The sequence below is a fragment of the Zootermopsis nevadensis genome, unplaced genomic scaffold (assembly GCF_977971745.1).
Source record: "Zootermopsis nevadensis isolate Lab colony 2312 unplaced genomic scaffold, Znev_1.0 Znev_ptg000037l, whole genome shotgun sequence".
Classification (NCBI taxonomy): domain Eukaryota; kingdom Metazoa; phylum Arthropoda; class Insecta; order Blattodea; family Termopsidae; genus Zootermopsis; species Zootermopsis nevadensis.
Window position 1 is genome coordinate 303,490 of NW_028259169.1, and position 144,179 is coordinate 447,668.

Consider the following 144,179-nt stretch of genomic DNA (forward strand, 5'->3'; position numbering starts at 1 on the left):
TAAATTTTTAGAGATTTTTCGAAAGTCAATTTTTAAAAGGCAAATATCTCCCGATCTGTAGGCATCTGAGAGACAAACCTTATGTCACTTTGAGGGAACGCATATGTCAACTTCATGTCAGAGTCTCGTCAATGTATGTCCAAAGGTTTGGAGGATGGAGACATTTGAATTTTTCGAGATTATTCGAAAGTCAATTTTTAAAAGCCAAATATCTCCCGATCTGTAGGAATCTGAGAGACAAAACGTATGTCACTTTGAGGGAATATATATGTTAACTTCATGTCAGAATCTTTTCAATGTATGTCCAAGGGTTTGGACGATAGAGACATTTAAATTTTTCGAGATTATTCGAAAGTCAAGTTTTAAAAGGCAAATATCTCCCGATCCGTAGGAATCTGAGAGACGATTCTTATGTCACTTTGAGGGAACGTATATGTCAACTTCATGTCAGAATCTCGTCAATGTATGTCAAAGGGTTTGGACGATAGAGACATTTTAATTTTTCGAGATTATTCGAAAGTCAATTTCTAAAAGTTAAATATCTCCCGATCTATAAGCATCTGAGAGACAAACCTTATGTCACTTTGAGGGAACGTATATGTCAACTTCATGTCAGAGTCTCGTCAATGTATGTCCAAGGGTTTGGAGGATACAGACATTTAAATTTTTCGAGATTATTCGAAAGTCAATTTTTAAAAGGCAAATATCTCCCGATCTGTATTCATCTGAGAGACAATCCTTATGTCACTTTGAGGGAATGCATATGTCAACTTCATGTCAGAGTCTCGTCAATGTATGTCCAAAGGTTTGGAAGATAGAGACATTTGAATTTTTCGAGATTATACGAAAGTCAATTTTTAAAAGGCAAATATCTCCCGATCTGTAGGAATCTGAGAGACAAAACTTATGTCACTTTGAGGGAATATATATGTCAACTTCCTGTCAGAGTCATGTCAATGCATGTCCAAGGGTTTGGAGGATAGAGTCATTTTAATATTTCGAGATTATTTGAAAGTCAATTTTTAAAAGGCAAATATCTCCCGATGTCTAGGAATCTGAGAGACAAAACATATGTCACTTTGAGGGAACGCATATGTCAACTTCATGTCAGTATCTTTTCAATGTATGTCCAAGGGTTTGGACGATAGAGACATTTTAATTTTTCGAGATTATTCGAAAGTCAATTTTTGAAAAGGCAAATATCTCCCGTTCTGTAGGAATCTGAGATACAAAACTTATGTCACTTTGAGGGAACGTATATGCTAACTTCATGTCAGAATCTTTTCAATGTATGTCCAAGGGTTTGGACGATAGAGACATTTTAATTTTTCGAGATTATTCCAAAGTCAAGTTTTAAAAGGCAAATATCTCCCGATCTGTAGGCATCTGCGAGACAAAACTTATGTCACTTTGATGGAACGTATATGTCAACTTCATGTCAGAATCTTGTCAAGGTATGTCCAAGGGTTTGGAGGATAGAGACATTTGAATTTTTCGAGATTATTCGAAAGTCAATTTCTAAAAGTTAAATATCTCCCGATCTGTAGGCATCTGAGAGACAAACCTTATGTCACTTTGAGGGAACGTATATGTCAACTTCATGTCAGAGTCTCGTCAATGTATGTCCAAGTGTTTGGAGGATACAGACATTTAAATTTTTAGAGATTATTCGAAAGTCAATTTTTAAAAGGCAAATATCTCCCGATCTGTAGGCATCTGAGAGACAAACCTTATGTCACTTTGAGGGAACGCATATGTCAACTTCATGTCAGAGTCTCGTCAATGTATGTCCAAAGGTTTGGAGGATGGAGACATTTGAATTTTTGAGATTATTCGAAGTCAATTTTTAAAAGCCAAATATCTCCCGATCTGTAGGAATCTGAGAAACAAAACGTATGTCACTTTGAGGGAATATATATGTTAACTTCATGTCAGAATCTTTTCAATGTATGTCCAAGGGTTTGGACGATAGAGACATTTAAATTTTTCGAGATTATTCGAAAGTCAATTTTTAAAAGGCAAATATCTCCCGATCTGTAGGAATCTGAGAGACAAAACTTATGTCACTTTGAGGGAACGTATATGTCAACTTTATGTCAGAATCTTTTCAATGTATGTCTAAGGGTTTGGACGATAGAGACATTTTAATTTTTCGAGATTATTCGAAAGTCAATTTTTGAAAAGGCAAATATCTCCCGTTCTGTAGGAATCTGAGATACAAAACTTATGTCACTTTGAGGGAACGTATATGTCAACTTCATGTCAGAATCTTTTCAATGTATGTCCAAGGGTTTGGACGATAGAGACATTTTAATTTTTCGAGATTATTCGAAAGTCAAGTTTTAAAAGGCAAATATCTCCCGATCTGTAGGCATCTGAGAGACAAAACTTATGTCACTTTGATGGAACGTATATGTCAACTTCATGTCAGAATCTTGTCAAGGTATGTCCAAGCATTTGGACGATAGAGACATTTTAATTTTTCGAAATTATTCGAAAGTCAATTTTTAAAAGGCAAATATCTCCCGATCTGTAGGCATCTGAGAGACAAACCTTATGTCACTTTGAGGGAATGCATATGTCAACTTCGTGTCAGAGTCTCGTCAATGTATGTCCAAGGGTTTGGAGGATACAGACATTTAAATTTTTAGAGATTATTCAAAAGTCAATATTTTAAAGGCAAATATCTCCCGATCTGTTGGAATCTGAGAGACAAAACTTATGTCACTTTGAGGGAACGTATATGTCAACTTGATGTCATAGTCACGTCAATGTATGTCAAAGGGTTTGGACGATAGAGACATTTCAATTTTTCGAGATTATTCGAAAGTCAATTTTTAAAAGTTAAATATCTCTCGATCTGTAGGCATCTGAGAGACAAACCTTGTGTCACTTTGAGGGAACGTATATGTTAACTTCATGTCATAGTCACGTCAATGTATGTCCAAGGGTTTGGACGATAGAGACATATAAATTTTTCGAGATTATTCGAAAGTCAATTTTTAAAAGGCAAATATCTCCCGATCTGTATTCATCTGAGAGACAACCCTTATGTCACTTTGAGGGAATGCATATGTCAACTTCATGTCAGAGTCATGTCAATACATGTCCAAGGGTTTGGAGGATAGAGTCATTTTAATTTTTCGAGATTATTTGAAAGTCAATTTTTAAAAGGCAAATATCTCCCGATCTGTAGGAATCTGAGAGACAAAACTTATGTCACTTTGAGGGAACGCATATGTCAACTTCATGTCAGAATCTTTTCAATGTATGTCCAAGGGTTTGGACGATAGAGACATTTTAATTTTTCGAGATTATTCGAAAGTCAATTTTTGAAAAGGCAAATATCTCCCGATCTGTAGGCATCTGCGAGACAAAACTTATGTCACTTTGATGGAACGTATATGTCAACTTCATGTCAGAATCTTGTCAAGGTATGTCCAAGGGTTTGGAGGATAGAGACATTTGAATTATTGAGATTATTCGAAAGTCAATTTCTAAAAGTTAAATATCTCCCGATCTGTAGGCATCTGAGAGACAAACCTTATGTCACTTTGAGGGAACGTATATGTCAACTTCATGTCAGAGTCTCGTCAATGTATGTCCAAGGGTTTGGAGGATACAGACATTTAAATTTTTAGAGATTATTCGAAAGTCAATTTTTAAAAGGCAAATATCTCCCGATCTGTAGGCATCTGAGAGAAAAACCTTATGTCACTTTGAGGGAACGCATATGTCAACTTCATGTCAGAGTCTCGTCAATGTATGTCCAAAGGTTTGGAGGATGGAGAGATTTGAATTTTTCGAGATTATTCGAAAGTCAATTTTTAAAAGCCAAATATCTCCCGATCTGTAGGAATCTGAGAGACAAAACGTATGTCACTTTGAGGGAATATATATGTTAACTTCATGTCAGAATCTTTTCAATGTATGTCCAAGGGTTTGGACGATAGAGACATTTAAATTTTTCGAGATTATTCGAAAGTCAAGTTTTAAAAGGCAAATATCTCCCGATCCGTAGGAATCTGAGAGACGATTCTTATGTCACTTTGAGGGAACGTATATGTCAACTTCATGTCAGAATCTCGTCAATGTATGTCAAAGGGTTTGGACGATAGAGACATTTTAATTTTTCGAGATTATTCGAAAGTCAATTTCTAAAAGTTAAATATCTCCCGATCTATAAGCATCTGAGAGACAAACCTTATGTCACTTTGAGGGAACGTATATGTCAACTTCATGTCAGAGTCTCGTCAATGTATGTCCAAGGGTTTGGAGGATACAGACATTTAAATTTTTAGAGATTATTCGAAAGTCAATTTTTAAAAGGCAAATATCTCCCGATCTGTAGGCATCTGAGAGACAAACCTTATGTCACTTTGAGGGAACGCATATGTCAACTTCATGTCAGAGTCTCGTCAATGTATGTCCAAAGGTTTGGAGGATGGAGACATTTGAATTTTTCGAGATTATTCGAAAGTCAATTTTTAAAAGCCAAATATCTCCCGATCTGTAGGAATCTGAGAGACAAAACGTATGCCACTTTGAGGGAATATATATGTTAACTTCATGTCAGAATCTTTTCAATGTATGTCCAAGGGTTTGGACGATAGAGACATTTAAATTTTTCGAGATTATTCGAAAGTCAAGTTTTAAAAGGCAAATATCTCCCGATCCGTAGGAATCTGAGAGACGATTCTTATGTCACTTTGAGGTAACGTATATGTCAACTTCATGTCAGAATCTCGTTAATGTATGTCAAAGGGTTTGGACGATAGAGACATTTTAATTTTTCGAGATTATTCGAAAGTCAATTTCTAAAAGTTAAATATCTCCCGATCTATAAGCATCTGAGAGACAAACCTTATGTCACTTTGAGGGAACGTATATGTCAACTTCATGTCAGAGTCTCGTCAATGTATGTCCAAGGGTTTGGAGGATACAGACATTTAAATTTTTCGAGATTATTCGAAAGTCAATTTTTAAAAGGCAAATATCTCCCGATCTGTATTCATCTGAGAGACAACCCTTATGTCACTTAGAGGGAATGCATATGTCAACTTCATGTCAGAGTCTCGTCAATGTATGTCCAAAGGTTTGGAAAATAGAGACATTTGAATTTTTCGAGATTATTCGAAAGTCAATTTTTAAAGGCAAATATCTCCCGATCTGTAGGAATCTGAGAGACAAAACTTATGTCACTTTGAGGGAATATATATGTCAACTTCCTGTCAGAGTCATGTCAATGCATGTCCAAGGGTTTGGAGGATAGAGTCATTTTAATATTTCGAGATTATTTGAAAGTCAATTTTTAAAAGGCAAATATCTCCCGATGTGTAGGAATCTGAGAGACAAAACTTATGTCACTTTGAGGGAACGCATATGTCAACTTCATGTCAGAATCTTTTCAATGTATGTCCAAGGGTTTGGACGATAGAGACATTTTAATTTTTCGAGATTATTCGAAAGTCAATTTTTGAAAAGGCAAATATCTCCCGTTCTGTAGGAATCTGAGATACAAAACTTATGTCACTTTGAGGGAACGTATATGTTAACTTCATGTCAGAATCTTTTCAATGTATGTCCAAGGGTTTGGACGATAGAGACATTTTAATTTTTCGAGATTATTCGAAAGTCAAGTTTTAAAAGGCAAATATCTCCCGATCTGTAGGCATCTGCGAGACAAAACTTATGTCACTTTGATGGAACGTATATGTCAACTTCATGTCAGAATCTTGTCCAGGTATGTCCAAGGGTTTGGAGGATAGAGACATTTGAATTTTTGAGATTATTCGAAAGTCAATTTCTAAAAGTTAAATATCTCCCGATCTGTAGGCATCTGAGAGACAAACCTTATGTCACTTTGAGGGAACGTATATGTCAACTTCATGTCAGAGTCTCGTCAATGTATGTCCAAGGGTTTGGAGGATACAGACATTTAAATTTTTAGAGATTTTTCGAAAGTCAATTTTTAAAAGGCAAATATCTCCCGATCTGTAGGCATCTGAGAGACAAACCTTATGTCACTTTGAGGGAACGCATATGTCAACTTCATGTCAGAGTCTCGTCAATGTATGTCCAAAGGTTTGGAGGATGGAGACATTTGAATTTTTCGAGATTATTCGAAAGTCAATTTTTAAAAGCCAAATATCTCCCGATCTGTAGGAATCTGAGAGACAAAACGTATGTCACTTTGAGGGAATATATATGTTAACTTCATGTCAGAATCTTTTCAATGTATGTCCAAGGGTTTGGACGATAGAGACATTTAAATTTTTCGAGATTATTCTTAAGTCAAGTTTTAAAAGGCAAATATCTCCCGATCCGTAGGAATCTGAGAGACGATTCTTATGTCACTTTGAGGGAACGTATATGTCAACTTCATGTCAGAATCTCGTCAATGTATGTCAAAGGGTTTGGACGATAGAGACATTTTAATTTTTCGAGATTATTCGAAAGTCAATTTCTAAAAGTTAAATATCTCCCGATCTATAAGCATCTGAGAGACAAACCTTATGTCACTTTGAGGGAACGTATATGTCAACTTCATGTCAGAGTCTCGTCAATGTATGTCCAAGGGTTTGGAGGATACAGACATTTAAATTTTTCGAGATTATTCGAAAGTCAATTTTTAAAAGGCAAATATCTCCCGATCTGTATTCATCTGAGAGACAATCCTTATGTCACTTTGAGGGAATGCATATGTCAACTTCATGTCAGAGTCTCGTCAATGTATGTCCAAAGGTTTGGAAGATAGAGACATTTGAATTTTTCGAGATTATTCGAAAGTCAATTTTTAAAAGGCAAATATCTCCCGATCTGTAGGAATCTGAGAGACAAAACTTATGTCACTTTGAGGGAATATATATGTCAACTTCCTGTCAGAGTCATGTCAATGCATGTCCAAGGGTTTGGAGGATAGAGTCATTTTAATATTTCGAGATTATTTGAAAGTCAATTTTTAAAAGGCAAATATCTCCCGATGTCTAGGAATCTGAGAGACAAAACATATGTCACTTTGAGGGAACGCATATGTCAACTTCATGTCAGTATCTTTTCAATGTATGTCCAAGGGTTTGGACGATAGAGACATTTTAATTTTTCGAGATTATTCGAAAGTCAATTTTTGAAAAGGCAAATATCTCCCGTTCTGTAGGAATCTGAGATACAAAACTTATGTCACTTTGAGGGAACGTATATGCTAACTTCATGTCAGAATCTTTTCAATGTATGTCCAAGGGTTTGGACGATAGAGACATTTTAATTTTTCGAGATTATTCGAAAGTCAAGTTTTAAAAGGCAAATATCTCCCGATCTGTAGGCATCTGCGAGACAAAACTTATGTCACTTTGATGGAACGTATATGTCAACTTCATGTCAGAATCTTGTCAAGGTATGTCCAAGGGTTTGGAGGATAGAGACATTTGAATTTTTCGAGATTATTCGAAAGTCAATTTCTAAAAGTTAAATATCTCCCGATCTGTAGGCATCTGAGAGACAAACCTTATGTCACTTTGAGGGAACGTATATGTCAACTTCATGTCAGAGTCTCGTCAATGTATGTCCAAGTGTTTGGAGGATACAGACATTTAAATTTTTAGAGATTATTCGAAAGTCAATTTTTAAAAGGCAAATATCTCCCGATCTGTAGGCATCTGAGAGACAAACCTTATGTCACTTTGAGGGAACGCATATGTCAACTTCATGTCAGAGTCTCGTCAATGTATGTCCAAAGGTTTGGAGGATGGAGACATTTGAATTTTTGAGATTATTCGAAAGTCAATTTTTAAAAGCCAAATATCTCCCGATCTGTAGGAATCTGAGAAACAAAACGTATGTCACTTTGAGGGAATATATATGTTAACTTCATGTCAGAATCTTTTCAATGTATGTCCAAGGGTTTGGACGATAGAGACATTTAAATTTTTCGAGATTATTCGAAAGTCAATTTTTAAAAGGCAAATATCTCCCGATCTGTAGGAATCTGAGAGACAAAACTTATGTCACTTTGAGGGAACGTATATGTCAACTTTATGTCAGAATCTTTTCAATGTATGTCTAAGGGTTTGGACGATAGAGACATTTTAATTTTTCGAGATTATTCGAAAGTCAATTTTTGAAAAGGCAAATATCTCCCGTTCTGTAGGAATCTGAGATACAAAACTTATGTCACTTTGAGGGAACGTATATGTCAACTTCATGTCAGAATCTTTTCAATGTATGTCCAAGGGTTTGGACGATAGAGACATTTTAATTTTTCGAGATTATTCGAAAGTCAAGTTTTAAAAGGCAAATATCTCCCGATCTGTAGGCATCTGAGAGACAAAACTTATGTCACTTTGATGGAACGTATATGTCAACTTCATGTCAGAATCTTGTCAAGGTATGTCCAAGCATTTGGACGATAGAGACATTTTAATTTTTTGAAATTATTCGAAAGTCAATTTTTAAAAGGCAAATATCTCCCGATCTGTAGGCATCTGAGAGACAAACCTTATGTCACTTTGAGGGAATGCATATGTCAACTTCGTGTCAGAGTCTCGTCAATGTATGTCCAAGGGTTTGGAGGATACAGACATTTAAATTTTTAGAGATTATTCAAAAGTCAATATTTTAAAGGCAAATATCTCCCGATCTGTTGAATCTGAGAGACAAAACTTATGTCACTTTGAGGGAACGTATATGTCAACTTGATGTCATAGTCACGTCAATGTATGTCAAAGGGTTTGGACGATAGAGACATTTCAATTTTTCGAGATTATTCGAAAGTCAATTTTTAAAAGTTAAATATCTCTCGATCTGTAGGCATCTGAGAGACAAACCTTGTGTCACTTTGAGGGAACGTATATGTTAACTTCATGTCATAGTCACGTCAATGTATGTTGAAGGGTTTGGAGGATAGAGACATTTAAATTTTTAGAGATTATTCGAAAGTCAATTTTTAAAAGGCAAATATCTCCCGATCTGTATTCATCTGAGAGACAAAACTTATGTCACTTTGAGGGAACGTATATGTCAATTTCATGTCAGAATCTCGTCAATGTATGTCCAAGGGTTTGGACGATAGAGACATATAAATTTTTCGAGATTATTCGAAAGTCAATTTTTAAAAGGCAAATATCTCCCGATCTGTATTCATCTGAGAGACAACCCTTATGTCACTTTGAGGGAATGCATATGTCAACTTCATGTCAGAGTCATGTCAATACATGTCCAAGGGTTTGGAGGATAGAGTCATTTTAATTTTTCGAGATTATTTGAAAGTCAATTTTTAAAAGGCAAATATCTCCCGATCTGTAGGAATCTGAGAGACAAAACTTATGTCACTTTGAGGGAACGCATATGTCAACTTCATGTCAGAATCTTTTCAATGTATGTCCAAGGGTTTGGACGATAGAGACATTTTAATTTTTCGAGATTATTCGAAAGTCAATTTTTGAAAAGGCAAATATCTCCCGATCTGTAGGCATCTGCGAGACAAAACTTATGTCACTTTGATGGAACGTATATGTCAACTTCATGTCAGAATCTTGTCAAGGTATGTCCAAGGGTTTGGAGGATAGAGACATTTGAATTATTGAGATTATTCGAAAGTCAATTTCTAAAAGTTAAATATCTCCCGATCTGTAGGCATCTGAGAGACAAACCTTATGTCACTTTGAGGGAACGTATATGTCAACTTCATGTCAGAGTCTCGTCAATGTATGTCCAAGGGTTTGGAGGATACAGACATTTAAATTTTTAGAGATTATTCGAAAGTCAATTTTTAAAAGGCAAATATCTCCCGATCTGTAGGCATCTGAGAGAAAAACCTTATGTCACTTTGAGGGAACGCATATGTCAACTTCATGTCAGAGTCTCGTCAATGTATGTCCAAAGGTTTGGAGGATGGAGAGATTTGAATTTTTCGAGATTATTCGAAAGTCAATTTTTAAAAGCCAAATATCTCCCGATCTGTAGGAATCTGAGAGACAAAACGTATGTCACTTTGAGGGAATATATATGTTAACTTCATGTCAGAATCTTTTCAATGTATGTCCAAGGGTTTGGACGATAGAGACATTTAAATTTTTCGAGATTATTCGAAAGTCAAGTTTTAAAAGGCAAATATCTCCCGATCCGTAGGAATCTGAGAGACGATTCTTATGTCACTTTGAGGGAACGTATATGTCAACTTCATGTCAGAATCTCGTCAATGTATGTCAAAGGGTTTGGACGATAGAGACATTTTAATTTTTCGAGATTATTCGAAAGTCAATTTCTAAAAGTTAAATATCTCCCGATCTATAAGCATCTGAGAGACAAACCTTATGTCACTTTGAGGGAACGTATATGTCAACTTCATGTCAGAGTCTCGTCAATGTATGTCCAAGGGTTTGGAGGATACAGACATTTAAATTTTTCGAGATTATTCGAAAGTCAATTTTAAAAGGCAAATATCTCCCGATCTGTATTCATCTGAGAGACAACCCTTATGTCACTTTGAGGGAATATATATGTCAACTTCCTGTCAGAGTCATGTCAATGCATGTCCAAGGGTTTGGAGGATAGAGTCATTTTAATATTTCGAGATTATTTGAAAGTCAATTATAAAAGGCAAATATCTCCCGATGTGTAGGAATCTGAGAGACAAAACTTATGTCACTTTGAGGGAACGCATATGTCAACTTCATGTCAGAATCTTTTCAATGTATGTCCAAGGGTTTGGACGATAGAGACATTTTAATTTTTCGAGATTATTCGAAAGTCAATTTTTGAAAAGGCAAATATCTCCCGTTCTGTAGGAATCTGAGATACAAAACTTATGTCACTTTGAGGGAACGTATATGTTAACTTCATGTCAGAATCTTTTCAATGTATGTCCAAGGGTTTGGACGATAGAGACATTTTAATTTTTCGAGATTATTCGAAAGTCAAGTTTTAAAAGGCAAATATCTCCCGATCTGTATTCATCTGAGAGACAACCCTTATGTCACTTTGAGGGAATGCATATGTCAACTTCATGTCAGAGTCATGTCAATACATGTCCAAGGGTTTGGAGGATAGAGACATTTGAATTTTTCGAGATTATTCGAAAGTCAATTTCTAAAAGTTAAATATCTCCCGATCTATAAGTATCTGAGAGACAAACCTTATGTCACTTTGAGGGAACGTATATGTCAACTTCATGTCAGAGTCTCGTCAATGTATGTCCAAGGGTTTGGAGGATACAGACATTTAAATTTTTCGAGATTATTCGAAAGTCAATTTTTAAAAGGCAAATATCTCCCGATCTGTATTCATCTGAGAGACAACCCTTATGTCACTTAGAGGGAATGCATATGTCAACTTCATGTCAGAGTCTCGTCAATGTATGTCCAAAGGTTTGGAAAATAGAGACATTTGAATTTTTCGAGATTATTCGAAAGTCAATTTTTAAAGGCAAATATCTCCCGATCTGTAGGAATCTGAGAGACAAAACGTATGTCACTTTGAGGGAATATATATGTTAACTTCATGTCAGAATCTTTTCAATGTATGTCCAAGGGTTTGGACGATAGAGACATTTAAATTTTTCGAGATTATTCGAAAGTCAAGTTTTAAAAGGCAAATATCTCCCGATCCGTAGGAATCTGAGAGACGATTCTTATGTCACTTTGAGGGAACGTATATGTCAACTTCATGTCAGAATCTCGTCAATGTATGTCAAAGGGTTTGGACGATAGAGACATTTTAATTTTTCGAGATTATTCGAAAGTCAATTTCTAAAAGTTAAATATCTCCCGATCTATAAGCATCTGAGAGACAAACCTTATGTCACTTTGAGGGAACGTATATGTCAACTTCATGTCAGAGTCTCGTCAATGTATGTCCAAGGGTTTGGAGGATACAGACATTTAAATTTTTCGAGATTATTCGAAAGTCAATTTTTAAAAGGCAAATATCTCCCGATCTGTATTCATCTGAGAGACAACCCTTATGTCACTTTGAGGGAATGCATATGTCAACTTCATGTCAGAGTCTCGTCAATGTATGTCCAAAGGTTTGGAAGATAGAGACATTTGAATTTTTCGAGATTATTCGAAAGTCAATTTTTAAAAGGCAAATATCTCCCGATCTGTAGGAATCTGAGAGACAAAACTTATGTCACTTTGAGGGAATATATATGTCAACTTCCTGTCAGAGTCATGTCAATGCATGTCCAAGGGTTTGGAGGATAGAGTCATTTTAATATTTCGAGATTATTTGAAAGTCAATTTTTAAAAGGCAAATATCTCCCGATGTGTAGGAATCTGAGAGACAAAACTTATGTCACTTTGAGGGAACGCATATGTCAACTTCATGTCAGAATCTTTTCAATGTATGTCCAAGGGTTTGGACGATAGAGACATTTTAATTTTTCGAGATTATTCGAAAGTCAATTTTTGAAAAGGCAAATATCTCCCGTTCTGTAGGAATCTGAGATACAAAACTTATGTCACTTTGAGGGAACGTATATGTTAACTTCATGTCAGAATCTTTTCAATGTATGTCCAAGGGTTTGGACGATAGAGACATTTTAATTTTTCGAGATTATTCGAAAGTCAAGTTTTAAAAGGCAAATATCTCCCGATCTGTAGGCATCTGCGAGACAAAACTTATGTCACTTTGATGGAACGTATATGTCAACTTCATGTCAGAATCTTGTCAAGGTATGTCCAAGGGTTTGGAGGATAGAGACATTTGAATTTTTCGAGATTATTCGAAAGTCAATTTCTAAAAGTTAAATATCTCCCGATCTGTAGGCATCTGAGAGACAAACCTTATGTCACTTTGAGGGAACGTATATGTCAACTTCATGTCAGAGTCTCGTCAATGTATGTCCAAGGGTTTGGAGGATACAGACATTTAAATTTTTAGAGATTATTCGAAAGTCAATTTTTAAAAGGCAAATATCTCCCGATCTGTAGGCATCTGAGAGACAAACCTTATGTCACTTTGAGGGAACGCATATGTCAACTTCATGTCAGAGTCTCGTCAATGTATGTCCAAAGGTTTGGAGGATGGAGACATTTGAATTTTTGAGATTATTCGAAAGTCAATTTTTAAAAGCCAAATATCTCCCGATCTGTAGGAATCTGAGAGACAAAACGTATGTCACTTTGAGGGAATATATATGTTAACTTCATGTCAGAATCTTTTTAATGTATGTCCAAGGGTTTGGACGATAGAGACATTTAAATTTTTCGAGATTATTCGAAAGTCAAGTTTTAAAAGGCAAATATCTCCCGATCCGTAGGAATCTGAGAGACGATTCTTATGTCACTTTGAGGGAACGTATATGTCAACTTCATGTCAGAATCTCGTCAATGTATGTCAAAGGGTTTGGACTATAGAGACATTTTAATTTTTCGAGATTATTAAAAAGTCAATTACTAAAAGTTAAATATCTCCCGATCTATAAGCATCTGAGAGACAAACCTTATGTCACTTTGAGGGAACGTATATGTCAACTTCATGTCAGAGTCTCGTCAATGTATGTCCAAGGGTTTGGAGGATACAGACATTTAAATTTTTCGAGATTATTCGAAAGTCAATTTTTAAAAGGCAAATATCTCCCGATCTGTATTCATCTGAGAGACAACCCTTATGTCACTTTGAGGGAATGCATATGTCAACTTCATGTCAGAGTCTCGTCAATGTATGTCCAAAGGTTTGGAAGATAGAGACATTTGAATTTTTCGAGATTATTCGAAAGTCAATTTTTAAAAGGCAAATATCTCCCGATCTGTAGGAATCTGAGAGACAAAACTTATGTCACTTTGAGGGAATATATATGTCAACTTCCTGTCAGAGTCATGTCAATGCATGTCCAAGGGTTTGGAGGATAGAGTCATTTTAATATTTCGAGATTATTCGAAAGTCAATTTTTTAAAGGCAAATATCTCCCGATCTGTAGGAATCTGAGAGACAAAACTTATGTCACTTTGAGGGAACGTGTATGTCAACTTCATGTCATAGTCACGTCAATGTATGTCCAAGGGTTTGGACGATAGAGACATTTCAATTTTTCGAGATTATTCGAAAGTAAATTTTTTAAAGTTAAATATCTCCCGATCTGTAGGCATCTGAGAGACAAACCTTATGTCACTTTGAGGGAACGCATATTTCAACTTCATGTCAGAGTCTCGTCAATGTATGTCCAAGGGTTTGGAGGATAGAGACATTTAAATTTTTCGAGATTATTCGAAAGTCAATTTTTGAAAAGCCAAATATCTCCCGATCTGTATTAATCCGAGAGACAAAACTTATGCCACTTTGAGGGAACGTATATGTCAACTTCATGTCATAGTCACGTCAATGTATGTTGAAGGGTTTGGAGGATAGAGACATTTAAAATTTTAGAGATTATTCGAAAGTCAATTTTTAAAAGGCAAATATCTCCCGATCTGTATTCATCTGAGAGACAACCCTTATGTCACTTTGAGGGAATGCATATGTCAACTTCATGTCAGAGTCTCGTCAATGTATGTCCAAAGGTTTGGAAGATAGAGACATTTGAATTTTTCGAGATTATTCGAAAGTCAATTTTTAAAAGGCAAATATCTCCCGATCTGTAGGAATCTGAGAGACAAAACTTATGTCACTTTGAGGGAATATATATGTCAACTTCCTGTCAGAGTCATGTCAATGCATGTCCAAGGGTTTGGAGGATAGAGTCATTTTAATATTTCGAGATTATTCGAAAGTCAATTTTTTAAAGGCAAATATCTCCCGATCTGTAGGAATCTGAGAGACAAAACTTATGTCACTTTGAGGGAACGTGTATGTCAACTTCATGTCATAGTCACGTCAATGTATGTCCAAGGGTTTGGACGATAGAGACATTTCAATTTTTCGAGATTATTCGAAAGTAAATTTTTTAAAGTTAAATATCTCCCGATCTGTAGGCATCTGAGAGACAAACCTTATGTCACTTTGAGGGAACGCATATTTCAACTTCATGTCAGAGTCTCGTCAATGTATGTCCAAGGGTTTGGAGGATAGAGACATTTAAATTTTTCGAGATTATTCGAAAGTCAATTTTTGAAAAGCCAAATATCTCCCGATCTGTATTAATCCGAGAGACAAAACTTATGCCACTTTGAGGGAACGTATATGTCAACTTCATGTCATAGTCACGTCAATGTATGTTGAAGGGTTTGGAGGATAGAGACATTTAAAATTTTAGAGATTATTCGAAAGTCAATTTTTAAAAGGCAAATATCTCCCGATCTGTAGGAATCTGAGAGACAAAACTTATGTCACTTTGAGGGAACGTATATGTCAATTTCATGTCAGAATCTCGTCAATGTATGTCCAAGGGTTTGGACGATAGAGACATTTGAATTATTCGAGATTATTCGAAAGTCAATTTTTAAAAGGCAAATATCTCCCGATCTGTAATAATCTGAGAGACAAACCTTATGTCACTTAGAGGGAACGCATATGTCAACTTCATGTCAGAGTCTCGTTAATGTATGTCCAAAGGTTTGGAGGATAGAGACATTTGAATTTTTCGAGATTATTCGAAAGTCAATTTTTGAAAAGGCAAATATCTCCCGTTCTGTAGGAATCTGAGACACAAAACTTATGTCACTTTGAGGGAACGTATATGTCAACTTCATGTCAGAATCTTTTTAATGTATGTCCGAGGGTTTGGACGATAGAGACATTTTGATTTTTCGAGATTATTCGAAAGTCAAGTTTTAAAAGGCAAATATCTCCCGATCTGTAGGCATCTGAAAGACAAAACTTATGTCACTTTGAGGGAATGCATATGTCAACTTCATGTCAGAGTCTCGTCAATGTATGTCCAAGGGTTTGGAGGATAGAGACATTTTAATTTTTCGAGATTATTCGAAAGTCAATTTTTAAAAAGCAAATATCTCCCGATCTGTAGGAATCTGAGAGACAAAACTTATGTCACTTTGAGGGAACGTATATGTAAACTTCCTGTCAAAGTCACATCAATGTATGTCAAAGGGTTTGGAGGATAGAGACATTTTAATTTTTCGAGATTATTCGAAAGTCAATCTTTCAAAAAGCAAATATCTCCCGATCTGTAGGAATCTGAGAGACAAACCTTATGTCACTTTGAGGGAACGTATATGTCAACTTCATGTCAGAATCTCGTCAATGTATGTCCTAGGGTTTGGACGATAGAAACATTTCAATTTTTCGAGATTATTCGAAAGTCAATTTTTAAAAGGCAAATATCTCCCGATCTGTAGGAATCTGAGAGACAAACCTTATGTCACTTTGAGGGAATATATATGTCAACTTCATGTCAGAATCTTTTCAATGTATGTCCAAGAGTTTGGACGATAGAGACATTTTAATTTTTCGAGATTATTCGAAAGTCAAGTTTTAAAAGGCAAATATCTCCCGATCTGTAGGCATCTGAGAGACAAACCTTATGTCACTTTGAGGGAACGCATATGTCAACTTCATGTAAGAGTCTCGTCAATGTATGTAAAAATGTTTGGAGGATAGAGACATTTGAATTTTTCGAGATTATTCGAAAGTCAATTTTTAAAAGCCAAATATCTCCCGATCTGTAGGAATCTGAGAGACAAAACGTATGTCACTTTGAGGGAATATATATGTCAACTTCATGTCAGAATCTTTTCAATGTATGTCCAAGGGTTTGGACGATAGAGACATTTAAATTTTTCGAGATTATTCGAAAGTCAAGTTTTAAAAGGCAAATATCTCCCGATCTGTAGGCATCTGAGAGACAAACCTTATGTCACTTTGAGAGAACGCATATGTCAACTTCATGTCAGAGTCTCGTCAATGTATGTCCAAAGGTTTGGAGGATAGAGACATTTGAATTTTTCGAGATTATTCGAAAGTCAAGTTTTAAAAGGCAAATATCTCCCGATCTGTAGGCATCTGAGAGACAAAACTTATGTCACTTTGAGGGAACGTATATGTCAACTTCATGTCAGAATATTTTCAATGTATGTCCAAGGGTTTGGACGATAGAGACATTTAAATTTTTCGAAATTATTCGAAAGTCAATTTTTAAAAGGCAAATATCTCCCGATCTGTAGGAATCTGAGAGACAAACCTTATGTCACTTTGAGGGAATGCATTTGTCAACTTCATGTCAGAGTCTCGTCAATGTATGTCCAAGGGTTTGGAGGATAGAGACATTTAAATTTTTCGAAATTATTCGAAAGTCAATAATTAAAAGGCAAATATCTCCCGATCTGTAGGAATCTGAGAGACAAAACTTATGTCACTTTGAGGGAACGTATACGTAAACTTCCTGACAAAGCCACATCAATGTATGTCAAAGGGTTTGGCGGATAGAGACATTTTAATTTTTCGAGATTATTCGAAAGTCAATTTTTAAAAGGCAAATATCTCCCGATCTGTAGGAATCTGAGAGACGATTCTTATGTCACTTTGAGGGAACGTATATGTCAACTTCATGTCATAATCTCGTCAATCTATGTCCAAGGGTTTGGACGATTGAGGCATTTTAATTTTTCGAGATTATTCGAAAGTCAATTCCTAAAAGTTAAATATCTCCCGATCTGTAGGCATCTGAGAGACAAACCTTATGTCACTTTGAGGGAACGTATATGTCAACTTCATGTCAGAGTCTCGTCAATGTATGTCCAAGGGTTTGGAGTATACAGATATTTAAATTTTTAGAGATTATTCGAAAGTCAATTTTTTAAAGGCAAATATCTCCCGATCTGTAAGAATCTGAGAGACAAACCTTATGTCACTTTGAGGGAATATATATGTCAACTTCCTGTCATAGTCACGTCAATGTATGTCCAAGAGTTTGGAGGATAGAAACATTTAAATTTTTCGAGATTATTTGAAAGTCAATTTTTAAAAGGCAAATATCTCCCGATCTGTAGGAATCTGAGAGACAAAACTTATGTCACTTTGAGGGAACGTATATGTCAACTTCATGTCAGAATCTTTTCAATGTATGTCCAAGGGTTTGGACGATAGAGACATTTTAATTTTTCGAGATTATTCGAAAGTCAATTTTTGAAAAGGCAAATATCTCCCGTTCTGTAGGAATCTGAGACACAAAACTTATGTCACTTTGAGGGAACGTATATGCCAACTTCATGTCAGAATATTTTCAATGTATGTCCAAGGGTTTGGACGATAGAGACATTTAAATTTTTCGAAATTATTCGAAAGTCAAGTTTTAAAAGGCAAATATCTCCCGATCTGTAGGCATCTGAGAGACAAACCTTATGTCACTTTGAGGGAATGCATATGTCAACTTCATGTCAGAGTCTCGTCAATGTATGTCCAAGGGTTTGGAGGATAGAGACATTTTAATTTTTCGAGATTATTCGAAAGTCAATTTTTAAAAGTCAAATATCTCCCGATCTGTAGGAATCTGAAAGACAAAACTTATGTCACTTTGAGGGAACGTATATGTAAACTTCCTGTCAAAGTCACAACAATGTATGTCAAAGGGTTTGGAGGATAGAGACATTTTAATTTTTCGAGATTATTCGAAAGTCAATTTTTCAAAAGGCTAATATCTCCCGATCTGTAGGAATCTGAGAGACGAAGCTTATGTCACTTTGAGGGAACGTATATGTCAACTTCATGTCAGAATCTCGTCAATGTATGTCCTAGGGTTTGGACGATAGAGACATTTTAATTTTTCGAGATTATTCGAAAGTCAGTTTTTAAAAGGCAAATATCTCCCGATCTGTAGGAATCTGAGAGACGATTCTTATGTCACTTTGAGGGAACGTATATGTCAACTTCATGTCATAATCTCGTCAATGTATGTCCAAGGGTTTGGACGATAGAGACATTTTAATTTTTCGAGATTATTCGAAAGTCAATTCCTAAAAGTTAAATATCTCCCGATCTGTAGGCATCTGAGAGACAAACCTTATGTCACTTTGAGGGAACGTATATGTCAACTTCATGTCAGAGTCTCGTCAATGTATATAAAAGGGTTTGGAGGATACAGATATTTAAATTTTTAGAGATTATTCGAAAGTCAATTTTTAAAAGGCAAATATCTCCCGATCTGTAGGAATCTGAGAGACAAAACTTATGTCACTTTGAGGGAACGTATATGTCAACTTCATGTCATAGTCACGTCAATGTATGTCCAAGGGTTTGGACGATAGAGACATTTCAATTTTTCGAGATTATTCGAAAGTCAATTTTTAAAAGTTAAATATCTCCCGATCTGTAGGCATCTGAGAGACAAAAATTATGTCACTTTGAGGGAACGCATATTTCAACTTCATGTCAGAGTCTCGTCAATGTATGTCCAAGGGTTTGGAGGATAGAGACATTTTAATTTTTCGAGATTATTCGAAAGTCAATTTTTGAAAAGCCAAATATCTCCCGATCTGTTTTAATCCGAGAGACAAAACTTATGTCACTTTGAGGGAACGTATATGTCAACTTCATGTCATAGTCACGTCAATGTATGTTGAAGGGTTTGGAGGATAGAGACATTTAAAGTTTTAGAGATTATTCGAAAGTCAATTTTTAAAAGGCAAATATCTCCCGATCTGTAGGAATCTGAGAGACAAAACTTATGTCACTTTGAGGGAACGTATATGTCAACTTCCTGTCAGAGTCACGTCAATGTATGTCCAAGAGTTTGGACGATAGAGACATTTTAATTTCTCGAGATTATTCGAAAGTCAATTTTTAAAAGGCAAATATCTCCCGATCTGTAGGCATGTGGGAGACAAACCTTATGTCACTTTGAGGGAACGCATATGTCAACTTCATGTCAGAGTCTCGTCAATGTATGTCCAAGGGTTTGGAGGATAGAGACATTTTAATTTTTAGAGATTATTCGAAAGTCAATTTTTAAAAGGCAAATATCTCCCGATCTGTATTCATCTGAGAGACAAAACTTATGTCACTTTGAGGGAGCGTATATGTCAATTTCATGTCAGAATCTCGTCAATGTATGTCCAAGGGTTTGGACGATAGAGACATTTTAATTTTTCGAGATTATTCGAAAGTCAATTTTTAAAAGGCAAATATCTCCCGATCTGTAGGAATCTGAGAGACAAAACTTATGTCACTTAGAGGGAACGCATATGTCAACTTCATGTCAGAGTCTCGTCAATGTATGTCCAAAGGTTTGGAGGATAGAGACATTTGAATTTTTCGAGATTATTCGAAAGTCAATTTTTAAAAGGTTAAATATCTCCCGATCTGTAAGAATCTGAGAGACAAACCTTATGTCACTTTGAGGGAATATATATGTCAACTTCGTGTCATAGTCACGTCAATGTATGTCCAAGAGTTTGGAGGATAGAGACATTTAAATTTGTCGAGATTATTTGAAAGTCAATTTTTAAAAGGCAAATATCTCCCGATCTGTAGGAATCTGAGAGACAAAACTTATGTCACTTTGAGGGAACGTATATGTCAACTTCATGTCAGAATCTTTTTAATGTATGTCCAAGGGTTTGGACGATAGAGACATTTTAATTTTTCGAGATTATTCGAAAGTCAATTTTTGAAAAGACAAATATCTCCCGTTCTGTAGGAATCTGAGACACAAAACTTATGTCGCTTTGAGGGAACGTATATGCCAACTTCATGTCAGAATATTTTCAATGTATGTCCAAGGGTTTGGACGATAGAGACATTTAAATTTTTCGAGATTATTCGAAAGTCACGTTTTAAAAGGCAAATATCTCCCGATCTGTAGGTATCTGAGAGTCAAAACTTATGTCACTTTGATGGAACGTATATGTCAACTTCATGTCAGAATCTTGTCAAGGTATGTCCAAGGGTTTGGACGATAGAGACATTTTAACTTTTCGAAATTATTCGAAAGTCATTTTTTAAAAGGCAAATATCTCCCGATCTGTAGGCATCTGAGAGACAAACCTTATGTCACTTTGAGGGAATGCATATGTCAACTTCATGTCAGAGTCTCGTCAATGTATGTCCAAGGGTTTGGAGGATAGAGACATTTTAATTTTTCGAGATTATTCGAAAGTCAATTTTTAAAAGTCAAATATCTCCCGATCTGTAGAAATCTGAAAGACAAAACTTATGTCACTTTGAGGGAACGTATATGTAAACTTCCTGTCAAAGTCACATCAATGTATGTCAAAGGGTTTGGAGGATAGAGACATTTTAATTTTTCGAGATTATTCGAAAGTCAATTTTTAAAAAAGCAAATATCTCCCGATCTGTAGGAATCTGAGAGACGAAGCTTATGTCACTTTGAGGGAACGTATATGTCAACTTCATGTCAGAATCTCGTCAATGTATGTCCTAGGGTTTGGACGATAGAAACATTCCAATTTTTCGAGATTATTCGAAAGTCAATTTTTAAAAGGCAAATATCTCCCGATCTGTAGGAATCTGAGAGACAAACCTTATGTCACTTTGAGGGAATATATATGTCAACTTCATGTCAGAATCTTTTCAATGTATGTCCAAGAGTTTGGACGATAGAGACATTTTAATTTTTCGAGATTATTCGAAAGTCAAGTTTTAAAAGGCAAATATCTCCCGATCTGTAGGCATCTGAGAGACAAACCTTATGTCACTTTGAGCGAACGTATATGTAAACTTCCTGTCAAAGTCACATCAATGTATGTCAAAGGGTTTGGAGGATAGAGACATTTTAATTTTTCGAGATTATTCGAAAGTCAATTTTTCAAAAAGCAAATATCTCCCGATCTGTAGGAATCTGAGAGACGAAGCTTATGTCACTTTGAGGGAACGTATATGTCAACTTCATGTCAGAATCTCGTCAATGTATGTCCTAGGGTTTGGACGATAGAAACATTTCAATTTTTCGAGATTATTCGAAAGTCAATTTTTAAAAGGCAAATATCTCCCGATCTGTAGGAATCTGAGAGACAAACCTTATGTCACTTTGAGGGAATATATATGTCAACTTCATGTCAGAATCTTTTCAATGTATGTCCAAGAGTTTGGACGATAGAGACATTTTAATTTTTCGAGATTATTCGAAAGTCAAGTTTTAAAAGGCAAATATCTCCCGATCTGTAGGCATCTGAGAGACAAACCTTATGTCACTTTGAGGGAACGCATATGTCAACTTCATGTAAGAGTCTCGTCAATGTAAGTAAAAATGTTTGGAGGATAGAGACATTTGAATTTTTCGAGATTATTCGAAAGTCAATTTTTAAAAGCCAAATATCTCCCGATCTGTAGGAATCTGAGAGACAAAACGTATGTCACTTTGAGGGAATATATATGTCAACTTCATGTCAGAATCTTTTCAATGTATGTCCAAGAGTTTGGACGATAGAGACATTTTAATTTTTCGAGATTATTCGAAAGTCAAGTTTTAAAAGGCAAATATCTCCCGATCTGTAGGCATCTGAGAGACAAACCTTATGTCACTTTGAGGGAACGCATATGTCAACTTCATGTAAGAGTCTCGTCAATGTATGTAAAAATGTTTGGAGGATAGAGACATTTGAATTTTTCGAGATTATTCGAAAGTCAATTTTTAAAAGCCAAATATCTCCCGATCTGTAGGAATCTGAGAGACAAAACGTATGTCACTTTGAGGGAATATATATGTCAACTTCATGTCAGAATCTTTTCAATGTATGTCCAAGGGTTTGGACGATAGAGACATTTAAATTTTTCGAGATTATTCGAAAGTCAAGTTTTAAAAGGCAAATATCTCCCGATCTGTAGGCATCTGAGAGACAAACCTTATGTCACTTTGAGAGAACGCATATGTCAACTTCATGTCAGAGTCTCGTCAATGTATGTCCAAAGGTTTGGAGGATAGAGACATTTGAATTTTTCGAGATTATTCGAAAGTCAAGTTTTAAAAGGCAAATATCTCCCGATCTGTAGGCATCTGAGAGACAAAACTTATGTCACTTTGAGGGAACGTATATGTCAACTTCATGTCAGAATATTTTCAATGTATGTCCAAGGGTTTGGACGATAGAGACATTTAAATTTTTCGAAATTATTCGAAAGTCAATTTTTAAAAGGCAAATATCTCCCGATCTGTAGGCATCTGAGAGACAAACCTTATGTCACTTTGAGGGAATGCATTTGTCAACTTCATGTCAGAGTCTCGTCAATGTATGTCCAAGGGTTTGGAGGATAGAGACATTTAAATTTTTCGAAATTATTCGAAAGTCAATAATTAAAAGGCAAATATCTCCCGATCTGTAGGAATCTGAGAGACAAAACTTATGTCACTTTGAGGGAACGTATACGTAAACTTCCTGACAAAGCCACATCAATGTATGTCAAAGGGTTTGGCGGATAGAGACATTTTAATTTTTCGAGATTATTCGAAAGTCAATTTTTAAAAGGCAAATATCTCCCGATCTGTAGGAATCTGAGAGACGATTCTTATGTCACTTTGAGGGAACGTATATGTCAACTTCATGTCATAATCTCGTCAATCTATGTCCAAGGGTTTGGACGATTGAGGCATTTTAATTTTTCGAGATTATTCGAAAGTCAATTCCTAAAAGTTAAATATCTCCCGATCTGTAGGCATCTGAGAGACAAACCTTATGTCACTTTGAGGGAACGTATATGTCAACTTCATGTCAGAGTCTCGTCAATGTATGTCCAAGGGTTTGGAGTATACAGATATTTAAATTTTTAGAGATTATTCGAAAGTCAATTTTTTAAAGGCAAATATCTCCCGATCTGTAAGAATCTGAGAGACAAACCTTATGTCACTTTGAGGGAATATATATGTCAACTTCCTGTCATAGTCACGTCAATGTATGTCCAAGAGTTTGGAGGATAGAAACATTTAAATTTTTCGAGATTATTTGAAAGTCAATTTTTAAAAGGCAAATATCTCCCGATCTGTAGGAATCTGAGAGACAAAACTTATGTCACTTTGAGGGAACGTATATGTCAACTTCATGTCAGAATCTTTTCAATGTATGTCCAAGGGTTTGGACGATAGAGACATTTAAATTTTTCGAGATTATTCGAAAGTCAATTTTTGAAAAGGCAAATATCTCCCGTTCTGTAGGAATCTGAGACACAAAACTTATGTCACTTTGAGGGAACGTATATGTCAACTTCATGTCAGAATCTCGTCAATGTATGTCCTAGGGTTTGGACGATAGAAACATTTCAATTTTTCGAGATTATTCGAAAGTCAATTTTTAAAAGGCAAATATCTCCCGATCTGTAGGAATCTGAGAGACAAACCTTATGTCACTTTGAGGGAATATATATGTCAACTTCATGTCAGAATCTTTTCAATGTATGTCCAAGAGTTTGGACGATAGAGACATTTTAATTTTTCGAGATTATTCGAAAGTCAAGTTTTAAAAGGCAAATATCTCCCGATCTGTAGGCATCTGAGAGACAAACCTTATGTCACTTTGAGGGAACGCATATGTCAACTTCATGTAAGAGTCTCGTCAATGTATGTAAAAATGTTTGGAGGATAGAGACATTTGAATTTTTCGAGATTATTCGAAAGTCAATTTTTAAAAGCCAAATATCTCCCGATCTGTAGGAATCTGAGAGACAAAACGTATGTCACTTTGAGGGAATATATATGTCAACTTCATGTCAGAATCTTTTCAATGTATGTCCAAGGGTTTGGACGATAGAGACATTTAAATTTTTCGAGATTATTCGAAAGTCAAGTTTTAAAAGGCAAATATCTCCCGATCTGTAGGCATCTGAGAGACAAACCTTATGTCACTTTGAGAGAACGCATATGTCAACTTCATGTCAGAGTCTCTTCAATGTATGTCCAAAGGTTTGGAGGATAGAGACATTTGAATTTTTCGAGATTATTCGAAAGTCAAGTTTTAAAAGGCAAATATCTCCCGATCTGTAGGCATCTGAGAGACAAAACTTATGTCACTTTGAGGGAACGTATATGTCAACTTCATGTCAGAATATTTTCAATGTATGTCCAAGGGTTTGGACGATAGAGACATTTAAATTTTTCGAAATTATTCGAAAGTCAATTTTTAAAAGGCAAATATCTCCCGATCTGTAGGCATCTGAGAGACAAACCTTATGTCACTTTGAGGGAATGCATTTGTCAACTTCATGTCAGAGTCTCGTCAATGTATGTCCAAGGGTTTGGAGGATAGAGACATTTAAATTTTTCGAAATTATTCGAAAGTCAATAATTAAAAGGCAAATATCTCCCGATCTGTAGGAATCTGAGAGACAAAACTTATGTCACTTTGAGGGAACGTATACGTAAACTTCCTGACAAAGCCACATCAATGTATGTCAAAGGGTTTGGCGGATAGAGACATTTTAATTTTTCGAGATTATTCGAAAGTCAATTTTTAAAAGGCAAATATCTCCCGATCTGTAGGAATCTGAGAGACGATTCTTATGTCACTTTGAGGGAACGTATATGTCAACTTCATGTCATAATCTCGTCAATCTATGTCCAAGGGTTTGGACGATTGAGGCATTTTAATTTTTCGAGATTATTCGAAAGTCAATTCCTAAAAGTTAAATATCTCCCGATCTGTAGGCATCTGAGAGACAAACCTTATGTCACTTTGAGGGAACGTATATGTCAACTTCATGTCAGAGTCTCGTCAATGTATGTCCAAGAGTTTGGAGGATAGAAACATTTAAATTTTTCGAGATTATTTGAAAGTCAATTTTTAAAAGGCAAATATCTCCCGATCTGTAGGAATCTGAGAGACAAAACTTATGTCACTTTGAGGGAACGTATATGTCAACTTCATGTCAGAATCTTTTCAATGTATGTCCAAGGGTTTGGACGATAGAGACATTTTAATTTTTCGAGATTATTCGAAAGTCAATTTTTGAAAAGGCAAATATCTCCCGTTCTGTAGGAATCTGAGACACAAAACTTATGTCACTTTGAGGGAACGTATATGCCAACTTCATGTCAGAATATTTTCAATGTATGTCCAAGGGTTTGGACGATAGAGACATTTAAATTTTTCGAAATTATTCGAAAGTCAAGTTTTAAAAGGCAAATATCTCCCGATCTGTAGGCATCTGAGAGACAAACCTTATGTCACTTTGAGGGAATGCATATGTCAACTTCATGTCAGAGTCTCGTCAATGTATGTCCAAGGGTTTGGAGGATAGAGACATTTTAATTTTTCGAGATTATTCGAAAGTCAATTTTTAAAAGTCAAATATCTCCCGATCTGTAGGAATCTGAAAGACAAAACTTATGTCACTTTGAGGGAACGTATATGTAAACTTCCTGTCAAAGTCACAACAATGTATGTCAAAGGGTTTGGAGGATAGAGACATTTTAATTTTTCGAGATTATTCGAAAGTCAATTTTTCAAAAGGTTAATATCTCCCGATCTGTAGGAATCTGAGAGACGAAGCTTATGTCACTTTGAGGGAACGTATATGTCAACTTCATGTCAGAATCTCGTCAATGTATGTCCTAGGGTTTGGACGATAGAGACATTTTAATTTTTCGAGATTATTCGAAAGTCAGTTTTTAAAAGGCAAATATCTCCCGATCTGTAGGAATCTGAGAGACGATTCTTATGTCACTTTGAGGGAACGTATATGTCAACTTCATGTCATAATCTCGTCAATGTATGTCCAAGGGTTTGGACGATAGAGACATTTTAATTTTTCGAGATTATTCGAAAGTCAATTCCTAAAAGTTAAATATCTCCCGATCTGTAGGCATCTGAGAGACAAACCTTATGTCACTTTGAGGGAACGTATATGTCAACTTCATGTCAGAGTCTCGTCAATGTATATAAAAGGGTTTGGAGGATACAGATATTTAAATTTTTAGAGATTATTCGAAAGTCAATTTTTAAAAGGCAAATATCTCCCGATCTGTAGGAATCTGAGAGACAAAAGTTATGTCACTTTGAGGGAACGTATATGTCAACTTCATGTCATAGTCACGTCAATGTATGTCCAAGGGTTTGGACGATAGAGACATTTCAATTTTTCGAGATTATTCGAAAGTCAATTTTTAAAAGTTAAATATCTCCCGATCTGTAGGCATCTGAGAGACAAAAATTATGTCACTTTGAGGGAACGCATATTTCAACTTCATGTCAGAGTCTCGTCAATGTATGTCCAAGGGTTTGGAGGATAGAGACATTTTAATTTTTCGAGATTATTCGAAAGTCAATTTTTGAAAAGCCAAATATCTCCCGATCTGTTTTAATCCGAGAGACAAAACTTATGTCACTTTGAGGGAACGTATATGTCAACTTCATGTCATAGTCACGTCAATGTATGTTGAAGGGTTTGGAGGATAGAGACATTTAAAGTTTTAGAGATTATTCGAAAGTCAATTTTTAAAAGGCAAATATCTCCCGATCTGTAGGAATCTGAGAGACAAAACTTATGTCACTTTGAGGGAACGTATATGTCAACTTCCTGTCAGAGTCACGTCAATGTATGTCCAAGAGTTTGGACGATAGAGACATTTTAATTTCTCGAGATTATTCGAAAGTCAATTTTTAAAAGGCAAATATCTCCCGATCTGTAGGCATGTGGGAGACAAACCTTATGTCACTTTGAGGGAACGCATATGTCAACTTCATGTCAGAGTCTCGTCAATGTATGTCCAAGGGTTTGGAGGATAGAGACATTTTAATTTTTAGAGATTATTCGAAAGTCAATTTTTAAAAGGCAAATATCTCCCGATCTGTATTCATCTGAGAGACAAAACTTATGTCACTTTGAGGGAGCGTATATGTCAATTTCATGTCAGAATCTCGTCAATGTATGTCCAAGGGTTTGGACGATAGAGACATTTTAATTTTTCGAGATTATTCGAAAGTCAATTTTTAAAAGGCAAATATCTCCCGATCTGTAGGAATCTGAGAGACAAAACTTATGTCACTTAGAGGGAACGCATATGTCAACTTCATGTCAGAGTCTCGTCAATGTATGTCCAAAGGTTTGGAGGATAGAGACATTTGAATTTTTCGAGATTATTCGAAAGTCAATTTTTAAAAGGTTAAATATCTCCCGATCTGTAAGAATCTGAGAGACAAACCTTATGTCACTTTGAGGGAATATATATGTCAACTTCGTGTCATAGTCACGTCAATGTATGTCCAAGAGTTTGGAGGATAGAGACATTTAAATTTGTCGAGATTATTTGAAAGTCAATTTTTAAAAGGCAAATATCTCCCGATCTGTAGGAATCTGAGAGACAAAACTTATGTCACTTTGAGGGAACGTATATGTCAACTTCATGTCAGAATCATTTCAATGTATGTCCAAGGGTTTGGACGATAGAGACATTTTAATTTTTCGAGATTATTCGAAAGTCAATTTTTGAAAAGACAAATATCTCCCGTTCTGTAGGAATCTGAGACACAAAACTTATGTCGCTTTGAGGGAACGTATATGCCAACTTCATGTCAGAATATTTTCAATGTATGTCCAAGGGTTTGGACGATAGAGACATTTAAATTTTTCGAGATTATTCGAAAGTCACGTTTTAAAAGGCAAATATCTCCCGATCTGTAGGTATCTGAGAGTCAAAACTTATGTCACTTTGATGGAACGTATATGTCAACTTCATGTCAGAATCTTGTCAAGGTATGTCCAAGGGTTTGGACGATAGAGACATTTTAACTTTTCGAAATTATTCGAAAGTCATTTTTTAAAAGGCAAATATCTCCCGATCTGTAGGCATCTGAGAGACAAACCTTATGTCACTTTGAGGGAATGCATATGTCAACTTCATGTCAGAGTCTCGTCAATGTATGTCCAAGGGTTTGGAGGATAGAGACATTTTAATTTTTCGAGATTATTCGAAAGTCAATTTTTAAAAGTCAAATATCTCCCGATCTGTAGAAATCTGAAAGACAAAACTTATGTCACTTTGAGGGAACGTATATGTAAACTTCCTGTCAAAGTCACATCAATGTATGTCAAAGGGTTTGGAGGATAGAGACATTTTAATTTTTCGAGATTATTCGAAAGTCAATTTTTCAAAAAGCAAATATCTCCCGATCTGTAGGAATCTGAGAGACGAAGCTTATGTCACTTTGAGGGAACGTATATGTCAACTTCATGTCAGAATCTCGTCAATGTATGTCCTAGGGTTTGGACGATAGAAACATTCCAATTTTTCGAGATTATTCGAAAGTCAATTTTTAAAAGGCAAATATCTCCCGATCTGTAGGAATCTGAGAGACAAACCTTATGTCACTTTGAGGGAATATATATGTCAACTTCATGTCAGAATCTTTTCAATGTATGTCCAAGAGTTTGGACGATAGAGACATTTTAATTTTTCGAGATTATTCGAAAGTCAAGTTTTAAAAGGCAAATATCTCCCGATCTGTAGGCATCTGAGAGATAAACCTTATGTCACTTTGAGCGAACGTATATGTAAACTTCCTGTCAAAGTCACATCAATGTATGTCAAAGGGTTTGGAGGATAGAGACATTTTAATTTTTCGAGATTATTCGAAAGTCAATTTTTCAAAAAGCAAATATCTCCCGATCTGTAGGAATCTGAGAGACGAAGCTTATGTCACTTTGAGGGAACGTATATGTCAACTTCATGTCAGAATCTCGTCAATGTATGTCCTAGGGTTTGGACGATAGAAACATTTCAATTTTTCGAGATTATTCGAAAGTCAATTTTTAAAAGGCAAATATCTCCCGATCTGTAGGAATCTGAGAGACAAACCTTATGTCACTTTGAGGGAATATATATGTCAACTTCATGTCAGAATCTTTTCAATGTATGTCCAAGAGTTTGGACGATAGAGACATTTTAATTTTTCGAGATTATTCGAAAGTCAAGTTTTAAAAGGCAAATATCTCCCGATCTGTAGGCATCTGAGAGACAAACCTTATGTCACTTTGAGGGAACGCATATGTCAACTTCATGTAAGAGTCTCGTCAATGTAAGTAAAAATGTTTGGAGGATAGAGACATTTGAATTTTTCGAGATTATTCGAAAGTCAATTTTTAAAAGCCAAATATCTCCCGATCTGTAGGAATCTGAGAGACAAAACGTATGTCACTTTGAGGGAATATATATGTCAACTTCATGTCAGAATCTTTTCAATGTATGTCCAAGAGTTTGGACGATAGAGACATTTTAATTTTTCGAGATTATTCGAAAGTCAAGTTTTAAAAGGCAAATATCTCCCGATCTGTAGGCATCTGAGAGACAAACCTTATGTCACTTTGAGGGAACGCATATGTCAACTTCATGTAAGAGTCTCGTCAATGTATGTAAAAATGTTTGGAGGATAGAGACATTTGAATTTTTCGAGATTATTCGAAAGTCAATTTTTAAAAGCCAAATATCTCCCGATCTGTAGGAATCTGAGAGACAAAACGTATGTCACTTTGAGGGAATATATATGTCAACTTCATGTCAGAATCTTTTCAATGTATGTCCAAGGGTTTGGACGATAGAGACATTTAAATTTTTCGAGATTATTCGAAAGTCAAGTTTTAAAAGGCAAATATCTCCCGATCTGTAGGCATCTGAGAGACAAACCTTATGTCACTTTGAGAGAACGCATATGTCAACTTCATGTCAGAGTCTCGTCAATGTATGTCCAAAGGTTTGGAGGATAGAGACATTTGAATTTTTCGAGATTATTCGAAAGTCAAGTTTTAAAAGGCAAATATCTCCCGATCTGTAGGCATCTGAGAGACAAAACTTATGTCACTTTGAGGGAACGTATATGTCAACTTCATGTCAGAATATTTTCAATGTATGTCCAAGGGTTTGGACGATAGAGACATTTAAATTTTTCGAAATTATTCGAAAGTCAATTTTTAAAAGGCAAATATCTCCCGATCTGTAGGCATCTGAGAGACAAACCTTATGTCACTTTGAGGGAATGCATTTGTCAACTTCATGTCAGAGTCTCGTCAATGTATGTCCAAGGGTTTGGAGGATAGAGACATTTAAATTTTTCGAAATTATTCGAAAGTCAATAATTAAAAGGCAAATATCTCCCGATCTGTAGGAATCTGAGAGACAAAACTTATGTCACTTTGAGGGAACGTATACGTAAACTTCCTGACAAAGCCACATCAATGTATGTCAAAGGGTTTGGCGGATAGAGACATTTTAATTTTTCGAGATTATTCGAAAGTCAATTTTTAAAAGGCAAATATCTCCCGATCTGTAGGAATCTGAGAGACGATTCTTATGTCACTTTGAGGGAACGTATATGTCAACTTCATGTCATAATCTCGTCAATCTATGTCCAAGGGTTTGGACGATTGAGGCATTTTAATTTTTCGAGATTATTCGAAAGTCAATTCCTAAAAGTTAAATATCTCCCGATCTGTAGGCATCTGAGAGACAAACCTTATGTCACTTTGAGGGAACGTATATGTCAACTTCATGTCAGAGTCTCGTCAATGTATGTCCAAGGGTTTGGAGTATACAGATATTTAAATTTTTAGAGATTATTCGAAAGTCAATTTTTTAAAGGCAAATATCTCCCGATCTGTAAGAATCTGAGAGACAAACCTTATGTCACTTTGAGGGAATATATATGTCAACTTCCTGTCATAGTCACGTCAATGTATGTCCAAGAGTTTGGAGGATAGAAACATTTAAATTTTTCGAGATTATTTGAAAGTCAATTTTTAAAAGGCAAATATCTCCCGATCTGTAGGAATCTGAGAGACAAAACTTATGTCACTTTGAGGGAACGTATATGTCAACTTCATGTCAGAATCTTTTCAATGTATGTCCAAGGGTTTGGACGATAGAGACATTTTAATTTTTCGAGATTATTCGAAAGTCAATTTTTGAAAAGGCAAATATCTCCCGTTCTGTAGGAATCTGAGACACAAAACTTATGTCACTTTGAGGGAACGTATATGCCAACTTCATGTCAGAATATTTTCAATGTATGTCCAAGGGTTTGGACGATAGAGACATTTAAATTTTTCGAAATTATTCGAAAGTCAAGTTTTAAAAGGCAAATATCTCCCGATCTGTAGGCATCTGAGAGACAAACCTTATGTCACTTTGAGGGAATGCATATGTCAACTTCATGTCAGAGTCTCGTCAATGTATGTCCAAGGGTTTGGAGGATAGAGACATTTTAATTTTTCGAGATTATTCGAAAGTCAATTTTTAAAAGTCAAATATCTCCCGATCTGTAGGAATCTGAAAGACAAAACTTATGTCACTTTGAGGGAACGTATATGTAAACTTCCTGTCAAAGTCACAACAATGTATGTCAAAGGGTTTGGAGGATAGAGACATTTTAATTTTTCGAGATTATTCGAAAGTCAATTTTTCAAAAGGCTAATATCTCCCGATCTGTAGGAATCTGAGAGACGAAGCTTATGTCACTTTGAGGGAACGTATATGTCAACTTCATGTCAGAATCTCGTCAATGTATGTCCTAGGGTTTGGACGATAGAGACATTTTAATTTTTCGAGATTATTCGAAAGTCAGTTTTTAAAAGGCAAATATCTCCCGATCTGTAGGAATCTGAGAGACGATTCTTATGTCACTTTGAGGGAACGTATATGTCAACTTCATGTCATAATCTCGTCAATGTATGTCCAAGGGTTTGGACGATAGAGACATTTTAATTTTTCGAGATTATTCGAAAGTCAATTCCTAAAAGTTAAATATCTCCCGATCTGTAGGCATCTGAGAGACAAACCTTATGTCACTTTGAGGGAACGTATATGTCAACTTCATGTCAGAGTCTCGTCAATGTATATAAAAGGGTTTGGAGGATACAGATATTTAAATTTTTAGAGATTATTCGAAAGTCAATTTTTAAAAGGCAAATATCTCCCGATCTGTAGGAATCTGAGAGACAAAACTTATGTCACTTTGAGGGAACGTATATGTCAACTTCATGTCATAGTCACGTCAATGTATGTCCAAGGGTTTGGACGATAGAGACATTTCAATTTTTCGAGATTATTCGAAAGTCAATTTTTAAAAGTTAAATATCTCCCGATCTGTAGGCATCTGAGAGACAAAAATTATGTCACTTTGAGGGAACGCATATTTCAACTTCATGTCAGAGTCTCGTCAATGTATGTCCAAGGGTTTGGAGGATAGAGACATTTTAATTTTTCGAGATTATTCGAAAGTCAATTTTTGAAAAGCCAAATATCTCCCGATCTGTTTTAATCCGAGAGACAAAACTTATGTCACTTTGAGGGAACGTATATGTCAACTTCATGTCATAGTCACGTCAATGTATGTTGAAGGGTTTGGAGGATAGAGACATTTAAAGTTTTAGAGATTATTCGAAAGTCAATTTTTAAAAGGCAAATATCTCCCGATCTGTAGGAATCTGAGAGACAAAACTTATGTCACTTTGAGGGAACGTATATGTCAACTTCCTGTCAGAGTCACGTCAATGTATGTCCAAGAGTTTGGACGATAGAGACATTTTAATTTCTCGAGATTATTCGAAAGTCAATTTTTAAAAGGCAAATATCTCCCGATCTGTAGGCATGTGGGAGACAAACCTTATGTCACTTTGAGGGAACGCATATGTCAACTTCATGTCAGAGTCTCGTCAATGTATGTCCAAGGGTTTGGAGGATAGAGACATTTTAATTTTTAGAGATTATTCGAAAGTCAATTTTTAAAAGGCAAATATCTCCCGATCTGTATTCATCTGAGAGACAAAACTTATGTCACTTTGAGGGAGCGTATATGTCAATTTCATGTCAGAATCTCGTCAATGTATGTCCAAGGGTTTGGACGATAGAGACATTTTAATTTTTCGAGATTATTCGAAAGTCAATTTTTAAAAGGCAAATATCTCCCGATCTGTAGGAATCTGAGAGACAAAACTTATGTCACTTAGAGGGAACGCATATGTCAACTTCATGTCAGAGTCTCGTCAATGTATGTCCAAAGGTTTGGAGGATAGAGACATTTGAATTTTTCGAGATTATTCGAAAGTCAATTTTTAAAAGGTTAAATATCTCCCGATCTGTAAGAATCTGAGAGACAAACCTTATGTCACTTTGAGGGAATATATATGTCAACTTCGTGTCATAGTCACGTCAATGTATGTCCAAGAGTTTGGAGGATAGAGACATTTAAATTTGTCGAGATTATTTGAAAGTCAATTTTTAAAAGGCAAATATCTCCCGATCTGTAGGAATCTGAGAGACAAAACTTATGTCACTTTGAGGGAACGTATATGTCAACTTCATGTCAGAATCTTTTCAATGTATGTCCAAGGGTTTGGACGATAGAGACATTTTAATTTTTCGAGATTATTCGAAAGTCAATTTTTGAAAAGACAAATATCTCCCGTTCTGTAGGAATCTGAGACACAAAACTTATGTCGCTTTGAGGGAACGTATATGCCAACTTCATGTCAGAATATTTTCAATGTATGTCCAAGGGTTTGGACGATAGAGACATTTAAATTTTTCGAGATTATTCGAAAGTCACGTTTTAAAAGGCAAATATCTCCCGATCTGTAGGTATCTGAGAGTCAAAACTTATGTCACTTTGATGGAACGTATATGTCAACTTCATGTCAGAATCTTGTCAAGGTATGTCCAAGGGTTTGGACGATAGAGACATTTTAACTTTTCGAAATTATTCGAAAGTCATTTTTTAAAAGGCAAATATCTCCCGATCTGTAGGCATCTGAGAGACAAACCTTATGTCACTTTGAGGGAATGCATATGTCAACTTCATGTCAGAGTCTCGTCAATGTATGTCCAAGGGTTTGGAGGATAGAGACATTTTAATTTTTCGAGATTATTCGAAAGTCAATTTTTAAAAGTCAAATATCTCCCGATCTGTAGAAATCTGAAAGACAAAACTTATGTCACTTTGAGGGAACGTATATGTAAACTTCCTGTCAAAGTCACATCAATGTATGTCAAAGGGTTTGGAGGATAGAGACATTTTAATTTTTCGAGATTATTCGAAAGTCAATTTTTCAAAAAGCAAATATCTCCCGATCTGTAGGAATCTGAGAGACGAAGCTTATGTCACTTTGAGGGAACGTATATGTCAACTTCATGTCAGAATCTCGTCAATGTATGTCCTAGGGTTTGGACGATAGAAACATTCCAATTTTTCGAGATTATTCGAAAGTCAATTTTTAAAAGGCAAATATCTCCCGATCTGTAGGAATCTGAGAGACAAACCTTATGTCACTTTGAGGGAATATATATGTCAACTTCATGTCAGAATCTTTTCAATGTATGTCCAAGAGTTTGGACGATAGAGACATTTTAATTTTTCGAGATTATTCGAAAGTCAAGTTTTAAAAGGCAAATATCTCCCGATCTGTAGGCATCTGAGAGACAAACCTTATGTCACTTTGAGCGAACGTATATGTAAACTTCCTGTCAAAGTCACCAATGTATGTCAAAGGGTTTGGAGGATAGAGACATTTTAATTTTTCGAGATTATTCGAAAGTCAATTTTTCAAAAAGCAAATATCTCCCGATCTGTAGGAATCTGAGAGACGAAGCTTATGTCACTTTGAGGGAACGTATATGTCAACTTCATGTCAGAATCTCGTCAATGTATGTCCTAGGGTTTGGACGATAGAAACATTTCAATTTTTCGAGATTATTCGAAAGTCAATTTTTAAAAGGCAAATATCTCCCGATCTGTAGGAATCTGAGAGACAAACCTTATGTCACTTTGAGGGAATATATATGTCAACTTCATGTCAGAATCTTTTCAATGTATGTCCAAGAGTTTGGACGATAGAGACATTTTAATTTTTCGAGATTATTCGAAAGTCAAGTTTTAAAAGGCAAATATCTCCCGATCTGTAGGCATCTGAGAGACAAACCTTATGTCACTTTGAGGGAACGCATATGTCAACTTCATGTAAGAGTCTCGTCAATGTAAGTCAAATGTTTGGAGGATAGAGACATTTGAATTTTTCGAGATTATTCGAAAGTCAATTTTTAAAAGGCAAATATCTCCCGATCTGTAGGAATCTGAGAGACAAACCTTATGTCACTTTGAGGGAATATATATGTCAACTTCATGTCAGAATCTTTTCAATGTATGTCCAAGAGTTTGGACGATAGAGACATTTTAATTTTTCGAGATTATTCGAAAGTCAAGTTTTAAAAGGCAAATATCTCCCGATCTGTAGGCATCTGAGAGACAAACCTTATGTCACTTTGAGCGAACGTATATGTAAACTTCCTGTCAAAGTCACCAATGTATGTCAAAGGGTTTGGAGGATAGAGACATTTTAATTTTTCGAGATTATTCGAAAGTCAATTTTTCAAAAAGCAAATATCTCCCGATCTGTAGGAATCTGAGAGACGAAGCTTATGTCACTTTGAGGGAACGTATATGTCAACTTCATGTCAGAATCTCGTCAATGTATGTCCTAGGGTTTGGACGATAGAAACATTTCAATTTTTCGAGATTATTCGAAAGTCAATTTTTAAAAGGCAAATATCTCCCGATCTGTAGGAATCTGAGAGACAAACCTTATGTCACTTTGAGGGAATATATATGTCAACTTCATGTCAGAATCTTTTCAATGTATGTCCAAGAGTTTGGACGATAGAGACATTTTAATTTTTCGAGATTATTCGAAAGTCAAGTTTTAAAAGGCAAATATCTCCCGATCTGTAGGCATCTGAGAGACAAACCTTATGTCACTTTGAGGGAACGCATATGTCAACTTCATGTAAGAGTCTCGTCAATGTAAGTCAAATGTTTGGAGGATAGAGACATTTGAATTTTTCGAGATTATTCGAAAGTCAATTTTTAAAAGCCAAATATCTCCCGATCTGTAGGAATCTGAGAGACAAAACGTATGTCACTTTGAGGGAATATATATGTCAACTTCATGTCAGAATCTTTTCAATGTATGTCCTAGGGTTTGGACGATAGAGAAATTTAAATTTTTCGAGATTATTCGAAAGTCAAGTTTTAAAAGGCAAATATCTCCCGATCTGTAGGCATCTGAGAGACAAACCTTATGTCACTTTGAGAGAACGCATATGTCAACTTCATGTCAGAGTCTCGTCAATGTATGTCCAAAGGTTTGGAGGATAGAGACATTTGAATTTTTCGAGATTATTCGAAAGTCAAGTTTTAAAAGGCAAATATCTCCCGATCTGTAGGCATCTGAGAGACAAAACTTATGTCACTTTGAGGGAACGTATATGTCAACTTCATGTCAGAATATTTTCAATGTATGTCCAAGGGTTTGGACGATAGAGACATTTAAATTTTTCGAAATTATTCGAAAGTCAATTTTTAAAAGGCAAATATCTCCCGATCTGTAGGCATCTGAGAGACAAACCTTATGTCACTTTGAGGGAATGCATATGTCAACTTCATGTCAGAGTCTCGTCAATGTATGTCCAAGGGTTTGGAGGATAGAGACATTTAAATTTTTCGAAATTATTCGAAAGTCAATATTTAAAAGGCAAATATCTCCCGATCTGTAGGAATCTGAGAGACAAAACTTATGTCACTTTGAGGGAACGTATACGTAAACTTCCTGACAAAGCCACATCAATGTATGTCAAAGGGTTTGGCGGATAGAGACATTTTAATTTTTCGAGATTATTCGAAAGTCAATTTTTAAAAAAGAAATATCTCCCGATCTGTAGGAATCTGAAAGACGATTCTTATGTCACTTTGAGGGAACGTATATGTCAACTTCATGTCATAATCTCGTCAATCTATGTCCAAGGGTTTGGACGATAGAGGCATTTTAATTTTTCGAGATTATTCGAAAGTCAATTCCTAAAAGTTAAATATCTCCCGATCTGTAGGCATCTGAGAGACAAACCTTATGTCACTTTGAGGGAACGTATATGTCAACTTCATGTCAGAGTCTCGTCAATGTATGTCCAAGGGTTTGGAGGTTAGAGATATTTTAATTTTTAGAGATTATTCGAAAGTCAATTTTTAAAAGGCAAATATCTCTCGATCTGTAGGAATCTGAGAGACAAACCTTATGTCACTTAGAGGGAACGCATATGTCAACTTCATGTCAGAGTCTCGTCAATGTATGTCCAAAGGTTTAGGGGATAGAGACATTTGAATTTTTCGAGATTATTCGAAAGTCAATTTTTAAAAGGTTAAATATCTCCCGATCTGTAAGAATCTGAGAGACAAACCTTATGTCACTTTGAGGGAATATATATGTCAACTTCCTGTCATAGTCACGTCAATGTATATCCAAGAGTTTGGAGGATAGAAACATTTAAATTTTTCGAGATTATTTGAAAGTCAATTTTTAAAAGGCAAATATCTCCCGATCTGTAGGAATCTGAGAGACAAAACTTATGTCACTTTGAGGGAACGTATATGTCAACTTCATGTCAGAATCTTTTCAATGTATGTCCAAGGGTTTGGACGATAGAGACATTTTAATTTTTCGAGATTATTCGAAAGTCAATTTTTGAAAAGGCAAATATCTCCCGTTCTGTAGGAATCTGAGACACAAAACTTATGTCACTTTGAGGGAACGTATATGCCAACTTCATGTCAGAATATTTTCAATGTATGTCCAAGGGTTTGGACGATAGAGACATTTAAATTTTTCGAGATTATTCGAAAGTCAAGTTTTAAAAGGCAAATATCTCCCGATCTGTAGGCATCTGAGAGACAAACCTTATGTCACTTTGAGGGAATGCATATGTCAACTTCATGTCAGAGTCTCGTCAATGTATGTCCAAGGGTTTGGAGGATAGAGACATTTTAATTTTTCGAGATTATTCGAAAGTCAATTTTTAAAAGTCAAATATCTCCCGATCTGTAGGAATCTGAAAGACAAAACTTATGTCACTTTGAGGGAACGTATATGTAAACTTCCTGTCAAAGTCACAACAATGTATGTCAAAGGGTTTGGAGGATAGAGACATTTTAATTTTTCGAGATTATTCGAAAGTCAATTTTTCAAAAGGCAAATATCTCCCGATCTGTAGGAATCTGAGAGACGAAGCTTATGTCACTTTGAGGGAACGTATATGTCAACTTCATGTCAGAATCTCGTCAATGTATGTCCTAGGGTTTGGACGATAGAGACATTTTAATTTTTCGAGATTATTCGAAAGTCAGTTTTTAAAAGGCAAATATCTCCCGATCTGTAGGAATCTGAGAGACGATTCTTATGTCACTTTGAGGGAACGTATATGTCAACTTCATGTCATAATCTCGTCAATGTATGTCCAAGGGTTTGGACGATAGAGACATTTTAATTTTTCGAGATTATTCGAAAGTCAATTCCTAAAAGTTAAATATCTCCCGATCTGTAGGCATCTGAGAGACAAACCTTATGTCACTTTGAGGGAACGTATATGTCAACTTCATGTCAGAGTCTCGTCAATGTATATAAAAGGGTTTGGAGGATACAGATATTTAAATTTTTAGAGATTATTCGAAAGTCAATTTTTAAAAGGCAAATATCTCCCGATCTGTAGGAATCTGAGGGACAAAACTTATGTCACTTTGAGGGAACGTATATATCAACTTCATGTCATAGTCACGTCAATGTATGTTCAAGGGTTTGGACGATAGAGACATTTCAATTTTTCGAGATTATTCGAAAGTCAATTTTTAAAAGTTAAATATCTCCCGATCTGTAGGCATCTGAGAGACAAACCTTATGTCACTTTGAGGGAACGCATATTTCAACTTCATGTCAGAGTCTCGTCAATGTATGTCCAAGGGTTTGGAGGATAGAGACATTTTAATTTTTCGAGATTATTCGAAAGTCAATTTTTGAAAAGCCAAATATCTCCCGATCTGTTTTAATCCGAGAGACAAAACTTATGTCACTTTGAGGGAACGTATATGTCAACTTCATGTCATAGTCACGTCAATGTATGTTGAAGGGTTTGGAGGATAGAGACATTTAAATTTTAGAGATTATTCGAAAGTCAATTTTTAAAAGGCAAATATCTCCCGATCTGTAGGAATCTGAGAGACAAAACTTATGTCACTTTGAGGGAACGTATATGTCAACTTCATGTCAGAGTCACGTCAATGTATGTCCAAGGGTTTGGACGATAGAGACATTTTAATTTCTCGAGATAATTCGAAAGTCAATTTTTAAAAGGCAAATATCTCCCGATCTGTAGGCATGTGGGAGACAAACCTTATGTCACTTTGAGGGAACGCATATGTCAACTTCATGTCAGAGTCTCGTCAATGTATGTCCAAGGGTTTGGAGGATAGAGACATTTTAATTTTTAGAGATTATTCGAAAGTCAATTTTTAAAAGGCAAATATCTCCCGATCTGTATTCATCTGAGAGACAAAACTTATGTCACTTTGAGGGAGCGTATATGTCAATTTCATGTCAGAATCTCGTCAATGTATGTCCAAGGGTTTGGACGATAGAGACATTTTAATTTTTCGAGATTATTCGAAATTCAATTTTTAAAAGGCAAATATCTCCCGATCTGTAGGAATCTGAGAGACAAACCTTATGTCACTTAGAGGGAACGCATATGTCAACTTCATGTCAGAGTCTCGTCAATGTATGTCCAAAGGTTTGGAGGATAGAGACATTTGAATTTTTCGAGATTATTCGAAAGTCAATTTTTAAAAGGTTAAATATCTCCCGATCTGTAAGAATCTGAGAGACAAACCTTATGTCACTTTGAGGAAATATATATGTCAACTTCGTGTCATAGTCACGTCAATGTATGTCCAAGAGTTTGGAGGATAGAGACATTTAAATTTGTTGAGATTATTTGAAAGTCAATTTTTAAAAGGCAAATATCTCCCGATCTGTAGGAATCTGAGAGACAAAACTTATGTCACTTTGAGGGAACGTATATGTCAACTTCATGTCAGAATCTTTTCAATGTATGTCCAAGGGTTTGGACGATAGAGACATTTTAATTTTTCGAGATTATTCGAAAGTCAATTTTTGAAAAGGCAAATATCTCCCGTTCTGTAGGAATCTGAGACACAAAACTTATGTCACTTTGAGGGAACGTATATGCCAACTTCATGTCAGAATATTTTCAATGTATGTCCAAGGGTTTGGACGATAGAGACATTTAAATTTTTCGAGATTATTCGAAAGTCAAGTTTTAAAAGGCAAATATCTCCCGATCTGTAGGTATCTGAGAGTCAAAACTTATGTCACTTTGATGGAACGTATATGTCAACTTCATGTCAGAATCTTGTCAAAGTATATCCAAGGGTTTGGACGATAGAGACATTTTAACTTTTCGAAATTATTCGAAAGTCATTTTTTAAAAGGCAAATATCTCCCGATCTGTAGGCATCTGAGAGACAAACCTTATGTCACTTTGAGGGAATGCATATGTCAACTTCATGTCAGAGTCTCGTCAATGTATGTCCAAGGGTTTGGAGGATAGAGACATTTTAATTTTTCGAGATTATTCGCAAGTCAATTTTTAAAAGTCAAATATCTCCCGATCTGTAGAAATCTGAAAGACAAAACTTATGTCACTTTGAGGGAACGTATATGTAAACTTCCTGTCAAAGTCACATCAATGTATGTCAAAGGGTTTGGAGGATAGAGACATTTTAATTTTTCGAGATTATTCGAAAGTCAATTTTTCAAAAGGCAAATATCTCCCGATCTGTAGGAATCTGAGAGACGAAGCTTATGTCACATTGAGGGAACGTATATGTCAACTTCATGTCAGAATTTCGTCAATGTATGTCCTAGGGTTTGGACGATAGAGACATTTTAATTTTTCGAGATTATTCGAAAGTCAGTTTTTAAAAGGCAAGTATCTCCCGATCTGTAGGAATCTGAGAGACGATTCTTATGTCACTTTGAGGGAACGTATATGTCAACTTCATGTCATAATCTCGTCAATGTATGTCCAAGGGTTTGGACGATAGAGACATTTTAATTTTTCGAGATTATTCGAAAGTCAATTCCTAAAAGTTAAATATCTCCCGATCTGTAGGCATCTGAGAGACAAACCTTATGTCACTTTGAGGGAAAGTATATGTCAACTTCATGTCAGAGTCTCGTCAATGTATGTCCAAGGGTTTGGAGGATACAGATATTTAAATTTTTAGAGATTATTCGAAAGTCAATTTTTAAAAGGCAAATATCTCCCGATCTGTAGGAATCTGAGAGACAAAACTTATGTCACTTTGAGGGAACGTATATGTCAACTTCATGTCATAGTCACGTCAATGTATGTCCAAGGGTTTGGACGATAGAGACATTTGAATTTTTCGAGATTATTCAAAAGTCAATTTTTAAAAGTTAAATATCTCCCGATCTGTAGGCATCTGAGAGACAAACCTTATGTCACTTTGAGGGAACGCATATTTCAACTTCATGTCAGAGTCTCGTCAATGTATGTCCAAGGGTTTGGACGATAGAGACATTTTAACTTTTCGAAATTATTCGAATGTTAATTTTTAAAAGGCAAATATCTCCCGATCTGTAGGCATCTGAGAGACAAACCTTATGTCACTTTGAGGGAATGCATATGTCAACTTCATGTCAGAGTCTCGTCAATGTATGTCCAAGGGTTTGGAGGATAGAGACATTTTAATTTTTCGAGATTATTCGAAAGTCAATTTTTAAAAGTCAAATATCTCCCGATCTGTAGGAATCTGAAAGACAAAACTTATGTCACTTTGAGGGAACGTATATGTAAACTTCCTGTCAAAGTCACAACAATGTATGTCAAAGGGTTTGGAGGATAGAGACATTTTAATTTTTCGAGATTATTCGAAAGTCAATTTTTCAAAAGGCAAATATCTCCCGATCTGTAGGAATCTGAGAGACGAAGCTTATGTCACTTTGAGGGAACGTATATGTCAACTTCATGTCAGAATCTCGTCAATGTATGTCCTAGGGTTTGGACGATAGAGACATTTTAATTTTTCGAGATTATTCGAAAGTCAGTTTTTAAAAGGCAAATATCTCCCGATCTGTAGGAATCTGAGAGACGATTCTTATGTCACTTTGAGGGAACGTATATGTCAACTTCATGTCATAATCTCGTCAATGTATGTCCAAGGGTTTGGACGATAGAGACATTTTAATTTTTCGAGATTATTCGAAAGTCAATTCCTAAAAGTTAAATATCTCCCGATCTGTAGGCATCTGAGAGACAAACCTTATGTCACTTTGAGCGAACGTATATGTCAACTTCATGTCAGAGTCTCGTCAATGTATATAAAAGGGTTTGGAGGATACAGATATTTAAATTTTTAGAGATTATTCGAAAGTCAATTTTTAAAAGGCAAATATCTCCCGATCTGTAGGAATCTGAGGGACAAAACTTATGTCACTTTGAGGGAACGTATATGTCAACTTCATGTCATAGTCACGTCAATGTATGTCCAAGGGTTTGGACGATAGAGACATTTCAATTTTTCGAGATTATTCGAAAGTCAATTTTTAAAAGTTAAATATCTCCCGATCTGTAGGCATCTGAGAGACAAACCTTATGTCACTTTGAGGGAACGCATATTTCAACTTCATGTCAGAGTCTCGTCAATGTATGTCCAAGGGTTTGGAGGATAGAGACATTTAAATTTTTCGAGATTATTCGAAAGTCAATTTTTGAAAAGCCAAATATCTCCCGATCTGTTTTAATCCGAGAGACAAAACTTATGTCACTTTGAGGGAACGTATATGTCAACTTCATGTCATAGTCACGTCAATGTATGTTAAAGGGTTTGGAGGATAGAGACATTTAAAGTTTTAGAGATTATTCGAAAGTCAATTTTTAAAAGGCAAATATCTCCCGATCTGTAGGAATCTGAGAGACAAAACTTATGTCACTTTGAGGGAACGTATATGTCAACTTCCTGTCAGAGTCACGTCAATGTATGTCCAAGGGTTTGGACGATAGAGACATTTTAATTTCTCGAGATTATTCGAAAGTCAATTTTTAAAAGGCAAATATCTCCCGATCTGTAGGCATGTGGGAGACAAACCTTATGTCACTTTGAGGGAACGCATATGTCAACTTCATGTCAGAGTCTCGTCAATGTATGTCCATGGGTTTGGAGGATAGAGACATTTTAATTTTTAGAGATTATTCGAAAGTCAATTTTTAAAAGGCAAATATCTCCCGATCTGTATTCATCTGAGAGACAAAACTTATGTCACTTTGAGGGAGCGTATATGTCAATTTCATGTCAGAATCTCGTCAATGTATGTCCAAGGGTTTGGACGATAGAGACATTTTAATTTTTCGAGATTATTCGAAAGTCAATTTTTAAAAGGCAAATATCTCCCGATCTGTAGGAATCTGAGAGACAAACCTTATGTCACTTAGAGGGAACGCATATGTCAACTTCATGTCAGAGTCTCGTCAATGTATGTCCAAAGGTTTGGAGGATAGAGACATTTGAATTTTTCGAGATTATTCGAAAGTCAATTTTTAAAAGGTTAAATATCTCCCGATCTGTAAGAATCTGAGAGACAAACCTTATGTCACTTTGAGGGAATATATATATCAACTTCGTGTCATAGTCACGTCAATGTATGTCCAAGAGTTTGGAGGATAGAGACATTTAAATTTGTTGAGATTATTTGAAAGTCAATTTTTAAAAGGCAAATATCTCCCGATCTGTAGGAATCTGAGAGACAAAACATATGTCACTTTGAGGGAACGTATATGTCAACTTCATGTCAGAATCTTTTCAATGTATGTCCAAGGGTTTAAACGATAGAGACATTTTAATTTTTCGAGATTATTCGAAAGTCAATTTTTGAAAAGGCAAATATCTCCCGTTCTGTAGGAATCTGAGACACAAAACTTATGTCACTTTGAGGGAACGTATATGCCAACTTCATGTCAGAATATTTTCAATGTATGTCCAAGGGTTTGGACGATAGAGACATTTAAATTTTTCGAGATTATTCGAAAGTCAAGTTTTAAAAGGCAAATATCTCCCGATCTGTAGGTATCTGAGAGTCAAAACTTATGTCACTTTGATGGAACGTATATGTCAACTTCATGTCAGAATCTTGTCAAGGTATATCCAAGGGTTTGGACGATAGAGACATTTTAACTTTTCGAAATTATTCGAAAGTCATTTTTTAAAAGGCAAATATCTCCCGATCTGTAGGCATCTGAGAGACAAACCTTATGTCACTTTGAGGGAATGCATATGTCAACTTCATGTCAGAGTCTCGTCAATGTATGTCCAAGGGTTTGGAGGATAGAGACATTTTAATTTTTCGAGATTATTCGAAAGTCAATTTTTCAAAAGGCAAATATCTCCCGATCTGTAGGAATCTGAGAGACGAAGCTTATGTCACTATGAGGGAACGTATATGTCAACTTCATGTCAGAATTTCGTCAATGTATGTCCTAGGGTTTGGACGATAGAGACATTTTAATTTTTCGAGATTATTCGAAAATCAGTTTTTAAAAGGCAAATATCTCCCGATCTGTAGGAATCTGAGAGACGATTCTAATGTCACTTTGAGGGAACGTATATGTCAACTTCATGTCATAATCTCGTCAATGTATGTCCAAGGGTTTGGACGATAGAGACATTTTAATTTTTCGAGATTATTCGAAAGTCAATTCCTAAAAGTTAAATATCTCCCGATCTGTAGGCATCTGAGAGACAAACCTTATGTCACTTTGAGGGAACGTATATGTCAACTTCATGTCAGAGTCTCGTCAATGTATGTCCAAGGGTTTGGAGGATACAGATATTTAAATTTTTAGAGATTATTCGAAAGTCAATTTTTAAAAGGCAAATATCTCCCGATCTGTAGGAATCTGAGAGACAAAACTTATGTCACTTTGAGGGAACGTATATGTCAACTTCATGTCATAGTCACGTCAATGTATGTCCAAGGGTTTGGACGATAGAGACATTTCAATTTTTCGAGATTATTCGAAAGTCAATTTTTAAAAGTTAAATATCTCCCGATCTGTAGGCATCTGAGAGACAAACCTTATGTCACTTTGAGGGAACGCATATTTCAACTTCATGTCAGAGTCTCGTCAATGTATGTCCAAGGGTTTGGAGGATAGAGACATTTTAATTTTCGAGATTATTCGAAAGTCAATTTTTGAAAAGCAAAATATCTCCCGATCTGTATTAATCCGAGAGACAAAACTTATGTCACTTTGAGGGAACGTATATGTCAACTTCATGTCATAGTCACGACAATGTATGTTGAAGGGTTTGGAGGATAGAGACATTTAAATTTTTAGAGATTATTCGAAAGTCAATTTTTAAAAGGCAAATATCTCCCGATCTGTAGGAATCTGAGAGACAAAACTTATGTCACTTTGAGGGAACGTATATGTTAACTTCCTGTCAGAGTCACGTCAATGTATGTCCAAGGGTTTGGACGATAGAGACATTTTAATTTTTCGAGATTATTCGAAAGACAATTTTTAAAAGGCAAATATCTCCCGAACTGTAGGCATGTGAGAGACAAACCTTATGTCACTTTGAGGGAACGCATATGTCAACTTCATGTCAGAGTCTCGTCAATGTATGTCCAAGGGTTTGAAGGATAGAGACATTTTAATTTTTAGAGATTATTCGAAAGTCAATTTTTAAAAGGCAAATATCTCCCGATCTGTATTCATATGAGAGACAGAACTTATGTCACTTTGAGGGAGCGTATATGTCAATTTCATGTCAGAATCTCGTCAATGTATGTCCAATTGTTTGGACGATAGAGACATTTTAATTTTTCGAGATTATTCGAAAGTCAATTTTTAAAAGGCAAATATCTCCCGATCTGTAGGAATCTGAAAGACAAACCTTATGTCACTTAGAGGGAACGCAAATGTCAACTTCATGTCAGAGTCTCGTCAATGTATGTCCAAAGGTTTGGAGGATAGAGACATTTGAATTTTTCGAGATTATTCGAAAGTCAATTTTTAAAAGGCAAATATCTCCCGATCTGTAAGAATCTGAGAGACAAACCTTATGTCACTTTGAGGGAATATATATGTCAACTTCCTGTCATAGTCACGTCAATGTATGTCCAAGAGTTTGGAGGATAGAGAAATTTTAATTTTTCGAGATTATTTGAAAGTCAATTTTTAAAAGGCAAATATCTCCCGATCTGTAGGAATCTGAGAGACAAAACTTATGTCACTTTGAGGGAACGTATATGTCAACTTCATGTCAGAATCTTTTCAATGTATGTCAAAGGGTTTGGACGATAGAGACATTTTAATTTTTCGAGATTATTCGAAAGTCAATTTTTGAAAAGGCAAATATCTCCCGTTCTGTAGGAATCTGAGACACAAAACTTATGTCACTTTGAGGGATCGTATATGTCAACTTCATGTCAGAATCTTTTCAATGTATGTCCAAGGGTTTGGACGATAGAGACATTTTAATTTTTCGAGATTATTCGAAAGTCAAGTTTTAAAAGGCAAATATCTCCCGATCTGTAGGCATCTGAGAGACAAAACTTATGTCACTTTGATGGAACGTAAATGTCAACTTCATGTCAGAATCTTGTCAAGGTATGTCCAAGGGTTTGGACGATAGAGACATTTTAACTTTTCGAAATTATTCGAATGTTAATTTTTAAAAGGCAAATATCTCCCGATCTGTAGGCATCTGAGAGACAAACCTTATGTCACTTTGAGGGAATGCATATGTCAACTTCATGTCAGAGTCTCGTCAATGTATGTCCAAGGGTTTGGAGGATAGAGACATTTTAATTTTTCGAGATTATTCGAAAGTCAATTTTTAAAAGGCAAATATCTCCCGATCTGTAGGAATCTGAGAGACAAAACTTATGTCACTTTGAGGGAACGTATATGTAAACTTCCTGTCAAAGTCACATCAATGTATGTCAAAGGGTTTGGAGGATAGAGACATTTTAATTTTTCGAGATTATTCAAAAGTCAATTTTTCAAAAGGCAAATATCTCCCGATCTGTAGGAATCTGAGAGACGAAGCTTATGTCACTTTGAGGGAACGTATATGTCAACTTCATGTCAGAATCTCGTCAATGTATGTCCTAGGGTTTGGACGATAGAGACATTTTAATTTTTCGACATTATTCGAAAGTCAATTTTTAAAAGGCAAATATCTCCCGATCTGTAGGAATCTGAGAGACAAACCTTATGTCACTTTGAGGGAATATATATGTCAACTTCATGTCAGAATCTTTTCAATGTATGTCCAAGAGTTTGGACGATAGAGACATTTTAATTTTTCGAGATTATTCGAAAGTCAAGTTTTAAAAGGCAAATATCTCCCGATCTGTAGGCATCTGAGAGACAAACCTTATGTCACTTTGAGGGAACGCATATGTCAACTTCATGTAAGAGTCTCGTCAATGTATGTCCAAAGGTTTGGAGGATAGAGACATTTGAATTTTTCGAGATTATTCGAAAGTCAATTTTTAAAAGCCAAATATCTCCCGATCTGTAGGAATCTGAGAGACAAAACGTATGTTACTTTGAGGGAATATATATGTCAACTTCATGTCAGAGTCTCGTCAATGTATGTCCAAAGGTTTGGAGGATAGAGACATTTGAATTTTTCGAGATTATTTGAAAGTCAATTTTTAAAAGGCAAATATCTCCCGATCTTTAAGAATCTGAGAGACAAACCTTATGTCACTTTGAGGGAATATATGTCAACTTCCTGTCATAGTCACGTCAATGTATGTCCAAGAGTTTGGAGGATAGAAACATTTTAATTTTTCGAGATTATTTGAAAATCAATTTTTAAAAGGCAAATATCTCCCGATCTGTAGGAATCTGAGAGACAAAACTTATGTCACTTTGAGGGAACGTATATGTCAACTTCATGTCAGAATCTTTTCAATGTATGTCCAAGGGTTTGGACGATAGAGACATTTTAATTTTTCGAGATTATTCGAAAGTCAATTTTTGAAAAGGCAAATATCTCCCGTTCTGTAGGAATCTGAGACACAAAACTTATGTCACTTTGAGGGAACGTATATGTCAACTTCATGTCAGAATCTTTTCAATGTATGTCCAAGGGTTTGGACGATAGAGACATTTCAATTTTTCGAGATTATTCGAAAGTCAAGTTTTAAAAGGCAAATATCTCCCGATCTGTAGGCATCTGAGAGACAAAACTTATGTCACTTTGATGGAACGTATATGTCAACTTCATGTCAGAATCTTGTCAAGGTATGTCCAAGGGTTTGGACGATAGAGACATTTTAACTTTTCGAAATTATTCGAATGTCAATTTTTAAAAGGCAAATATCTCCCGATCTGAAGGCATCTGAGAGACAAACCTTATGTCACTTTGAGGGAATGCATATGTCAACTTCATGTCAGAGTCTCGTCAATGTATGTCCAAGGGTTTGGAGGATAGAGACATTTTAATTTTTCGAGATTATTCGAAAGTCAATTTTTAAAAGGCAAATATCTCCCGATCTGTATTAATCTGAGAGACAAAACTTATGTCACTTTGAGGGAACGTATATGTAAATTTCCTGTCAAAGTCACATCAAGGCATGTCAAAGGGTTTGGAGGATAGAGACATTTTAATTTTTCGAGATTATTCGAAAGTAAATTTTTCAAAAAGCAAATATCTCCCGATCTGTAGGAATCTGAGAGACGAAGCTTATGTCACTTTGAGGGAACGTATATGTCAACTTCATGTCAGAATCTCGTCAATGTATGTCCTAGGGTTTGGACGATAGAAACATTTAAATTTTTCGAGATTATTCGAAAGTCAATTTTTAAAAGGCAAATATCTCCCGATCTGTAGGAATCTGAGAGACACACCTTATGTCACTTTGAGGGAATATATATGTCAACTTCATGTCAGAATCTTTTCAATGTATGTCCAAGAGTTTGGACGATAGAGACATTTTAATCTTTCGAGATTATTCGAAAGTCAAGTTTTAAAAGGCAAATATCTCCCGATCTGTAGGCATCTGAGAGACAAACCTTATGTCACTTTGAGGGAACGCATATGTCAACTTCATGTAAGAGTCTCGTCAATGTATGTAAAAAGGTTTGGAGGATAGAGACATTTGAATTTTTCGAGATTATTCGAAAGTCAATTTTTAAAAGCCAAATATCTCCCGATCTGTAGGAATCTGAGAGACAAAACTTATGTCACTTTGAGGGAACGTATATGTCAACTTCGTGTCAGAATCTTTTCAATGTATGTCCAAGAGTTTGGACGATAGAGACATTTTAATTTTTCGAGATTATTCGAAAGTCAATTTTTGAAAAGGCAAATATCTCCCGTTCTGTAGGAATCTGAGACACATAACTTATGTCACTTTGAGGGAATGTATATGTCAACTTCATGTCAGAATCTTTTCAATGTATGTCCAAGGGTTTGGACGATAGAGACATTTTAATTTTTCGAGATTATTCGAAAGTCAAGTTTTAAAAGGCAAATATCTCCCGATCTGTAGGCATCTGAGAGACAAAACTTATGTCACTTTGATGGAACGTATATGTCAACTTTATGTCAGAATCTTGTCAAGGTATGTCAAAGGGTTTGGACGATAGAGACATTTTAACTTTTCGAAATTATTCGAATGTTAATTTTTAAAAGGCAAATATCTCCCGATCTGTAGGCATCTGAGAGACAAACCTTATGTCACTTTGAGGGAATGCATATGTCAACTTCATGTCAGAGTCTCGTCAATGTATGTCCAAGGGTTTGGACGATAGAGACATTTCAATTTTTCGAGATTATTCGAAAGTCAATTTTTAAAAGGCAAATATCTCCCGATCTGTAGGAATCTGAGAGACAAAACGTATGTTACTTTGAGGGAATATATATGTCAACTTCATGTCAGAGTCTCGTCAATGTATGTCCAAAGGTTTGGAGGATAGAGACATTTGAATTTTTCGAGATTATTTGAAAGTCAATTTTTAAAAGGCAAATATCTCCCGATCTTTAAGAATCTGAGAGACAAACCTTATGTCACTTTGAGGGAATATATGTCAACTTCCTGTCATAGTCACGTCAATGTATGTCCAAGAGTTTGGAGGATAGAAACATTTTAATTTTTCGAGATTATTTGAAAGTCAATTTTTAAAAGGCAAATATCTCCCGATCTGTAGGAATCTGAGAGACAAAACTTATGTCACTTTGAGGGAACGTATATGTCAACTTCATGTCAGAATCTTTTCAATGTATGTCCAAGGGTTTGGACGATAGAGACATTTTAATTTTTCGAGATTATTCGAAAGTCAATTTTTGAAAAGGCAAATATCTCCCGTTCTGTAGGAATCTGAGACACAAAACTTATGTCACTTTGAGGGAACGTATATGTCAACTTCATGTCAGAATCTTTTCAATGTATGTCCAAGGGTTTGGACGATAGAGACATTTCAATTTTTCGAGATTATTCGAAAGTCAAGTTTTAAAAGGCAAATATCTCCCGATCTGTAGGCATCTGAGAGACAAAACTTATGTCACTTTGATGGAACGTATATGTCAACTTCATGTCAGAATCTTGTCAAGGTATGTCCAAGGGTTTGGACGATAGAGACATTTTAACTTTTCGAAATTATTCGAATGTCAATTTTTAAAAGGCAAATATCTCCCGATCTGTAGGCATCTGAGAGACAAACCTTATGTCACTTTGAGGGAATGCATATGTCAACTTCATGTCAGAGTCTCGTCAATGTATGTCCAAGGGTTTGGAGGATAGAGACATTTTAATTTTTCGAGATTATTCGAAAGTCAATTTTTAAAAGGCAAATATCTCCCGATCTGTATTAATCTGAGAGACAAAACTTATGTCACTTTGAGGGAACGTATATGTAAATTTCCTGTCAAAGTCACATCAAGGCATGTCAAAGGGTTTGGAGGATAGAGACATTTTAATTTTTCGAGATTATTCGAAAGTAAATTTTTCAAAAAGCAAATATCTCCCGATCTGTAGGAATCTGAGAGACGAAGCTTATGTCACTTTGAGGGAACGTATATGTCAACTTCATGTCAGAATCTCGTCAATGTATGTCCTAGGGTTTGGACGATAGAAACATTTAAATTTTTCGAGATTATTCGAAAGTCAATTTTTAAAAGGCAAATATCTCCCGATCTGTAGGAATCTGAGAGACACACCTTATGTCACTTTGAGGGAATATATATGTCAACTTCATGTCAGAATCTTTTCAATGTATGTCCAAGAGTTTGGACGATAGAGACATTTTAATCTTTCGAGATTATTCGAAAGTCAAGTTTTAAAAGGCAAATATCTCCCGATCTGTAGGCATCTGAGAGACAAACCTTATGTCACTTTGAGGGAACGCATATGTCAACTTCATGTAAGAGTCTCGTCAATGTATGTAAAAAGGTTTGGAGGATAGAGACATTTGAATTTTTCGAGATTATTCGAAAGTCAATTTTTAAAAGCCAAATATCTCCCGATCTGTAGGAATCTGAGAGACAAAACTTATGTCACTTTGAGGGAACGTATATGTCAACTTCGTGTCAGAATCTTTTCAATGTATGTCCAAGAGTTTGGACGATAGAGACATTTTAATTTTTCGAGATTATTCGAAAGTCAATTTTTGAAAAGGCAAATATCTCCCGTTCTGTAGGAATCTGAGACACATAACTTATGTCACTTTGAGGGAATGTATATGTCAACTTCATGTCAGAATCTTTTCAATGTATGTCCAAGGGTTTGGACGATAGAGACATTTTAATTTTTCGAGATTATTCGAAAGTCAAGTTTTAAAAGGCAAATATCTCCCGATCTGTAGGCATCTGAGAGACAAAACTTATGTCACTTTGATGGAACGTATATGTCAACTTTATGTCAGAATCTTGTCAAGGTATGTCAAAGGGTTTGGACGATAGAGACATTTTAACTTTTCGAAATTATTCGAATGTTAATTTTTAAAAGGCAAATATCTCCCGATCTGTAGGCATCTGAGAGACAAACCTTATGTCACTTTGAGGGAATGCATATGTCAACTTCATGTCAGAGTCTCGTCAATGTATGTCCAAGGGTTTGGACGATAGAGACATTTCAATTTTTCGAGATTATTCGAAAGTCAATTTTTAAAAGGCAAATATCTCCCGATCTGTAGGAATCTGAGAGACAAAACGTATGTTACTTTGAGGGAATATATATGTCAACTTCATGTCAGAGTCTCGTCAATGTATGTCCAAAGGTTTGGAGGATAGAGACATTTGAATTTTTCGAGATTATTTGAAAGTCAATTTTTAAAAGGCAAATATCTCCCGATCTTTAAGAATCTGAGAGACAAACCTTATGTCACTTTGAGGGAATATATGTCAACTTCCTGTCATAGTCACGTCAATGTATGTCCAAGAGTTTGGAGGATAGAAACATTTTAATTTTTCGAGATTATTTGAAAGTCAATTTTTAAAAGGCAAATATCTCCCGATCTGTAGGAATCTGAGAGACAAAACTTATGTCACTTTGAGGGAACGTATATGTCAACTTCATGTCAGAATCTTTTCAATGTATGTCCAAGGGTTTGGACGATAGAGACATTTTAATTTTTCGAGATTATTCGAAAGTCAATTTTTGAAAAGGCAAATATCTCCCGTTCTGTAGGAATCTGAGACACAAAACTTATGTCACTTTGAGGGAACGTATATGTCAACTTCATGTCAGAATCTTTTCAATGTATGTCCAAGGGTTTGGACGATAGAGACATTTCAATTTTTCGAGATTATTCGAAAGTCAAGTTTTAAAAGGCAAATATCTCCCGATCTGTAGGCATCTGAGAGACAAAACTTATGTCACTTTGATGGAACGTATATGTCAACTTCATGTCAGAATCTTGTCAAGGTATGTCCAAGGGTTTGGACGATAGAGACATTTTAACTTTTCGAAATTATTCGAATGTCAATTTTTAAAAGGCAAATATCTCCCGATCTGTAGGCATCTGAGAGACAAACCTTATGTCACTTTGAGGGAATGCATATGTCAACTTCATGTCAGAGTCTCGTCAATGTATGTCCAAGGGTTTGGAGGATAGAGACATTTTAATTTTTCGAGATTATTCGAAAGTCAATTTTTAAAAGGCAAATATCTCCCGATCTGTATTAATCTGAGAGACAAAACTTATGTCACTTTGAGGGAACGTATATGTAAATTTCCTGTCAAAGTCACATCAAGGCATGTCAAAGGGTTTGGAGGATAGAGACATTTTAATTTTTCGAGATTATTCGAAAGTAAATTTTTCAAAAAGCAAATATCTCCCGATCTGTAGGAATCTGAGAGACGAAGCTTATGTCACTTTGAGGGAACGTATATGTCAACTTCATGTCAGAATCTCGTCAATGTATGTCCTAGGGTTTGGACGATAGAAACATTTAAATTTTTCGAGATTATTCGAAAGTCAATTTTTAAAAGGCAAATATCTCCCGATCTGTAGGAATCTGAGAGACAAACCTTATGTCACTTTGAGGGAATATATATGTCAACTTCATGTCAGAATCTTTTCAATGTATGTCCAAGAGTTTGGACGATAGAGACATTTTAATCTTTCGAGATTATTCGAAAGTCAAGTTTTAAAAGGCAAATATCTCCCGATCTGTAGGCATCTGAGAGACAAACCTTATGTCACTTTGAGGGAACGCATATGTCAACTTCATGTAAGAGTCTCGTCAATGTATGTAAAAAGGTTTGGAGGATAGAGACATTTGAATTTTTCGAGATTATTCGAAAGTCAATTTTTAAAAGCCAAATATCTCCCGATCTGTAGGAATCTGAGAGACAAAACTTATGTCACTTTGAGGGAACGTATATGTCAACTTCGTGTCAGAATCTTTTCAATGTATGTCCAAGAGTTTGGACGATAGAGACATTTTAATTTTTCGAGATTATTCGAAAGTCAATTTTTGAAAAGGCAAATATCTCCCGTTCTGTAGGAATCTGAGACACATAACTTATGTCACTTTGAGGGAATGTATATGTCAACTTCATGTCAGAATCTTTTCAATGTATGTCCAAGGGTTTGGACGATAGAGACATTTTAATTTTTCGAGATTATTCGAAAGTCAAGTTTTAAAAGGCAAATATCTCCCGATCTGTAGGCATCTGAGAGACAAAACTTATGTCACTTTGATGGAACGTATATGTCAACTTTATGTCAGAATCTTGTCAAGGTATGTCAAAGGGTTTGGACGATAGAGACATTTTAACTTTTCGAAATTATTCGAATGTTAATTTTTAAAAGGCAAATATCTCCCGATCTGTAGGCATCTGAGAGACAAACCTTATGTCACTTTGAGGGAATGCATATGTCAACTTCATGTCAGAGTCTCGTCAATGTATGTCCAAGGGTTTGGACGATAGAGACATTTCAATTTTTCGAGATTATTCGAAAGTCAATTTTTAAAAGGCAAATATCTCCCGATCTGTAGGAATCTGAGAGACAAAACTTATGTCACTTTGAGGGAACGTATATGTCAACTTCATGTCAGAATCTTTTCAATGTATGTCCAAGGGTTTGGACGATAGAGACATTTTAATTTTTCGAGATTATTCGAAAGTCAATTTTTGAAAAGGCAAATATCTCCCGTTCTGTAGGAATCCGAGACACAAAACTTATGTCACTTTGAGGGAACGTATATGTCAACTTCATGTCAGAATCTTTTCAATGTATGTCCAAGGGTTTGGATGATAGAGACATTTTAATTTTTCGAGATTATTCGAAAGTCAAGTTTTAAAAGGCAAATATCTCCCGATCTGTAGGCATCTGAGAGTCGATTCTTATGTCACTTTGAGGGAACGTATATGTCAACTTCATGTCATAATCTCGTCAATGTATGTCCAAGGGGTTGGACGATAGAGACATTTTAATTTTTCGAGATTATTCGAAAGTCAATTCCTAAAAGTTAAATATCTCCCGATCTGTAGGCATCTGAGAGACAAACCTTATGTCACTTTGAGGGAACGTATATGTCAACTTCATGTCATAGTCACGTCAATGTATGTCCAAGGGTTTGGACGATAGAGACATTTCAATTTTTCGAGATTATTCGAAAGTCAATTTTTGAAAAGCCAAATATCTCCCGATCTGTATTAATCCGAGAGACAAAACTTATGTCACTTTGAGGGAACGTATATGTCAACTTCATGTCATAGTCACGTCAATGTATGTTGAAGGGTTTGGAGGATAGAGACATTTAAAATTTTAGAGATTATTCGAAAGTCAATTTTTAAAAGGCAAATATCTCCCGATCTGTAGGAATCTGAGAGACAAAACTTATGTCACTTTGAGGGAACGTATATGTCACCTTCCTGTCATAGTCACGTCAATGTATGTCCAAGGGTTTGGACGATAGAGACATTTTAATTTTTCGAGATTATTCGAAAGTCAATTATTGAAAAGGCAAATATCTCCCGTTCTGTAGGAATCTGAGACACAAAACTTATGTCACTTTGAGGGAACGTATATGTCAACTTCATGTCAGAATCTTTTCAATGTATGTCCGAGGGTTTGGACGATAGAGACTTTTTAATTTTTCGAGATTATTCGAAAGTCAAGTTTTAAAAGGCAAATATCTCCCGAACTGTAGGCATCTGAGAGACAAAACTTATGTCACTTTGAGGGAATGCATATGTCAACTTCATGTCAGAGTCTCGTCAATGTATGTCCAAGGGTTTGGAGGATAGAGACATTTTAATTTTTCGAGATTATTCGAAAGTCAATTTTTAAAAGGCAAATATCTCCCGATCTGTATTAATCTGAGAGACAAAACTTATGTCACTTTGAGGGAACGTATATGTAAATTTCCTGTCAAAGTCACATCAATGTATGTCAAAGGGTTTGGAGGATAGAGACATTTTAATTTTTCGAGATTATTCGAAAGTCAATTTTTCAAAAAGCAAATATCTCCCGATCTGTAGGAATCTGAGAGACGAAGCTTATGTCACTTTGAGGGAACGTATATGTCAACTTCATGTCAGAATCTCGTCAATGTATGTCCTAGGGTTTGGACGATAGAAACATTTCAATTTTTCGAGATTATTCGATAGTCAATTTTTAAAAGGCAAATATCTCCCGATCTGTAGGAATCTGAGTGACAAACCTTATGTCACTTTGAGGCAATATATATATCAACTTCTTGTCAGAATCTTTTCAATGTATGTCCAAGAGTTTGGACGATAGAGACATTTTAATCTTTCGAGATTATTCGAAAGTCAAGTTTTAAAAGGCAAATATCTCCCGATCTGTAGGCATCTGAGAGACAAACCTTATGTCACTTTGAGGGAACGCATATGTCAACTTCATGTAAGAGTCTCGTCAATGTATGTAAAAAGGTTTGGAGGATAGAGACATTTGAATTTTTCGAGATTATTCGAAAGTCAATTTTTAAAAGCCAAATATCTCCCGATCTGTAGGAATCTGAGAGACAAAACGTATGTCACTTTGAGGGAATATATATGTCAACTTCATGTCAGAATCTTTTCAATGTATGTCCAAGGGTTTGGACGATAGAGACATTTAAATTTTTCGAGATTATTCGAAAGTCAAGTTTTAAAAGGCAAATATCTCCCGATCTGTAGTCATCTGAGAGACAAACCTTATGTCACTTTGAGAGAACGCATATGTCAACTTCATGTCAGAGTCTCGTCAATGTATGTCCAAAGGTTTGGAGGATAGAGACATTTGAATTTTTCGAGATTATTCGAAAGTCAATTTTTAAAAGCCAAATATCTCCCGATCTGTAGGAATCTGAGAGACAAAACTTATGTCACTTTGAGGTAATATATATGTCAACTTCATGTCAGAATCTTTTCAATGTATGTCCAAGGGTTTGGACGATAGAGACATTTAAATTTTTCGAGATTATTCAAAAGTCAAGTTTTAAAGGCAAATATCTCCCGATCTGTAGGCATCTGAGAGACAAAACTTATGTCACTTTGATGGAACGTATATGTCAACTTCATGTCAGAATATTTTCAATGTATGTCCAAGGGTTTGGACGATAGAGACATTTAAATTTTTCGAAATTATTCGAAAGTCAATTTTTAAAACGCAAATATCTCCCGATCTGTAGGCATCTGAGAGACAAACCTTATGTCACTTTGAGGGAATGCATATGTCAACTTCATGTCAGAGTCTCGTCAATGTATGTCCAAGGGTTTGGAGGATAGAGACATTTAAATTTTACGAAATTATTCGAAAGTCAATATTTAAAAGGCAAATATCTCCCGATCTGTAGGAATCTGAGAGACGATTCTTATGTCACTTTGAGGGAACGTATATGTCAACTTCATGTCATAATCTCGTCAATGTATGTCCAAGGGTTTGGACGATAGAGACATTTTAATTTTTCGAGATTATTCGAAAGTCAATTCCTAAAAGTTAAATATCTCCCGATCTGTAGGCATCTGAGAGACAAACCTTATGTCACTTTGAGGGAACGCATATTTCAACTTCATGTCAGAGTCTCGTCAATATATGTCCAAGGGTTTAGAGGAGAGAGACATTTTAATTTTTCGAGATTATTCGAAAGTCAATTTTTGAAAAGCCAAATATCTCCCGATCTGTATTAATCCGAGAGACAAAACTTATATCACTTTGAGGGAACGTATATGTCAACTTCATGTCATAGTCACGTCAATGTATGTTGAAGGGTTTGGAGGATAGAGACATTTAAATTTTAGAGATTAGTCGAAAGTCAATTTTTAAAAGGCAAATATCTCCCGATCTGTAGGAATCTGAGAGACAAAACTTATGTCTCTTTGAGGGAACGTATATGTCAACTTCCTGTCAGAGTCACGTCAATGTATGTCCAAGGGTTTGGACGATAGATACATTTTAATTTCTCGAGATTATTCGAAAGTCAATTTTTAAAAGGCAAATATCTCCCGATCTGTAGGCATGTGAGAGACAAACCTTATGTCACTTTGAGGGAACGCATGTGTCAACTTCATGTCAGAGTCTCGTCAATGTATGTCCAATGGTTTGGAGGATAGAGACATTTTAATTTTTAGAGATTATTCGAAAGTCAATTTTTAAAAGGCAAATATCTCCCGATCTGTATTCATCTGAGAGACAAAACTTATGTCACTTTGAGGGAGCGTATATGTCAATTTGATGTCAGAATCTCGTCAATGTATGTCCAAGGGTTTGGACGATAGAGACATTTTAATTTTTCGAGATTATTCGAAAGTCAATTTTTAAAAGGAAAATATCTCCCGATCTGTAGGAATCTGAGAGACAAACCTTATGTCACTTAGAGGGAACGCATATGTCAACTTCATGTCAGAGTCTCGTCAATGTATGTCCAAAGGTTTGGAGGATAGAGACATTTGAATTTTTCGAGATTATTCGAAAGTCAATTTTTAAAAGGTTAAATATCTCCCGATCTGTAAGAATCTGAGAGACAAACCTTATGTCACTTTGAGGGAATATATATGTCAACTTCCTGTCATAGTCACGTCAATGTATGTCCAAGAGTTTGGAGGATAGAGACATTTTAATTTTTCGAGATTATTTGAAAGTCAATTCTTAAAAGGCAAATATCTCCCGATCTGTTGGAATCTGAGAGACAAAACTTATGTCACTTTGAGGGAACTTATATGTCAACTTCATGTCAGAATCTTTTCAATGTATGTCCAAGGGTTTGGACGATAGAGACATTTTAATTTTTCGAGATTATTCGAAAGTCAATTTTTGAAAAGGCAAATATCTCCCGTTCTCTAGGAATATGAGACACAAACTTATGTCACTTTGAGGGAACGTATATGCCAACTTCATGTCAGAATATTTTCAATGTATGTCCAAGGGTTTGGACGATAGAGACATTTTAATTTTTCGAGATTATTCGAAAGTCAAGTTTTAAAAGGCAAATATCTCCCGATCTGTAGGCATCTGAGAGTCAAAACTTATGTCACTTTGATGGAACGTATATGTCAACTTCATGTCAGAGTCTCGTCAATGTATGTCCAAGGGTTTGGAGGATACAGATATTTAAATTTTTAGAGATTATTCGAAAGTCAATTTTTAAAAGGCAAATATCTCCCGATCTGTAGGAATCTGAGAGACAAAACTTATGTCACTTTGAGGGAACGTATATGTCAACTTCATGTCATAGTCACGTCAATGTATGTCCAAGGGTTTGGACGATAGAGACATTTCAATTTTTCGAGATTATTCGAAAGTCAATTTTTAAAAGTTAAATATCTCCCGATCTGTAGGCATCTGAGAGACAAACCTTATGTCACTTTGAGGGAACGCATATTTCAACTTCATGTCAGAGTCTCGTCAATGTATGTCCAAGGGTTTGGAGGATAGAGACATTTTAATTTTTCGAGATTATTCGAAAGTCAATTTTTAAAAGCCAAATATCTCCCGATCTGTATTAATCCGAGAGACAAAACTTATGTCACTTTGAGGGAACGTATATGTCAACTTCATGTCATAGTTACGTCAATGTATGTTGAAGGGTTTGGAGGATAGAGAAATTAAAATTTTAGAGATTATTCGAAAGTCAATTTTTAAAAGGCAAATATCTCCCGATCTGTAGGAATCTGAGAGACAAAACTTATGTCACTTTGAGGGAACGTATATGTCAACTTCCTGTCAGAGTCACGTCAATGTATGTCCAAGGGTTTGGACGATAGAGACATTTTAATTTTTCGAGATTATTCGAAAGTCAATTTTTAAAAGGCAAATATCTCCCGAACTGTAGGCATGTGAGAGACAAACCTTATGTCACTTTGAGGGAACGCATATGTCAACTTCATGTCAGAGTCTCGTCAATGTATGTCCAAGGGTTTGGAGGATAGAGACATTTTAATTTTTAGAGATTATTCGAAAGTCAATTTTTAAAAGGCAAATATCTCCCGATCTGTATTCATCTGAGAGACAAAACTTATGTCACTTTGAGGGAGCGTATATGTCAACTTCATGTCAGAGTCTAGTCAATGTATGTCCAAAGGTTTGGAGGATAGAGACATTTGAATTTTTCGAGATTATTCGAAAGTCAATTTTTAAAAGCCAAATATCTCCCGATCTGTAGGAATCTGAGAGACAAAACTTATGTCACTTTGAGGTAATATATATGTCAACTTCATGTCAGAATCTTTTCAATGTATGTCCAAGGGTTTGGACGATAGAGACATTTAAATTTTTCGAGATTATTCAAAAGTCAAGTTTTAAAAGGCAAATATCTCCCGATCTGTAGGCATCTGAGAGACAAAACTTATGTCACTTTGATGGAACGTATATGTCAACTTCATGTCAGAATCTTTTCAATGTATGTCCAAGGGTTTGGACGATAGAGATATTTAAATTTTTCGAAATTATTCGAAAGTCAATTTTTAAAAGGCAAATATCTCCCGATCTGTAGGCATCTGAGGGACAAACCTTATGTCACTTTGAGGGAATGCATATGTCAACTTCATGTCAGAGTCTCGTCAATGTATGTCCAAGAATTTGGAGGATAGAGACATTTAAATTTTACGAAATTATTCGAAAGTCAATATTTAAAAGGCAAATATCTCCCGATCTGTAGGAATCTGAGAGACGATTCTTATGTCACTTTGAGGGAACGTATATGTCAACTTCATGTCATAATCTCGTCAATGTATGTCCAAGGGTTTGGACGATAGAGACATTTTAATTTTTCGAGATTATTCGAAAGTCAATTCCTAAAAGTTAAATATCTCCCGATCTGTAGGCATCTGAGAGACAAACCTTATGTCACTTTGAGGGAACGCATATTTCAACTTCATGTCAGAGTCTCGTCAATATATGTCCAAGGGTTTAGAGGATAGAGACATTTTAATTTTTCGAGATTATTCGAAAGTCAATTTTTGAAAAGCCAAATATCTCCCGATCTGTATTAATCCGAGAGACAAAACTTATGTCACTTTGAGGGAACGTATATGTCAACTTCATGTCATAGTCACGTCAATGTATGTTGAAGGGTTTGGAGGATAGAGACATTTAAATTTTAGAGATTATTCGAAAGTCATTTTTTAAAAGGCAAATATCTCCCGATCTGTAGGAATCTGAGAGACAAAACTTATGTCTCTTTGAGGGAACGTATATGTCAACTTCCTGTCAGAGTCACGTCAATGTATGTCCAAGGGTTTGGACGATAGAGACATTTTAATTTCTCGAGATTATTCGAAAGTCAATTTTTAAAAGGCAAATATCTCCCGATCTGTAGGCATGTGAGAGACAAACCTTATGTCACTTTGAGGGAACGCATATGTCAACTTCATGTCAGAGTCTCGTCAATGTATGTCCAATGGTTTGGAGGATAGAGACATTTTAATTTTTCGAGATTATTCGAAAGTCAATTTTTAAAAGGCAAATATCTCCGGATCTGTAGGAATCTGAGAGACAAACCTTATGTCACTTAGAGGGAACGCATATGTCAACTTCATGTCAGAGTCTCGTCAATGAATGTCCAAAGGTTTGGAGGTTAGAGACATTTGAATTTTTCGAGATTATTCGAAAGTCAATTTTTAAAAGGTTAAATATCTCCCGATCTGTAAGAATCTGAGAGACAAACCTTATGTCACTTTGAGGGAATATATATGTCAACTTCCTGTCATAGTCACGTCAATGTATGTCCAAGAGTTTGGAGGATAGAGACATTTGAATTTTTCGAGATTATTCGAAAGTCAATTTTTAAAAGGAAAATATCTCCCGATCTGTAGGAATCTGAGAGACAAACCTTATGTCACTTAGAGGGAACGCATATGTCAACTTCATGTCAGAGTCTCGTCAATGTATGTCCAAAGGTTTGGAGGATAGAGACATTTGAATTTTTCGAGATTATTCGAAAGTCAATTTTTAAAAGGTTAAATATCTCCCGATCTGTAAGAATCTGAGAGACAAACCTTATGTCACTTTGAGGGAGCGTATATGTCAATTTGATGTCAGAATCTCGTCAATGTATGTCCAAGGGTTTGGACGATAGAGACATTTTAATTTTTCGAGATTATTCGAAAGTCAATTTTTAAAAGGAAAATATCTCCCGATCTGTAGGAATCTGAGAGACAAACCTTATGTCACTTAGAGGGAACGCATATGTCAACTTCATGTCAGAGTCTCGTCAATGTATGTCCAAAGGTTTGGAGGATAGAGACATTTGAATTTTTCGAGATTATTCGAAAGTCAATTTTTAAAAGGTTAAATATCTCCCGATCTGTAAGAATCTGAGAGACAAACCTTATGTCACTTTGAGGGAATATATATGTCAACTTCCTGTCATAGTCACGTCAATGTATGTCCAAGAGTTTGGAGGATAGAGACATTTTAATTTTTCGAGATTATTTGAAAGTCAATTCTTAAAAGGCAAATATCTCCCGATCTGTTGGAATCTGAGAGACAAAACTTATGTCACTTTGAGGGAACTTATATGTCAACTTCATGTCAGAATCTTTTCAATGTATGTCCAAGGGTTTGGACGATAGAGACATTTTAATTTTTCGAGATTATTCGAAAGTCAATTTTTGAAAAGGCAAATATCTCCCGTTCTCTAGGAATATGAGACACAAACTTATGTCACTTTGAGGGAACGTATATGCCAACTTCATGTCAGAATATTTTCAATGTATGTCCAAGGGTTTGGACGATAGAGACATTTTAATTTTTCGAGATTATTCGAAAGTCAAGTTTTAAAAGGCAAATATCTCCCGATCTGTAGGCATCTGAGAGTCAAAACTTATGTCACTTTGATGGAACGTATATGTCAACTTCATGTCAGAGTCTCGTCAATGTATGTCCAAGGGTTTGGAGGATACAGATATTTAAATTTTTAGAGATTATTCGAAAGTCAATTTTTAAAAGGCAAATATCTCCCGATCTGTAGGAATCTGAGAGACAAAACTTATGTCACTTTGAGGGAACGTATATGTCAACTTCATGTCATAGTCACGTCAATGTATGTCCAAGGGTTTGGACGATAGAGACATTTCAATTTTTCGAGATTATTCGAAAGTCAATTTTTAAAAGTTAAATATCTCCCGATCTGTAGGCATCTGAGAGACAAACCTTATGTCACTTTGAGGGAACGTATATGTAAATTTCCTGTCAAAGTCACATCAAGGCATGTCAAAGGGTTTGGAGGATAGAGACATTTTAATTTTTCGAGATTATTCGAAAGTAAATTTTTCAAAAAGCAAATATCTCCCGATCTGTAGGAATCTGAGAGACGAAGCTTATGTCACTTTGAGGGAACGTATATGTCAACTTCATGTCAGAGTCACGTCAATGTATGTCCAAGGGTTTGGACGATAGAGACATTTTAATTTTTCGAGATTATTCGAAAGTCAATTTTTAAAAGGCAAATATCTCCCGAACTGTAGGCATGTGAGAGACAAACCTTATGTCACTTTGAGGGAACGCATATGTCAACTTCATGTCAGAGTCTCGTCAATGTATGTCCAAGGGTTTGGAGGATAGAGACATTTTAATTTTTAGAGATTATTCGAAAGTCAATTTTTAAAAGGCAAATATCTCCCGATCTGTATTCATCTGAGAGACAAAACTTATGTCACTTTGAGGGAGCGTATATGTCAACTTCATGTCAGAGTCTAGTCAATGTATGTCCAAAGGTTTGGAGGATAGAGACATTTGAATTTTTCGAGATTATTCGAAAGTCAATTTTTAAAAGCCAAATATCTCCCGATCTGTAGGAATCTGAGAGACAAAACTTATGTCACTTTGAGGTAATATATATGTCAACTTCATGTCAGAATCTTTTCAATGTATGTCCAAGGGTTTGGACGATAGAGACATTTAAATTTTTCGAGATTATTCAAAAGTCAAGTTTTAAAAGGCAAATATCTCCCGATCTGTAGGCATCTGAGAGACAAAACTTATGTCACTTTGATGGAACGTATATGTCAACTTCATGTCAGAATCTTTTCAATGTATGTCCAAGGGTTTGGACGATAGAGACATTTAAATTTTTCGAAATTATTCGAAAGTCAATTTTTAAAAGGCAAATATCTCCCGATCTGTAGGCATCTGAGAGACAAACCTTATGTCACTTTGAGGGAATGCATATGTCAACTTCATGTCAGAGTCTCGTCAATGTATGTCCAAGAATTTGGAGGATAGAGACATTTAAATTTTACGAAATTATTCGAAAGTCAATATTTAAAAGGCAAATATCTCCCGATCTGTAGGAATCTGAGAGACGATTCTTATGTCACTTTGAGGGAACGTATATGTCAACTTCATGTCATAATCTCGTCAATATATGTCCAAGGGTTTGGACGATAGAGACATTTTAATTTTTCGAGATTATTCGAAAGTCAATTCCTAAAAGTTAAATATCTCCCGATCTGTAGGCATCTGAGAGACAAACCTTATGTCACTTTGAGGGAACGCATATTTCAACTTCATGTCAGAGTCTCGTCAATATAAGTCCAAGGGTTTAGAGGATAGAGACATTTTAATTTTTCGAGATTATTCGAAAGTCAATTTTTGAAAAGCCAAATATCTCCCGATCTGTATTAATCCGAGAGACAAAACTTATGTCACTTTGAGGGAACGTATATGTCAACTTCATGTCATAGTCACGTCAATGTATGTTGAAGGGTTTGGAGGATAGAGACATTTAAATTTTAGAGATTATTCGAAAGTCATTTTTTAAAAGGCAAATATCTCCCGATCTGTAGGAATCTGAGAGACAAAACTTATGTCTCTTTGAGGGAACGTATATGTCAACTTCCTGTCAGAGTCACGTCAATGTATGTCCAAGGGTTTGGACGATAGAGACATTTTAATTTCTCGAGATTATTCGAAAGTCAATTTTTAAAAGGCAAATATCTCCCGATCTGTAGGCATGTGAGAGACAAACCTTATGTCACTTTGAGGGAACGCATATGTCAACTTCATGTCAGAGTCTCGTCAATGTATGTCCAATGGTTTGGAGGATAGAGACATTTTAATTTTTCGAGATTATTCGAAAGTCAATTTTTAAAAGGCAAATATCTCCGGATCTGTAGGAATCTGAGAGACAAACCTTATGTCACTTAGAGGGAACGCATATGTCAACTTCATGTCAGAGTCTCGTCAATGAATGTCCAAAGGTTTGGAGGTTAGAGACATTTGAATTTTTCGAGATTATTCGAAAGTCAATTTTTAAAAGGTTAAATATCTCCCGATCTGTAAGAATCTGAGAGACAAACCTTATGTCACTTTGAGGGAATATATATGTCAACTTCCTGTCATAGTCACGTCAATGTATGTCCAAGAGTTTGGAGGATAGAGACATTTTAATTTTTCGAGATTATTTGAAAGTCAATTTTTAAAAGGCAAATATCTCCCGATCTGTTGGAATCTGAGAGACAAAACTTATGTCACTTTGAGGGAACTTATATGTCAACTTCATGTCAGAATCTTTTCAATGTATGTCCAAGGGTTTGGACGATAGAGACATTTTAATTTTTCGAGATTATTCGAAAGTCAATTTTTGAAAAGGCAAATATCTCCCGTTCTGTAGGAATATGAGACACAAACTTATGTCACTTTGAGGGCACATATATGCCAACTTCATGTCAGAATATTTTCAATGTATGTCCAAGGGTTTGGACGATAGAGACATTTTAATTTTTCGAGATTATTCGAAAGTCAAGTTTTAAAAGGCAAATATCTCCCGATCTGTAAGCATCTGAGAGTCAAAACTTGTGTCACTTTGATGGAACGTATATGTCAACTTCATGTCAGAGTCTCGTCAATGTATGTCCAAGGGTTTGGAGGATACAGATATTTAAATTTTTAGAGATTATTCGAAAGTCAATTTTTAAAAGGCAAATATCTCCCGATCTGTAGGAATCTGAGAGACAAAACTTATGTCACTTTGAGGGAACGTATATGTCAACTTCATGTCATAGTCACGTCAATGTATGTCCAAGGGTTTGGACGATAGAGACATTTAAATTTTTCGAGATTATTCGAAAGTCAATTTTTAAAAGTTAAATATCTCCCGATCTGTAGGCATCTGAGAGACAAACCTTATGTCACTTTGAGGGAACGCATATTTCAAATTCATGTCAGAGTCTCGTCAATGTATGTCCAAGGGTTTGGACGATAGAAACATTTTAATTTTTCGAGATTATTCGAAAGTCAATTTTTAAAAGCCAAATATCTCCCGATCTGTATTAATCCGAGAGACAAAACTTATGTCACTTTGAGGGAACGTATATGTCAACTTCATGTCATAGTCACGTCAATGTATGTTGAAGGGTTTGGAGGATAGAGACATTTAAATTTTAGAGATTATTCGAAAGTCAATTTTTAAAAGGCAAATATCTCCCGATCTGTAGGAATCTGAGAGACAAAACTTATGTCACTTTGAGGGAACGTATATGTCAACTTCCTGTCAGAGTCACGTCAATGTATGTCCAAGGGTTTGGACGATAGAGACATTTTAATTTTTCGAGATTATTCGAAAGTCAATTTTTAAAAGGCAAATATCTCCAGAACTGTAGGCATGTGAGAGACAAACCTTATGTCACTTTGAGGGAACGCATATGTCAACTTCGTGTCAGAGTCTCGTCAATGTATGTCCAAGGGTTTGGAGGATAGAGACATTTTAATTTTTAGAGATTATTCGAAAGTCAATTTTTAAAAGGCAAATATCTCCCGATCTGTATTCATCTGAGAAACAAAACTTATGTCACTTTGAGGGAGCGTATATGTCAATTTCATGTCAGAATCTCGTCAATGTATGTCCAAGGGTTTGGACGATAGAGACATTTTAATTTTTAGAGATTATTCGAAAGTCAATTTTTAAAAGGCAAATATCTCCCGATCTGTATTCATCTGAGAGACAAAACTTAAGTCACTTTGAGGGAGCGTATATGTCAATTTCATGTCAGAATCTCGTCAATGTATGTCCAAGGGTTTGGACGATAGAGACATTTTAATGTTTCGAGATTATTCGAAAGTCAATTTTTAAAAGGCAAATATCTCCCGATCTGTAGGAATCTGAGAGACAAACCTTATGTCACTTAGAGGGAACGCATATGTCAACTTCATGTCAGAGTTTCGTCAATGTATGTCCAAAGGTTTGGAGGATAGAGACATTTGAATTTTTCGAGATTATTCGAAAGTCAATTTTTAAAAGGTTAAATATCTCCCGATCTGTAAGAATCTGAGAGACAAACCTTATGTCACTTTGAGGGAATATATATGTCAACTTCCTGTCATAGTCACGTCAATGTATGTTCAAGAGTTTGGAGGATAGAGACATTTTAATTTTTCGAGATTATTTGATAGTCAATTTTTAAAAGGCAAATATCTCCCGATCTGTAGGAATCTGAGAGACAAAACTTATGTCACTTTGAGGGAACTTATATGTCAACTTCATGTCAGAATCTTTTCAATGTATGTCCAAGGGTTTAGACGATAGATACATTTTAATTTTTCGAGATTATTCGAAAGTCAATTTTTGAAAAGGCAAATATCTCCCGTTCTGTAGGAATATGAGACACAAACTTATGTCACTTTGAGGGAACGTATATGCCAACTTCATGTCAGAATATTTTCAATGTATGTCCAAGGGTTTGGAGGATAGAGACATTTAAAATTTTAGAGATTAATCGAAAGTCAATTTTTAAAAGGCAAATATCTCCCGATCTGTAGGAATCTGAGAGACAAAACTTATGTCACTTTGAGGGAACGTATATGTCAACTTCCTGTCAGAGTCACGTCAATGTATGTCCAAGGGTTTGGACGATAGAGACATTTAAATTTTTCGAAATTATTCGAAAGTCAATTTTTAAAAGTCAAATATCTCCCGATCTGTAGGCATCTGAGAGACAAACCTTATGTCACTTTGAGGGAATGCATATGTCAACTTCATGTCAGAGTCTCGTCAAAGTATGTCCAAGGGTTTGGAGGATAGAGACATTTAAATTTTTCGAAATTATTCGAAAGTCAATATTTAAAAGGCAAATATCTCCCGATCTGTAGGAATCTGAGAGACAAAACTTATGTCACTTTGAGGGAACGTATATGTAAACTTCCTGTGAAAGTCACATCAATGTATGTCAAAGGGTTTGGAGGATAGAGACATTTTAATTTTTCGAGATTATTCGAAAGTCAATTTTTAAAAGGCAAATATCTCCCGATCTGTAGGAATCTGAGAGACTATTCTTATGTCACTTTGAGGGAACGTATATGTCAACTTCATGACAGAATCTCAACATTGTATGTCCTAGGGTTGGGACGATAGAGACATTTTAATTTTTCGAGATTATTCGAAAGTCAATTCCTAAAAGTTAAATATCTCCCGATCTGTAGGCATCTGAGAGACAAACCTTATGTCACATTGAGGGAATGTATATGTCAACTTCATGTCAGAGTCTCGTCAATGTATGTCCAAGGGTTTGGAGGATAGAGACATTTTAATTTTTCGAGATTATTCGAAAGTCAATTTTTAAAAGTCAAATATCTCCCGATCTGTAGGAATCTGAGAGACAAAACGTATGTCACTTTGAGGGAACGTATATGTAAACTTCCTGTCAAAGTCACATCAATGTATGTCAAAGGGTTTGGAGGATAGAGACATTTTAATTTTTCGAGATTATTCAAAAGTCAATTTTTCAAAAGGCAAATATCACCCGATCTGTAGGAATCTGAGAGACGAAGCTTATGTCACTTTGAGGGAAAGTATATGTCAACTTCATGTCAGAATCTCGTCAATGTATGTCCTAGGGTTTGGACGATAGAGACATTTTAATTTTTCGAGATTATTCGAAAGTCAATTTTTAAAAGGCAAATATCTCCCGATCTGTAGGAATCTGAGAGACAAAAATTATGTCACTTTGAGGGAATATATATGTCAACTTCATGTCAGAATCTTTTCAATGTATGTCCAAGAGTTTGGACGATAGAGACATTTTAATTTTTCGAGATTATTCGAAAGTCAAGTTTTAAAAGGCAAATATCTCCCGATCTGTAGGCATCTGAGAGACAAACCTTATGTCACTTTGAGGGAACGCATATGTCAACTTCATGTAAGAGTCTCTTCAATGTATGTCCAAAGGTTTGGAAAATAGAGACATTTGAATTTTTCGAGATTATTCGAAAGTCAATTTTTAAAAGCCAAATATCTCCCGATCTGTAGGAATCTGAGAGACAAACCTTATGTCACTTAGAGGGAACGCAAATGTCAACTTCATGTCAGAGTCTCGTCAATGTATGTCCAAAGGTTTGGAGGATAGAGACATTTGAATTTTTCGAGATTATTCGAAAGTCAATTTTTAAAAGGCAAATATCTCCCGATCTGTAAGAATCTGAGAGACAAACCTTATGTCACTTTGAGGGAATATATATGTCAACTTCCTGTCATAGTCACGTCAATGTATGTCCAAGAGTTTGGAGGATAGAGACATTTTAATTTTTCGAGATTATTTGAAAGTCAATTTTTAAAAGGCAAATATCTCCCGATCTGTAGGAATCTGAGAGACAAAACTTATGTCACTTTGAGGGAACGTATATGTCAACTTCATGTCAGAATCTTTTCAATGTATGTCCAAGGGTTTGGACGATAGAGACATTTTAATTTTTCGAGATTATTCGAAAGTCAATTTTTGAAAAGGCAAATATCTCCCGTTCTGTAGGAATCTGAGACACAAAACTTATGTCACTTTGAGGGATCGTATATGTCAACTTCATGTCAGAATCTTTTCAATGTATGTCCAAGGGTTTGGACGATAGAGACATTTTAATTTTTCGAGATTATTCGAAAGTCAAGTTTTAAAAGGCAAATATCTCCCGATCTGTAGGCATCTGAGAGGCAAAACTTATGTCACTTTGATGGAACGTATATGTCAACTTCATGTCAGAATCTTGTCAAGGTATGTCCAAGGGTTTGGACGATAGAGACATTTTAACTTTTCGAAATTATTCGAATGTTAATTTTTAAAAGGCAAATATCTCCCGATCTGTAGGCATCTGAGAGACAAACCTTATGTCACTTTGAGGGTATGCATATGTCAACTTCATGTCAGAGTCTCGTCAATGTATGTCCAAGGGTTTGGAGGATAGAGACATTTTAATTTTTCGAGATTATTCGAAAGTCAATTTTTAAAAGGCAAATATCTCCCGATCTGTAGGAATCTGAGAGACAAAACTTACGTCACTTTGAGGGAACGTATATGTAAACTTCCTGTCAAAGTCACATCAATATATGTCAAAGGGTTTGGAGGATAGAGACATTTTAATTTTTCGAGATTATTCAAAAGTCAATTTTTCAAAAGGCAAATATCTCCCGATCTGTAGGAATCTGAGAGACGAAGCTTATGTCACTTTGAGGGAACGTATATGTCAACTTCATGTCAGAATCTCGTCAATGTATGTCCTAGGGTTTGGACGATAGGGACATTTTAATTTTTCGAGATTATTCGAAAGTCAATTTTTAAAAGGAAAATATCTCCCGATCTGTAGGAATCTGAGAGACAAACCTTATGTCACTTTTGTTGGAATATATATGTCAACTTCATGTCAGAATATTTTCAATGTATGTCCAAGAGTTTGGACGATAGAGACATTTTAATTTTTCGAGATTATTCGAAAGTCAAGTTTTAAAAGGCAAATATCTCCCGATCTGTAGGCATCTGAGAGACAAACCTTATGTCACTTTGAGGGAACGCATGTGTCAACTTCATGTAAGAGTCTCGTCAATGTATGTCCAAAGGTTTGGAGGATAGAGACATTTGAATTTTTCGAGATTATTCGAAAGTCAATTTTTAAAAGCCAAATATCTCCCGATCTGTAGGAATCTGAGAGACAAAACGTATGTCACTTTGAGGGAATATATATGTCAACTTCATGTCAGAGTCTCGTCAATGTATGTCCAAAGGTTTGGAGGATAGAGACATTTGAATTTTTCGAGATTATTCGAAAGTCAATTTTTAAAAGGCAAATATCTCCCGATCTGTAAGAATCTGAGAAACAAACCTTATGTCACATTGAGGGAATATATATGTCAACTTCCTGTCATAGTCACGTCAATGTATGTCCAAGAGTTTGGAGGATAGAGACATTTTAATTTTTCGAGATTATTTGAAAGTCAATTTTTAAAAGGCAAATATCTCCCGATCTGTAGGAATCTGAGAGACAAAACTTATGTCACTTTGAGGGAACGTATATGTCAACTTCATGTCAGAATCTTTTCAATGTATGTCCAAGGGTTTGGACGATAGAGACATTTTAATTTTTCGAGATTATTCGAAAGTCAATTTTTGAAAGGGCAAATATCTCCCGTTCTGTAGGAATCTGAGACACAAAACTTATGTCACTTTGAGGGAACGTATATGTCAACTTCATGTCAGAATCTTTTCAATGTATGTCCAAGGGTTTGGACGATAGAGACATTTCAATTTTTCGAGATTATTCGAAAGTCAAGTTTTAAAAGGCAAATATCTCCCGATCTGTAGGCATCTGAGAGACAAAACTTATGTCACTTTGATGGAACGTATATGTCAACTTCATGTCAGAATCTTGTCAAGGTATGTCCAAGGGTTTGGACGATAGAGACATTTTAACTTTTCGAAATTATTCGAATGTTAATTTTTAAAAGGCAAATATCTCCCGATCTGTAGGCATCTGAGAGACAAACCTTATGTCACTTTGAGGGAATGCATATGTCAACTTCATGTCAGAGTTTCGTCAATGTATGTCCAAGGGTTTGGAGGATAGAGACATTTTAATTTTTCGAGATTATTCGAAAGTCAATTTTTAAAAGGCAAATATCTCCCGATCTGTAGGAATCTGAGAGACAAAACTTATGTTACTTTGAGGGAACGTATATGTAAACTTCCTGTCAAAGTCACATCAATGTATGTCAAAGGGTTTGGAGGATAGAGACATTTTAATTTTTTGAGATTATTCGAAAGTCAATTTTTCAAAAGGCAAATATCTCCCGATCTGTAGGAATCTGAGAGACGAAGCTTATGTCACTTAGAGGGAACGTATATGTCAACTTCATGTCAGAATCTCGTCAATGTATGTCCTAGGGTTTGGACGATAGAGACATTTTAATTTTTCGAGATTATTCAAAAGTCAATTTTTAAAAGGCAAATATCTCCCGATCTGTAAAAATCTGAGAGACAAACCTTATGTCACTTTGAGGGAATATATATGTCAACTTCATGTCAGAATCTTTTCAATGTATGTCCAAGAGTTTGGACGATAGAGACATTTTAATTTTTCGAGATTATTCGAAAGTCAAGTTTTAAAAGGCAAATATCTCCCGATCCGTAGGCATCTGAGAGACAAACCTTATGTCACTTTGAGGGAACGCATATGCCAACTTCATGTAAGAGTCTCGTCAATGTATGTCCAAAGGTTTGGAGGATAGAGACATTTGAATTTTTCGAGATTATTCGAAAGTCAATTTTTAAAAGCCAAATATCTCCCGATCTGTAGGAATCTGAGAGACAAAACGTATGTCACTTTGAGGGAATATATATGTCAACTTCATGTCAGAATCTTTTCAATGTATGTCCAAGGGTTTGGACGATAGAGACATTTAAATTTTTCGAGATTATTCGAAAGTCAAGTTTTAAAAGGCAAATATCTCCCGATCTGTAGGCATCTGAGAGACAAACCTTATGTCACTTTGAGAGAACGCATATGTCAACTTCATGTCAGAGTCTCGTCAATGTATGTCCAAAGGTTTGGAGGATAGAGACATTTGAATTTTTCGAGATTATTCGAAAGTCAATTTTTAAAAGCCAAATATCTCCCGATCTGTAGGAATCTGAGAGACAAAACTTATGTCACTTTGAGGGAATATATATGTCAACTTCATGTCAGAATCTTTTCAATGTATGTCCAAGGGTTTGGATGATAGAGACATTTAAATTTTTCGAGATTATTCGAAAGTCAAGTTTTAAAAGGCAAATATCTCCCGATCTGTAGGCATCTGAGAGACAAAACTTATGTCACGTTGATGGAACGTATATGTCAACTTTATGTCAGAATCTTTTCAATGTATGTCCAAGGGTTTGGACGATAGAGACATTTAAATTTTTCGAAATTATTCGAAAGTAATATTTAAAAGGCAAATATCTCCCGATCTGTAGGAATCTGAGAGACAAAACTTATGTCACTTTGAGGGAACGTATATGTAAACTTCCTGTCAAAGTCACATCAATGTATGTAAAAGGGTTTGGCGGATAGAGACATTTTAATTTTTCGAGATTATTCGAAAGTCAATTATTAAAAGGCAAATATCTCCCGATCTGTAGGAATCTGAGAGACGATTCTTATGTCACTTTGAGGGAACGTATATGTCAACTTCATGTCATAATCTCGTCAATGTATGTCCAAGGGGTTGGACGATAGAGACATTTTAATTTTTCGAGATTATTCGAAAGTCAATTCCTAAAAGTTAAATATCTCCCGATCTGTAGGCATCTGAGAGACAAACCTTATGTCACTTTGAGGGAACGTATATGTCAACTTCATGTCATAGTCACGTCAATGTATGTCCAAGGGTTTGGACGATAGAGACATTTCAATTTTTCGAGATTATTCGAAAGTCAATTTTTAAAAGTTAAATATCTCCCGATCTGTAGGCATCTGAGAGACAAACCTTATGTCACTTTGAGGGAACGCATATTTCAACTTCATGTCAGAGTCTCGTCAATGTATGTCCAAGGGTTTGGAGGATAGAGACATTTTAATTTTTCGAGATTATTCGAAAGTCAAGTTTTAAAAGGCAAATATCTCCCGATCTGTAGGCATCTGAGAGACAAAACTTATGTCACTTTGAGGGAATGCATACGTCAACTTCATGTCATAGTCACGTCAATGTATGTTGAAGGGTTTGGAGGATAGAGACATTTAAAATTTTAGAGATTATTCGAAAGTCAATTTTTAAAAGGCAAATATCTCCCGATCTGTAGGAATCTGAGAGACAAAACTTATGTCACTTTGAGGGAACGTATATGTCAACTTCCTATCAGAGTCACGTCAATGTATGTCCAAGGGTTTGGACGATAGAGACATTTTAATTTTTCGAGATTATTCGAAAGTCAATTTTTGAAAAGGCAAATATCTCCCGTTCTGTATGAATCTGAGACACAAAACTTATGTCACTTTGAGGGAACGTATATGTCAACTTCATGTCAGAATCTTTTCAATGTATGTCCAAGGGTTTGGACGATAGAGACATTTTAATTTTTTCGAGATTATTCGAAAGTCAAGTTTTAAAAGGCAAATATCTCCCGATCTGTAGGCATCTGAGAGACAAAACTTATGTCACTTTGAGGGAATGCATATGTCAACTTCATGTCAGAGTCTCGTCAATGTATGTCCAAGGGTTTGGAGGATAGAGACATTTTAATTTTTCGAGATTATTCGAAAGTCAATTTTTAAAAGGCAAATATCTCCCGATCTGTATTAATCTGAGAGACAAAACTTATGTCACTTTGAGGGAACGTATATGTAAATTTCCTGTCAAAGTCACATCAATGTATGTCAAAGGGTTTGGAGGATAGAGACATTTTAATTTTTCGAGATTATTCGAAAGTCAATTTTTCAAAAAGCAAATATCTCCCGATCTGTAGGAATCTGAGAGACGAAGCTTATGTCACATTGAGGGAACGTATATGTCAAGTTCACGTCAGAATCTCGTCAATGTATGTCCTAGGGTTTGGACGATAGAAACATTTCAATTTTTCGAGATTATTCGAAAGTCAATTTTTAAAAGGCAAATATCTCCCGATCTGTAGGAATCTGAGAGACAAACCTTATGTCACTTTGAGGGAATATATATGTCAACTTCATGTCAGAATCTTTTCAATGTATGTCCAAGAGTTTGGACGATAGAGACATTTTAATCTTTCGAGATTATTCGAAAGTCAAGTTTTAAAAGGCAAATATCTCCCGATCTGTAGGCATCTGAGAGACAAACCTTATGTCACATTGAGGGAACGCATATGTCAACTTCATGTAAGAGTCTCGTCAATGTATGTAAAAAGGTTTGGAGGATAGAGACATTTGAATTTTTCGAGATTATTCGAAAGTCAATTTTTAAAAGCCAAATATCTCCCGATCTGTAGGAATCTGAGAGACAAAACTTATGTCACTTTGAGGGAACGTATATGTCAACTTCATGTCAGAATCTTTTCAATGTATGTGAAAGGGTTTGGACGATAGAGACATTTTAATTTTTCGAGATTATTCGAAAGTCAATTTTTGAAAAGGCAAATATCTCCCGTTCTGTAGGAATCTGAGACACAAAACTTATGTCACTTTGAGGGAACGTATATGTCAACTTCATGTCAGAATCTTTTCAATGTATGTCCAAGGGTTTGGACGATAGAGACATTTTAATTTTTCGAGATTATTCGAAAGTCAAGTTTTAAAAGGCAAATATCTCCCGATCTGTAGGCATCTGAGAGACAAAACTTATGTCACTTTGATGGAACGTATATGTCAACTTTATGTCAGAATCTTGTCAAGGTATGTCAAAGGGTTTGGACGATAGAGACATTTTAATTTTTCGAGATTATTCGAAAGTCAAGTTTTAAAAGGCAAATATCTCCCGATCTGTAGGCATCTGAGAGACAAACCTTATGTCACTTTGAGGGAACGCATATGTCAACTTCATGTAAGAGTCTCGTCAATGTATGTCCAAAGGTTTGGAGGATAGAGACATTTGAATTTTTCGAGATTATTCGAAAGTCAATTTTTAAAAGCCAAATATCTCCCGATCTGTAGGAATCTGAGAGACAAAACGTATGTCACTTTGAGGGAATATATATGTCAACTTCATGTCAGAATCTTTTCAATGTATGTCCAAGGGTTTGGACGATAGAGACATTTAAATTTCTTGAGATTATTCGAAAGTCAAGTTTTAAAAGGCAAATATCTCCCGATCTGTAGGCATCTGAGAGACAAACCTTATGTCACTTTGAGAGAACGCATATGTCAACTTCATGTCAGAGTCTCGTCAATGTATGTCCAAAGGTTTGGAGGATAGAGACATTTGAATTTTTCGAGATTATTCGAAAGTCAATTTTTAAAAGCCAAATATCTCCCGATCTGTAGGAATCTGACAGACAAAACTTATGTCACTTTGAGGGAATATATATGTCAACTTCATGTCAGAATCTTTTCAATGTATGTCCAAGGGTTTGGATGATAGAGACATTTAAATTTTTCGAGAATATTCGAAAGTCAAGTTTTAAAAGGCAAATATCTCCCGATCTGTAGGCATCTGAGAGACAAAACTTATGTCACGTTGATAGAACGTATATGTCAACTTTATGTCAGAATCTTTTCAATGTATGTCAAAGGGTTTGGACGATAGAGACATTTAAATTTTTCGAAATTATTCGAAAGTAATATTTAAAAGGCAAATATCTCCCGATCTGTAGGAATCTGAGAGACAAAACTTATGTCACTTTGAGGGAACGTATATGTAAACTTCCTGTCAAAGTCACATCAATGTATGTAAAAGGGTTTGGCGGATAGAGACATTTTAATTTTTCGAAATTATTCGAAAGTCAATTTTTAAAAGGCAAATATCTCCCGATCTGTAGGAATCTGAGAGACGATTCTTATGTCACTTTGAGGGAACGTATATGTCAACTTCATGTCATAATCTTGTTAATGTATGTCCAAGGGGTTGGACGATAGAGACATTTTAATTTTTCGAGATTATTCGAAAGTCAATTCCTAAAAGTTAAATATCTCCCGATCTGTAGGCATCTGAGAGACAAACCTTATGTCACTTTGAGGGAACGTATATGTAAACTTCATGTCATAGTCACGTCAATGTATGTCCAAGGGTTTGGACGATAGAGACATTTCAATTTTTCGAGATTATTCGAAAGTCAATTTTTAAAAGTTTAATATCTCCCGATCTGTAGGCATCTGAGAGACAAACCTTATGTCACTTTGAGGGAACGCATATTTCAACTTCATGTCAGAGTCTCGTCAATGTATGTCCAAGGGTTTGGAGGATAGAGACATTTTAATTTTTCGAGATTATTCGAAAGTCAAGTTTTAAAAGGCAAATATCTCCCGATCTGTAAAAAATCTGAGAGACAAAACTTATGTCACTTTGAGGGAATGCATATGTCAACTTCATGTCATAGTCACGTCAATGTATGTTGAAGGGTTTGGAGGATAGAGACATTTAAAATTTTAGAGATTATTCGAAAGTCAATTTTTAAAAAGCAAATATCTCCCGATCTGTAGGAATCTGAGAGACAAAACTTATGTCACTTTGAGGGAACGTATATGTCAACTTCCTGTCAGAGTCCTCGTCTATGTATGTCCAAGGGTTTGGACGATAGAGACATTTTAATTTTTCGAGATTATTCGAAAGTCAATTTTTGAAAAGGCAAATATCTCCCGTTCTGTAGGAATCTGAGACACAAAACTTATGTCACTTTGAGGGAACGTATATGTCAACTTCATGTCAGAATCTTTTCAATGTATGTCCGAGGGTTTGGACGATAGAGACATTTTAATTTTTTCGAGATTATTCGAAAGTCAAGTTTTAAAAGGCAAATATCTCCCGATCTGTAGGCATCTGAGAGACAAAACTTATGTCACTTTGAGGGAATGCATATGTCAACTTCATGTCAGAGTCTCGTCAATGTATGTCCAAGGGTTTGGAGGATAGAGACATTTTAATTTTTCGAGATTATTCGAAAGTCAATTTTTAAAAAAACAAATATCTCCCGATCTGTATTAATCTGAAAGACAAAACTTATGTCACTTTGAGGGAACGTATATGTACATTTCCTGTCAAAGTCACATCAATGTATGTCAAAGGGTTTGGAGGATAGAGACATTTTAATTTTTCGAGATTATTCGAAAGACAATTTTTCAAAAAGCAAATATCTCCCGATCTATAGGAATCTGAGAGACGAAGCTTATGTCACTTTGAGGGAACGTATATGTCAACTTCATGTCAGAATCTCGTCAATGTATGTCCTAGGGTTTGGACGATAGAAACATTTCAATTTTTCGAGATTATTCGAAAGTCAATTTTTAAAAGGCAAATATCTCCCGATCTGTAGGAATCTGAGAGACAAACCTTATGTCACTTTGAGGGAATATATATGTCAACTTCATGTCAGAATCTTTTCAATGTATGTCCAAGAGTTTGGACGATAGAGACATTTTAATCTTTCGAGATTATTCGAAAGTCAAGTTTTAAAAGGCAAATATCTCCCGATCTGTAGGCATCTGAGAGACAAACCTTATGTCACTTTGAGGGAATATATATGTCAACTTCATGTCAGAATCTTTTCAATGTATGTCCAAGAGTTTGGACGATAGAGACATTTTAATCTTTCGAGATTATTCGAAAGTCAATTTTTAAAAGCCAAATATCTCCCGATCTGTAGGAATCTGAGAGACAAAACGTATGTCACTTTGAGGGAATATATATGTCAACTTCATGTCAGAATCTTTTCAATGTATGTCCAAGGGTTTGGACGATAGAGACATTTAAATTTTTCGAGATTATTCGAAAGTCAAGTATTAAAAGGCAAATATCTCCCGATCTGTAGGCATCTGAGAGACAAACCTTATGTCACTTTGAGAGAACGCATATGTCAACTTCATGTCAGAGTCTCGTCAATGTATGTCCAAGGGTTTGGACGATAGAGACATTTAAATTTTTCGAAATTATTCGAAAGTCAATTTTTAAAAGGCAAATATCTCCCGATCTGTAGGCATCTGAGAGACAAACCTTATGTCACTTTGAGGGAATGCATATGTCAACTTCATGTCAGAGTCTCGTCAATGTATGTCCAAGGGTTTGGAGGATAGAGACATTTAAATTTAACGAAATTATTCGAAAGTCAATATTTAAAAGGCAAATATCTCCCGATCTGTAGGAATCTGAGAGACGATTCTTATGTCACTTTGAGGGATCGTATATGTCAACTTCATGTCATAATCTCGTCAATGTATGTCCAAGGGTTTGGACGATAGAGACATTTTAATTTTTCGAGATTATTCGAAAGTCAATTCCTAAAAGTTAAATATCTCCCGATCTGTAGGCATCTGAGAGACAAACCTTATGTCACTTTGAGGGAACGCATATTTCAACTTCATGTCAGAGTCTCGTCAATATATGTCCAAGGGTTTGGAGGATAGAGACATTTTAATTTTTCGAGATTATTAGAAAGTCAATTTTTGAAAAGCCAAATATCTCCCGATCTGTATTAATCCGAGAGACAAAACTTATGTCACTTTGAGGGAACGTATATGTCAACTTCATGTCATAGTTACGTCAATGTATGTTGAAGGGTTTGGAGGATAGAGACATTTAAATTTTAGAGATTATTCGAAAGTCAATTATTAAAAGGCAAATATCTCCCGATCTATAGGAATCTGAGCGACAAAACTTATGTCTCTTTGAGGGAACGTATATGTCAACTTCCTGTCAGAGTCACGTCAATGTATGTCCAAGGGTTTGGACGATAGAGACATTTTAATTTCTCGAGATTATTCGAAAGTAAATTTTTAAAAGGCAAATATCTCCCGATCTGTAGGCATGTGAGAGACAAACCTTATGTCACTTTGAGGGAACGCATATGTCAACTTCATGTCAGAGTCTCGTCAATGTATGTCCAATGGTTTGGAGGATAGAGACATTTTAATTTTTAGAGATTATTCGAAAGTCAATTTTTAAAAGGCAAATATCTCCCGATCTGTATTCATCTGAGAGACAAAACTTATGTCACTTTGAGGGAGCGTATATGTCAATTTGATGTTAGAATCTCGTCAATGTATGTCCAAGGGTTTGGACGATAGAGACATTTTAATTTTTCGAGATTATTCGAAAGTCAAGTTTTAAAAGGCAAATATCTCCCGATCTGTAGGCATCTGAGAGTCAAAACTTATGTCACTTTGATGGAACGTATATGTCAACTTCATGTCAGAGTCTCGTCAATGTATGTCCAAGGGTTTGGAGGATACAGATATTTAAATTTTTAGAGATTATTCGAAAGTCAATTTTTAAAAGGCAAATATCTCCCGATCTGTAGGAATCTGAGAGACAAAACTTATGTCACTTTGAGGGAACGTATATGTCAACTTCATGTCATAGTCAAGTCAATGTATGTCCAAGGGTTTGGAGGATACAGATATTTAAATTTTTCGAGATTATTCGAAAGTCAATTTTTAAAAGTTAAATATCTCCCGATCTGTAGGCATCTGAGAGACAAACCTTATGTCACTTTGAGGGAACGCATATTTCAACTTCATGTCAGAGTCTCGTCAATGTATGTCCAAGGGTTTGGAGGATAGAGACATTTTAATTTTTCGAGATTATTCGAAAGTCAATTTTTAAAAGCCAAATATCTCCTGATCTGTATTAATCCGAGAGACAAAACTTATGTCACTTTGAGGGAACGTATATGTCAACTTCATGTCATAGTCACGTCAATGTATGTTGAAGGGTTTGGAGGATAGAGACATTTAAATTTTAGAGATTATTCGAAAGTCAATTTTTAAAAGGCAAATATCTCCCGATCTGTAGGAATCTGAGAGACAAAACTTATGTCACTTTGAGGAAACGTATATGTCAACTTCCTGTCAGAGTCACGTCAATGTATGTCCAAGGGTTTGGACGATAGAGACATTTTAATTTTTCGAGATTATTCGAAAGTCAATTTTTAAATGGCAAATATCTCCCGAACTGTAGGCATGTGAGAGACAAACCTTATGTCACTTTGAGGGAACGCATATGTCAACTTCATGTCAGAGTCTCGTCAATGTATGTCCAAGGGTTTGGAGGATAGAGACATTTTAATTTTTAGAGATTATTCGAAAGTCAATTATTAAAAGGCAAATATCTCCCGATCTGTATTCATCTGAGAGACAAAACTTATGTCACTTTGAGGGAGCGTATATGTCAACTTCATGTCAGAGTCTCGTCAATGTATGTCCAAAGGTTTGGAGGATAGAGACATTTGAATTTTTCGAGATTATTCGAAAAACAATTTTTAAAAGCCAAATATCTCCCGATCTGTAGGAATCTGAGAGACAAAGCTTATGTCACTTTGAGGTAATATATATGTCAACTTCATGTCAGAATCTTTTCAATGTATGTCCAAGGGTTTGGACGATAGAGACATTTAAATTTTTCGAGATTATTCAAAAGTCAAGTTTTAAAAGGCAAATATCTCCCGATCTGTAGGCATCTGAGAGACAAAACTTATGTCACTTTCATGGAACGTATATGTCAACTTCATGTCAGAATCTTTTCAATGTATGTCCAAGGGTTTGGACGATAGAGACATTTAAATTTTTCGAAATTATTCGAAAGTCAATTTTTAAAAGGCAAATATCTCCCGATCTGTAGGCATCTGAGAGACAAACCTTATGTAACTTTGAGGGAATGCATATGTCAACTTCATGTCAGAGTCTCGTCAATGTATGTCCAAGGGTTTGGAGGATAGAGACATTTAAATTTTACGAAATTATTCGAAAGTCAATATTTAAAAGGCAAATATCTCCCGATCTGTAGGAATCTGAGAGACGATTCTTATGTCACTTTGAGGGAACGTATATGTCAACTTCATGTCATAATCTCGTCAATGTATGTCCAAGGGTTTGGACGATAGAGACATTTTAATTTTTCGAGATTATTCGAAAGTCAATTCCTAAAAGTTAAATATCTCCCGATCTGTAGGCATCTGAGAGACAAACCTTATGTCACTTTGAGGGAACGCATATTTCAACTTCATGTCATAGTCACGTCAATGTATGTTGAAGGGTTTGGAGGATAGAGACATTTAAAGTTTTAGAGATTATTCGAAAGTCAATTTTTAAAAGGCAAATATCTCCCGATCTGAAGGAATCTGAGAGACAAAACTTATGTCACTTTGAGGGAACGTATATGTCAACTTCCTGTCAGAGTCACGTCAATGTATGTCCAAGGGTTTGGACGATAGAGACATTTTAATTTTTCGAGATTATTCGAAAGTCAATTTTTAAAAGGCAAATATCTCCCGAACTGTAGGCATGTGAGAGACAAACCTTATGTCACTTTGAGGGAACGCATATGTCAACTTCATGTCAGAGTCTCGTCAATGTATGTCCAAGGGTTTGGAGGATAGAGACATTTTAATTTTTAGAGATTATTCGAAAGTCAATTTTTAAAAGGCAAATATCTCCCGATCTGTATTTATCTGAGAGACAAAACTTATGTCACTTTGAGGGAGCGTATATGTCAACTTCATGTCAGAGTCTCGCCAATGTATGTCCAAAGGTTTGGAGGATAGAGACATTTGAATTTTTCGAGATTATTCGAAAGTCAATTTTTAAAAGCCAAATATCTCCCGATCTGTAGGAATCTGAGAGACAAAACTTATGTCACTTTGAGGTAATATATATGTCAACTTCATGTCAGAATCTTTTCAATGTATGTCCAAGGGTTTGGACGATAGAGACATTTAAATTTTTCGAGATTATTCAAAAGTCAAGTTTTAAAAGGCAAATATCTCCCGATCTGTAGGCATCTGAGAGACAAAACTTATGTCACTTTGATGGAACGTATATGCCAACTTCATGTCAGAATCTTTTCAATGTATGTCCAAGGGTTTGGACGATAGAGACATTTAAATTTTTCGAAATTATTCGAAAGTCAATTTTTAAAAGGCAAATATCTCCCGATCTGTAGGCATCTGAGAGACAAACCTTATGTCACTTTGAGGGAATGCATATGTCAACTTCATGTCAGAGTCTCGTCAATGTATGTCCAAGGGTTTGGAGGATAGAGACATTTAAATTTTACGAAATTATTCGAAAGTCAATAATTTAAAGGCAAATATCTCCCGATCTGTGGGAATCTGAGAGACAAAACTTATGTCACTTTGAGGGAACGTATATGTCAACTTGATGTCATAGTCACGTCAATGTATGTGCAAGGGTTTGGACGATAGAGACATTTGAATTTTTCGAGATTATTCGAAAGTCAATTTTTAAAAGTTAAATATCTTCCGATCTGTAGGCATGTGAGAGACAAACCTTATGTCACTTTGAGGGAACGCATATGTCAACTTCATGTCAGAGTCTCGTCAATGTATGTCCAAAGGTTTGGAGGATAGAGATATTTGAATTTAACGAGATTATTCGAAAGTCAATTTTTAAAAGCCAAATATCTCCCGATCTGTAGGAATCTGAGAGACAAAACGTATGTCACTTTGAGAAAATATATATGTCAACTTCATGACAGAATCCTTTCAATGTATGTCCAAGGGTTTGGACGATAGAGACATTTAAATTTTTCGAGATTATTCGAAAGTCAAGTTTTTAAAGGCAAATATCTCCCGATCTGTAGGCATCTGAGAGACAAAACGTATGTCACTTTGATGGAACGTATATGTCAACTTCATGTCAGAATCTTTTCAATGTATGTCCAAGGGTTTGGACGATAGAGACATTTTAATTTTTCGAAATTATTCGAAAGTCAATTTTTAAAAGGCAAATATCTCCCGATCTGTAGGAATCTGAGAGACAAACCTTATGTCGCTTTGAGGGAATGCATATGTCAACTTCATGTCAGAGTCTCGTCAATATATGTCCAAGGGTTTGGACGATAGAGAAATTTTAATATTTCGAGATTATTCGAAAGTCAATTTCTAAAAGTTAAATAACTCCCGATCTGTAGGCATCTGAGAGATAAACCTTATGTCTCTTTGAGGGAACGTATATGTCAACTTCATGTCAGAGTCTCGTCAATGAATGTCCAAGGGTTTGGAGGATACAGACATTTAAATTTTTAGAGATTATTCGAAAGTCAATTTTTAAAAGACAAATATCTCCCGATCTGTAGGAATCTGAGAGACAAAACTTATGTCACCTTGATGGAACGTATATGTCAACTTCCTGTCAGAGTCACGTTAATGTATGTCCAAGGGTTTCGACGATAGAGACATTTTAATTTTTCGAGATTATTCGAAAGTGAATTTTTAAAAGGCAAATATCTCCCGATCTATAGGCATGTGAGAGGCAAACCTTATGTCACTTTGAGGGAACGCATATGTCAACTTCATGTCAGAGTCTCGTCAATGTATGTCCAAGGGTTTGGAGGATAGAGAAATTTGAATTTTTCGAGATTATTCGAAAGTCAATTTTTAAAATTCAAATCTCTCCCGATCTGTAGGAATCTGAGAGACAAAACGTATGTCACTTGGAGGGAATATATATGTCAACTTCGTGTCAGAATCTTTTCAATGTATGTTTAAGGGTTTGGACGATAGAGACATTTAAATTTTTCGAGAATATTCGAAAGTCAAGTTTTAAAGGCAAATATCTCCCGATCTGTAGGCATCTGAGAGACAAAACTTATGTCACTTTGATGGAACGTATATGTCAACATCATGTCAGAATCTTTTCAATGTATGTCCAAGGGTTTGGACGATAGAGAGATTTTAATTTTTCGAAATTATTCGAAAGTCAAGTTTTAAAAGGCAAATATCTCCCGATCTGTAGGCATCTGAGAGACAAACCTTATGTCACTTTGAGGGAACGCATATTTCAACTTCATGTCAGAGTCTCGTCAATGTATGTCCAAGGGTTTGGAGGATAGAGACATTTTAATTTTTCGAGATTATTCGAAAGTCAATTTTTAAAAGGCAAATATCTCCCGATCTGTAGGCATGTGAGAGACAAACCTTATGTCACTTTGAGGGAACGCATATGTCAACTTCATGTCATAGTCACACAATGTATGTTGAAGGGTTTGGAGGATAGAAACATTTAAAGTTTTAGAGATTATTAGAAAGTCAATTTTTAAAAGGCAAATATCTCCCGATCTGTAGGAATCTGAGAGACAAAACTTATGTCACCTTGATGGAACGTATATGTCAACTTCCTGTCAGAGTCACGTCAATGTATGTCCAAGGGTTTCGACGATAGAGACATTTTAATTTTTCGAGATTATTCGAAAGTGAATTTTTAAAAGGCAAATGTCTCCCGATCTATAGGCATGTGAGAGACAAACCTTATGTCACTTTGAGGGAACGCATATGTCAACTTCATGTCAGAGTCTCGTCAATGTATGTCCAAGGGTTTGGAGGATAGAGAAATTTGAATTTTTCGAGATTATTCGAAAGTCAATTTTTAAAATTCAAATCTCTCCCGATCTGTAGGAATCTGAGAGACAAAACGTATGTCACTTGGAGGGAATATATATGTCAACTTCGTGTCAGAATCTTTTCAATGTATGTCCAAGTGTTTGGACGATAGAGACATTTAAATTTTTCGAGAATATTCGAAAGTCAAGTTTTAAAGGCAAATATCTCCCGATCTGTAGGCATCTGAGAGACAAAACTTATGTCACTTTGATGGAACGTATATGTCAACATCATGTCAGAATCTTTTCAATGTATGTCCAAGGGTTTGGACGATAGAGAGATTTTAATTTTTCGAAATTATTCGAAAGTCAAGTTTTAAAAGGCAAATATCTCCCGATCTGTAGGCATCTGAGAGACAAACCTTATGTCACTTTGAGGGAACGCATATTTCAACTTCATGTCAGAGTCTCGTCAATGTATGTCCAAGGGTTTGGAGGATAGAGACATTTTAATTTTTCGAGATTATTCGAAAGTCAATTTTTAAAAGGCAAATATCTCCCGATCTGTAGGCATGTGAGAGACAAACCTTATGTCACTTTGAGGGAACGCATATGTCAACTTCATGTCATAGTCACGTCAATGTATGTTGAAGGGTTTGGAGGATAGAAACATTTAAAGTTTTAGAGATTATTAGAAAATCAATTTTTAAAAGGCAAATATCTCCCGATCTGTAGGAATCTGAGAGACAAAACTTATGTCACCTTGAGGGAACGTATATGTCAACTTCCTGTCAGAGTCACGTCAATGTATGTCCAAGGGTTTCGACGATAGAGACATTTTAATTTTTCGAGATTATTCGAAAGTGAATTTTTAAAAGGCAAATATCTCCCGATCTATAGGCATGTGAGAGACAAACCTTATGTCACTTTGAGGGAACGCATATGTCAACTTCATGTCAGAGTCTCGTCAATGTATGTCCAAGGGTTTGGAGGAGAGAGAAATTTGAATTTTTCGAGATTATTCGAAAGTCAATTTTTAAAATTCAAATCTCTCCCGATCTGTAGGAATCTGAGAGACAAAACGTATGTCACTTGGAGGGAATATATATGTCAACTTCGTGTCAGAATCTTTTCAATGTATGTCCAAGGGTTTGGACGATAGAGACATTTAAATTTTTCGAGATTATTCGAAAGTCAAGTTTTAAAGGCAAATATCTCCCGATCTGTAGGCATCTAAGAGACAAAACTTATGTCACTTTGATGGAACGTATATGTCAACTTCATGTCAGAATCTTTTCAATGTATGTCCAAGGGTTTGGACGATAGAGAGATTTTAATTTTTCGAAATTATTCGAAAGTCAATTTTTAAAAGGAAAATATCTCCCGATCTGTAGGCATCTGAGAGACAAACCTTATGTCACTTTGAGGGAATGCATATGTCAACTTCATGTCAGAGTCTCGTCAATGTATGTCCAAGGGTTTGGAGGATAGAGACATTTAAATTTTTCGAAATTATTCGAAAGTCAATTTTTAAAAGGCAAATATCTCCCGATCTGTAGGAATCTGAGAAAAAACTTATGTCACTTTGAGGGAACGTATATGTAAACTTCCTGTCAAAGTCACATCATTGTATGTCAAAGGGTTTGGAGGATAGAGACATTTGAATTTTTCGAGATTATTCGAAAGTCAATTTTTAAAAGGCAAATATCTCCCGATCTGTAAGAATCTGAGAGACAAAACTTATGTCACTTTGAGGTAATATATGTGTCAACTTCCTGTCATAGTCACGTCAATGTATGTCCAAGAGTTTGGAGGATAGAGACATTTTAATTTTTCGAGATTATTTGAAAGTCAATTTTTAAAAGGCAAATATCTCCCGATCTGTAGGAATCTGAGAGACAAAACTTATGTCACTTTGAGGGAACGTATATGTCAACTTCATGTCAGAATCTTTTCAATGTATGTCCAAGGGTTTGGACGATAGAGATATTTTAATTTTTCGAGATTATTCGAATGTCAATTTTTAAAAGGCAAATATCTCCCGATCTGTAGGAATCTGAGAGACAAACCTTATGTCACTTTGAGGGAATGCATATGTCAACTTCATGTCAGAGTCTCGTCAATGTATGTCCAAGGGTTTGGACGATAGAGAAATTTTAATTTTTCGAGATTATTCGAAAGTCAATTTCTAAAAGTTAAATATCTCCCGATGTGTAGGCATCTGAGAGACAAACCTTATGTCACTTTGAGGGAACGTATATGTGAACTTCATGTCAGAGTCTCGTCAATGTATGTCCAAGGGTTTGGAGGATACAGACATTTAAATTTTTTGAGATTATTCGAAAGTCAATTTTTAAAAGGCAAATATCTCCCGATCTGTAGGAATCTGAGAGACAAAACTTATGTCACTTTGAGGGAACGTATATGTCAACTTGATGTCATAGTCACGTCAATGTATGTCCAAGGGTTTAGACGATAGAGACATTTCAATTTTTCGAGATTATTCGAAAGTCAATTTTTAAAAGTTAAATATCTCCCGATCTGTAGGCATGTGAGAGACAAACCTTATGTCACTTTGAGGAAACGCATATGTCAACTTCATGTCAGAGTCTCGTCAATGTATGTCCAAAGGTTTGGAGGATAGAGACATTTGAATTTTTCGAGATTATTCGAAAGTCAATTTTTAAAAGGCAAATATCTCCCGATCTGTAAGAATCTGAGAGACAAAACTTAAGTCACTTTGAGGGAACGTATATGTAAACTTCCTGTCAAAGTCACATCAATGTATGTCAAAGGGTTTGGAGGTTAGAGACATTTTAATTTTTCGAGATTATTCGAAAGTCAATTTTTCATAAGCCAAATATCTCCCGATCTGTAGGAATCTGAGAGACGAAGCTTATGTCACTTTGAGGGAACGTATAAGTCTACTTCATGTCAGAATCTCGTCAATGTATGTCCTAGCGTTTGGACGATAGAGATATTTTAATTTTTCGAGATTTTTCGAAAGTCAATTTTTAAAAGGCAAATATCTCCCGATCTGTAGGCATCTGAGAGACAAACCTTATGTCACTTTGACGGAACGCATATGTCAACTTCATGTCAGAGTCTCGTCAATGTATGTCCAAAGGTTTGGAGGATAGAGACATTTGAATTTTTCGAGATTATTCGAAAGTCAATTTTTAAAAGCCAAATATCTCCCGATCTGTAGGAATCTGAGAGACAAAACGTATGTCACTTGAGGGAATATATATGTCAACTTCATGTCAGAATCCTTTCAATGTATGTCCAAGGGTTTGGACGATAGAGACAATAAATTTTTCGAGATTATTCGAAAGTCAAGTTTTAAAAGGCAAATATCTCCCGATCCGTAGGAATCTGAGAGACGATTCTTATGTCACTTTGAGGAAACGTATATGTCAACTTCATGTCAGAATCTCGTCAATGTATGTCCAAGGGTTTGGACGATAGAGACATTTTAATTTTTCGAGATTATTCGAAAGTCAATTTCTAAAAGTTAAATATCTCCCGATCTGTAGGCATCTGAGAGACAAACCTTATGTCACTTTGAGGGAACGTATATGTCAACTTCATGTCAGAGTCTCGTCAATGTATGTCCAAGGGTTTGGAGGATACAGACATTTAAATTTTTAGAGATTATTCGAATGTCAATTTTTAAAAGGCATATATCTCCCGATCTGTAGGAATCTGAGAGACAAAACTTATGTCACTTTGAGGGAACGTATATGTCAACTTCATGTCATAGTCACGTCAATGTATGTCCAAGGGTTTGGACGATAGAGACATTTAAATTTTTCGAGATTATTCGAAAGTCAATTTTTAAAAGTTAAATATCTCCCGATCTGTAGGCACCTGAGAGACAAACCTTATGTCACTTTGAGGGAACGCATATTTCAACTTCATGTCAGAGTCTCGTCAATGTATGTCCAAGGGTTTGGAGGATAGAGACATTTTAATTTTTCGAGATTATTCGAAAGTCAATTTTTGAAACTCAAATATCTCCCGATCTGTAGGAATCTGAGAGACAAAACTTATGTCACTTTGAGGGAACGTATATGTAAACTTCCTGTCAAAGTCACATCAATGTATGTCAAAGGGTTTGGAGGATAGAGACATTTTAATTTTTCGAGATTATTCAAAAGTCAATTTTTAAAGGGAAATATCTCCCGATCTGTAGGAATCTGAGAGACAAAACTTATGTCACTTTGAGGGATCGTATATGTCAACTTCATGTCAGAATCTTTTCAATGTATGTCCAAGGGTTTGGACGATAGAGACATTTTAATTTTTCGAGATTATTCGAAAGTCAAGTTTTAAAAGGCAAATATCTCCCGATCTGTAGGAATCTGAGAGACGAAGCTTATGTCACTTTGAGAGAACGTATATGTCAATTTCATGTCAGAATCTCGTCAATGTATGTCCAAGGGTTTGAACGATAGAGACATTTTAATTTTTCGAGATTATTCGAAAGTCAATTTTTAAAAAACAAATATCTCCCGATCTGTAGGAATCTGAGAGACAAAACTTATGTCACTTTGAGGGAACTTATATGTCAACTTGATGTCATAGTCACGTCAATGTATGTGCAAGGGTTTGGACGATAGAGACATTTGAATTTTTCGAGATTATTCGAAAGTCAATTTTTAAAAGTTAAATATCTTCCGATCTGTAGGCATGTGAGAGACAAACCTTATGTCACTTTGAGGGAACGCATATGTCAACTTCATGTCAGAGTCTCGTCAATGTATGTCCAAAGGTTTGGAGGATAGAGACATTTGAATTTTTCGAGATTATTCGAAAGTCAATTTTTAAAAGCCAAATATCTCCCGATCTGTAGGAATCTGAGAGACAAAACGTATGTCACATTGAGAAAATATATATGTCAACTTCATGACAGAATCCTTTCAATGTATGTCCAAGGGTTTGGACGATAGAGACATTTAAATTTTTCGAGATTATTCGAAAGTCAAGTTTTTAAAGGCAAATATCTCCCGATCTGTAGGCATCTGAGAGACAAAACGTATGTCACTTTGATGGAACGTATATGTCAACTTCATGTCAGAATCTTTTCAATGTATGTCCAAGGGTTTGGACGATAGAGACATTTTAATTTTTCGAAATTATTCGAAAGTCAATTTTTAAAAGGCAAATATCTCCCGATCTGTAGGAATCTGAGAGACAAACCTTATGTCGCTTTGAGGGAATGCATATGTCAACTTCATGTCAGAGTCTCGTCAATGTATGTCAAAGGGTTTGGACGATAGAGAAATTTTAATATTTCGAGATTATTCGAAAGTCAATTTCTAAAAGTTAAATAACTCCCGATCTGTAGGCATCTGAGAGATAAACCTTATGTCTCTTTGAGGGAACGTATATGTCAACTTCATGTCAGAGTCTCGTCAATGAATGTCCAAGGGTTTGGAGGATACAGACATTTAAATTTTTAGAGATTATTCGAAAGTCAATTTTTAAAAGGCAAATATCTCCCGATCTGTAGGAATCTGAGAGACAAAACTTATGTCACTTTGGGGGAACGTATATGTAAACTTCCTGTCAAAGTCACATCAATGTATGCCAAAGGGTTTGGAGGATAGAGACATTTGAATTTTTCGAGATTATTCGAAAGTCAATTTTTAAAAGGCAAATATCTCCCGATCTGTAAGAATCTGAGAGACAAAACTTATGTCACTTTGAGGTAATATATGTGTCAACTTCCTGTCATAGTCACGTCAATGTATGTCCAAGAGTTTGGAGGATAGAGACATTTTAATTTTTCGAGATTATTTGAAAGTCAATTTTTAAAAGGCAAATATCTCCCGATCTGTAGGAATCTGAGAGACAAAACTTATGTCACTTTGAGGGAACGTATATGTCAACTTCATGTCAGAATCTTTTCAATGTATGTCCAAGGGTTTGGACGATAGAGACATTTTAATTTTTCGAGATTATTCGAATGTCAATTTTTAAAAGGCAAATATCTCCCGATCTGTAGGAATCTGAGAGACAAACCTTATGTCACTTTGAGGGAATGCATATGTCAACTTCATGTCAGAGTCTCGTCAATGTATGTCCAAGGGTTTGGACGATAGAGAAATTTTAATTTTTCGAGATTATTCGAAAGTCAATATCTAAAAGTTAAATATCTCCCGATGTGTAGGCATCTGAGAGACAAACCTTATGTCACTTTGAGGGAACGTATATGTGAACTTCATGTCAGAGTCTCGTCAATGTATGTCCAAGGGTTTGGAGGATACAGACATTTAAATTTTTAGAGATTATTCGAAAGTCAATTTTTAAAAGGCAAATATCTCCCGATCTGTAGGAATCTGAGAGACAAAACTTATGTCACTTTGAGGGAACGTATATGTCAACTTGATGTCATAGTCACCTCAATGTATGTCCAAGGGTTTGGACGATAGAGACATTTCAATTTTTCGAGATTATTCGAAAGTCAATTTTTAAAAGTTAAATATCTCCCGATCTGTAGGCATGTGAGAGACAAACCTTATGTCACTTTGAGGAAACGCATATGTCAACTTCATGTCAGAGTCTCGTCAATGTATGTCCAAAGGTTTGGAGGATAGAGACATTTGAATTTTTCGAGATTATTCGAAAGTCAATTTTTAAAAGGCAAATATCTCCCGATCTGTAAGAATCTGAGAGACAAAACTTAAGTCACTTTGAGGGAACGTATATGTAAACTTCCTGTCAAAGTCACATCAATGTATGTCAAAGGGTTTGGAGGTTAGAGACATTTTAATTTTTCGAGATTATTCGAAAGTCAATTTTTCATAAGCCAAATATCTCCCGATCTGTAGGAATCTGAGAGACGAAGCTTATGTCACTTTGAGGGAACGTATAAGTCAACTTCATGTCAGAATCTCGTCAATGTATGTCCTAGCGTTTGGACGATAGAGATATTTTAATTTTTCGAGATTTTTCGAAAGTCAATTTTTAAAAGGCAAATATCTCCCGATCTGTAGGCATCTGAGAGACAAACCTTATGTCACTTTGACGGAACGCATATGTCAACTTCATGTCAGAGTCTCGTCAATGTATGTCCAAAGGTTTGGAGGATAGAGACATTTGAATTTTTCGAGATTATTCGAAAGTCAATTTTTAAAAGCCAAATATCTCCCGATCTGTAGGAATCTGAGAGACAAAACGTATGTCACTTGAGGGAATATATATGTCAACTTCATGTCAGAATCCTTTCAATGTATGTCCAAGGGTTCGGACGATAGAGACAATAAATTTTTCGAGATTATTCGAAAGTCAAGTATTAAAAGGCAAATATCTCCCGATCCGTAGGAATCTGAGAGACGATTCTTATGTCACTTTGAGGAAACGTATATGTCAACTTCATGTCAGAATCTCGTCAATGTATGTCCAAGGGTTTGGACGATAGAGACATTTTAATTTTTCGAGATTATTCGAAAGTCAATTTCTAAAAGTTAAATATCTCCCGATCTGTAGGCATCTGAGAGACAAACCTTATGTCACTTTGAGGGAACGTATATGTCAACTTCATGTCAGAGTCTCGTCAATGTATGTCCAAGGGTTTGGAGGATACAGACATTTAAATTTTTAGAGATTATTCGAATGTCAATTTTTAAAAGGCATATATCTCCCGATCTGTAGGAATCTGAGAGACAAAACTTATGTCACTTTGAGGGAACGTATATGTCAACTTCATGTCATAGTCACGTCAATGTATGTCCAAGGGTTTGGACGATAGAGACATTTAAATTTTTCGAGATTATTCGAAAGTCAATTATTAAAAGTTAAATATCTCCCGATCTGTAGGCACCTGAGAGACAAACCTTATGTCACTTTGAGGGAACGCATATTTCAACTTCATGTCAGAGTCTCGTCAATGTATGTCCAAGGGTTTGGAGGATAGAGACATTTTAATTTTTCGAGATTATTCGAAAGTCAATCTTTGAAAGGCAAATATCTCCCGATCTGTAGGAATCTGAGAGACAAAACTTATGTCACTTTGAGGGAACGTATATGTAAACTTCCTGTCAAAGTCACATCAATGTATGTCAAAGGGTTTGGAGGATAGAGACATTTTAATTTTTCGAGATTATTCGAAAGTCAAGTTTTAAAAGGCAAATATCTCCCGATCTGTAGGAATCTGAGAGACGAAGCTTATGTCACTTTGAGAGAACGTATATGTCAATTTCATGTCAGAATCTCGTCAATGTATGTCCAAGGGTTTGGACGATAGAGACATTTTAATTTTTCGAGATTATTCGAAAGTCAATTTTTAAAAAACAAATATCTCCCGATCTGTAGGAATCTGAGAGACAAAACTTATGTCACTTTGAGGGAACGTATATGTCAACTTGATGTCATAGTCACGTCAATGTATGTGCAAGGGTTTGGACGATAGAGACATTTGAATTTTTCGAGATTATTCGAAAGTCAATTTTTAAAAGTTAAATATCTTCCGATCTGTAGGCATGTGAGAGACAAACCTTATGTCACTTTGAGGGAACGCATATGTCAACTTCATGTCAGAGTCTCGTCAATGTATGTCCAAAGGTTTGGAGGATAGAGACATTTGAATTTTTCGAGATTATTCGAAAGTCAATTTTTAAAAGCCAAATATCTCCCGATCTGTAGGAATCTGAGAGACAAAACGTATGTCACTTTGAGAAAATATATATGTCAACTTCATGACAGAATCCTTTCAATGTATGTCCAAGGGTTTGGACGATAGAGACATTTAAATTTTTCGAGATTATTCGAAAGTCAAGTTTTTAAAGGCAAATATCTCCCGATCTGTAGGCATCTGAGAGACAAAACGTATGTCACTTTGATGGAACGTATATGTCAACTTCATGTCAGAATCTTTTCAATGTATGTCCAAGGGTTTGGACGATAGAGACATTTTAATTTTTCGAAATTATTCGAAAGTCAATTTTTAAAAGGCAAATATCTCCCGATCTGTAGGAATCTGAGAGACAAACCTTACGTCGCTTTGAGGGAATGCATATGTCAACTTCATGTCAGAGTCTCGTCAATGTATGTCCAAGGGTTTGGACGATAGAGAAATTTTAATATTTCGAGATTATTCGAAAGTCAATTTCTAAAAGTTAAATAACTCCCGATCTGTAGGCATCTGAGAGATAAACCTTATGTCTCTTTGAGGGAACGTATATGTCAACTTCATGTCAGAGTCTCGTCAATGAATGTCCAAGGATTTGGAGGATACAGACATTTAAATTTTTAGAGATTATTCGAAAGTCAATTTTTAAAGGCAAATATCTCCCGATCTGTAGGAATCTGAGAGACAAAACTTATGTCACTTTGGGGGAACGTATATGTCAACTTGATGTCATAGTCACGTCAATGTATGTCCAAGGGTTTGGACGATAGAGACGTGTCAATTTTTCGAGATTATTCGAAAGTCAATTTTTAAAAGTTAAATATCTCCCGATCTGTAGGCATGTGAGAGACAAACCTTATGTCACTTTGAGGGAACGCATATGTCAACTTCATGTCAGAGTCTCGTCAATGTATGTCCAAAGGTTTGGAGGATAGAGACATTTGAATTTTTCGAGATTATTCGAAAGTCAATTTTAAAAAGGCAAATATCTCCCGATCTGTAAGAATCTGAGAGACAAAACTTATGTCACTTTGAGGTAATATATGTGTCAACTTCCTGTCATAGTCACGTCAATGTATGTCCAAGAGTTTGGAGGATAGAGACATTTTAATTTTTCGAGATTATTTGAAAGTCAATTTTTAAAAGGCAAATATCTCCCGATCTGTAGGAATCTGAGAGACAAAACTTAAGTCACTTTGAGGGAACGTATATGTCAACTTCATGTCAGAATCTTTTCAATGTATGTCCAAGGGTTTGGACGATAGAGACATTTTAATTTTTCGAGATTATTCGAAAGTCAATTTTTGAAAAGGCAAATATCTCCCGTTCTGTAGGAATCTGAGATACAAAACTTATGTCACTTTGAGGGAACGTATATGTCAACTTCATGTCAGAATCTTTTCAATGTATGTCCAAGGGTTTGGACGATAGAGACATTTTAATTTTTCGAGATTATTCGAAAGTCAAGTTTTAAAAGGCAAATATCTCCCGATCTGTAGGCATCTGAGAGACAAACCTTATGTCACTTTGAGGGAACGCATATTTCAACTTCATGTCAGAGTCTCGTCAATGTATGTACAAGGGTTTGGAGGATAGAGACATTTTAATTTTTCGAGATTATTCGAAAGTCAATTTTTAAAAGGCAAATATCTCCCGATCTGTAGGCATGTGAGAGACAAACCTTATGTCACTTTGAGGGAACGCATATGTCAACTTCATGTCATAGTCACGTCAATGTATGTTGAAGGGTTTGGAGGATAGAAACATTTAAAGTTATAGAGATTATTAGAAAGTCAATTTTTTAAAGGCAAATATCTCCCGATCTGTAGGAATCTGAGAGACAAAACTTATGTCACCTTGATGGAACGTATATGTCAACTTCCTATCAGAGTCACGTCAATGTATGTCCAAGGGTTTCGACGATAGAGACATTTTAATTTTTCGAGATTATTCGAAAGTGAATTTTTAAAAGGCAAATATCTCCCGATCTATAGGCATGTGAGAGACAAACCTTATGTCACTTTGAGGGAACGCATATGTCAACTTCATGTCAGAGTCTCGTCAATGTATGTCCAAGGGTTTGGAGGATAAAGAAATTTGAATTTTTCGAGATTATTCGAAAGTCAATTTTTAAAATTCAAATCTCTCCCGATCTGTAGGAATCTGAGAGACAAAACGTATGTCACTTGGAGGGAATATATATGTCAACTTCGTGTCAGAATCTTTTCAATGTATGTCCAAGGGTTTGGACGATAGAGACATTTAAATTTTTCGAGAATATTCGAAAGTCAAGTTTTAAAGGCAAATATCTCCCGATCTGTAGGCATCTGAGAGACAAAACTTATGTCACTTTGATGGAACGTATATGTCAACTTCATGTCAGAATCTTTTCAATGTATGTCCAAGGGTTTGGACGATAGAGAGATTTTAATTTTTCGAAATTATTCGAAAGTCAAGTTTTAAAAGGCAAATATCTCCCGATCTGTAGGCATCTGAGAGACAAACCTTATGTCACTTTGAGGGAACGCATATTTCAACTTCATGTCAGAGTCTCGTCAATGTATGTCCAAGGGTTTGGAGGATAGAGACATTTTAATTTTTCGAGATTATTCGAAAGTCAATTTTTAAAAGGCAAATATCTCCCGATCTGTAGGCATGTGAGAGACAAACCTTATGTCACTTTGAGGGAACGCATATGTCAACTTCATGTCATAGTCACGTCAATGTATGTTGAAGGGTTTGGAGGATAGAAACATTTAAAGTTTTAGAGATTATTAGAAAGTCAATTTTTTAAAGGCAAATATCTCCCGATCTGTAGGAATCTTAGAGACAAAACTTATGTCACCTTGAGGGACCGTATATGTCAACTTCCTGTCAGAGTCACGTCAATGTATGTCCAAGGGTTTCGACGATAGAGACATTTTAATTTTTCGAGATTATTCGAAAGTGAATTTTTAAAAGGCAAATATCTCCCGATCTATAGGCATGTGAGAGACAAACCTTATGTCACTTTGAGGGAACGCATATGTCAACTTCATGTCAGAGTCTCGTCAATGTATGTCCAAGGGTTTGGAGGATAGAGAAATTTGAATTTTTCGAGATTATTCGAAAGTCAATTTTTAAAATTCAAATCTCTCCCGATCTGTAGGAATCTGAGAGACAAAACGTATGTCACTTGGAGGGAATATATATGTCAACTTCGTGTCAGAATCTTTTCAATGTATGTCCAAGGGTTTGGACGATAGAGACATTTAAATTTTTCGAGATTATTCGAAAGTCAAGATTTAAAGGCAAATATCTCCCGATCTGTAGGCATCTGAGAGACAAAACTTATGTCACTTTGATGGAACGTATATGTCAACTTCATGTCAGAAACGTTTCAATATATGTCCAAGGGTTTGGACGATAGAGAGATTTTAATTTTTCGAAATTATTCGAAAGTCAATTTTTAAAAGGCAAATATCTCCCGATCTGTAGGCATCTGAGAGACAAACCTTATGTCACTTTGAGGGAATGCATATGTCAACTTCATGTCAGAGTCTCGTCAATGTATGTCCAAGGGTTTGGAGGATAGAGACATTTAAATTTTTCGAAATTATTCGAAAGTCAATTTTTAAAAGGCAAATATCTCCCGATCTGTAGGAATCTGAGAAAAAACTTATGTCACTTTGAGGGAACGTATATGTAAACTTCCTGTCAAAGTCACATCAATGTATGTCAAAGGGTTTGGAGGATAGAGACATTTGAATTTTTCGAGATTATTCGAAAGTCAATTTTTAAAAGGCAAATATCTCCCGATCTGTAAGAATCTGAGAGACAAAACTTATGTCACTTTGAGGTAATATATGTGTCAACTTCCTGTCATAGTCACGTCAATGTATGTCCAAGAGTTTGGAGGATAGAGACATTTTAATTTTTCGAGATTATTTGAAAGTCAATTTTTAAAAGGCAAATATCTCCCGATCTGTAGGAATCTGAGAGACAAAACTTATGTCACTTTGAGGGAACGTATATGTCAACTTCATGTCAGAATCTTTTCAATGTATGTCCAAGGGTTTGGACGATAGAGACAATTTAATTTTTCCAGATTATTCGAATGTCAATTTTTAAAAGGCAACTATCTCCCGATCTGTAGGAATCTGAGAGACAAACCTTATGTCACTTTGAGGGAATGCATATGTCAACTTCATGTCAGAGTCTCGTCAATGTATGTCCAAGGGTTTGGACGATAGAGAAATTTTAATTTTTCGAGATTATTCGAAAGTCAATTTCTAAAAGTTAAATATCTCCCGATGTGTAGGCATCTGAGAGACAAACCTTATGTCACTTTGAGGGAACGTATATGTGAACTTCATGTCAGAGTCTCGTCAATGTATGTCCAAGGGTTTGGAGGATACAGACATTTAAATTTTTAGAGATTATTCGAAAGTCAATTTTTAAAAGGCAAATATCTCCCGATCTGTAGGAATCTGAGAGACAAAACTTATGTCACTTTGAGGGAACGTATATGTCAACTTGATGTCATAGTCACGTCAATGTATGTCCAAGGGTTTGGACGATAGAGACATTTCAATTTTTCGAGATTATTCGAAAGTCAATTTTTAAAAGTTAAATATCTCCCGATCTGTAGGCATGTGAGAGACAAACCTTATGTCACTTTGAGGGAACGCATATGTCAACTTCATGTCAGAGTCTCGTCAATGTATGTCCAAAGGTTTGGAGGATAGAGACATTTGAATTTTTCGAGATTATTCGAAAGTCAATTTTTAAAAGGCAAATATCTCCCGATCTGTAAGAATCTGAGAGACAAAACTTAAGTCACTTTGAGGGAACGTATATGTAAACTTCCTGTCAAAGTCACATCAATGTATGTCAAAGGGTTTGGAGGTTAGAGACATTTTAATTTTTCGAGATTATTCGAAAGTCAATTTTTAAAAGCCAAATATCTCCCGATCTGTAGGAATCTGAGAGACAAAACGTATGTCACTTGAGGGAATATATATGTCAACTTCATGTCAGAATCCTTTCAATGTATGTCCAAGGGTTTGGACGATAGAGACAATAAATTTTTCGAGATTATTCGAAAGTCAAGTTTTAAAAGGCAAATATCTCCCGATCTGTAGGAATCTGAGAGACGATTCTTATGTCACTTTGAGGAAACGTATATGTCAACTTCATGTCAGAATCTCGTCAATGTATGTCCAAGGGTTTGGACGATAGAGACATTTTAATTTTTCGAGATTATTCGAAAGTCAATTTCTAAAAGTTAAATATCTCCCGATCTGTAGGCATCTGAGAGACAAACCTTATGTCACTTTGAGGGAACGTATATGTCAACTTCATGTCAGAGTCTCGTCAATTTATGTCCAAGGGTTTGGAGGATACAGACATTTAAATTTTTAGAGATTATTCGAATGTCAATTTTTAAAAGGCATATATCTCCCGATCTGTAGGAATCTGAGAGACAAAACTTATGTCACTTTGAGCTAACGTATATGTCAACTTCATGTCATAGTCACGTCAATGTATGTCCAAGGGTTTGGACGATAGAGACATTTAAATTCTTCGAGATTATTCGAAAGTCAATTTTTAAAATTTAAATATCTCCCGATCTGTAGGCACCTTAGAGACAAACCTTATGTCACTTTGAGGGAACGCATATTTCAACTTCATGTCAGAGTCTCGTCAATGTATGTCCAAGGGTTTGGAGGATAGAGACATTTTAATTTTTCGAGATTATTCGAAAGTCAATTTTTGAAAAGGCAAATATCTCCCGATCTGTATTAATCCGAGAGACAAAACTTATGTCACTTTGAGGGAACGTATATGTCAACTTCATGTCATAGTCACGTCAATGTATGTTGAAGGGTTTGGAGGATAGAGACATTTAAATTTTTAGAGATTATTCGAAAGTCAATTTTTAAAAGGCAAATATCTCCCGATCTGTAGGAATCTGAGAGACAAAACTTATGTCACTTTGAGGGAACGTATATGTCAACTTCCTGTCAGAGTCACGTCAATGTATGTCCAAGGGTTTGGACGATAGAGACATTTTAATTTTTCGAGATTATTCGAAAGTCAATTTTTAAAAGGCAAATATCTCCCGATCTGTAGGCATGTGAGAGACAAACCTTATGTAACTTTGAGGGAACGCATATGTCAACTTCATGTCAGAGTCTCGTCAATGTATGTCCAAGGGTTTGGAGGATAGAGACATTTTAATTTTTAGAGATTATTCGAAAGTCAATTTTTAAAAGGCAAATATCTCCCGATCTGTATTCATCTGAGAGACAAAACTTATGTCACTTTGAGGGAACGTATATGTTAATTTCATGTTAGAATCTCGTCAATGTATGTCCAAGGGTTTGGACGATAAAGACATTTTAATTTTTCGAGATTATTAAAGTCAATTTTTAAAAGGCAAATATCTCCCGATCTGTAGGAATCTGAGAGACAAACCTTTTGTCACTTAGAGGGAACGCATATGTCAACTTCATGTCAGAGTCTCGTCAATGTATGTCCAAAGGTTTGGAGGATAGAGACATTTGAATTTTTCGAGATTATTCGAAAGTCAATTTTTAAAAGGCAAATATCTCCCGATCTGTAAGAATCTCAGAGTTAAAACTTATGTCACTTTGAGGGAATATATATGTCAACTTCCTGTCATAGTCACGTCAATGTATGTCCAAGAGTTTGGAGGATAGAGACATTTTAATTTTTCGAAATTATTCGAAAGTCAATTTTTGAAAAGGCAAATATCTCCCGTTCTGTAGGAATCTGAGATACAAAACTTATGTCACTTTGAGGGAACGTATATGTCAACTTCATGTCAGAATCTTTTCAATGTATGTCCAAGGGTTTGGACGATAGAGACATTTTAATTTTTCGAGATTATTCGAAAGTCAAGTTTTAAAAGGCAAATATCTCCCGATCTGTAGGCATCTGAGAGACAAAACTTATGTCACTTTGATGGAACGTATATGTCAACTTCATGTCAGAATCTTGTCAAGGTATGTCCAAGCATTTGGACGATAGAGACATTTTAATTTTTCGAAATTATTCGAAAGTCAATTTTTAAAAGGCAAATATCTCCCGATCTGTAGGCATCTGAGAGACAAACCTTATGTCACTTTGAGGGAATGCATATGTAAACTTCCTGTTAAAGTCACATCAATGTATGTCAAAGGGTTTGGAGGATAGAGACATTTTAATTTTTCGAGATTATTCGAAAGTCAATTTTTCAAAAGGCAAATATCTCCCGATCTGTAGGAATCTGAGAGACGAAGCTTATGTCACTTTGAGTTAACGTATATGTCAACTTAATGTCAGAATCTCGTCAATGTATGTCCTAGGGTTTGGACGATAGAGACATTTTAATTTTTCGAGATTATTCGAAAGTCAAGTTTTAAAAGGCAAATATCTCCCGATCTGTAGGCATCTGAGTGACAAACCTTATGTCTCTTTCAGGGAACGCATATGTCAACTTCATGTCACAGTCTCGTCAATGTATGTCCAAAGGTTTGGAGAATAGAGACATTTGAATTTTTCGAGATTATTCGAAAATCAATTTTTAAAGCCAAATATCTCCCGATCTGTAGGCATGTGAGAGACAAACATTATGTCACTTTGAGGGAACGCATATGTCAACTTCATGTCAGAGTCTCGTCAATGTATGTCCAAGGGTTTGGAGGATAGAGACATTTTAATTTTTAGAGATTATTCGAAAGTCAAATTTTAAAAGGCAAATATCTCCCGATCTGTAAGAATCTCAGAGTTAAAACTTATGTCACTTTGAGGGAATATATATGTCAACTTCCTGTCATAGTCACGTCAATGTATGTCCAAGAGTTTGGAGGATAGAGACATTTTAATTTTTCGAGATTATTTGAAAGTCAATTTTTAAAAGGCAAATATCTCCCGATCTGTAGGAATCTGAGAGACAAAACTTATGTCACTTTGAGGGAACGTATATGTCAACTTTATGTCAGAATCTTTTCAATGTATGTCTAAGGGTTTGGACGATAGAGACATTTTAATTTTTCGAGATTATTCGAAAGTCAATTTTTGAAAAGGCAAATATCTCCCGTTCTGTAGGAATCTGAGATACAAAACTTATGTCACTTTGAGGGAACGTATATGTCAACTTCATGTCAGAATCTTTTCAATGTATGTCCAAGGGTTTGGACGATAGAGACATTTTAATTTTTCGAGATTATTCGAAAGTCAAGTTTTAAAAGGCAAATATCTCCCGATCTGTAGGCATCTGAGAGACAAAACTTATGTCACTTTGATGGAACGTATATGTCAACTTCATGTCAGAATCTTGTCAAGGTATGTCCAAGCATTTGGACGATAGAGACATTTTAATTTTTCGAAATTATTCGAAAGTCAATTTTTAAAAGGCAAATATCTCCCGATCTGTAGGCATCTGAGAGACAAAACTTATGTCACTTTGAGGGAACGTATATGTCAACTTGATGTCATAGTCACGTCAATGTATGTCAAAGGGTTTGGACGATAGAGACATTTCAATTTTTCGAGATTATTCGAAAGTCAATTTTTAAAAGTTAAATATCTCTCGATCTGTAGGCATCTGAGAGACAAACCTTGTGTCACTTTGAGGGAACGTATATGTTAACTTCATGTCATAGTCACGTCAATGTATGTTGAAGGGTTTGGAGGATAGAGACATTTAAATTATTAGAGATTATTCGAAAGTCAATTTTTAAAAGGCAAATATCTCCCGATCTGTATTCATCTGAGAGACAAAACTTATGTCACTTTGAGGGAACGTATATGTCAATTTCATGTCAGAATCTCGTCAATGTATGTCCAAGGGTTTGGACGATAGAGACATATAAATTTTTCGAGATTATTCGAAAGTCAATTTTTAAAAGGCAAATATCTCCCGATCTGTATTCATCTGAGAGACAACCCTTATGTCACTTTGAGGGAATGCATATGTCAACTTCATGTCAGAGTCATGTCAATACATGTCCAAGGGTTTGGAGGATAGAGTCATTTTAATTTTTCGAGATTATTTGAAAGTCAATTTTTAAAAGGCAAATATCTCCCGATCTGTAGGAATCTGAGAGACAAAACTTATGTCACTTTGAGGGAACGCATATGTCAAATTCATGTCAGAATCTTTTCAATGTATGTCCAAGGGTTTGGACGATAGAGACATTTTAATTTTTCGAGATTATTCGAAAGTCAATTTTTGAAAAGGCAAATATCTCCCGATCTGTAGGCATCTGCGAGACAAAACTAATGTCACTTTGATGGAACGTATATGTCAACTTCATGTCAGAATCTTGTCAAGGTATGTCCAAGGGTTTGGAGTATAGAGACATTTGAATTTTTGAGATTATTCGAAAGTCAATTTCTAAAAGTTAAATATCTCCCGATCTGTAGGCATCTGAGAGACAAACCTTATGTCACTTTGAGGGAACGTATATGTCAACTTCATGTCAGAGTCTCGTCAATGTATGTCCAAGGGTTTGGAGGATACAGACATTTAAATTTTTAGAGATTATTCGAAAGTCAATTTTTAAAAGGCAAATATCTCCCGATCTGTAGGCATCTGGGAGACAAACCTTATGTCACTTTGAGGGAACGCATATGTCAACTTCATGTCAGAGTCTCGTCAATGTATGTCCAAAGGTTTGGAGGATGGAGACATTTGAATTTTTCGAGATTATTCGAAAGTCAATTATTAAAAGCCAAATATCTCCCGATCTGTAGGAATCTGAGAGACAAAACGTATGCCACTTTGAGGGAATATATATGTTAACTTCATGTCAGAATCTTTTCAATGTATGTCCAAGGGTTTGGACGATAGAGACATTTAAATTTTTCGAGATTATTCGAAAGTCAAGTTTTAAAAGGCAAATATCTCCCGATCCGTAGGAATCTGAGAGACGATTCTTATGTCACTTTGAGGGAACGTATATGTCAACTTCATGTCAGAATCTCGTTAATGTATGTCAAAGGGTTTGGACGATAGAGACATTTTAATTTTTCGAGATTATTCGAAAGTCAATTACTAAAAGTTAAATATCTCCCGATCTATAAGCATCTGAGAGACAAACCTTATGTCACTTTGAGGGAACGTATATGTCAACTTCATGTCAGAGTCTCGTCAATGTATGTCCAAGGGTTTGGAGGATACAGACATTTAAATTTTTCGAGATTATTCGAAAGTCAATTTTTAAAAGGCAAATATCTCCCGATCTGTATTCATCTGAGAGACAACCCTTATGTCACTTAGAGGGAATGCATATGTCAACTTCATGTCAGAGTCTCGTCAATGTATGTCCAAAGGTTTGGAAAATAGAGACATTTAAATTTTTCGAGATTATTCGAAAGTCAATTTTTTAAAGGCAAATATCTCCCGATCTGTAGGAATCTGAGAGACAAAACTTATGTCACTTTGAGGGAATATATATGTCAACTTCCTGTCAGAGTCATGTCAATGCATGTCCAAGGGTTTGGAGGATAGAGTCATTTTAATATTTCGAGATTATTTGAAAGTCAATTTTTAAAAGGCAAATATCTCCCGATGTGTAGGAATCTGAGAGACAAAACTTATGTCACTTTGAGGGAACGCATATGTCAACTTCATGTCAGAATCTTTTCAATGTATGTCCAAGGGTTTGGACGATAGAGACATTTTAATTTTTCGAGATTATTCGAAAGTCAATTTTTGAAAAGGCAAATATCTCCCGTTCTGTAGGAATCTGAGATACAAAACTTATGTCACGTTGAGGGAACGTATATGTTAACTTCATGTCAGAATCTTTTCAATGTATGTCCAAGGGTTTGGACGATAGAGACATTTTAATTTTTCGAGATTATTCGAAAGTCAAGTTTTAAAAGGCAAATATCTCCCGATCTGTAGGCATCTGCGAGACAAAACTTATGTCACTTTGATGGAACGTATATGTCAACTTCATGTCAGAATCTTGTCAAGGTATGTCCAAGGGTTTGGAGGATAGAGACATTTGAATTTTTGAGATTATTCGAAAGTCAATTTCTAAAAGTTAAATATCTCCCGATCTGTAGGCATCTGAGAGACAAACCTTATGTCACTTTGAGGGAACGTATATGTCAACTTCATGTCAGAGTCTCGTCAATGTATGTCCAAGGGTTTGGAGGATACAGACATTTAAATTTTTAGAGATTATTCGAAAGTCAATTTTTAAAAGGCAAATATCTCCCGATCTGTAGGCATCTGAGAGACAAACCTTATGTCACTTTGAGGGAACGCATATGTCAACTTCATGTCAGAGTCTCGTCAATGTAAGTCCAAAGGTTTGGAGGATGGAGACATTTGAATTTTTCGAGATTATTCGAAAGTCAATTTTTAAAAGCCAAATATCTCCCGATCTGTAGGAATCTGAGAGACAAAACGTATGTCACTTTGAGGGAATATATATGTTAACTTCATGTCAGAATCTTTTCAATGTATGTCCAAGGGTTTGGACGATAGAGACATTTAAATTTTTCGAGATTATTCGAAAGTCAAGTTTTAAAAGGCAAATATCTCCCGATCCGTAGGAATCTGAGAGACGATTCTTATGTCACTTTGAGGGAACGTATATGTCAACTTCATGTCAGAATCTCGTCAATGTATGTCAAAGGGTTTGGACGATAGAGACATTTTAATTTTTCGAGATTATTCGAAAGTCAATTTCTAAAAGTTAAATATCTCCCGATCTATAAGCATCTGAGAGACAAACCTTATGTCACTTTGAGGGAACGTATATGTCAACTTCATGTCAGAGTCTCGTCAATGTATGTCCAAGGGTTTGGAGGATACAGACATTTAAATTTTTCGAGATTATTCGAAAGTCAATTTTTAAAAGGCAAATATCTCCCGATCTGTATTCATCTGAGAGACAATCCTTATGTCACTTTGAGGGAATGCATATGTCAACTTCATGTCAGAGTCTCGTCAATGTATGTCCAAAGGTTTGGAAGATAGAGACATTTGAATTTTTCGAGATTATTCGAAAGTCAATTTTTAAAAGGCAAATATCTCCCGATCTGTAGGAATCTGAGAGACAAAACTTATGTCACTTTGAGGGAATATATATGTCAACTTCCTGTCAGAGTCATGTCAATGCATGTCCAAGGGTTTGGAGGATAGAGTCATTTTAATATTTCGAGATTATTTGAAAGTCAATTTTTAAAAGGCAAATATCTCCCGATGTCTAGGAATCTGAGAGACAAAACATATGTCACTTTGAGGGAACGCATATGTCAACTTCATGTCAGTATCTTTTCAATGTATGTCCAAGGGTTTGGACGATAGAGACATTTTAATTTTTCGAGATTATTCGAAAGTCAATTTTTGAAAAGGCAAATATCTCCCGTTCTGTAGGAATCTGAGATACAAAACTTATGTCACTTTGAGGGAACGTATATGCTAACTTCATGTCAGAATCTTTTCAATGTATGTCCAAGGGTTTGGACGATAGAGACATTTTAATTTTTCGAGATTATTCGAAAGTCAAGTTTTAAAAGGCAAATATCTCCCGATCTGTAGGCATCTGCGAGACAAAACTTATGTCACTTTGAGGGAACGTATATGTCAACTTCATGTCAGAGTCTCGTCAATGTATGTCCAAGTGTTTGGAGGATACAGACATTTAAATTTTTAGAGATTATTCGAAAGTCAATTTTTAAAAGGCAAATATCTCCCGATCTGTAGGCATCTGAGAGACATACCTTATGTCACTTTGAGGGAACGCATATGTCAACTTCATGTCAGAGTCTCGTCAATGTATGTCCAAAGGTTTGGAGGATGGAGACATTTGAATTTTTGAGATTATTCGAAAGTCAATTTTTAAAAGCCAAATATCTCCCGATCTGTAGGAATCTGAGAAACAAAACGTATGTCACTTTGAGGGAATATATATGTTAACTTCATGTCAGAATCTTTTCAATGTATGTCCAAGGGTTTGGACGATAGAGACATTTAAATTTTTCGAGATTATTCGAAAGTCAATTTTTAAAAGGCAAATATCTCCCGATCTGTAGGAATCTGAGAGACAAAACTTATGTCACTTTGAGGGAACGTATATGTCAACTTGATGTCATAGTCACGTCAATGTATGTCAAAGGGTTTGGACGATAGAGACATTTTAATTTTTAGAGATTATTCGAAAGTCAAGTATTAAAAGGCAAATATCTCCCGATCCGTAGGAATCTGAGAGACGATTCTTATGTCACTTTGAGGGAACATATATGTCAACTTCATGTCAGAATCTCGTCAATGTATGTCCAAGGGTTTGGAGGATAGAGTCATTTTAATATTTCGAGATTATTCGAAAGTCAATTTTTGAAAAGGCAAATATCTCCCGTTCTGTAGGAATCTGAGATACAAAACTTATGTCACTTTGAGGGAACGTATATGTCAACTTCATGTCAGAATCTTTTCAATGTATGTCCAAGGGTTTGGACGATAGAGACATTTTAATTTTTCGAGATTATTCGAAAGTCAAGTTTTAAAAGGCAAATATCTCCCGATCTGTAGGCATCTGAGAGACAAAACTTATGTCACTTTGATGGAACGTATATGTCAACTTCATGTCAGAATCTTGTCAAGGTATGTCCAAGCATTTGGACGATAGAGACATTTTAATTTTTCGAAATTATTCGAAAGTCAATTTTTAAAAGGCAAATATCTCCCGATCTGCAGGCATCTGAGAGACAAACCTTATGTCACTTTGAGGGAATGCATATGTCAACTTCGTGTCAGAGTCTCGTCAATGTATGTCCAAGGGTTTGGAGGATACAGACATTTAAATTTTTAGAGATTATTCAAAAGTCAATATTTTAAAGGCAAATATCTCCCGATCTGTTGGAATCTGAGAGACAAAACTTATGTCACTTTGAGGGAACGTATATGTCAACTTGATGTCATAGTCACGTCAATGTATGTCAAAGGGTTTGGACGATAGAGACATTTCAATTTTTCGAGATTATTCGAAAGTCAATTTTTAAAAGTTAAATATCTCTCGATCTGTAGGCATCTGAGAGACAAACCTTGTGTCACTTTGAGGGAACGTATATGTTAACTTCATGTCATAGTCACGTCAATGTATGTTGAAGGGTTTGGAGGATAGAGACATTTAAATTTTTAGAGATTATTCGAAAGTCAATTTTTAAAAGGCAAATATCTCCCGATCTGTATTCATCTGAGAGACAAAACTTATGTCACTTTGAGGGAACGTATATGTCAATATCATGTCAGAATCTCGTCAATGTATGTCCAAGGGTTTGGACGATAGAGACATATAAATTTTTCGAGATTATTCGAAAGTCAATTTTTAAAAGGCAAATATCTCCCGATCTGTATTCATCTGAGAGACAACCCTTATGTCACTTTGAGGGAATGCATATGTCAACTTCATGTCAGAGTCATGTCAATACATGTCCAAGGGTTTGGAGGATAGAGTCATTTTAATTTTTCGAGATTATTTGAAAGTCAATTTTTAAAAGGCAAATATCTCCCGATCTGTAGGAATCTGAGAGACAAAACTTATGTCACTTTGAGGGAACGCATATGTCAACTTCATGTCAGAATCTTTTCAATGTATGTCCAAGGGTTTGGACGATAGAGACATTTTAATTTTTCGAGATTATTCGAAAGTCAATTTTTGAAAAGGCAAATATCTCCCGATCTGTAGGCATCTGCGAGACAAAACTTATGTCACTTTGATGGAACGTATATGTCAACTTCATGTCAGAATCTTGTCAAGGTATGTCCAAGGGTTTGGAGGATAGAGACATTTGAATTATTGAGATTATTCGAAAGTCAATTTCTAAAAGTTAAATATCTCCCGATCTGTAGGCATCTGAGAGACAAACCTTATGTCACTTTGAGGGAACGTATATGTCAACTTCATGTCAGAGTCTCGTCAATGTATGTCCAAGGGTTTGGAGGATACAGACATTTAAATTTTTAGAGATTATTCGAAAGTCAATTTTTAAAAGGCAAATATCTCCCGATCTGTAGGCATCTGAGAGAAAAACCTTATGTCACTTTGAGGGAACGCATATGTCAACTTCATGTCAGAGTCTCGTCAATGTATGTCCAAAGGTTTGGAGGATGGAGAGATTTGAATTTTTCGAGATTATTCGAAAGTCAATTTTTAAAAGCCAAATATCTCCCGATCTGTAGGAATCTGAGAGACAAAACGTATGTCACTTTGAGGGAATATATATGTTAACTTCATGTCAGAATCTTTTCAATGTATGTCCAAGGGTTTGGACGATAGAGACATTTAAATTTTTCGAGATTATTCGAAAGTCAAGTTTTAAAAGGCAAATATCTCCCGATCCGTAGGAATCTGAGAGACGATTCTTATGTCACTTTGAGGGAACGTATATGTCAACTTCATGTCAGAATCTCGTCAATGTATGTCAAAGGGTTTGGACGATAGAGACATTTTAATTTTTCGAGATTATTCGAAAGTCAATTTCTAAAAGTTAAATATCTCCCGATCTATAAGCATCTGAGAGACAAACCTTATGTCACTTTGAGGGAACGTATATGTCAACTTCATGTCAGAGTCTCGTCAATGTATGTCCAAGGGTTTGGAGGATACAGACATTTAAATTTTTCGAGATTATTCGAAAGTCAATTTTAAAAGGCAAATATCTCCCGATCTGTATTCATCTGAGAGACAACCCTTATGTCACTTTGAGGGAATATATATGTCAACTTCCTGTCAGAGTCATGTCAATGCATGTCCAAGGGTTTGGAGGATAGAGTCATTTTAATATTTCGAGATTATTTGAAAGTCAATTTTTAAAAGGCAAATATCTCCCGATGTGTAGGAATCTGAGAGACAAAACTTATGTCACTTTGAGGGAACGCATATGTCAACTTCATGTCAGAATCTTTTCAATGTATGTCCAAGGGTTTGGACGATAGAGACATTTTAATTTTTCGAGATTATTCGAAAGTCAATTTTTGAAAAGGCAAATATCTCCCGTTCTGTAGGAATCTGAGATACAAAACTTATGTCACTTTGAGGGAACGTATATGTTAACTTCATGTCAGAATCTTTTCAATGTATGTCCAAGGGTTTGGACGATAGAGACATTTTAATTTTTCGAGATTATTCGAAAGTCAAGTTTTAAAAGGCAAATATCTCCCGATCTGTATTCATCTGAGAGACAACCCTTATGTCACTTTGAGGGAATGCATATGTCAACTTCATGTCAGAGTCATGTCAATACATGTCCAAGGGTTTGGAGGATAGAGACATTTGAATTTTTCGAGATTATTCGAAAGTCAATTTCTAAAAGTTAAATATCTCCCGATCTATAAGCATCTGAGAGACAAACCTTATGTCACTTTGAGGGAACGTATATGTCAACTTCATGTCAGAGTCTCGTCAATGTATGTCCAAGGGTTTGGAGGATACAGACATTTAAATTTTTCGAGATTATTCGAAAGTCAATTTTTAAAAGGCAAATATCTCCCGATCTGTATTCATCTGAGAGACAACCCTTATGTCACTTAGAGGGAATGCATATGTCAACTTCATGTCAGAGTCTCGTCAATGTATGTCCAAAGGTTTGGAAAATAGAGACATTTGAATTTTTCGAGATTATTCGAAAGTCAATTTTTAAAGGCAAATATCTCCCGATCTGTAGGAATCTGAGAGACAAAACGTATGTCACTTTGAGGGAATATATATGTTAACTTCATGTCAGAATCTTTTCAATGTATGTCCAAGGGTTTGGACGATAGAGACATTTAAATTATTCGAGATTATTCGAAAGTCAAGTTTTAAAAGGCAAATATCTCCCGATCCGTAGGAATCTGAGAGACGATTCTTATGTCACTTTGAGGGAACGTATATGTCAACTTCATGTCAGAATCTCGTCAATGTATGTCAAAGGGTTTGGACGATAGAGACATTTTAATTTTTCGAGATTATTCGAAAGTCAATTTCTAAAAGTTAAATATCTCCCTATCTATAAGCATCTGAGAGACAAACCTTATGTCACTTTGAGGGAACGTATATGTCAACTTCATGTCAGAGTCTCGTCAATGTATGTCCAAGGGTTTGGAGGATACAGACATTTAAATTTTTCGAGATTATTCGAAAGTCAATTTTTAAAAGGCAAATATCTCCCGATCTGTATTCATCTGAGAGACAACCCTTATGTCACTTTGAGGGAATGCATATGTCAACTTCATGTCAGAGTCTCGTCAATGTATGTCCAAAGGTTTGGAAGATAGAGACATTTGAATTTTTCGAGATTATTCGAAAGTCAATTTTTAAAAGGCAAATATCTCCCGATCTGTAGGAATCTGAGAGACAAAACTTATGTCACTTTGAGGGAATATATATGTCAACTTCCTGTCAGAGTCATGTCAATGCATGTCCAAGGGTTTGGAGGATAGAGTCATTTTAATATTTCGAGATTATTTGAAAGTCAATTTTTAAAAGGCAAATATCTCCCGATCTGTATTCATCTGAGAGACAACCCTTATGTCACTTTGAGGGAATGCATATGTCAACTTCATGTCAGAATCTTTTCAATGTATGTCCAAGGGTTTGGACGATAGAGACATTTTAATTTTTCGAGATTATTCGAAAGTCAATTTTTGAAAAGGCAAATATCTCCCGTTCTGTAGGAATCTGAGATACAAAACTTATGTCACTTTGAGGGAACGTATATGTTAACTTCATGTCAGAATCTTTTCAATGTATGTCCAAGGGTTTGGACGATAGAGACATTTTAATTTTTCGAGATTATTCGAAAGTCAAGTTTTAAAAGGCAAATATCTCCCGATCTGTAGGCATCTGCGAGACAAAACTTATGTCACTTTGATGGAACGTATATGTCAACTTCATGTCAGAATCTTGTCAAGGTATGTCCAAGGGTTTGGAGGATAGAGACATTTGAATTTTTCGAGATTATTCGAAAGTCAATTTCTAAAAGTTAAATATCTCCCGATCTGTAGGCATCTGAGAGACAAACCTTATGTCACTTTGAGGGAACGTATATGTCAACTTCATGTCAGAGTCTCGTCAATGTATGTCCAAGGGTTTGGAGGATACAGACATTTAAATTTTTAGAGATTATTCGAAAGTCAATTTTTAAAAGGCAAATATCTCCCGATCTGTAGGCATCTGAGAGACAAACCTTATGTCACTTTGAGGGAACGCATATGTCAACTTCATGTCAGAGTCTCGTCAATGTATGTCCAAAGGTTTGGAGGATGGAGACATTTTAATTTTTGAGATTATTCGAAAGTCAATTTTTAAAAGCCAAATATCTCCCGATCTGTAGGAATCTGAGAGACAAAACGTATGTCACTTTGAGGGAATATATATGTTAACTTCATGTCAGAATCTTTTCAATGTATGTCCAAGGGTTTGGACGATAGAGACATTTAAATTTTTCGAGATTATTCGAAAGTCAAGTTTTAAAAGGCAAATATCTCCCGATCCGTAGGAATCTGAGAGACGATTCTTATGTCACTTTGAGGGAACGTATATGTCAACTTTATGTCAGAATCTCGTCAATGTATGTCAAAGGGTTTGGACGATAGAGACATTTTAATTTTTCGAGATTATTCGAAAGTCAATTACTAAAAGTTAAATATCTCCCGATCTATAAGCATCTGAGAGACAAACCTTATGTCACTTTGAGGGAACGTATATGTCAACTTCATGTCAGAGTCTCGTCAATGTATGTCCAAGGGTTTGGAGGATACAGACATTTAAATTTTTCGAGATTATTCGAAAGTCAATTTTTAAAGGCAAATATCTCCCGATCTGTATTCATCTGAGAGACAACCCTTATGTCACTTTGAGGGAATGCATATGTCAACTTCATGTCAGAGTCTCGTCAATGTATGTCCAAAGGTTTGGAAGATAGAGACATTTGAATTTTTCGAGATTATTCGAAAGTCAATTTTTAAAAGGCAAATATCTCCCGATCTGTAGGAATCTGAGAGACAAAACTTATGTCACTTTGAGGGAATATATATGTCAACTTCCTGTCAGAGTCATGTCAATGCATGTCCAAGGGTTTGGAGGATAGAGTCATTTTAATATTTCGAGATTATTTGAAAGTCAATTTTTAAAAGGCAAATATCTCCCGATGTGTAGGAATCTGAGAGACAAAACTTATGTCACTTTGAGGGAACGCATATGTCAACTTCATGTCAGAATCTTTTCAATGAATGTCCAAGGGTTTGGACGATAGAGACATTTTAATTTTTCGAGATTATTCGAAAGTCAATTTTTGAAAAGGCAAATATCTCCCGTTCTGTAGGAATCTGAGATACAAAACTTATGTCACTTTGAGGGAACGTATATGTTAACTTCATGTCAGAATCTTTTCAATGTATGTCCAAGGGTTTGGACGATAGAGACATTTTAATTTTTCGAGATAATTCGAAAGTCAAGTTTTAAAAGGCAAATATCTCCCGATCTGTAGGCATCTGCGAGACAAAACTTATGTCACTTTGATGGAACGTATATGTCAACTTCATGTCAGAATCTTGTCAAGGTATGTCCAAGGGTTTGGAGGATAGAGACATTTGAATTTTTCGAGATTATTCGAAATTCAATTTCTAAAAGTTAAATATCTCCCGATCTGTAGGCATCTGAGAGACAAACCTTATGTCACTTTGAGGGAACGTATATGTCAACTTCATGTCAGAGTCTCGTCAATGTATGTCCAAGGGTTTGGAGGATACAGACATTTAAATTTTTAGAGATTATTCGAAAGTCAATTTTTAAAAGGCAAATATCTCCCGATCTGTAGGCATCTGAGAGACAAACCTTATGTCACTTTGAGGGAACGCATATGTCAACTTCATGTCAGAGTCTCGTCAATGTATGTCCAAAGGTTTGGAGGATGGAGACATTTGAATTTTTGAGATTATTCGAAAGTCAATTTTTAAAAGCCAAATATCTCCCGATCTGTAGGAATCTGAGAGACAAAACGTATGTCACTTTGAGGGAATATATATGTTAACTTCATGTCAGAATCTTTTCAATGTATGTCCAAGGGTTTGGACGATAGAGACATTTAAATTTTTCGAGATTATTCGAAAGTCAAGTTTTAAAAGGCAAATATCTCCCGATCCGTAGGAATCTGAGAGACGATTCTTATGTCACTTTGAGGGAACGTATATGTCAACTTCATGTCAGAATCTCGTCAATGTATGTCCAAGGGTTTGGACGATAGAGACATTTTAATTTTTCGAGATTATTCGAAAGTCAATTACTAAAAGTTAAATATCTCCCGATCTATAAGCATCTGAGAGACAAACCTTATGTCACTTTGAGGGAACGTATATGTCAACTTCATGTCAGAGTCTCGTCAATGTATGTCCAAGGGTTTGGAGGATAGAGACATTTTAATTTTTAGAGATTATTCGAAAGTCAATTTTTAAGAGGCAAATATCTCCCGATCTGTATTCATCTGAGAGACAAAACTTATGTCACTTTGAGGGAACGTATATGTCAATTTCATGTCAGAATCTCGTCAATGTATGTCCAAGGGTTTGGACGATAAAGACATTTTAATTTTTCGAGATTATTAAAGTCAATATTTAAAGGCAAATATCTCCCGATCTGTAGGAATCTGAGAGACAAACCTTATGTCACTTAGAGGGAACGCATATGTCAACTTCATGTCAGAGTCTCGTCAATGTATGTCCAAAGGTTTGGAAGATAGAGACATTTGAATTTTTCGAGATTATTCGAAAGTCAAATTTTAAAAGGCAAATATCTCCCGATCTGTAAGAATCTCAGAGTTAAAACTTATGTCACTTTGAGGGAATATATATGTCAACTTCCTGTCATAGTCACGTCAATGTATGTCCAAGAGTTTGGAGGATAGAGACATTTTAATTTTTCGAGATTATTTGAAAGTCAATTTTTAAAAGGCAAATATCTCCCGATCTGTAGGAATCTGACAGACAAAACTTATGTCACTTTGAGGGAACGTATATGTCAACTTCATGTCAGAGTCATGTCAATACATGTCCAAGGGTTTGGAGGATAGAGACATTTGAATTTTTCGAGATTATTCGAAAGTCAATTTCTAAAAGTTAAATATCTCCCGATCTATAAGCATCTGAGAGACAAACCTTATGTCACTTTGAGGGAACGTATATGTCAACTTCATGTCAGAGTCTCGTCAATGTATGTCCAAGGGTTTGGAGGATACAGACATTTAAATTTTTCGAGATTATTCGAAAGTCAATTTTTAAAAGGCAAATATCTCCCGATCTGTATTCATCTGAGAGACAACCCTTATGTCACTTAGAGGGAATGCATATGTCAACTTCATGTCAGAGTCTCGTCAATGTATGTCCAAAGGTTTGGAAAATAGAGACATTTGAATTTATCGAGATTATTCGAAAGTCAATTTTTAAAGGCAAATATCTCCCGATCTGTAGGAATCTGAGAGACAAAACGTATGTCACTTTGAGTGAATATATATGTTAACTTCATGTCAGAATCTTTTCAATGTATGTCCAAGGGTTTGGACGATAGAGACATTTAAATTTTTCGAGATTATTCGAAAGTCAAGTTTTAAAAGGCAAATATCTCCCGATCCGTAGGAATCTGAGAGACGATTCTTATGTCACTTTGAGGGAACGTATATGTCAACTTCATGTCAGAATCTCGTCAATGTATGTCAAAGGGTTTGGACGATAGAGACATTTTAATTTTTCGAGATTATTCGAAAGTCAATTTCTAAAAGTTAAATATCTCCCGATCTATAAGCATCTGAGAGACAAACCTTATGTCACTTTGAGGGAACGTATATGTCAACTTCATGTCAGAGTCTCGTCAATGTATGTCCAAGGGTTTGGAGGATACAGACATTTAAATTTTTCGAGATTATTCGAAAGTCAATTTTTAAAAGGCAAATATCTCCCGATCTGTATTCATCTGAGAGACAACCCTTATGTCACTTAGAGGGAATGCATATGTCAACTTCATGTCAGAGTCTCGTCAATGTATGTCCAAAGGTTTGGAAAATAGAGACATTTGAATTTTTCGAGATTATTCGAAAGTCAATTTTTAAAGGCAAATATCTCCCGATCTGTAGGAATCTGAGAGACAAAACGTATGTCACTTTGAGGAAATATATATGTTAACTTCATGTCAGAATCTTTTCAATGTATGTCCAAGGGTTTGGACGATAGAGACATTTAAATTTTTCGAGATTATTCGAAAGTCAAGTTTTAAAAGGCAAATATCTCCCGATCCGTAGGAATCTGAGAGACGATTCTTATGTCACTTTGAGGGAACGTATATGTCAACTTCATGTCAGAATCTCGTCAATGTATGTCAAAGGGTTTGGACGATAGAGACATTTTAATTTTTCGAGATTATTCGAAAGTCAATTTCTAAAAGTTAAATATCTCCCGATCTATAAGCATCTGAGAGACAAACCTTATGTCACTTTGAGGGAACGTATATGTCAACTTCATGTCAGAGTCTCGTCAATGTATGTCCAAGGGTTTGGAGGATACAGACATTTAAATTTTTCGAGATTATTCGAAAGTCAATTTTTAAAAGGCAAATATCTCCCGATCTGTATTCATCTGAGAGACAACCCTTATGTCACTTTGAGGGAATGCATATGTCAACTTCATGTCAGAGTCTCGTCAATGTATGTCCAAAGGTTTGGAAGATAGAGACATTTGAATTTTTCGAGATTATTCGAAAGTCAATTTTTAAAAGGCAAATATCTCCCGATCTGTAGGAATCTGAGAGACAAAACTTATGTCACTTTGAGGGAATATATATGTCAACTTCCTGTCAGAGTCATGTCAATGCATGTCCAAGGGTTTGGAGGATAGAGTCATTTTAATATTTCGAGATTATTTGAAAGTCAATTTTTAAAAGGCAAATATCTCCCGATGTGTAGTAATCTGAGAGACAAAACTTATGTCACTTTGAGGGAACGCATATGTCAACTTCATGTCAGAATCTTTTCAATGTATGTCCAAGGGTTTGGACGATAGAGACATTTTAATTTTTCGAGATTATTCGAAAGTCAATTTTTGAAAAGGCAAATATCTCCCGTTCTGTAGGAATCTGAGATACAAAACTTATGTCACTTTGAGGGAACGTATATGTTAACTTCATGTCAGAATCTTTTCAATGTATGTCCAAGGGTTTGGACGATAGAGACATTTTAATTTTTCGAGATTATTCGAAAGTCAAGTTTTAAAAGGCAAATATCTCCCGATCTGTAGGCATCTGCGAGACAAAACTTATGTCACTTTGATGGAACGTATATGTCAACTTCATGTCAGAATCTTGTCAAGGTATGTCCAAGGGTTTGGAGGATAGAGACATTTGAATTTTTCGAGATTATTCGAAAGTCAATTTCTAAAAGTTAAATATCTCCCGATCTGTAGGCATCTGAGAGACAAACCTTATGTCACTTTGAGGGAACGTATATGTCAACTTCATGTCAGAGTCTCGTCAATGTATGTCCAAGGGTTTGGAGGATACAGACATTTAAATTTTTAGAGATTATTCGAAAGTCAATTTTTAAAAGGCAAATATCTCCCGATCTGTAGGCATCTGAGAGACAAACCTTATGTCACTTTGAGGGAACGCATATGTCAACTTCATGTCAGAGTCTCGTCAATGTATGTCCAAAGGTTTGGAGGATGGAGACATTTGAATTTTTGAGATTATTCGAAAGTCAATTTTTAAAAGCCAAATATCTCCCGATCTGTAGGAATCTGAGAGACAAAACGTATGTCACTTTGAGGGAATATATATGTTAACTTCATGTCAGAATCTTTTCAATGTATGTCCAAGGGTTTGGACGATAGAGACATTTAAATTTTTCGAGATTATTCGAAAGTCAAGTTTTAAAAGGCAAATATCTCCCGATCCGTAGGAATCTGAGAGACGATTCTTATGTCACTTTGAGGGAACGTATATGTCAACTTCATGTCAGAATCTCGTCAATGTATGTCAAAGGGTTTGGACGATAGAGACATTTTAATTTTTCGAGATTATTCGAAAGTCAATTACTAAAAGTTAAATATCTCCCGATCTATAAGCATCTGAGAGACAAACCTTATGTCACTTTGAGGGAACGTATATGTCAACTTCATGTCAGAGTCTCGTCAATGTATGTCCAAGGGTTTGGAGGATACAGACATTTAAATTTTTCGAGATTATTCGAAAGTCAATTTTTAAAAGGCAAATATCTCCCGATCTGTATTCATCTGAGAGACAACCCTTATGTCACTTTGAGGGAATGCATATGTCAACTTCATGTCAGAGTCTCGTCAATGTATGTCCAAAGGTTTGGAAGATAGAGACATTTGAATTTTTCGAGATTATTCGAAAGTCAATTTTAAAAGGCAAATATCTCCCGATCTGTAGGAATCTGAGAGACAAAACTTATGTCACTTTGAGGGAATATATATGTCAACTTCCTGTCAGAGTCATGTCAATGCATGTCCAAGGGTTTGGAGGATAGAGTCATTTTAATATTTCGAGATTATTTGAAATTCAATTTTTAAAAGGCAAATATCTCCCGATGTGTAGGAATCTGAGAGACAAAACTTATGTTACTTTGAGGGAACGCATATGTCAACTTCATGTCAGAATCTTTTCAATGTATGTCCAAGGGTTTGGACGATAGAGACATTTTAATTTTTAGAGATTATTCGAAAGTCAATTTTTAAGAGGCAAATATCTCCCGATCTGTATTCATCTGAGAGACAAAACTTATGTCACTTTGAGGGAACGTATATGTCAATTTCATGTCAGAATCTCGTCAATGTATGTCCAAGGGTTTGGACGATAAAGACATTTTAATTTTTCGAGATTATTAAAGTCAATTTTTAAAGGCAAATATCTCCCGATCTGTAGGAATCTGAGAGACAAACCTTATGTCACTTAGAGGGAACGCATATGTCAACTTCATGTCAGAGTCTCGTCAATGTATGTCCAAAGGTTTGGAAGATAGAGACATTTGAATTTTTCGAGATTATTCGAAAGTCAAATTTTAAAAGGCAAATATCTCCCGATCTGTAAGAATCTCAGAGTTAAAACTTATGTCACTTTGAGGGAATATATATGTCAACTTCCTGTCATAGTCACGTCAATGTATGTCCAAGAGTTTGGAGGATAGAGACATTTTAATTTTTCGAGATTATTTGAAAGTCAATTTTTAAAAGGCAAATATCTCCCGATCTGTAGGAATCTGAGAGACAAAACTTATGTCACTTTGAGGGAACGTATATGTCAACTTCATGTCAGAATCTTTTCAATGTATGTCTAAGGGTTTGGACGATAGAGACATTTTAATTTTTCGAGATTATTCGAAAGTCAATTTTTGAAAAGGCAAATATCTCCCGTTCTGTAGGAATCTGAGATACAAAACTTATGTCACTTTGAGGGAACGTATATGTCAACTTCATGTCAGAATCTTTTCAATGTATGTCCAAGGGTTTGGACGATAGAGACATTTTAATTTTTCGAGATTATTTGAAAGTCAAGTTTTAAAAGGCAAATATCTCCCGATCTGTAGGCATCTGAGAGACAAAACTTATGTCACTTTGATGGAACGTACATGTCAACTTTATGTCAGAATCTTGTCAAGGTATGTCCAAGCATTTGGACGATAGAGACATTTTAATTTTTCGAAATTATTCGAAAGTCAATTTTTAAAAGGCAAATATCTCCCGATCTGTAGGCATCTGAGAGACAAACCTTATGTCACTTTGAGGGAATGCATATGTCAACTTCATGTCAGAGTCTCGTCAATGTATGTCTAAGGGTTTGGAGGATAGAGACATTTTAATTTTTCGAGATTATTCGAAAGTCAATTTTTGAAAAGGCAAATATCTCCCGATCTGTAGGCATCTGAGAGACAAACCTTATGTCACTTTGAGGGAATGCATATGTAAACTTCCTGTCAAAGTCACATCAATGTATGTCCAAGGGTTTGGACGATAGAGACATTTAAATTTTTCGAGATTATTCGAAAGTCAAGTATTAAAAGGCAAATATCTCCCGATCTGTAGGCATCTGAGAGACAAAACTTATGTCACTTTGATGGAACGTATATGTCAACTTCATGTCAGAATCTTTCCAATGTATGTCCAAGGGTTTGGACGATAGAGACATTTTAATTTTTCGAAATTATTCGAAAGTCAATTCTTAAAAGGCAAATATCTCCCGATCTGTAGGCATCTGAGAGACAAACCTTATGTCACTTTGAGGGAATGCATATGTCAACTTGATATCAGAGTCTAGTCAATGTATGTCCAAGGGTTTGGAGGATAGAGACATTTAAATTTTTCGAAATTATTCGAAAGTCAATTTTTAAAAGGCAAATATCTCCCGATCTGTAGGAATCTGAGAGACGAAACTTATGTCACTTTGAGGGAACGTATATGTCAACTTCATGTCGGAATCTCGTCAATGTATGTCCAAGGGTTTGGACGATAGAGAAATTTTAATTTTTCGAGATTATTCGAAAGTCAATTTCTAAAAGTTAAATATCTCCCGATCTGTAGGCATCTGAGAGACAAACCTTATGTCACTTTGAGGGAACGTATATGTCAACTTCATGTCAGAGTCTCGTCAATGTATGTCCAAGGGTTTGGAGGATACAGACATTTAAATTTTTAGATATTATTCAAAAGTCAATAATTAAAAGGCAAATATTTCCCGATCTGTAGGAATCTGAGAGACAAAACTTATGTCACTTTGAGGGAACGTATATGTCAACTTGATGTCATAGTCACGTCAATGTATGTCAAAGGGTTTGGACGATAGAGACATTTCAATTTTTCGAGATTATTCGAAAGTCAATTTTTAAAAGTTAAATATCTCCCGATCTGTAGGCATCTGAGAGACAAACCTTATGTCACTTTGAGGGAACGTATATGTCAACTTCATGTCATAGTCACGTCAATGTATGTTGAAGGGTTTGGAGGATAGAGACATTTAAATTTTTAGAGATTATTCGAAAGTCAATTATTAAAAGGCAAATATCTCCCGATCTGTAGGAATCTGAGAGACAAACCTTATGTCACTTTGAGGGAACGTATATGTCAACTTCATGTCAGAGTCTCGTCAATGTATGTCCAAGGGTTTGGAGGATACAGACATTTAAATTTTTAGAGATTATTCAAAAGTCAATATTTAAAAGGCAAATATCTCCCGATCTGTAGGAATCTGAGAGACAAAACTTATGTCACTTTGAGGGAACGTATATGTCAACTTGATGTCATAGTCACGTCAATGTATGTCAAAGGGTTTGGACGATAGAGACATTTCAATTTTTCGAGATTATTCGAAAGTCAATTTTTAAAAGTTAAATATCTCTCGATCTGTAGGCATCTGAGAGACAAACCTTATGTCACTTTGAGGGAACGCATATGTCAACTTCATGTCAGAGTCTCGTCAATGTATGTCCAAAGGTTTGGAGGATGGAGACATTTGAATTTTTCGAGATTATTCGAAAGTCAATTTTTAAAAGCCAAATATCTCCCGATCTGTAGGAATCTGAGAGACAAAACGTATGTCACTTTGAGGGAATATATATGTTAACTTCATGTCAGAATCTTTTCAATGTATGTCCAAGGGTTTGGACGATAGAGACATTTAAATTTTTCGATATTATTCGAAAGTCAATTATTAAAAGGCAAATATCTCCCGATCCGTAGGAATCTGAGAGACGATTCTTATGTCACTTTGAGGGAACGTATATGTCAACTTCATGTCATAATCTCGTCAATGTATGTCCAAGGGTTTGGACGATAGAGACATTTAAATTTTTCGAGATTATTCGAAAGTCAATTTCTAAAAGTTAAATATCTCCCGATCTATAAGCATCTGAGAGACAAACCTTATGTCACTTTGAGGGAACGTATATGTCAACTTCATGTCAGAGTCTCGTCAATGTATGTCCAAGGGTTTGGAGGATACAGACATTTAAATTTTTAGAGATTATTCGAAAGTCAATTTTTAAAAGGCAAATATCTCCCGATCTGTAGGAATCTGAGAGACAAAACTTATGTCACTTTGAGGGAACGTATATGTCAACTTCATGTCATAGTCACGTCAATGTATGTCCAAGGGTTTGGACGATAGAGACATTTAAATTTTTCGAGATTATTCGAAAGTCAATTTTTAAAAGTTAAATATCTCCCGATCTGTAGGCATCTGAGAGACAAACCTTATGTCACTTTGAGGGAACGCATATTTCAACTTCATGTCAGAGTCTCGTCAATGTATGTCCAAGGGTTTGGAGGATAGAGACATTTTAATTTTTCGAGATTATTCGAAAGTCAATTTTTGAAAAGGCAAATATCTCCCGATCTGTATTAATCCGAGAGACAAAACTTATGTCACTTTGAGGGAACGTATATGTCAACTTCATGTCATAGTCACGTCAATGTATGTTGAAGGGTTTGGAGGATAGAGACATTTAAATTTTTAGAGATTATTCGAAAGTCAATTTTTAAAAGGCAAATATCTCCCGATCTGTATTCATCTGAGAGACAACCCTTATGTCACTTTGAGGGAATGCATATGTCAACTTCATGTCAGAGTCTCGTCAATGTATGTCCAAAGGTTTGGAGGATAGAGACATTTTAATTTTTCGAAATTATTCGAAAGTCAATTTTTAAAAGGCAAATATCTCCCGATCTGTAGGCATGTGAGAGACAAACCTTATGTCACTTTGAGGGAACGCATATGTCAACTTCATGTCAGAGTCTCGTCAATGTATGTCCAAGGGTTTGGAGGATAGAGACATTTTAATTTTTCGAAATTATTCGAAAGTCAATTTTTAAAAGGCAAATATCTCCCGATCTGTAGGCATGTGAGAGACAAACCTTATGTCACTTTGAGGGAACGCATATGTCAACTTCATGTCAGAGTCTCGTCAATGTATGTCCAAGGGTTTGGAGGATAGAGACATTTTAATTTTTAGAGATTATTCGAAAGTCAATTTTTAAGAGGCAAATATCTCCCGATCTGTATTCATCTGAGAGACAAAACTTATGTCACTTTGAGGGAACGTATATGTCAATTTCATGTCAGAATCTCGTCAATGTATGTCCAAGGGTTTGGACGATAAAGACATTTTAATTTTTCGAGATTATTAAAGTCAATTTTTAAAGGCAAATATCTCCCGATCTGTAGGAATCTGAGAGACAAAACTTATGTCATTTTGAGGGAACGTATATGTCAATTTCATGTCAGAATCTCGTCAATGTATGTCCAAGGGTTTGGACGATAGAGACATTTAAATTTTTCGAGATTATTCGAAAGTCAATTTTTAAAAGGCAAATATCTCCCGATCTGTATTCATCTGAGAGACAACCCTTATGTCACTTTGAGGGAATGCATATGTCAACATCATGTCAGAGTCTCGTCAATGTATGTCCAAAGGTTTGGAGGATAGAGACATTTGAATTTTTCGAGATTATTCGAAAGTCAATTTTTAAAAGGCAAATATCTCCCGATATGTAGGAATCTGAGAGACAAAACTTATGTCACTTTGAGGGAACGCATATGTCAACTTCATGTCAGAATCTTTTCAATGTATGTCCAAGGGTTTGGACGATAGAGACATTTTAATCTTTCGAGATTATTCGAAAGTCAATTATTGAAAAGGCAAATATCTCCCGTTCTGTAGGAATCTGAGATACAAAACTTATGTCACTTTGAGGGAACGTATATGTTAACTTCATGTCAGAATCTTTTCAATGTATGTCCAAGGGTTTGGACGATAGAGACATTTAAATTTTTCGAGATTATTCGAAAGTCAAGTTTTAAAAGGCAAATATCTCCCGATCTGTAGGCATCTGCGAGACAAAACTTATGTCACTTTGATGGAACGTATATGTCAACTTCATGTCAGAATCTTGTCAAGGTATGTCCAAGGGTTTGGAGGATAGAGACATTTGAATTATTCGAGATTATTCGAAAGTCAATTACTAAAAGTTAAATATCTCCCGATCTGTAGGCATCTGAGAGACAAACCTTATGTCACTTTGAGGGAACGTATATGTCAACTTCATGTCAGAGTCTCGTCAATGTATGTCCAAGGGTTTGGAGGATACAGACATTTAAATTTTTAGAGATTATTCGAAAGTCAATTTTTAAAAGGCAAATATCTCCCGATCTGTAGGCATCTGAGAGACAAACCTTATGTCACTTTGAGGGAACGCATATGTCAACTTCATGTCAGAGTCTCGTCAATGTATGTCCAAAGGTTTGGAGGATGGAGACATTTGAATTTTTCGAGATTATTCGAAAGTCAATTTTTAAAAGCCAAATATCTCCCGATCTGTAGGAATCTGAGAGACAAAACGTATGTCACTTTGAGGGAATATATATGTTAACTTCATTTCAGAATCTTTTCAATGTATGTCCAAGGGTTTGGACGATAGAGACATTTAAATTTTTCGAGATTATTCGAAAGTCAAGTATTAAAAGGCAAATATCTCCCGATCCGTAGGAATCTGAGAGACGATTCTTATGTCACTTTGAGGGAACATATATGTCAACTTCATGTCAGAATCTCGTCAATGTATGTCCAAGGGTTTGGACGATAGAGACATTTTAATTTTTCGAGATTATTCGAAAGTCAATCTCTAAAAGTTAAATATCTCCCGATCTATAAGCATCTGAGAGACAAACCTTATGTCACTTTGAGGGAACGTATATGTCAACTTCATGTCAGAGTCTCGTCAATGTATGTCCAAGGGTTTGGAGGATAGAGACATTTAAATTTTTAGAGATTATTCGAAAGTCAATTTTTAAAAGGCAAATATCTCCCGATCTGTAGGAATCTGAGAGACAAAACTTATGTCACTTTGAGGGAACGTATATGTCAACTTCCTGTCAGAGTCACGTCAATGTATGTCCAAGGGTTTGGACGATAAAGACATTTTAATTTTTCGAAATTATTCGAAAGTCAATTTTTAAAAGGCAAATATCTCCCGATCTGTAGGCATCTGAGAGACAAACCTTATGTCACTTTGAGGGAACGCATATTTCAACTTCATGTCAGAGTCTCGTCAATGTATGTCGAAGGGTTTGGAGGATAGAGACATTTTAATTTTTCGAGATTATTCGAAAGTCAATATTTGAAAAGGCAAATATCTCCCGATCTGTATTAATCCGAGAGACAAAACTTATGTCACTTTGAGGGAACGTATATGTCAACTTCATGTCATAGTCACGTCAATGTATGTTGAAGGGTTTGGAGGATAGAGACATTTAAATTTTTAGAGATTATTCGAAAGTCAATTTTTAAAAGGCAAATATCTCCCGATCTGTATTCATCTGAGAGACAACCCTTATGTCACTTTGAGGGAATGCATATGTCAACTTCATGTCAGAGTCTCGTCAATGTATGTCCAAAGGTTTGGAGGATAGAGACATTTTAATTTTTCGAAATTATTCGAAAGTCAATTTTTAAAAGGCAAATATCTCCCGATCTGTAGGCATGTGAGAGACAAACCTTATGTCACTTTGAGGGAACGCATATGTCAACTTCATGTCAGAGTCTCGTCAATGTATGTCCAAGGGTTTGGAGGATAGAGACATTTTAATTTTTCGAAATTATTCGAAAGTCAATTTTTAAAAGGCAAATATCTCCCGATCTGTAGGCATGTGAGAGACAAACCTTATGTCACTTTGAGGGAACGCATATGTCAACTTCATGTCAGAGTCTCATCAATGTATGTCCAAGGGTTTGGAGGATAGAGACATTTTAATTTTTAGAGATTATTCGAAAGTCAATTTTTAAGAGGCAAATATCTCCCGATCTGTATTCATCTGAGAGACAAAACTTATGTCACTTTGAGGGAACGTATATGTCAATTTCATGTCAGAATCTCGTCAATGTATGTCCAAGGGTTTGGACGATAAAGACATTTTAATTTTTCGAGATTATTAAAGTCAATTTTTAAAGGCAAATATCTCCCGATCTGTAGGAATCTGAGAGACAAACCTTATGTCACTTAGAGGGAACGCATATGTCAACTTCATGTCAGAGTCTCGTCAATGTATGTCCAAAGGTTTGGAGGATAGAGACATTTTAATTTTTCGAGATTATTCGAAAGTCAATTTTTAAAAGGCAAATATCTCCCGATCTGTATTCATCTGAGAGACAAAACTTATGTCACTTTGAGGGAACGTATGTGTCAATTTCTTGTCAGAATCTCGTCAATGTATGTCCAAGGGTTTGGACGATAGAGACATTTAAATTTTTCGAGATTATTCGAAAGTCAATTTTTAAAAGGCAAATATCTCCCGATCTGTATTCATCTGAGAGACAACCCTTATGTCACTTTGAGGGAATGCATATGTCAACTTCATGTCAGAGTCTCGTCAATGTATGTCCAAAGGTTTGGAGGATAGAGACATTTGAATTTTTCGAGATTATTCGAAAGTCAATTATTAAAAGGCAAATATCTCCCGATCTGTAGGAATCTGAGAGACAAAACTTATGTCACTTTGAGGGAACGCATATGTCAACTTCATGTCAGAATCTTTTCAATGTATGTCAAAGGGTTTGGACGATAGAGACATTTTAATTTTTCGAGATTATTCGAAAGTCAATTTTTGAAAAGGCAAATATCTCCCGTTCTGTAGGAATCTGAGATACAAAACTTATGTCTCTTTGAGGGAACGTATATGTTAACTTCATGTCAGAATCTTTTCAATGTGTGTCCAAGGGTTTGGACGATAGAGACATTTAAATTTTTCGAGATTATTCGAAAGTCAAGTTTTAAAAGGCAAATATCTCCCGATCTGTAGGCATCTGCGAGACAAAACTTATGTCACTTTGATGGAACGTATATGTCAACTTCATGTCAGAATCTTGTCAAGGTATGTCCAAGGGTTTGGAGGATAGAGACATTTGAATTTTTCGAGATTATTCGAAAGTCAATTACTAAAAGTTAAATATCTCCCGATCTGTAGGCATCTGAGAGACAAACCTTATGTCACTTTGAGGGAACGTATATGTCAACTTCATGTCAGAGTCTCGTCAATGTATGTCCAAGGGTTTGGAGGATACAGACATTTAAATTTTTAGAGATTATTCGAAAGTCAATTTTTAAAAGGCAAATATCTCCCGATCTGTAGGCATCTGAGAGACAAACCTTATGTCACTTTGAGGGAACGCATATGTCAACTTCATGTCAGAGTCTCGTCAATGTATGTCCAAAGGTTTGGAGGATGGAGACATTTGAATTTTTCGAGATTATTCGAAAGTCAATTTTTAAAAGCCAAATATCTCCCGATCTGTAGGAATCTGAGAGACAAAACGTATGTCACATTGAGGGAATATATATGTTAACTTCATGTCAGAATCTTTTCAATGTATGTCCAAGGGTTTGGACGATAGAGACATTTAAATTTTTCGAGATTATTCGAAAGTCAAGTTTTAAAAGGCAAATATCTCCCGATCCGTAGGAATCTGAGAGACGATTCTTATGTCACTTTGAGGGAACGTATATGTCAACTTCATGTCAGAATCTCGTCAATGTATGTCCAAGTGTTTGGACGATAGAGACATTTTAATTTTTCGAGATTATTCGAAAGTCAATCTCTAAAAGTTAAATATCTCCCGATCTATAAGCATCTGAGAGACAAACCTTATGTCACTTTGAGGGAACGTATATGTCAACTTCATGTCAGAGTCTCGTCAATGTATGTCCAAGGGTTTGGAGGATACAGACATTTAAATTTTTAGAGATTATTCGAAAGTCAATTTTTAAAAGGCAAATATCTCCCGATCTGTAGGAATCTGAGAGACAAAACTTATGTCACTTTGAGGGAACGCATATTTCAACTTCATGTCAGAGTGTCGTCAATGTATGTCCAAGGGTTTGGAGGATAGAGACATTTTAATTTTTCGAGATTATTCGAAAGTCAATTTTTGAAAAGGCAAATATCTCCCGATCTGTATTAATCCGAGAGACAAAACTTATGTCACTTTGAGGGAACGTATATGTCAACTTCATGTCATAGTCACGTCAATGTATGTTGAAGGGTTTGGAGGATAGAGACATTTAAATTTTTAGAGATTATTCGAAAGTCAATTTTTAAAAGGCAAATATCTCCCGATCTGTAGGAATCTGAGAGACAAAACTTATGTCACTTTGAGGGAACGTATATGTCAACTTCCTGTCAGAGTCACGACAATGTATGTCCAAGGGTTTGGACGATAGAGACATTTTAATTTTTTGAAATTATTCGAAAGTCAATTTTTAAAAGGCAAATATCTCCCGATCTGTAGGCATGTAAGAGACAAACCTTATGTCACTTTGAGGGAACGCATATGTCAACTTCATGTCAGAGTCTCGTCAATGTATGTCCAAGGGTTTGGAGGATAGAGACATTTTAATTTTTAGAGATTATTCGAAAGTCAATTATTAAAAGGCAAATATCTCCCGATCTGTATTCATCTGAGAGACAAAACTTATGTCACTTTGAGGGAACATATATGTCAACTTCATGTCAGAATCTTTTCAATGTATGTCCAAGAGTTTGGACGATAGAGATATTTTAATTTTTCGAGATTATTCGAAAGTCAAGTTTTAAAAGGCAAATATCTCCCGATCTGTAGGCATCTGAGAGACAAACCTTATGTCACTTTGAGGGAACGCATATGTCAACTTCATGTCAGAGTCTCGTCAATGTATGTCCAAAGGTTTGGAGGATAGAGACATTTGAATTTTTCGAGATTATTCGAAAGTCAATTTTTAAAAGCCAAATATCTCCCGATCTGTAGGAATCTGAGAGACAAAACGTATGTCACTTTGATGGAACGTATATGTCAACTTCATGTCAGAATCTTTTCAATGTATGTCCAAGGGTTTGGACGATAGAAACATTTAAATTTTTCGAGATTATTCGAAAGTCAAGTTTTTAAAGGCAAATATCACCCGATCTGTAGGCATCTGAGAGACAAAACTTATGTCACTTTGATGGAACGTATATGTCAACTTCATGTCAGAATCTTTTCAATGTATGTCCAAGGGTTTGGACGATAGAGACATTTTAATTTTTCGAAATTATTCGAAAGTCAATTTTTAAAAGGCAAATATCTCCCGATCTGTAGGCATCTGAGAGACAGACCTTATGTCACTTTGAGGGAATGCATATGTCAACTTCATGTCAGAGTCTCGTCAATGTATGTCAAAGGGTTTGGAGGATAGAGACATTTTAATTTCTCGAGATTATTACAAAGTTAATTTTTAAAAGGCAAATATCTCCCGATCTGTAGGAATCTGAGAGACGAAACTTATGTCACTTTGAGGGAATGTATATGTCAACTTCATGTCAGAATCTCGTCAATGTATGTCCAAGGGTTTGGACGATAGAGAAATTTTAATTTTTCGAGATTATTCGAAAGTCAATTTCTAAAAGTTAAATATCTCCCGATCTGTAGGCATCTGAGAGACAAACCTTATGTAACTTTGAGGGAATGTATATGTCAACTTCATGACAGAGTCTCGTCAATGTATGTCCAAGGGTTTGGAGGATACAGACATTTAAATTTTTAGAGATTATTCGAAAGTCAATTTTTAAAAGGCAAATATCTCCCGATCTGTAGGAATCTGAGAGACAAAACTTATGTCACTTTGAGGGAACGTATATGTCAACTTCATGTCAGAATCTTTTCAATGTATGTACAAGAGTTTGGACGATAGAGACATTTTAATTTTTCGAGATTATTCGAAAGTCAATTTTTAAAAGGCAAATATCTCCCGATCTGTAGGCATGTGAGAGACAAACCTTATGTCACTTTGAGGGAACGCATATGTCAACTTCATGTCAGAGTCTCGTCAATGTATGTCCAAGGGTTTGGAGGATAGAGACATTTTAATTTTTAGAGATTATTCGAAAGTCAATTTTTAAAAGGCAAATATCTCCCGATCTGTATTCATCTGAGAGACAAAACTTATGTCACTTTGAGGGAATATATATGTCAACTTCATGTCAGAATCTTTTCAATGTATGTCCGAGAGTTTGGAGGATAGAGACATTTTAATTTTTCGAGATTATTCGAAAGTCAAGTTTTAAAAGGCAAATATCTCCCGATCTGTAGACATCTGAGAGACAAACCTTATGTCACTTTGAGGGAACGCATATGTCAACTTCATGCCAGAGTCTCGTCAATGTATGTCCAAAGGTTTGGAGGATAGAAACATTTGAATTTTTCGAGATTATTCGAAAGTCAATTTTTAAAAGCCAAATATCTCCCGATCTGTAGGAATCTGAGAGACAAAACGTATGTCACTTTGAGGTAATATATATGTCAACTTCATGTCAGAATCTTTTCAATGTATGTCCAAGGGTTTGGACGATAGAAACATTTAAATTTTTCGAGATTATTCGAAAGTCAAGTTTTTAAAGGCAAATATCACCCGATCTGTAGGCATCTGAGAGACAAAACTTATGTCACTTTGAGGGAACGTATATGTAAACTTCCTGTCAAAGTCACATCAATGTATGTCAAAGGGTTTGGAGGATAGAGACATTTTAATTTTTCGAGATTATTCCAAAGTTAATTTTTAAAAGGCAAATATCTCCCGATCTGTAGGAATCTGAGAGACGAAACTTATGTCACTTTGAGGGAACGTATATGTCAACTTCATGTCAGCATCTCGTCAATGTATGTCCAAGGGTTTGGACGATAGAGAAATTTTAATTTTTCGAGATTATTCGAAAGTCAATTTCTAAAAGTTAAATATCTCCCGATCTGTAGGCATCTGAGAGACAAACCTTATGTAACTTTGAGGGAAGGTATATGTCAACTTCATGTCAGAGTCTCGTCAATGTATGTCCAAGGGTTTGGAGGATACAGACATTTAAATTTTTAGAGATTATTCGAAAGTCAATTTTTAAAAGGCAAATATCTCCCGATCTGTAGGAATCTGAGAGACAAAACTTATGTCACTATGAGGGAACGTATATGTCAACTTCCTGTCAGAATCTTTTCAATGTATGTACAAGAGTTTGGACGATAGAGACATTTTAATTTTTCGAGATTATTCGAAAGTCAATTTTTAAAAGGCAAATATCTCCCGATCTGTATTCATGTGAGAGACAAACCTTATGTCACTTTGAGGGAACGCATATGTCAACTTCATGTCAGAGTCTCGTCAATGTATGTCCAAGGGTTTGGAGGATCGAGACATTTTAATTTTTAGAGATTATTCGAAAGTCAATTTTTAAAAGGGAAATATCTCCCGATCTGTATTCATCTGAGAGACAAAACTTATGTCACTTTGAGGGAATATATATGTCAACTTCATGTCAGAATCTTTTCAATGTATGTCCCAGAGTTTGGACGATAGAGACATTTTAATTTTTCGAGATTATTCGAAAGTCAAGTTTTAAAAGGCAAATATCTCCCGATCTGTAGACATCTGAGAGACAAACCTCATGTCACTTTGAGGGAACGCATATGTCAACTTCATGTCAGAGTCTCGTCAATGTATGTCCAAAGGTTTGGAGGATAGAGACATTTGAATTTTTCGAGATTATTCGAAAGTCAATTTTTAAAAGCCAAATATCTCCCGATCTGTAGGAATCTGAGAGACAAAACGTATGTCACTTTGAGGGAATATATATGTCAACTTCATGTCAGAATCTTTTCAATGTATGTCCAAGGGTTTGGACGATAGAAACATTTAAATTTTTCGAGATTATTCGAAAATCAATTTTTAAAAGGCAAATATCTCCCGATCTGTAGGCATCTGAGAGACAAACCTTATGTCACTTTGAGGGAACGTATATGTCAACTTCATGTCAGAGTCTCGTCAATGTATGTCCAAGGGTTTGGAGGATACAGACATTTAAATTTTTAGAGATTATTCGAAAGTCAATTTTTAAAGGCAAATATCTCCCGATCTGTAGGAATCTGAGAGACAAACCTTATGTCACTTAGAGGGAACGCATATGTCAACTTCATGTCAGAGTCTCGTCAATGTATGTCAAAAGGTTTGGAGGATAGAGACATTTGAATTTTTCGAGATTATTCGAAAGTCAATTTTTAAAAGGCAAATATCTCCCGATCTGTAAGAATCTCAGAGTTAAAACTAATGTCACTTTGAGGGAATATATATGTCAACTTCCTGTCATAGTCACGTCAATGTATGTCCAAGAGTTTGGAGGATAGAGACATTTAAATTTTTCGAGATTATTTGAAAGTCAATTTTTAAAAGGCAAATATCTCCCGATCTGTAGGAATCTGAGAGACAAAACTTATGTCACTTTGAGGGAACGTATATGTCAACTTCATTGTCAGAATCTTTTCAATGTATGTCTAAGGGTTTGGACGATAGAGACATTTTAATTTTTCGAGATTATTCGAAAGTCAATTTTTAAAAGGCAAATATCTCCCGATCTGTAGGCATGTGAGAGACAAACCTTATGTCACTTTGAGGGAACGCATATGTCAACTTCATGTCAGAGTCTCGTCAATGTATGTCCAAGGGTTTGGAGGATACAGACATTTAAATTTTAGAGATTATTCAAAAGTCAATATTTAAAAGGCAAATATCTCCCGATCTGTAGGATTCTGAGAGACAAAACGTACGTCACTTTGAGGGAGCGTATATGTCAACTTCCTGTCAGAGTCACGTCAATGTATGTCCAAGGGTTTGGACGATAGAGACATTTTAATTTTTCGAGATTATTCGAAAGTCAATTTTTAAAAGGCAAATATCTCCCGATCTGTAGGCATGTGAGAGACAAAAATTATGTCACTTTGAGGGAACGCATATGTCAACTTCATGTCAGAGTCTCGTCAATGTATGTCCAAGGGTTTGGAGGATAGAGACATTTTAATTTTTAGAGATTATTCGAAAGTCAATTTTTAAAAGGCAAATATCTCCCGATCTGTATTCATCTGAGAGACAAAACTTATGTCACTTTGAGGGAACGTATATGTCAATTTCATGTCAGAATCTCGTTAATGTATGTCCAAGGGTTTGGACGATAGAGACATTTAAATTTTTCGAGATTATTCGAAAGTCAATTTTTAAAAGGCAAATATCTCCCGATCTGTATTCATCTGAGAGACAACCCATATGTCACTTTGAGGGATCGCATATGTCAACTTCATGTCAGAGTCTCGTCAATGTATGTCCAAAGGTTTGGAGGATAGAGACATTTGAATTATTCGAGATTATTCGAAAGTCAATTTTTAAAGGCAAATATCTCCGGATCTGTAGGAATCTGAGAGACAAAACTTATGTAACTTTGAGGGAATATATATGTCAACTTCCTGTCAGAGTCACGTCAATGTATGTTTAAGGGTTTGGAGGATAGAGACATTTTAATTTTTAGAGATTATTCGAAAGTCAATTTTTAAAAGGCAAATATCTCCCGATCTGTATTCATCTGAGAGACAAAACTTATGTCACTTTGAGGGAACGTATATGTCAATTTCATGTCAGAATCTCGTCAATGTATGTCCAAGGGTTTGGACGATAGAGACATTTAAATTTTTCGAGATTATTCGTAAGTCAATTTTTAAAAGGCAAATATCTCCCGATCTGTATTCATCTGAGAGACAACCCTTATGTCACTTTGAGGGAACGCATATGTCAACTTCATGTCAGAGTCTCGTCAATGTATGTCCAAAGGTTTGGAGGATAGAGACATTTGAATTTTTCGAGATTATTCGAAAATCAATTTTTAAAAGGCAAATATCTCCCGATCTGTAGGAATCTGAGAGACAAAACTTATGTCACTTTGAGGGAATATATATGTCAACTTCCTGTCAGAGTCACGTCAATGTATGTCCAAGGGTTTGGAGGATAGAGACCTTTAAATTTTTCGAGATTATTTGAAAGTCAATTTTTAAAAGGCAAATATCTCCCGATCTGTAGGAATCTGAGAGACAAAACTTATGTCACTTTGAGGGAACGCATATGTCAACTTCATGTCAGAATCTTTTCAATGTATGTCCAAGGGTTTGGACGATAGAGACATTTTAATTTTTCGAGATTATTCGAAAGTCAATTTTTGAAAAGGCAAATATCTCCCGTTCTGTAGGAATCTGAGATACAAAACTTATGTCACTTTGAGGGAATATATATGTCAACTTCATGTCAGAATCTTTTCAATGTATGTCCAAGGGTTTGGACGATAGAGACATTTAAATTTTTCGAGATTATTCGAAAGTCAAGTTTTAAAAGGCAAATATCTCCCGATCCGTAGGAATCTGAGAGACGATTCTTATGTCACTTTGAGGCAACGTATATGTCAACTTCATGTCAGAATCTCGTCAATGTATGTCCAAGGGTTTGGACGATAGAGACATTTTAATTTTTCGAGATTATTCGAAAGTCAATTACTAAAAGTTAAATATCTCCCGATCTGTAGGCATCTGAGAGACAAACATTATGTCACTTTGAGGGAACGTATATGTCAACTTCATGTCAGAGTCTCGTTAATGTATGTCCAAGGGTTTGGAGGATACAGACATTTAAATTTTTAGAATTATTCGAAAGTCAATTTTTAAAAGGCAAATATCTCCCGATCTGTATTAATCCGAGAGACAAAACTTATGTCACTTTGAGGGAACGTATATGTAAACTTCATGTCATAGTCACGTCAATGTGTGTTGAAGGGTTTGGAGGATAGAGACATTTAAATTTTTAGAGATTATTCGAAAGTCAATTTTTAAAAGGCAAATATCTCCCGATCTGTAGGCATCTGAGAGACAAAACTTATGTCACTTTGAGGGAACGTATATGTCAACTTCCTGTCAGAGTCACGTCAATGTATGTCCAAGGGTTTGGACGATAGAGACATTTTAATTTATCGAGATTATTCGAAAGTCAATTTTTAAAAGGCAAATATCTCCCGATCTGTAGGCATGTGAGAGACAAACCTTATGTCACTTTGAGGGAACGCATATGTCAACTTCATGTCAGAGTCTCGTCAATGTATGTCCAAGGGTTTGGAGGATAGAGACATTTTAATTTTTAGAGATTAATCGAAAGTCAATTTTTAAGAGGCAAATATCTCCCGATCTGTATTCATCTGAGAGACAAAACTTATGTCACTTTGAGGGAATGTATATGTCAATTTCATGTCAGAATCTCGTCAATGTATGTCCAAGGCTTTGGACGATAAAGACATTTTAATTTTTCGAGATTATTAAAGTCAATCTTTAAAAGGCAAATATCTCCCGATCTGTAGGAATCTGAGAGACAAACCTTATGTCACTTAGAGGGAACGCATATGTCAACTTCATGTCAGAGTATCGTCAATGTATGTCCAAAGGTTTGGAGGATAGAGACATTTGAATTTTTCGAGATTATTCGAAAGTCAATTTTTAAAAGGCAAATATCTCCCGATCTGTAGGAATCTGAGAGACAAAACTTATGTCACTTTGAGGGAATATATATGTCAACTTCCTGTCAGAGTCACGTCAATGTATGTCCAAGGGTTTGGAGGATAGAGACATTTAAATTTTTCGAGATTATTTGAAAGTCAATTTTTAAAAGGCAAATATCTCCCGATCTGTAGGAATCTGAGAGACAAAACTTATGTCACTTTGAGGGAACGCATATGTCAACTTCATGTCAGAATCTTTTCAATGTATGTCCAAGGGTTTGGACGATAGAGACATTTTAATTTTTCGAGATTATTCGAAAGTCAATTTTTGAAAAGGCAAATATCTCCCGTTCTGTAGGAATCTGAGATACAAAACTTATGTCACTTTGAGGGAACGTATATGTTAACTTCATGTCAAAATCTTTTCAATGTATGTCCAAGGGTTTGGACGATAGAGACATTTTAATTTTTCGAAATTATTCGAAAGTCAATTTTTAAAAGGCAAATATCTCCCGATCTGTAGGCATCTGAGAGACAAACCTTATGTCACTTTGAGGGAACGCATATGTCAACTTCATGTCAGAGTCTCGTCAATGTATGTCCAAAGGTTTGGAGGATAGAGACATTTGAATTTTTCGAGATTATTCGAAAGTCAATTTTTAAAAGCCAAATATCTCCCGATCTGTAGGAATCTGAGAGACAAAACGTATGTCACTTTGAGGGAATATATATGTCAACTTCATGTCAGAATCTTTTCAATGTATGTCCAAGGGTTTGGACGATAGAGACATTTAAATTTTTCGAGATTATTCGAAAGTCAATTTCTAAAAGTTAAATATCTCCCGACCTGTAGGCATCTGAGAGACAAACCTTTTGTCACTTTGAGGGAACGTATATGTCAACTTCATGTCAGAGTCTCGTTAATGTATGTCCAAGGGTTTGGAGGATACAGACATTTAAATTTTTAGAGATTATTCGAAAGTCAATTATTTAAAGGCAAATATCTCCCGATCTGTAGGAATCTGAGAGACAAAACTTATGTCACTTTGAGGGAACGTATATGTCAACTTCATGTCATAGTCACGTCAATGTATGTCCAAGGGTTTGGACGATAGAGACATTTCAATTTTTCGAGATTATTCGAAAGTCAATTTTTAAAAGTTAAATATCTCCCGATCTGTAGGCATCTGAGAGACAAACCTTATGTCACTTTGAGGGAACGCATATTTCAACTTCATGTCAGAGTCTCGTCAATGTATGTCCAAGGGTTTGGAGGATAGAGACATTTTAATTTTTCGAGATTATTCGAAAGTCAATTTTTGAAAAGGCAAATATCTCCCGATCTGTATTAATCCGAGAGACAAAACTTATGTCACTTTGAGGGAACATATATGTCAACTTCATGTCATAGTCACGTCAATGTATGTTGAAGGGTTTGGAGGATAGAGACATTTAAATTTTTAGAGATTATTCGAAAGTCAATTATTAAAAGGCAAATATCTCCCGATCTGTATTAATCTGAGAGACAAAACTTATGTCACTTTGAGGGAACGTATATGTCAACTTCCTGTCAGAGTCACGTCAATGTATGTCCAAGGGTTTGGACGATAGAGACATTTTAATTTTTCGAGATTATTCGAAAGTCAATTTTTAAAAGGCAAATATCTCCCGATCTGTAGGCATGTGAGAAACAAACCTTATGTCACTTTGAAGGAACGCATATGTCAACTTCATGTCAGAGTCTCGTCAATGTATGTCCAAGGGTTTGGAGGATAGAGACATTTTAATTTTTAGAGATTATTCGAAAGTCAATTTTTAAGAGGCAAATATCTCCCGATCTGTAGGAATCTGAGAGACAAAACGTATGTCACTTTGAGGGAATATATATGTCAACTTCATGTCAGAATCTTTTCAATGTATGTCCAAGGGTTTGGACGATAGAGACATTTAAATTTTTCGAGATTATTCGAAAGTCAAGTTTTTAAAGGCAAATATCTCCCGATCCGTAGGAATCTGAGAGACGATTCTTATGTCACTTTGAGGGAACGTATATGTCAACTTCATGCCAGAATCTCGTCAATGTATGTCCAAGGGTTTGGACGATAGAGACATTTTAATTTTTCGAGATTATTCGAAAGTCAATTTCTAAAAGTTAAATATCTCCCGATCTGTAGGAATCTGAGAGACAAACCTTTTGTCACTTTGAAGGAACGTATATGTCAACTTCATGTCAGAGTCTCGTTAATGTATGTCCAAGGGTTTGGAGGATACAGACATTTAAATTTTTAGAGATTATTCGAAAGTCAATTTTTAAAAGGCAAATATCTCCTGATCTGTAGGAATCTGAGAGACAAATCTTATGTCACTTTGAGGGAACGTATATGTCAACTTCATGTCATAGTCACGTCAATGTATGTCCAAGGGTTTGGACGATAGAGACATTTCAATTTTTCGAGATTATTCGAAAGTCAATTTTTAAAAGTTAAATATCTCCCGATCTGTAGGCATCTGAGAGACAAACCTTATGTCACTTTGAGGGAACGCATATTTCAACTTCATGTCAGAGTCTCGTCAATGTATGTCCAAGGGTTTGGAGGATAGAGACATTTTAATTTTTCGAGATTATTCGAAAGTCAATTTTTGAAAACTCAAATATCTCCCGATCTGTATTAATCCGAGAGACAAAACTTATGTCACTTTGAGGGAACATATATGTCAACTTCATGTCATAGTCACGTCAATGTATGTTGAAGGGTTTGGAGGATAGAGACATTTTAATTTTTAGAGATTATTCGAAAGTCAATTTTTAAGAGGCAAATATCTCCCGATCTGTATTCATCTGAGAGACAAAACTTATGTCACTTTGAGGGAACGTATATGTCAATTTCATGTCAGAATCTCGTCAATGTATGTCCAAGGCTTTGGACGATAAAGACATTTTAATTTTTCGAGATTATTAAAGTAAATTTTTAAAAGGCAAATATCTCCCGATCTGTAGGAATCTAGGAGACAAACCTTATGTCACTTAGAGGGAACGCATATGTCAACTTCATGTCAGAGTCTCGTCAATGTATGTCCAAAGGTTTGGAGGATAGAGACATTTGAATTTTTCGAGATTATTCGAAAGTCAATTTTTAAAAGGCAAATATCTCCCGATCTGTAAGAATCTCAGAGTTAAAACTTATGTCACTTTGAGGGAATATATATGTCAACTTCCTGTCATAGTCACGTCAATGTATGTCCAAGAGTTTGGAGGATAGAGACATTTTAATTTTTCGAGATTATTTGAAAGTCAATTTTTAAAAGGCAAATATCTCCCGATCTGTAGGAATCTGAGAGACAAAACTTATGTCACTTTGAGGGAACGTATATGTCAACTTTATGTCAGAATCTTTTCAATGTATGTCTAAGGGTTTGGACGATAGAGACATTTTAATTTTTCGAGATTATTCGAAAGTCAATTTTTGAAAAGGCAAATATCTCCCGTTCTGTAGGAATCTGAGATACAAAACTTATGTCACTTTGAGGGAACGTATATGTCAACTTCATGTCAGAATCTTTTCAATGTATGTCCAAGGGTTTGGACGATAGAGACATTTTAATTTTTCGAGATTATTCGAAAGTCAAGTTTTAAAAGGCAAATATCTCCCGATCTGTAGGCATGTGAGAGACAAAACTTATGTCACTTTGATGGAACGTATATGTCAACTTCATGTCAGAATCTTGTCAAGGTATGTCCAAGCATTTGGACGATAGAGACATTTTAATTTTTCGAAATTATTCGAAAGTCAATTTTTAAAAGGCAAATATCTCCCGATCTGTAGGCATCTGAGAGACAAAACTTATGTCACTTTGAGGGAATGCATATGTAAACTTCCTGTCAAAGTCACATCAATGTATGTCAAAGGGTTTGGAGGATAGAGACATTTTAATTTTTCGAGATTATTCGAAAGTCAATTTTTCAAAAGGCAAATATCTCCCGATCTGTAGGCATCTCAGAGACAAACCTTATGTCACTTTGAGGGAACGCATATGTCAACTTCATGTCACAGTCTCGTCAATGTATGTCCAAAGGTTTGGAGAATAGAGAAATTTGAATTTTTCGAGATTATTCGAAAATCAATTTTTAAAAGCCAAATATCTCCCGATCTGTAGGAATCTGAGAGACAAAACGTATGTCACTTTGAGGAATATATATGTCAACTTCATGTCAGAATCTTTTCAATGTATGTCCAAGGGTTTGGACGATAGAGACATTTAAATTTTTCGAGATTATTCGAAAGTCAAGTTTTAAAAGGCAAATATCTCCCGATCTGTAGGCATCTGAGAGACAAAACTTATGTCACTTTGATGGAACGTATATGTCAACTTCATGTCAGAATCTTTCCAATGTATGTCCAAGGGTTTGGACGATAGAGACATTTTAATTTTTCGAAATTATTCGAAAGTCAATTTTTAAAAGGCAAATATCTCCCGATCTGTAGGCATCTGAGAGACGAAACTAATGTCACTTTGAGGGAATGTATATGTCAACTTGATGTCAGAGTCTCGTCAATGTATGTCCAAGGGTTTGGAGGATAGAGACATTTAAATTATTCGAAATTATTCGAATGTCAATTTTTAAAAGGCAAATATCTCCCGATCTGTAAGAATCTCAGAGTTAAAACTTATGTCACTTTGAGGGAATATATATGTCAACTTCCTGTCATAGTCACGTCAATGTATGTCCAAGAGTTTGGAGGATAGAGACATTTTAATTTTTCGAGATTATTTGAAAGTCAATTTTTAAAAGGCAAATATCTCCCGATCTGTAGGAATCTGAGAGACAAAACTTATGTCACTTTGAGGGAACGTATATGTCAACTTTATGTCAGAATCTTTTCAATGTATGTCTAAGGGTTTGGACGATAGAGACATTTTAATTTTTCGAGATTATTCGAAAGTCAATTTTTGAAAAGGCAAATATCTCCCGTTCTGTAGGAATCTGAGATACAAAACTTATGTCACTTTGAGGGAACGTATATGTCAACTTCATGTCAGAATCTTTTCAATGTATGTCCAAGGGTTTGGACGATAGAGACATTTTAATTTTTCGAGATTATTCGAAAGTCAAGTTTTAAAAGGCAAATATCTCCCGATCTGTAGGCATCTGAGAGACAAAACTTATGTCACTTTGATGGAACGTATATGTCAACTTCATGTCAGAATCTTGTCAAGGTATGTCCAAGCATTTGGACGATAGAGACATTTAAATTTTTCGAAATTATTCGAAAGTCAATTTTTAAAAGGCAAATATCTCCCGATCTGTAGGCATCTGAGAGACAAAACTTATGTCACTTTGAGGGAATGCATATGTCAACTTCATGTCAGAGTCTCGTCAATGTATGTCCAAGGGTTTGGAGGATAGAGACATTTTAATTTTTCGAGATTATTCGAAAGTCAATTCTTAAAAGGCAAATATCTCCCGATCTGTAGGCATCTGAGAGACAAACCTTATGTTACTTTGAGGGAATGCATATGTAAACTTCCTGTCAAAGTCACATCAATGTATGTCAAAGGGTTTGGAGGATAGAGACATTTTAATTTTTCGAGATTATTCGAAAGTCAATTTTTCAAAAGGCAAATATCTCCCGATCTGTAGGCATCTGAGAGACAAACCTTATGTCACTTTGAGGGAACGCATATGTCAACTTCATGTCACAGTCTCGTCAATGTATGTCCAAAGGTTTGGAGAATAGAGAAATTTGAATTTTTCGAGATTATTCGAAAATCAATTTTTAAAAGCCAAATATCTCCCGATCTGTAGGAATCTGAGAACAAAACGTATGTCACTTTGAGGAATATATATGTCAACTTCATGTCAGAATCTTTTCAATGTATGTCCAAGGGTTTGGACGATAGAGACATTTAAATTTTTCGAGATTATTCGAAAGTCAAGTTTTAAAAGGCAAATATCTCCCGATCTGTAGGCATCTGAGAGACAAAACTTATGTCACTTTGATGGAACGTATATGTCAACTTCATGTCAGAATCTTTCCAATGTATGTCCAAGGGTTTGGACGATAGAGACATTTTAATTTTTCGAAATTATTCGAAAGTCAATTTTTAAAAGGCAAATATCTCCCGATCTGTAGGCATCTGAGAGACGAAACTAATGTCACTTTGAGGGAATGTATATGTCAACTTGATGTCAGAGTCTCGTCAATGTATGTCCAAGGGTTTGGAGGATAGAGACATTTAAATTATTCGAAATTATTCGAATGTCAATTTTTAAAAGGCAAATATCTCCCGATCTGTAGGAATCTGAGAGACAAAACTTATGTCACTTTGAGGGAACGTATATGTAAACTTCCTGTCAAAGTCACATCAATGTATGTCAAAGGGTTTGGAGGATAGAGACATTTTAATTTTTCGAGATTATTCGAAAGTCAATTTTTAAAAGGCAAATATCTCCCGATCTCTTGGAATCTGAGAGACGAAACTAATGTCACTTTGAGGGAACGTATATGTCAACTTCATGTCAGAATCTCGTCAATCTATGTCCAAGGGTTTGGACGATAAAGAAATTTTAATTTTTCGAGATTATTCGAAAGTCAATTTCTCAAAGTTAAATATCTCCCGATCTGTAGGCATCTGAGAGACAAACCTTATGTCACTTTGAGGGAACGTATATGTCAACTTGATGTCATAGTCACGTCAATGTATGTCCAAGGGTTTGGACGATAGAGACATTTAAATTTTTCGAGATTATTCGAAAGTCAATTTTTAAAAGTTAAATATCTCCCGATCTGTAGGCATCTGAGAAACAAACCTTATGTCACTCTGAGGGAACGTATATGTCAACTTCATGTCATAGTCACGTCAATGTATGTTGAAGGGTTTGGACGATAGAGACATTTAAATTCTTAGAGATTATTCGAAAGTCAATTTTTAAAAGGCAAATATCTCCCGATCTGTAGGAATCTGAGAGACAAAACTTATGTCACTTTGAGGGAGCGTATATGTCAACTTCCTGTCAGAGTCACGTCAATGTATGTCCAAGGGTTTGGAAGATAGAGACATTTTAATTTTTCGAGATTATTCGAAAGTCAATTTTTAAAAGGCAAATATCTCCCGATCTGTATTCATCTGAGAGACAAAACTTATGTCACTTTGAGGGAACGTATATGTCAATTTCATGTCAGAATCTCGTCAATGTATGTCCAAGGGTTTGGACGATAGAGACATTTAAATGTTTCGAGATTATTCGAAAGTCAATTTTTAAAAGGCAAATATCTCCCGATCTGTATTCATCTGAGAGACAACCCTTATGTCACTTTGAGGGATCGCATATGTCAACTTCATGTCTGAGTCTCGTCAATGTATGTCCAAAGGTTTGGAGGATAGAGACATTTGAATTTTTCGATATTATTCGAAAGTCAATTTTTAAAAGGCAAATATCTCCCGATCTGTAGGAATCTGAGAGACAAAACGTATGTCACTTTGAGGGAATATATATGTCAACTTCCTTTCAGAGTCTCGTCAATGTATGTCCAAGGGTTTGGAGGATAGAGACATTTTAATTTCTCGAGATTATTTGAAAAACAATTTTTAAAAGGCAAATATCTCCCGATCTGTAGGAATCTGAGAAACAAAACTTATGTCACTTTGAGGGAACGTATATGTCAACTTCATGTCAGAATCTTTTCAATGTATGTCCAAGGGTTTGGACGATAGAGACATTTTAATTTTTCGAGATTATTCGAAAGTCAATTTTTGAAAAGGCAAATATCTCCCGTTCTGTAGGAATCTGAGATACAAAACTTATGTCACTTTGAGGGAACGTATATGTTAACTTCACGTCAGAATCTTTTCAATGTATGTCCAAGGGTTTGGACGATAGAGACATTTTAATTTTTCGAGATTATTCGAAAGTCAAGTTTTAAAATTCAAATATCTCCCGATCTGTAGGCATCTGAGAGACAACCCTTATGTCACTTTGAGGGATCGCATATGTCAACTTCATGTCTGAGTCTCGTCAAGGTATGTCCAAGGGTTTGGACGATAGAGACATTTTAATTTTTCGAAATTATTCGAAAGTCAATTTTTAAAAGGCAAATATCTCCCGATCTGTAGGCATCTGAGAGACAAAACGTATGTCACTTTGAGGGAATATATATGTCAACTTCATGTCAGAATCTTTTCAATGTATGTCCAAGGGTTTGGACGATAGAGACATTTTAATTTTTCGAGATTATTCGAAAGTCAATTTTTGAAAAGGCAAATATCTCCCGTTCTGTAGGAATCTGAGATACAAAACTTATGTCACTTTGAGGGAACGTA